The sequence below is a fragment of the Salvelinus sp. IW2-2015 genome, linkage group LG4q.1:29, assembly GCF_002910315.2.
Source record: "Salvelinus sp. IW2-2015 linkage group LG4q.1:29, ASM291031v2, whole genome shotgun sequence".
In the NCBI taxonomy this organism is placed as follows: Eukaryota; Metazoa; Chordata; class Actinopteri; order Salmoniformes; family Salmonidae; genus Salvelinus; species Salvelinus sp. IW2-2015.
Genome location: NC_036842.1, coordinates 960,661 through 1,104,428, shown reverse-complemented (window position 1 = coordinate 1,104,428; position 143,768 = coordinate 960,661). Strand labels below are relative to the sequence as shown.

Here is a 143,768-nt window from a genome sequence, read left to right as displayed (position 1 = left end):
CGCGTTGACGAGAGACTCGGGAGATAGGGGACATAGAGAGTCAAAGTGGATGCAGAAAGGGAGGAGAGGAGGGTGAGTGGAGGCCAGAAGTCAGGAGATAGGTTGGAGAAGGTTTGAGCAAGAGGGGAAGAGATGATAGGATGAAGAGGAGAGAGCTAGCGGGGGACGAGAGAGCGGAGGTTGGACGGTACCGCCGATACATCCGAGTAGGGCAGTGTGCGGAAAGTGTTGGATGAGAGCGAGAGGAAAAGGATACAAGGTAGTGGTGGAGACTTGGAGGAGTTGCATGAGCGGTTAGTGGAGAGAACAGATCTAGAAAGATGAGTCAAGCGTATGGCCTGCCTCGCTGTGAGTAGGGGGGAAGGTGAGAGGGTGAAGTCAAAAGAAGAGAGGGTGGAAAAAGGAGCAGGGAGAGAATGAGTCAAAAGGTAGACGTGGGGAGGTTAAAGTCGGCCCAGAACTGTTGAGAGTGGCCAGTCCTCAGGACAAAGGAGGCTCTATCAAGGCATCAAAGCTCATGATTGAACTCTCGAGGAACCTGGTGAGGGCGATATATGATAAGGACTGTTAAGCTGAAAGGCTGTAACTTGACAGCATGGGAATTCAAAGGAGGCGATAGACAAGGGTAATGGAGAAAGACGAAGAATGACCACTTGAGAGTATGAGATCCCGGTGCCACCACCACGCTGACCAAGCTCTCGGTATGTGGGAGAACAGTGGGCGGAGAAGAATGAGAGCATTAGAAAAGTGCAATGTGTTAATCTTTGGTATCCATGTTTCGTCGTCAAAGAATCGAGGATGGAGGGAGCGTACTGAGATGAACTCTGCCTTTCCCTAAGATCGGCAGTTCCAGAGCTACCGGTGAGACCAGGAACTCCACGTGGGTCGTGCGCGCTGCGGACCACCAGGCTGGGTTGGCCCGCCCACGCGGTGTGAAGCGGTTGTATTGTCTGGCAGAGAGGAGAGAACAGGGATAGACACAAACACATAGTTGACAGGCTACTGAAGAGGCTACGCTAATGCAAAGGATATTGAATGACAAGTGGACTACACCTCTCGAATGTTCAGAAAGTTAAGCCTACGTTGCAAAAAAAATCTTATTGACTAAGAGAATTAAATGATACAGTACTGCTGAAGTAGGCTAGCTAGCAGTGCCTGCGTTGTTGACTTTGTTTGAAAGCTGCTAGCTAACCGAAATTTACTCTAGACTCCACATATATCTTAGAATACAAAACAGCAAAGACAACTTGTAGCTAGCTAACACATACACTAATCAAGTCGTTCCGTTGAGTGTAATAGTTCTACAGTGTGCTATTCGGTGGCTAGTGGCTAGCTAAGCAGTGTTGATTACGTTAAGTTACGTTAAAAGGGCGAAAAAAAGGTGGCTAGCTAACCTAGAAAATCGCTCTAGACTACACAATTATCTTTGATACAAAGACGGCTATGTAGCTAGCTACGATCAAACAAATCAAACACGTTGTACTGTATGAAATGAAATGTGATACTACCTGTGAGGCAAGCGGGAATGCGCCGGGTTGTTGAATGGGGAGTTCTATCGGTTAGACGGTTTTGGCTAGCTGTTGGCTGGCTAGCAGTGTTTCCTACGTTAAGGACGACAAGTAGCTGGCTAGCTAGCCTCGGTAAATTAAGATAATCACTCTAAAACTACACGCTCTGAACTACACAATTGTGGATACGAAGACAGCAAAGACAACTATGTAGCTAGCTAACACTACACCAATCAAGTCGTTCCGTTGAATGTAATAGTTTCTACAGTGCTGCTATTCGGTAGACGGTGGGCGTTTGCTAGCTGGCTAGCTGGCTAGCCGCTGGCCAGATAGCAGTGTTGACTACGTTAGGGRGACGAATTACGATAATTACGCAATTGTCTTTGATACAAAGACGGCTATGTAGCTAGCTAAGAAGAAATTGCTAAGATCAGACAAATCAAACCGTTGTACTATAATGAAATGTAATGAAAAGTTATACTACCTGCGGAGCGAAGTACGAAATGCGACCGCTCGCTCCAACCCGGAAGTTGTTCCGGCTCATCAATTACTCTCAGCCAATCATCAGTCACTTGTTGAAAGTCCTTCCCTATAAGTGTGCTGAAAGTCTGTTAATTTGTTTATAGTAAAATAGGATTGTCAAACACAATTTTTTCCAAAAGTTTAAGGTTTGGTAACAGGCTGATTGGTTGGCTATTTGAGCCAGTAAAGGGGGCTTTACTATTCATGGGTAGCGGGATAACTTTTGCGTCCCTCCAGGCCTGAGGGAACACACTTTCTAGTAGGCTTAGAATGAAGATATGGCAAATAGGAGTGGCAATATCGTCCGCTATTATACTCAGTAATTTTCCATCCAATTGGTCAGACCCCGGTGGCTTGTCATATTTTTTTCACGTCTTCTAAACTCACTTTACGGAATTCAAAATTACAATGCTTGTCTTTCATAATTTGATCAGTTATACTTGGATGTGTAGTGTCAGTGTTTGTTGTTGGCATGTCATGCCTCAGTTTGATAATCTTGCCAATGAAAAAAATCATTAAAATAGTGTTGTGTAGGGGCTTTGCTGGCATGCATCTAAAAAAAAGTTGGTTTTATTCTCCACCACGATTTACATGCTAAAATCGCAACTGAGCTAGATGTAGTAGGCCAATGTTAATTAGCGTGCTCATCATTGTCTGTAGTAGACTAACCATAGGTGATTTAATAATGTTGAAATGGTGCTGGAATAGTGGAGGCAGCTCCTGTTTTCTTTGCGACTTACGAGAACTCTCCGTGGTTCTAAATCAATATGCTAGTTGTTTAGTAGTGAAGAAAGTTGGAAACATTAACTTGCTTGACCATGCTGTAGGTCATGTAACTGTTTGTTACATTCAATATGTTTTGTGGACTTCACCGGACAGAGGTTGCTCTCCAGTTTTGTGATGAAACAAAGGAATGGTTGAATTTATTATTTTATTTATTTATTTGATTTAACCTTGATTTAACTAAGCAAGTCAGGTAAGAACAAATTGTTATTTACAACGACGGCCTACCAAAAGGCCTCCTGCGGGGACGGGGTCTGGGATTAAAAATAATCACGACAAGAGAGACAACACAACACTACATAAAGAGAGACCTAAGACAACAACATAGCAAGGCAGCAACACATGACAACACAGCATGGTAGCAACACAACATGACAACAACATAGTAGCACCACAACATTGTAGCAACAACATGATAGTAGCACAAAACATGGTACAAACATTATTGGGCACAGACAACAGCACAAAGGGCAAGAAGGTAGAGACAACAATACATCAGACAAAGCAGCTACAACTGTCAGTAAGAGTGTCCATGATTGAGTCTTTGAATGAAGAGATTGAGATAAAACTGTCCAGTTTGAGTGTTTGTTGCAGCTCGTTCCATTCGCTGGCTGCAGCGAACTGAAAAGACGAGCGACCTAGGGATGTGTGCTTGGGGACCTTTAACAGAATGTGACTGGCAGACCAGGTGTTGTATGTGGAGGATGAGGGGTGTTGTATGTGGAGGATGAGGACTGCAGTAGTTATCTCAGATAGAGGGGAGTCAGGCCTAAGAGGGTTTTATAAATAAGCATCAACCAGTGGGTCTTGTGACGGGTATACAGAGATGACCAGTTTACAGAGGAGTATAGGGTGCAATGATGTGTCCTATAAGGAGCATAGGTGACAAATCTGATGGCCGAATGGTAAAGAACATCTGGCCGCTCTAGAGCATCCTTATCTGCTGATATATAAATTATGTCTCTGTAATCTAGCATGGGTAGGACGGTCATCTGAATCAGGGTTAGTTTGGCAGCTGGGGTGAAAGAGGAGCGATTACGATAGAGGAAACCAAGTCTAGATTTAACTTGAGCCTGCAGCTTTGATATGTGCTGAGAGAAGGACAGTGTATCGTCTAGCCATACTCCTAAGTACTTGTATCAAGCTCTAAACCCTCAGAGGTAGTAATCACACCTGTGGGGAGAGAGGCATTCTTCTTACCAAACCACATGACCTTTGTTTTGGAGGTGTTCAGAACAAGGTTAAGGGTAGAGAAAGCTTGTTGGACACTAAGAAAGATTTGTTGTGGAGCGTTTAACACAAAATCCGGGGAGGGGCCAGCTGAGTATAAGACTGTATCATCCACATATAAATGGATGAGAGAGCTTCCTACTGCCGGAGCAATGTTGTTGATGTAAATTGAGAAGAGCGTGGGGCCTAGGATCGAGCCTTGTGGTGCTCCCTTGGTGACAGGCAGTGGCTGAGACAGCAGATGTTCTGACTTTATGCACTGCCCTCTTTGAGAAAGGTAGTTAGCAAACCAGGCCAAAGACCCCTCAGAGACACCAATACTCCTTAGAATGGAATGGTCTACCATATCAAAAGCGTTGGCAAAGTCAATAAAAATATGAGCACAATATTAGTTAGAATCAAGGGCAATGGTGACATCATTGAGGACCTTTAAGGTTAGAGTGACACATCCATAACCGGAGTGGAAACCAGATTGCATACCAGAGAGAATATTTTAGACATCAACATAGCCAGTCAGTTGATTATTGACAAGTTTTTCCAACACTTTTGATAAACAGGGCAAAATAGAAATAGGCATATGACATTTAGGATCAGCTTGATCTCCCTCTTTAAATAAAGGACAAACCGTGGCTAACTTCCAAGCAATGGGAACCTCCCCATTGCTTGGAAACCACAGCCCCCACACCACTAGAGGGATATCTTCAACTAACAACTTACCATCCTGAGACAAGGCCGAGTATAGCCCACGAAGATCTCCGCCACGGCACAACCCAAGGGGGGGGCGCCAGTACTGAATGAAGAAGTCCCCCCCCCCCCTTCCAGGTTCCTAAGCATGTGTAGGGATCTGAATAGTGCCGTGCTGAATAGTGCTGAATTTGGTTTGTGTTTATTTTTTATAATAAAAAATATATAAACAAGTAATTAGTATGATTTGTTCATCCAAAACATGTTTAGTTTTTGGTGTATTTTTTATTATCCCGTACAGTAGGTGGCGGCATTACACCTTATGAGTGTAGTCGGCCAATAAACCTCAGAGAAGAAGAAGATTAGGGGAGGAACTTTTATTTGGAAAATGTCGGAAATTCCGTGACCCGGAAGTACTATTTTAAGCGTTGCTGACGCTGTTGAAGAAAGATGGCAGCAGCTGGAAGAGCATTTGTGCAGGTATACAATATTTAAGAATAGGAAAACGTAGATTTGTTGCTTCGTTTAGGGTATAGCTTGTGTATTCCACATTCTGTAGCCTATCCATATTGCCAACGTGCTATTTTACGCGTTAATGTTCGTTCTAGTTCAGTGCATGTCGGTAGACTGTTTGAAAGGGTAGCGCTAGGTAGTTTCATTCAGTCATTTCTTACTCACTCATCATTCATTCATATGATATAATTTCAAGAAAATGTAAAAGCAATATATGAGTAGCCTAACTATGATTTTAATCCACCAGGCTGTGCGCCTTCACTCGCCACTTATAAAGTTTCCTAATCGCCTTAGTGACCCAAGACCCAATGGTAAATTTCAATTCTTCAACTCAAACTGTATATTAGTATGACATGCGACAGGCATCTTGCCTATACTGGAAAAAATAGTGTGTAAAAACATTTGTCACGTGCTGATTTTTGTCCAAGTCGAGCACTAACACACATAATATAGCTAATCAACTGCTCATCAAGATTAGTTGAACCGCACGTAGGGAGAATCTCAATTGGTTAAAGTCCGTCCTCGACTCCTCCCTGACCTGGAGAGTGTCAATGTCAAAAGGGGAATGGAGGACTGTCCTCTGCCTCGAAACCCCCTTTGAATCAGCTGTTGAATACTCGAAGGAGAAAAGCATGCACATATTTTTAAATGATATGCTACTTATCCTTTTATCTATACTACTTTACATGTATTTTGGGATTGAAATCACTGTACACATAATTTGCATGATGACACGCATGTTAAGGAGAGTCTCTTAATACAAAAACATTTGTTTCCACATTCTCTCCTCCCCTCAGTTACTTTTGATGTTTTTCAAAAGGAAGAGAGGACGGAAGAGTAGAGCAAACCAATTGAGAATGTCCCATAGTCAACCTCTGGGATCAGGGTTGTGACCACCTACACCTATTATAGCCTGGTGGTTCTTGACAGAGATTGGGTCTCCGTCTAGCAATATAGCTCTAGCCCACCGTGCAACTTATTTACCAACCTGTGTCTATGCCTTTTTGGCGACGCTTTTCCCACTTCGTTAGGCATATCTGTGGTCGGTGGACCGTTCTGATAAAGAATGCGTTGTTTGCACACTGAGCGGTGCCCAGGAAACAATTCAATCCAATTGTTAGATGCTACCACCCTCCTAATGAAAACCAAACATGGATGTCAATGTTTGCATGCACACGCTTCATTCTACTTCTTGTCTACTTCCTGTCTGCGGTAGCATGGTGCTCGTATTACAAGGCTGATTTAGCTAGGACAAACAGGTGTGAAACACAGACAGCTGTGCGCGCGAAGCGAAAACATAACATGAAATCTATGTTTGGTTTAGATTTGGAGGGGGGGATGGTAGCATCTAACAATTGGATGTCATTATTTCCTGGGCACCGCTGGACGATCTCCTAATCAGAACCGATTACCCATATTCCTTTAGAAGTGGGGAAAGTATCGCCGCACAGGCAAGGGTCGGCAAATAACTGGCAATGTGTTCTAAGACTAGAACTGGGGTCTAAACCGGGCTATACCTATTGTAACCTATTCAGTCCAAGAGGTGCTGAAAATGGGAGTTGCCGCAGCACAGCAGTCCAGTGGTACACATAGTTCACCTTTGACCTCTGCACCATCACCCCTGACTCGCCTCCCGGGAATCTCAGATACCGCTGCAACTATCAGAGATCTTCCCCAGAGGTATCGAAGAAGGATAGTTGCTCCAGAGGAGATGGAGTACATCCAGGTAAGATATGTACAGTCAACCACAATGGGGTTCAACCCCAGCTTCAGAGTTCAACAATACCACTACAGGTACTTGTCATCATAGAAGATATAAATTAAAGTATTTTTCTGCTGTAACAGTCAAGAATATTTTTTCTTACAGCGTGGTGGACCAGAGTAACAGACATCTTCACTGATAACCTGCCAAACCATTCTCTGGATATTTACTCAGTACTGTATAGCTTTTTAGGAGTGTAACTGCCAGAGATTCCAATATAAAATGCACAAAGAAACATTTATAATTTATTAATATTTATCCTGTTGGATCAGAGCGCTGAAATGTTTATTTTTATGTTCAAGCAGTGCTGATAACCTCAAATGCTTTTTTGAATGTATTGTGATATGTGATGGGAAGTATGCAGATTCAAGCATTGTCTAGTTGTCTTCTAATAGCCTATGTATTGTGCAAAGTAAAGCGAAAAACTGTAAACGCTCCGTTGTCATGGCTATCAGTTATCTACCTGATAACAGCTACAGTGCCTTCAGAAAGTATTCTCACCTCTTCACTTTTTTCACATTTTGTTGTTACAGCCTGAATTTCAAATGTATTAAATGGAGTTGTTTTCACTGATCTACAAAATACCCCATAATGTGAAAGTGGAATTATGTTTGTAGGAATGGTTACAAATGAAAAGCTTAATTGTCTCGAGTCAATAAGTAGTCAACCCTTTTGTTATGGCAAGCCTAAAGTTCAGGAGTAAAAATCTGCTCAACAATCCACATAAGTTGCATGGACTCAACTTGTGTGCAATAATAATGTTTAACATGATTTTTAAATGACTGCCCCATCTCTGTACCCCACACATACAATTATCTGTAAGGTCCCTAAGTTGAGCAGTGAATTTCAAGCACAGATTCCACTTTGCGAACCAAGGTTTTCCTATGGTCCGCAAAGAAGAGCACCTATTGGTAGAGGGTGCAGTTATGAATTTTACACTTTGGATGGTGTATCAATACCCCCCAGTCACTACGAAGATAGTCGCCCTTCCTAACTCAGTTGCCGCAGAGGAAGGAAACCGCTCAGGGTTTTCACTATGAGGCCAATGGTGATTTTAAAACGGTTACAGAGTTTAATGGCTAAAATGACAGATTAACTGAGGATGGATCAACAACATTGTAGTTACACAAATACTAACATACACTAACAGTGTGAAAAGGAAGGCTCTACCGAATAAAACATATTTTTTTTATAAATAAGAAACGGAATAGAGCTAAGCACAGACAAAATCCTAGAGTAAAACCTGGTTCAGTCTGCTTTCCACCAGACACTGGGAGATTAATTCACCTTTCAGCAGGACAATAACCTAAAACACAAGGCCAAATCTACACGAGTTGCTTACCAACACATTTCTTTTTTTGTCTTTCCTATATATAGCTCTTTTATTTTTTATTTAATGTAATATCTTATGTTGTTCTTGTCTATTACTGTTCTGTACTTTGTCATGTATTTGTATGTTTTGTGTGGACCCCAGGAAGAGTAGCTGCACCATTTGCAGTAGCTAATGGGGATCCTAACAATCTAAACCAAGAAGACAGTGAATGTTCCTGAGTGGCCGAGTTAATGTTTTGACATAAATCTACTTGAAAATCTATGGTTGTCTAGCAATGATCAACAACCAACTTGACCGAGCTTGTACAAAGTTTACTCAGGGGGTGTGAATATTTATGTAAATTCATTTTTCCAAAAATGTCAAACATTTCTAAAAACACGTTTTCACTTTGTCATTATGGGGAATTGTGTGTAGAGGGGTTAATTAAAAAAAATCATTTTTAATACATTTTTAATTCAGGCTGTAACACAACAAAATGTGGAATAAGTCAAGGGGTATGAATACTTTCTGAAGGCACTGGAGTTGCTTACCAGTGAATGTTCCTGAGTGGCCTGGTTTCAGTTTTGACTTAAATCGTCTTGAAAATCTATGGCAAGACTTGGAATTGGCTTTCGAGCAATGATCAACAACCAACTAGACAGAGCCTGACAATTTTTTAAAAAGAATAATGGACAAATATTGTTCATTACCGGTGTGCAAAGCTTTTGGAGACGACTCAGCTGTAATCGCTGCCAAAGGTGATTCTAACATGTATTGACTCAGGGGGTTGAATACTTATCTAATCAAGATACAGGTACAGTGGGGCAAAAAAGTATTTAGTCAGCCACCAATTGTGCAAGTTCTCCCACTTAAAAAGATGAGAGAGGCCTGTAATTTTCATCATAGGTACACTTCAACTATGACAGACAAAATGAGAAAAAAAATCCAGAAATCACATTGTAGGATTTTTTATGAATTTATTTGCAAATTATGGTGGAACATAAGTTATTGGTCACCTACAAACAAGCAAGATTTCTGGCTCTCACAGACCTGTAACTTCTTCTTTAAGAGCTCCTCTGTCCTCCACTCGTTACCTGTATTAATGGCACCTGTTTGAACTTGTTATCAGTATAAAAGACACCTGTCCACAACCTCAAACAGTCACTCTCCAAACTCCACTATGGCCAAGACCAAAGAGCTGTCAAAGGACACCAGAAACAAAATTGTAGACCTGCACCAGGCTGGGAAGACTGAATCTGCAATAGGTAAGCAGCTTGGTTTGAAGAATCAACTGTGGGAGCAATTATTAGGAAATGGAAGACATACAAGACACTGATAATCTCCCTCGATCTGGGGCTCCACGCAAGATCTCACCTCGTGGGTCAAAATGATCACAAGAGACGGTGAGCAAAAATCCCAGAACCACACGGGGGGCTAGTGAATGACCTGCAGAGAGGTGGGACCAAAGTAACAAAGCCTCCATCAGTAACACACTACGCCGCCAGGGACTCAAATCCTGCAGTGCCAGACGTGTCCCCTGCTTAAGCCAGTACATGTCCAGGCCGTCTGAAGTTTGCTGAGAGCATTTGGATGATCCAGAAGAAGATTGGGAGAATGTCATATGGTCAGATGAAACCAAAATAGAACTTTTTGGTAAAAACTAACTCGTCGTGTTTGGGGACAAAGAATGCTGAGTTGCATCAAAGAACACCATACCTACTGTGAAGCATGGGGGTGGAACATCATGCTTTGGGGCTTTTTTTCTGCAAAGGACCAGGACGACTGATCCGTGTAAGGAAAGAATGAATGGGGCCATGTATCGTGAGATTTTGAGTGAAAACCTCTTCCATCAGCAAGGGCATTGAAGATGAACGTGGCTGGGTCTTTCAGCATGACAATGTCCCAACACACCGCCCGGGCACGAAGGAGTGGCTTCGTAAGAAGCATTTCAAGGTCCTGGAGTGGCCTAGCCAGTCCCAGATCTCAACCGCATAGAAAATCTTGGGAGGGAGTTGAAAGCCGTGTTGCCCAGCAACAGCCCAAAAACATCTGCTCTAGAGGAGCTGCATGGAGGAATGGGCCAAATACCAGCAACAATGTGTGAAAACCTTGTGAAGACTTACAGAAATGTTTGACCTCTGTCATTTTTGCCACAAAGGTATTAACAAAAGTATTGAGATTAAACTTTTGTTATTGACCAAATACTTATTTTCCACCATAATTTGCAAATAAATTCATTAAAAATCCTACAATGTGATTTTCTGGATTTTTTTCCCTCATTTTGTCTGTCATAGTTGAAGTGTACCTATGATGAAAATTACAGGCCTCTCTCATCTTTTTAAGTGGGAGAACTTGCACAATTGGTGGATGACTAAATACTTTTTTGCCCCACTGTATATTAGTGTAATATTTTGGAGGGTGGGGGTACTTTTTCTTCCACTTTGAGTATTTTGTGTCCATTTTAATCCCAATTTGTAATACAACAAAATGTTAAAATAGTCAATAGGTGTGAATACTTTCTGAAGGCACTGTATATATATACCCCCTTCCATATGTGTTGGACAGTGAAGCAAAATGGTTTTATTTGGCTCTATACTTCATTTTGGATTTGAGATCAAATGTTTCATATGAGGCAACAATACAGAATGTCACCTATTTATATGAGGGTATTTTCATACATATGTTTTACCATTTAGAAATGAAAACACTATGTATCTAGTCCCCCAAGTGAATAAGTCGTATTTGGACAAATTTGCTTATAGGGTATTAAAGTAATCAAAAGTTTTGTATTTAGTCTCATATTCCTTGCACACAATGACTTCATCAAGCTTGTGACTCTAAAAATGCATTTGCAGTTTGTTTTGGTTGTTTTTCGGCCTAATCTCGTTCCCAGACACTTCTGCCCAAATGCGCGAAGAGTCTTGTGGACCAACGCTCAAACTTGGCCTTCGTTAGAAAATACAGGGAGGCTTAATCTACCAACCAATCAATCATCTCCCACAACACCTTCCCCCTAACACTCCCCTGTACGTGTCTTGTGCAGCTTTGTTTACAGAGCCACAGCTCACATTCATGTGATTCTCTAAAATTAAATTATGACAAATACTTTACTCAGTAAGGTCACTCCCATAGAATTCTAATGTCACTCTTTGAATCGTTGATGTCACAGGTTTATATGTACTGTGCGTAATAGCCTGGAGATGAGGTTATGTTTTGCCCAATAGTATCTGAATGGTGTATGCTGACTGGAGTAATTTCCTTTTAAGTGTTTCTGAACACTTTTTAAATCATGTTGATGCTGCCATGATTAAGAAAAATCATGAATTAATCATGAATAATGAGTGAGAAAGTAACGGAGTCTACAAGAAAACATTCTAACCTCCTCAGTTTTGACTACTTTAACCCTTTACTCTCCTACCTGTATCAGGGTTGAAAATGGCAGATTTGGGCACTGATAAGCACCTTAATTGGAACGTAGTGGCTGTACAGTATTTTCAGATGTCGTTATCAAATGCGGCAAAATGTAAAATGCACATAAAATCAAATGGTATAATTTTACATTTTACTAGGCAAATCAGTTAAGAACAAATTGTTATTTACAATGACGGCATACACCGGCCAAACCCGGACGATGCTGGGACAATTGTGCGCCGCCTTATGGGACTCCCAATCACTGCCGGTTGTGGTATAGCCTGGAATCGAACCAGGGTGTCTGTAGTGACGCCTCTAGCACTGAGATGCAGTGCCTTAAACCGCTGCGCCACTCAAGAGCCCAAATGTTTGAGTTGAACTGCTGTCCTCAACTTTGGTCTAATAATTTTGCCATAATCGCCAATTGCTACCATGCTTATGCTTTTTATATTTCTTCTGTAAGACAGTTCAATTTAGCCCTATCCATGTAGGCCAATTCCCACGAGTATAAAGGGCTAATACACTATGTGAATTTGTCCAAATACTTATGACTTCTTCAAATGGGGGGGGAATACTAGATACATAAAGTGCTTTAAGTTCTAAATGGTAAAACAGATACAGTATGTATGAAAATACCTTCATAAAAGCAGACATTCTGTCATTTATGCATTTCGCGACACTCGCATTAACATCTGCTAACCATGTGTATGTGACCAATAAAATGTGATGTTGCCTAATATGAAATGTTCTCTCTAATCTAAAATGCTGGAGTATAGAGCCAAATGTAACATTTTAGCTGCACTGTCCAAATACATATGGAGGAGTGTATTAGTCATTTCCGTGAGTGTCATTTCACAGTCTAGCCTTGACCAGCTTCAACTTCAGCCTAAACTTAATTTGCGGACTTGATTCATTGAGGAACATTTGGTCCTCAAGGGCTTTCTCCATCATAACAAATTTAGAGACGACCTGGTAGAGAACAAGTTTGACAGAAATTATACAAAGCAAGAGTTTTAATTAAAAAACAAAATGCAAGTGTACACTACATTAAGTAATGTACAAACCTAATTCACAATATGCAGAATGTTTATGAAGTTCATAAAAAACAGGTTGGCATTCCATTGAAATAGGTACTTCATCTACAGTATGAAAATGTGTCTTAAGTCTTACAATAAAGTTCTAGCACAACCTCCATCTAAGTAAAAAGACTGATAAAAAAAAAAATGGTGATACCCTCAATTAAAATAATGTTTGTCTGCCATTGTTATTACCCTGACTGAAATCCACACACCCTTCTTCAGGTTAATAACCACCTGTCGATAAGAAAAACATTGAAAATCCAGTTCCCAAATACACCTAATAGTTAACATTTCAGCAACTTAACATTTTACAGTGGTATGGTTAAGGAACATACTAGTTCCTTTTTGACTTTCAAATACCAAACTACTGTACAATATTTTCCACTGCAAATTCACATTTCAGTTCATTGAACATTGGTATCACTTGAAGATCTATTCAAATATTATTACTTGTAGAATTGATCAGTTGAAGGCCTATAACCATACTAGTTCCTTTTTGACTTTCAAATACCAAACTACTGTACAATAATTTCCACTGCAAATTCACATTTCAGTTCATTGAACATTGGTATCACTTGAAGATCTATTCAAATAGTATTACTTGTAGAATTGATCAGTTGAAGGCCTATAACCATACTAGTTCCTTTTTGACTTTCAAATACCAAACTACTGTACAATAATTTCCACTGCAAATTCACATTTCAGTTCATTGAACATTGGTATCACTTGAAGATCTATTCAAATATTATTACTTGTAGAATTGATCAGTTGAAGGCCTATCAAAAGGTAATTAGATCTACGTACAGTCCTACACATTTCATTGTTGGTAATGATCAATTCAGGACCACTCGTATGCTCTGTTCTTTAGAAAGGTGAGAAGTGAGAACAATTTCCATGTCATGTTTGATACAGTCAAGGATTCATTAACCAAAGGATCCAAAACTACAGCAAGGCTGCTGGCACACATATTAGCCAAGGTTTGACTTGGTGGGAAAACTAACCAATATCAAACCAAGTCTTTTATCCATATTTCCATCAAACCAATTCTCCAGCCCTATTTCCATATATCCAGAGCTAAATGTTGGACAGTTGGCTCCAAAAATAACATTTGGTATCGTGCTTCTACACCTGCATTGCTTGCTGTTTGGGGTTTTAGGCTGGGTTTCTGTACAGCACTTTGAGATATCAGCTGATGTACGAAGGGCTATATAAATAAATTTGATTTGTATACCAGTTGTTGGATTCAAACCTAACACAGTATTTGGTTTGGTGTACTAAAGATGAAGGTGCTGCAAGGGAAGCATTCAGCTTACATTATCTTATGTTTTGACTGTGGAACAGCACAGTTGGTTTAGATGACTTCAGTCCATTTACATTGGGTGTTATGATTCACTTTGATGGATCCCAGTCCATTTCAACACTGGATGGTCTCAAGGAAAATAGAACAGCTTGTATATTGGGCTCATATGGTGACGTCTATGATATACTACAGTACAACCAAAGACATTCCTACTACACCAATAAATGTCCCAAATAATGAACACTAGGAACTACAACCAGGTGGAGTCTCACACTGCATTATTGGTGTCCGTAAATAATGTTCCAGGTGGCCTTATGCCACCATTCATAAAGCTTTCCAAAATACTACACAATGGCCTGTATTCAATCAAAGACATGTTGTATACAAGTGCACAGTGCTTGACATTTAAAAGATAATTTCCTCATGAGTCGACATCTTCAGCGTTTTACCGTGAAAGCGATCTTCGTTGTCTGTAGTGAAATGGGCTTGTCTACAACGCATCTCTGATTGAATCCTGGTCAATGTCATTATCACTTGCCATAAGCATGTAAATTGCAAAAACATTTCCAAAATGTTATGCCACATCTTTACATGCCTCATGACAAAGATTATCGGCATAAAAAGCACAGCATGCCTGTCGCAAGCACTATAACACATCACACTGACTTCTTAAAGGCTTTACAAATGACTGCGTATAACACCACCAAACTAATCCCTTTTCTGATATATCCAGGGTCGTGTTCATTAGGCACCAAATGGATTGAAACAGGGAGGGAATTTTCACTTTCCGTTGCAAAGCGGTTTAAACCGCTTTCCGTTGCGTACTCTAATGAACATGAGCCAGGTCTCTCAGGCACAGCTTCAGGGGTCTGCTCTTTCTATAGTCCTCCTCAGCCTTCCTCCTCTTCATACGCTTCAATGAAGTCGGCAATGGTCTCCACCACGTAATCTGGCACGAAGTCCTTCCGCTCGGGGTCGTCACTGTCCTTGTAGCCGCGCGCCTCCTCTAGAGTGGACACTCCGGTCAGGGTGAGCATGGTGTCCAGGCCACAGTTAGCCCCAAACAGGATGTCAGTCTCCAGGCGGTCACCCACCATGAGGGACTGGCTGGGGTCCAGGTTGAACTGGCTGGCGATGCACTCGAACATGAAGCAGCTGGGCTTCCCGATCACCGTGGCTTTCCTGCTGCTGGCTGTCTCCACAGCGGCCGTGAGGCTTCCTGAACCTGAGGGAGAGGAGGAAGCGGCGCCAGAGAGTCAGGGAAGATTACCAGTTACTACCTTTTCAATTTTTTACTTGTAAACGGCATACTGACGTACAGCAGTGGTCTGAAACCTTCATTCTTAAGGTTTCTAAGCTTTTGTTCCAGCCTAGCACGAATATTCCTGATTCAGCATTACAATTCTGCAAAGCAATGACTTGGGGCTGTTTTGAAGCCACACTAAAAAATAAAAATAAAACAACATTTTTTATTTGTAATGCCTGTTGTCAACTGGAGCTGCTTGATATTTGTATTGTCAAGTAAAATAAAACCAATTGGTGAACTGCACTGCTATTCAACAGAGCTTACACTCATTTGATGTGCTCTTATTAGGAGTTGACTGTACCTTGATAAGATGCCTGCACTCAAAACCTAATATCCAACTAGACACCAGTAGCTCTCCAGGACCAGTACAGGTGACCACTTAGCCAGACAGTGAGGAAATGCCCGAAACAACCTTTGTCAGGGTTCAATTTATAAACAACATTATGAGCAGTATCCTTCATTTCATGAACAGAGCAGCACGTGCGTGTTGCTGGGAGCAAAAACAGGTTGAGTTGCACTGCACACAGCATTCAAAGCCATTCTACACAACTGCCCACGTCTACCAAATACTGACAACATCTCTCTGATACAAACTGTAATTGTTTAACCAAACAGGTTTGCATGACAGGTCACAATGAATGTGGATTCTGTATGTCCAGGCCCCATATGGCTAAAATGTAGTAAACCCTTTCTACATGGTATCCCTATTCACCCTGTTATTTTTTTTTTTTTTTTTTTTTTTTAATCTGTTATTTTACCAGGTAAGTTGACTGAGAACACATTCTCATTTGCAGCAACGACCTGGGGAATAGTTACAGGGGAGAGGGGGATGAATGAGCCAATTGTAAACTGGGGATTATTAGGTGACCGTGATGGTTGAGGGCCAGATTGGGAATTTAGCCAGGACACCGAGGTTAACACCCCTACTCTTACGATAAGTGCCATGGGATCTTTAATGACCTCAGAGAGTCAGGACACCCGTTTAACGTCCCATCCGAAAGACGGCACCCTATACAGAGCAGTGTCCCCAATCACTGCCCTGGGGCATTGGGATCTTTGTTTAGACCAGAGGAAAGAGTGCCTCCTACTGGCCCTCCAACACCACTTCCAGCAGCATCTGGTCTCCCATCCAGGGCCTGACCAGGACCAACCCTGCTTAGCTTCAGAAGCAAGCCAGCAGTGGTATGCAGGGTGGTATGAGGTGTTTCACATTGAGGTGAAATTTAAGTAGATAATGTTCACCTTGCACAGGTCCCCTGGGCAACTACAGGATGTGCACGCTTTCCTTCCAGCCCAGCACTCACACACCTGATTCAACTAATCATGATTAGTAGGTGTCCAAATCATTAAGGACTTAAAATGGTCCACACACACACGCAGTCCATATAGAAGGCACGACAGCGCCTCTTCCCCCTCAGGAGGTTGAAAAGGTTTGGCATGGGCCATCAAATCCTAAAAAAGTTATACAGCTGTACCTCTCCCCTGTAACTATTCCCCAGGTCGTTGCTGTAAATGAGAACGTGTTCTCAGTCAACTTACCTGGTAAAATAACGGATAAAAAAAAAGAAAAAAAGTTCAGAGCATCTTGACTGGCTGCATCACTGCTTAGTATGGCAATAGCACTGCCCTCGACCGCATGGTGCTACAGAGGGTGGTGCGGACAGCCCAGTGCATCACTGGGTCCAAGCTCCCTGCCACATCCTGGACCTCCATATCGGGCGGTGTGAAAGGAAGGCCTGGAAAATCGGTATCCAGCCACCCAAGCAATAAACTGTTCTCTCTGCTTCCACATGGCAAGTGGTACCGGTACATCAAGTCTGACACCAACAGGCTCATGAACAGCTTCTATCCCCAAACCATAAAACTGCTAAATAGCTAACAAAATGGCTACATGGACTGAGTTGACCCTGAGTTGCACAGTATCTATGCACACTCACGCACACCATAATTTGCTCACTCATAATATACATTTATACTGACTCTATATACACACAGTCATCATATACGCTGCTGCTACTCTGTTAATCATATCCTGATGCCTAGTCAACTTACCCCTATACATATCTACCGCTTTGTGTCAATGCGTAGTACATACTAGAGATATTACGTTTGATACCGGAGCTCAGAGGCATGCATAGATATCGCTAAGCGGCTAACTTCGAAGCAGTGTGTCGATGCGTGCATCACTTTATCAGAAGTACGTCATCAATGATGTCCAAAGCTTCGTTTGATCATTTGCTATTGCAAACAGATTGTTGCAAAATCTGAGATCCCATTGATTTCACAGTGGTTCTGGTGCTTTCTTTGACTCCAAAGCTGCTTTCAAAACACTGACTTCTACTGGACACCATACTTACAAATATAGGTAGCTTAGCTGGTAGAGTAGGGAACTATGGGACATTAAGGGATGTGAGGGTATGAGGTCAAATCCCATTAAAGACATACTATTAAAAAAAAAAGTGGAACCAGACTTTCTGCACTGTTATTCAATTAATTTGTTTTATTTAATATAGTATAAGCTTCTGTCTTAAGCATCCTAAATAATGCCACACAAGCATTTCCCTACACCATCAATAACATCTGCTAAAAATGTGACCAATAAAATTTGAAATTCATTATTTATTTATTAAGTAAACTAGAAGGCAAAATTGAATTCCAACTGATTATAAGCTACTAAAGCCAACAATTTATCGCTGCGCCAGAGTTTCGATGAAAACGGAAGAGAAAAAACATCTGATAATCCACTGCAGCTATTTATTGCTGACCAGCAGTCACTAATGTACATTGAGAAGGGATAATGAAGCGCCGAGTAATTAACTGTGTTTGGCACAATTTGGTGAACGCGGCAAAGCCTTCAGTGTTTCCCCATCGCTAGTTCATACATGCATAGTCTATGAGCAGAATTACTGTTTTACCTCAATTAGCCACAAAAGCCCTAGTTTGAAAGTGACTGTTTCCTGGAAGCGGCAAGGTTCCCTACATCCTCCCCCCATGTGGGCCAGCCCCTTAACAATTCGAGTTCTAGCCAATGAGCTTCAGCCCCCTCGCACATAGTACACCATTTTCAGGGACCACTTTTAGCTCGTGAGTGCTACTTTCAGAACTACTGGCTAATAAGTACAAAACAGTACTGGAGAATCTCTTTAAAATCAGCTGTACTAGTGCTGGGCAGGAACAAAAGCCAGTAGGACCCTCACTAGTGACACACCTACCTGGTGTTATTCTGCCTCCTCGCAGTGGGTGCCAGGGGTCAGGGTCAGTGGCCAGAAACAGGCACTCAGTATTCTGTAAGTAGCAGCAGGCTTTGGCCAGTTTAATGAAATCAAATTTCTCGTCATATCCCACCAGCACTGCCTTTACGTCTGGGTCCAACGGGTAGTCGTAAATGGTCCCAGTAGGTGCGTCAGCGTCCTCCTCCACTATGGGAATCCCAGCCTCCCGTAGCTCCTTCACAACGCCCTGGCACCCTATGACATACACCTTACCCTGCAACTTCGCCACGTCTCGCAGATAAGCCGCAGAGCAGTACGCCGAGCTGAAGATCTCCTCCTCTGCGACATCAGTGAAGCCCAACCGGATAAACTTCGTTACGTAGCTCGCTCTGGGCCTAGTACAGTTGTTGGTGATGAAAAATACCTTTTTGCCTTGCTGTTTCAGTAGCGTCACCACTTCTGGCGCGCCTGCCACGACCGTTTCGCCATTCCAGATGACTCCGTCACAATCAAAAAGGACGTTGAGCTTGGAGTCGAGGAGCTCTCTTATTTGGGAACCCCTGATTTTGTGACACCCTCTGCTACTCACCAGCCCAGCCATTCTGAACGATGCGTTGAGGAACAACCTCGCGTGTGGTTGTCTACAGAAATATATGATTACGCCACTCAAATAGAACGAACTACGACAGTTAGTTCCCTGTAATTCTAGTTCCACCACACTTGTGCACAACGGTGATAAATGGACATTATATTACATGAAACTGAAACGTCCCCGTGTTCTATACAGCTCATTCTATTCGTTTCATTGGCGCTGGCATTTAAGACCCACCCACCAAGCATATTTTGCAATAACACGGCGCTTCCTCTTTAACCATTTGGCCTATTGACCGGCGATTATAATCACCGTTTACAACATTGAGTTACATGTAACACTCCTGACAACTTGCGGAGATAGTAAAAACAGTGAAACTTGCCCGTTACAGTTTATGTGCGGCTAAGCCATATTGGTAGAGGTATAATGCTTCCCGGTTCCAGAAACGTCACCGCATAGAAAATCCAATATAGCTGCCAACGCAATGCCATATATGGACATGTGTATGTGACGTCCGAACTCAGTAGCTCTACTCTCATTGGTCCTAAAGATTTGTTTAAGTGTTTTGCATGTAGCTTGCAACACAGACGTCAAGGCATCATGGATGAGATCAAAGGATCATCAGCAATGGGTACAGATAGATGGCTAGATATATAGCTAGTTAGTTTGCAACAAAAACATTATATTTTAAAATAAAAAAGCAAATCTGAATGCCATGCACAGGAGTTCTATTCACAAAACGACCAGCTGGCGATTGTTTAGTTTATTAGCTAGCTACAAATAGTTAGATGGGTGATGCATATTTAGGGGAAAGAGTGTTAGAAGTGGTTTTATATTACATTGATCTGCACATATTCCTAGGTACCTGCCTGTACCTATAGTGCAGAGATAAGCAGTGTCTTGCAAGTCAAGATCAGAGCTACAGCAAATTTGTTTTGAGACCTAGCTAGGTAGCTAATGTAACAGATGTAAATCGTACTCTCCTTGCGTTGTGTTTTGTCCAAATAAATCACATAAGCCAGTGGTCCCAGTTGAGCATCATTTATTTCTGTTGCTGTTGTTAAATAGGAAACAGCACGTTAGTTGTGCAGGGCTTAACGGTATTGATGGCTGTCGATGGCAAAATCCCTTGCACACATTTTCATACTGGGAAGACCTGTTACTCTAGCAAAAAAAACTGTGTACCAATACCAATTTAAAATAGAAAAACAACACACCACAACCAGACATTTCCTTAATCCCACCTGGTCTATCAGAGACAAAGATGGAGCTACAAGCATATTGCTTACATCTTTCCAATACTTCCAGATCTACACAACAAGTTTCTAAGGGCTACTGGTTTATTTGTGTTTCAGAGATTAGTGCCAATGGACCAAGACCCTGGACTCTCAGTCCAGGCCCAGATCAACACTGCATTTATTTGGTCTAACGGCCAACCCTACAATAACAAGAGACTATCTGTGCTATTAAGTATAGTAGGCCTGCCTATACTAGGGTTAGTAGGGATCATGCTTTCCTGACCTGTCACGGGGTGTGCAGGATTATGTCCCAGCTAACACTATGAGGGCTAATACACTGGAGGGTTTGTAAGTGTTGGGCCTGACCCTCACTGCTTACCACACAGCTCCATATGGTGTCTAATGTCCTGTTGCAGGTAGGCATGCTATATAATTATTCTACAACATAGCTACAGGTATAAGAGCAGGTATGCCATCCAATTGCAATCGATATACTCTTAATATACAGGAGAACTATCGCCTTATGGTGAGAATAGCCGTGTTGCAAGCACAGCTTCAGATGCAATCGTTAGGCAAGGGCAATTTCAGTGTAGGAAAGGATGTAACAGCGTCTGTGCCACCAGTAAGTAGAGGTAGTAGTATAAATCCCTCCGCACAGTCCCCGCAGCCAGACAATTTTCTCAAGGCTTCTGGAAAGAAATGCTGTCGGCATGCTCAACCGGTGTCGCTCATTCAGCCGACAGAAACTTTCAATCGGTTCTCCCCATTAAGCAATGAGTCAGAGTCAGAGGCCAAGCCTTTTCAGGTCTCTCCTCCACTCGTTACGGGGTTTGAGCCACCAAAGCCTCCCACCATTAGCTCTGACAAATTGAAAACCCTAGTCATTGGCGACTCCATTACCCGCATGTTAGACTTGAAAATAATCATCCAGCGATCATACACTGTTTAAAAGGGGGCAAGGCTACCAAAGTAAAGGCTAATCTGAAGATGGTGCTGGCTAAGGCTAAAACTGGCGAGTGTGGAGAGTATAGGGATACTGTTATCCACTTCGGCACCAACGATGTTAGGATGAAGGTCACCAAGAGCAACATAGCTTCAGCGTGTAAATTAGCTAGAAAGATGTGTCGGCATCAAGTAATTGTCTCTGGGCCCCTCCCAGTTAGGGGGAGTGATGAGCTCTACAGCAGAGTCTCACAACTCAATCGCTGGTTGAAAACTGGTTTCTGCCCCTCCCAAAAGATAGAATTTGTAGATGATATGCCCTCTTTCTGGGACTCACCCATGAACAGCACCAAGCCTGGCCTGCTGAGGAGTGACGGACTCCATCCTAGCTGGAGGGGCGCTCTCATCTTATCTATCAACATAGACACGGCTCTAACTCCTCTAGCTCCACAATGAGATAGGGTGCAGACCAGGCAGCAGGCTGTCAGCCACCCTTCCAGCTCGGTGGAGTCTGCCACTAGCACAGTGAGTGTAGTCCGCTCAGCTATTCCCATTGAGACCATGTCTGTGCCTCAATCTAGGTTGAGTAAAACTTAACATGGCAGTGTTTGCCTTAGCAATCTCACTGGAATAAAGACCTCCTCCATTCCTGTCATTATTGAAAGATATTGTGATATCTCACTTCTCAGAATAGGGCTACTTTATGTTAGATCCCTCACTTCCAAGGCAGTAATAGTCAATTAACTAATCACTGATCATAATCTTGATGTGATTGGCCTGACTGAAACATGGCTCAAGCCTGATGAATTTACTGTGTTAAAAGAGGCCTCTCCTCCTGGTTACACTAGTGACCATATCCCCCGCACATCCCGCAAAGGCGGAGGTGTTGCTAACATTTATGACATCAAATTTCAATTGACCCCGCCCAAAAAATTACATACTTTTTGTCTTTTGAGCTTCTAGTCATGAAATCTATGCAGCCTACTCAATCCACTTTGAATAGCTACTGTTTACAGGCCTCCTAGGCCGTATACAGCGTTCCTCACTGAGTTCTCTGAATTCCTATCGGACCTTGTAGCCATGGCAGATAATGTTGTAATTCTTGGTGACTTTAATGTTCACATGGAAAAGTCCACTGACTCTGTGGGTTTTGTCCAACATGTCTCCAGACCTACTCATTGCCACAGTCATACCCTGGATCTAGTTTTGTCCCGTGGAATAAATATTGTGGATCTAAATGTTTTTCCTCATAATCCTGGACTATCGGACCACCATCTTATTACGTTTGCAATCGCAACAAATAATCTGCTCAGACCCCAACCAAGGATCATCAAAAGCCATGCTATAAATTCTCTGACAACCCAAAGATTCCTAGATGCCCTTCCAGACTCCCTCCACCTACCCGAGGACGTCGGAGTACTGAGGATCTAAATTGAACCTTGCGTAATACCCTAGATGCAGTGGAAAACATTTGTTACAAGAAATTTGCTCCCTGGTATACAGAAATACCCGAGCCCTGAAGCAAGCTTCCAGAAAATTGGAATGGAAATGGCGCTCCACCAAACTGGATATCTTCCAACTAGCTTGGAAAGACAGTACCGTGCAATATCGAAGATCACTAACTGCTGCTTGATCATCCTATTTTTTTCAACCTAATTGAGGAGAATAAGTACAATCCCCCCCCCCAAAATGTTGTTACTGTCGCAATGCTAACTAAAAAGCAGCATTCAACAAGAGAGGATGGCTTTCACTTCAGCAGTGATGAATTCATGAAAAATCATGATCATTAGAAAGCAAATTACAGACTCCTCTTTGAACCTGCGTATTTCTCCAAAGTTTAGTTGTCCTAAGTCTGCACAGAACTGCCAGGACCTAGGATCAATGGAGACAGTCAAGTTGTTTAATCCTGTATGTATCTCTTGACACATTCATGAAAATAGTCATGGCCTCTAAACCCTCAAGCTTGGGGTGGCAGGTAGACTAGTGGATAGAGCGTTGGGCCAGTAACCGAAAGGTTGCTGAATCAAATCCCCGAGCTGACAAGGTAATAGAAATCTGTCGTTCTACCCCTGAACATGGAAGTTATGTTCCCCGGAAGGCCGTCATTGTAAATAAGATGTTGTACTTAACTGACGTGCCTAGTTATATAAAGGTTAAAAAGCTGCATACCACTGCAGTGCTCTACTCTCCGGCTGCCCGTATAAAACACTAAATAAGCTTCAGTTGGTGCTAAATACGGCTGCTAGAATCTTGACTAGAACCAGAAAATGTGAGCATATTACTCCAGTGCTAGCCTCCCTACACTGGCTTCCTGTTAAGACTAGGGCTGATTTCAAGGTTTTACTGCTAACCTACAAAGCATTACATGGCTTGCTCCTACCTATCTCTCCGATTTGGTCTTGCCGTACATACCTACACGTACGCTACGTTCACAAGACGCAGGCCTCATTATTGTCCCTCTAAGCAAACAGCTGGAGGCAGGTCTTTCTCCTATAGAGCTCCATTTTTATGGACTGGTCTGCCTATCCATGTGAGAGATGCAGACTCGGTCTCGAACTTTAAGTCTTTACTGAAGACTAATCTCTTTAGTAGGTCCTATGATTGACTGTAGTCTGGCCCAGGGGTGTGAAGGTGAGCGGCAACTCACTTGAGTGGGTTGAGTCACAGACGTGATCTTCCTGATACCATATAATGACGCAGGAGGCGATGGCTGCCGTTTTACGGGCTCCTAACCAACTGTGCTATTTTGTTTGTTGTTGGCATTGTTTGTAACTAATTTTGTAACATGCTGCTAATGTCTCTAATGACCGAAAAAAGCTTCCGGACATCAGAATAGCGATTTCTTTCTTTAATGAGTCCGATGCAAAGGGTATACTGCTTTGTCAAGACAAGGCCCAAATCCCCATCATCAGCGTGAAGAAAAGATGTAGGAAAAGGGGGAGGAGGGTGGGGTGCCTTATAAGAATTTTCCCGACGAGTAGGTAAACCACCACTATCCTCCGTATTATTGGCCAATGTGCAATCATTGGAAAACAAACTAACGATCTACGATTAAGACTATCCTACTGGGGGCGCGAGTGCGCATGCATATGGAGTATATGTGTTCCTTCAGATCTCCTCTCCTCTTATTTAGAAATCTTTAATTGCTACCGTTTTAGTTCCAAGTTTGCAAAATATATATATATAAACGTTGTTTAGTACATAACCCAGGCACTATCTAGCAGCGAAAAAGTGAAATATGTCAGAACAGCTAACGCAAAGTCCCAGGCCCAACAAGCAGCAGCTAGCATCATTTTGAGTGCTGAAGACGACAACACTCCAGACACCCAGCAACAAGATTCTGCCACAGCAAAGTGTCAACATATGAAAGAGGCTGTAATGAAAACTATCAACGATCATTTTGACAGGCTCGAAACAAAGTTTGAGTCTCTAAAGACAGCACAGAACTGAAGAGCCGCATGTACACAGCCGATGAGGCCCTGTCTGACCATGACACCCGGATCGGAGGCCTGGAAACCACCTGCGTGCAACTTTTTAAAAAAGAACTAGGCGCTCCAAGCCAAGGTTCTCGATTTAGAAGGCAGAAGTCGCAGGCTGAACATCAAACTTGTGGGGATTTTGGAGGACGAAGAAAAAGGTAAACCCTCAGAGTTCGTGTCCAAGCTCATTCCCAAGCTGCTGGACGATGACAACTTCCCAAAGCCCCTCATCATTGACCGTGCACACCGCTCTCTACAGGCGAAGCCCTCACCAGGTGCCAAGCCGCGCACCATAATCGCAAGGGTACATCCCTTTCAGGAAAAGGAGCGCATTCTACGACTTGGACGACAGCGAGCTATGGAATACAAAGGCCAATAGGTTCTTATCTTCCCCGACTATACCATGGAGGTGATGGCGCAACGGTAAGCATGCCGAGATGTGATGCAGACCATGAGAGAGGCGATAGTGAAATACAGCCTGCATTTTCCAGCAAGCTGCATGTTCATCACTACAGCATGACACAAGTCTTAAGAGGCTGCAACCTACTTATCAAAACCACAGCCACCCCTCTGAAAGGGTGAAATCACTCGCCACACATTTCTGGGATATTGACTGAGAAAACAGTTGATTCTATGTTTATTCATAAGCGTTAACGTATTAATTTGTTTTCTGACAACCGCGGAGAGGGCTGTTAACGGATACTCAATGTGCTTAATTCAAAACACCATAGCATCTTAATAAGCGACCACAGTCCAATTATGTTGTCCCTCAATCTTTATTTACCAAAAAAGAATTACAGTTGCTCACAGACCAAGCATTCATTGACTGCATGACAGCCAAGTTGAATGAGTTCCTCAAGACTAATGACACAGGAGTGGTGTCTGATTCTACGCTATGGGAAACGTTTAAAGTGGTTATGAGAGGTCATATTATTTCAGTCTGCCATAAAAAAAGGGAATCGCAGCCGGTTGGAGGAGACATATAGAACTTCACTCCCTCAGGTTGACTACAACAATATTTTGAAATTAAAATATGAATACAATTCTATTCTTGGTTCAAAGGTCAGTAACCTCCTACCAAAGCTGAGACAACAACTATTTGACCTAGGGGAAGGCTAGACAACTAGACAACTAGGACGCACAATTGGCATAGCGTCGTCCGGGTTAGGGAGGGTTTGGCCGGTAGGGAGGGTTTGGCCGGTAGGGATATCCTTGTCTCAGTATGTAAAAAATGTAATAAAATGTATGCACTCTACTGTAAGTCGCTCTGGATAAGAGCGTCTGCTAAATGACTAAAATGTAAAATGTAAATGTAACTAAAGGGTGCACAGGAAAATAGAGCAATCCATAAAATCCGGTCTAAGTTGGGCACTTTGCTGACAGACCCTAAAAAGATAAAGAAATGCTCCAAAGAATTTTACTCATAGTTATATTCTTCCAGATCCAATGCTTCTAGTTCTGATTCATCAGCCTTCTTTGATTCCATAAGCCTGAAAAAACTTGATGATTGCCCCAAAAAATTATTGCTTCAACTTCAATTTCACAACAGCGGAAATAATGGAGGCAATAAAAGCTATCCCACCTGGAAAGGCTGCAGCCCGGATGGTTTCGGCTGTCAATTTTATAAAACCTTCAGTGAAGCTCTCGCTCCCCTCTTACTCAGGATGATCACTGATTCAACAGAAAAAAGTATTTTGCCGAAATAATTGTATGAAGCCAATATTTGCCTTCTGTTAAAAAAAGGCAGAGAGGCAACAGATCCTGCAAATTATAGACCGATAGCATTGCTTGATTTCTATTTAAAAAATGATCACCAAAGTGCTTGCTAATAGGTTGAACAAACATGTAACAACCATTATTCACACGGATCAGACAGAGTTTATCCCCGGCAGGTTCTCTTTTTCTAATGTGCACAGGCTGCTGAATTTTTTTTAATGCAAATCAGTGGAAAGGCTCCAAGGCAGCTGTTATATCGTTAGATGCTCAAAAAGCGTTTGACCAAATAGAATGGTCATATATGTTTGAAGCACTCAATAGGTTTGGATTTGTTGACTCATTTATCACCTGGGTCAAAATGCTCTACGCCTGCCCAACATCCTCTATTCTGACCAACAGAGACAAATCCAGTCCCTTTGAACTACATCAGGGTTGCCCACTCATCAGGGTTGCCCACTCAGTCCTCTGCTCTTCGCTGTCGCCCTTGAACCGCTGGCGATACAAATAAGGGATCATCCTAATATCCAAGGTCTTAAAGTAGGAAACATAGAAATCCGCATTTCGTTATATGCAGACAATGTGCTTTTATACCTCTCGGACCCAGTAGCCTCTGTCCCTAAACTACTAGACTTAATCAATTAATTTGGCAAACTATCTGGCTATTCAATAAATTGTGTAAAAAGTGATCTCATGTGTATCTCAGATAATTTTACAACAGGTAAGCTAGAGAGGATACCATTTAAAGTGGTGCATGACCACTTAACTTACCTGGGAATAAAAATATCTAGAAATCCAAAGCTCATCTTCAAGCTAAACTACAGTGAACTGGTTGCAAAGCTAAAACAAAACATAGACAGCTGGAGAACATTGTCTCTTTCTATGATGGGTCGCATTAATGCTATAAAAATGTTTTTTCTCCTCAGGTTCCTTTTTCTTTGACAGAATCTCCCAATTTGTATTACCTCATCATTGTTTAAGACTTTGGACTCAATAATATTTTCATTTGTCTGGGGTTACAAAAACCACCGTATTTGTAAAGTCCACTTGCAAAAGCCCAAGGAAAGTGATGGCTTAGGCCTACCCATCTTTAAGCATTATTACCGGGCTGCAAATGCGAGCGCATTAACTGGGTTTCCCTGATAAGTTGGATACTGTTGCCCCCCTGTGGCTAAATATGGAACTCAAGTCTGTCACAAATTCCTCTCTTCCAGCCTTGCTTTTCTCCAGAGCAGATTGCCCAAACAAACAACTTTGCTTTGAGAAATTCTTCAAGAATTTTCAACCAGATTAAGCAGGCTGAAGAAATTCGGCTTGTCACCAAAAGCACTCACAAACTTCTACAGATGCACAATCGAGAGCATCCTGTCGGGCTGTATCACCGCCTGGTACGGCAACTGCTCCGCCCACAACCGTAAGGCTCTCCAGAGGGTAGTGAGGTCTGCAGAACGCATCACCAGGGGCAAACTACCTGCCCTCCAGGACACCTACACCACCCGATGTCACAGGAAGGCCATAAAGATCATCAAGGACAACAACCACCCAAGCCACTGCCTGTTCACCCCGCTATCATCCAGAAGGCGAGGTCAGTACAGGTGCATCAAAGCAGGGACCGAGAGACTGAAAAACAGCTTCTATCTCAAGGCCATCAGACTGTTAAACAGCCACCACTAACATTTAGCGGCCGCTGCCAACATACTGACTCAACTCCAGCCACTTTAAAAATGGAAATTGATGGAAATTATGTAAAAATGTACCACTAGCCACTTTAAACAATGCCACTTAATACAATGTTTACATACCCTACATTACCCATCTCATATGTATATACTGTACTCTATATCATCTACTGCATCTTGCCATCTTTATGTAATACATGTACCACTAGCCACTTTAAACTATGCCACTTTATGTTTACATACCCTACAGTACTCATCTCATATGTATATACCGTACTCTATACCATCTACTGCATCTGCCATGCCGTTCTGTACCACCACTCATTCATATATCTTTATGTACATATTCTTTATCCCTTTACACTTGTGTGTGTGTGTAAGGTAGTAGTTGTGGAATTGTTAGGTTAGATTACTGTTGGTTATTACTGCATTGTCGGAACTAGAAGCACAAGCATTTCGCTACACTCGCATTAACATCTGCTAACCATGTGTATGTGACTAATAAAATTTGATTTGATTTGATTTGATTTGATTTGAAGGTGCCTGATATCTCTGTATACACCCCGATATGCTTTAATCATTCTATTGTTCCATCTCAGTCTGATATGGTGTTTCTTGAATGGAGGGAGAAGGGACGGGCCACATTTGAAGACTTATACATAGATAAGCAATTAGCATCATTCATCCAATTAAAGAATACATTTAATCTTTCCTATTCACATTTTTTTCGTTACTTACAAGTCAGACACTATATCAAAGGGAAAATTCAAAATGCTGACACCCTCCCTGTATATTATTGTTTTATGATTTGCTACAGCGTCCTCCCAATTCAAAACACCTCATCACACAGTTTGTCTCCTTTTTCTCCAACTACACAGAGGCCTCTACTAGTCATCTCAAGGAGACCTGGGGTAAAGAGTTAAATATTGAGATCTCACATGACCTATGGGGAGAAGCCCTGTTTAGAATTCACTCCTGTTCCATCAATGCCAGATATCAATTAATACAATACAAAGTCATGCATAGACTTCATTACTCCAAAACCAAATGACATAGAATTTACCCACAGGTCTCCCCACTGTGTGACAAGTGTAAAGCCTCAGAGGGTTCCTTAACACATCTTTTTTGGCTCTGCCCCCTACTCAATAATTATTGGAGGAACATCTTTGATTGGTACTCAAAGTTATATGAGGGGGTCATTGACCCTGACGCAGAACTCACTCTTTTTGGCTGCTCAGAGTCTGTTCTAAGATCGTCCTATCAGGAACAACAGGCTCTGATGTTTGGAATGGTGGCTGGAAGTAAAAAAAATCCTCACAGAATGGAATTCACCCACCCCACTTGCTTCAGTAGATGGCTAGCAGAAATGATTAACACCATTAACTTGGAAAATATTCATTTTTTTAGGACCAACACCTCCAGCAGATTTCTCAAGGTTTGGGGTCCATTTTTGGACCATCTGGACAGAAACTGACTAGGAACACTTACTGTTGTAACCCATTCTTGCTCTATTCTTCTCCCATGTCTTGCCTAAGAAATACTTAATTTCATGTCTGGCAGCTGTGTTTTTTTCTTTTTTTCTTGTGTGCTTTAGTTTTGTACTAAATTACAAAAGAAAATCTTTTAAAAGAAAATATATAAAAATGTAAAAAGACTATCCTACCAATGGGACATTAAAAACTGTAATATCTTATGTTTCCCTGAGACGTGGCAGAACGACGACACGGATAAAAACATTTATTTATTTATTTCACCTTTATTTAACCAGGTAGGCTAGTTTGCATTTGCAACTGCGACCTGGCCAAGATAAAGCAAAGCAGTTCGACACATACAACAACACAGAGTTACACATGGAATAAACAAACATACAGTCAATAATACAGTAGAAAAAGTCTATATACAGTATGTGCAAATGAGGTAGGATAAGGGAGGTAAGGAAATAAATAGACCATGGTGGCGAAGTAATTACAATTTAGCAATTAAACACCGGAATGGTAGAATTGCAGAAGATGAATGTGCAAGTAGAGATACTGGGGTGCAAAGGAGCAAGATAAATAAATAAATACGGTATAGGGATGAGGTAGTTGGATGGGCTATTTACAGATAGGCTATGTACAGGTGCAGTGATCTGTGAGCTGCTCTGACAGCTGGTGCTTAAAGCTAGTGAGGGAGATATGAGTCTCCAGCTTCAGTGATTTTTGCAGTTTGTTCCAGTCATTGGCAGCAGAGAACTGGAAGGAAAGGCGGCCAAAGGAGGAATTGGCTTTGGGGGTGACCAGAGAGATATACCTGCTGGAGCGCGTGCTACGGGTGGGTGCTGCTATGGTGACCAGTGAGCTGAGATAAGGCGTGGCTTTACCTAGCAGAGACTTGTAGATGACCTGGAGCCAGTGGGTTTGGCGACGAGTTTGAAGCGAGGGCCAGCCAACGAGAGCATACAGGTCGCAGTGGTGGGTAGTATATGGGGCTTTGGTGACAAAACGGATGGCACTGTGATAGACTGCATCCAATTTGTTGAGTAGAGTGTTGGAGGCTATTTTGTAAATGACATCGCCGAAGTCGAGGATCGGTAGGATGGTCAGTTTTACGAGGGTATGTTTGGCAGCATGAGTGAAGGATGCTTTGTTGCGAAATAGGAAGCCGATTCTAGATTTAATTTAGGATTGGAGTTGCTTAATGTGAGTCTGGAAGGAGAGTTTACAGTCTAGCCAGACACCTAGTATTTGTAGTTGTCCACATATTCTAAGTCAGAACCGTCCAGAGTAGTGATGTTGGACGGGCAGGTAGGTGCAGGCAGCGATCGGTTGAAGAGCATGCATTTGATTTTACTTGCATTTAAGAGCAGTTGGAGGCCACGGAAGGAGTGTTGTATGGCATTGAAGCTCGTCTGGAGGTTAGTTAACACAGTGTCCAAAGAAGGGCCAGAGGTATACCCAGAGCTTTCCAATGGTCCCGTGTGGCTCAGTTGGTAGAGCATGGCGCTTGCAACGCCAGGGTTGTGGGTTCATTCCCCACGGGGGGACCAGGATGAATATGTATGAACTTTCCAAATTGTAAGTCGCTCTGGATAGAGCGTCAGCTAAATGACTTAAATGTAAATGTATACAGAATGGTGTCGTCTGTGTAGAGGTGGATCAGGGAATCACCAGCAGCAAGAGCGACATCATTGATGTATACAGAGAAGAGAGTCGGCCTGAGAATTGTACCCTGTGGCACCCCCATAGAAACTGCCAGAGGTCCGGACAACAGGCCCTCCGATTTGACACACTGAACTCTATCTGAGAAGTAGTTGGTGAACCAGGTGAGGCAATCATTTGAGAAACGAAGGCTGTTGAGTCTGCCGATAAGAATGTGGTGATTGACAGAGTCAAAAGCCTTGGCCAGGTCGATGAATACGGCTGCACAGTAATGTCTCTTATCGATGGAGATTATGATATCGTTTAGGACCTTGAGTGTGGCTGAGGTGCACCCATGACCAGCTCTGAAACCAGATTGCATAGCGGAGAAGGTACGGTGGGATTCGAAATGTTCGGTAATCTGTTTGTTAACTTGGCTTTCGAAGACCTTAGAAAGGCAGGGAAGGATAGATATAGGTCTGTAGCAGTTTGGGTCTATAATGTCTCGCCCTTTGAAGAGGGGGATGACTGAGGCAGCTTTCTAATCTTTGGGAATCTCAGACGATACGAAAGAGAGGTTGAACAGGCTAGTAATGGGGGTTGCAAAAATTTTGGCAGATATTTTTAGAAAGAGAGGGTCCAGATTGTCTAGCCCGGCTGATTTGTAGGAGTCCAGATTTTGCAGCTCTTTCAGAACATCCGCTATCTGGATTTGGGTGAAGGAGAAAGGGGGAGGCTTGGGCAAGTTGCTGTGGGGGTGCAGAGCTGTTGACCGGGGTAGGGGTAGCCAGGTGGAAAGCATGGCCAGCCGTAGAGAAATGTTTATTGAAATTCTGAATTATAGTAGATTTATCGGTGGTGACATCCGCTATCTGGATTTGGGTGAAGGAGAAAGGGGGAGGCTTGGGTGTGCCTCATTGCAGTGGGCAGCTGGGAGGAGGTGCTTTTATTCTCCATGGACTTTACAGTGTCCCAGAACTTTTTTTGAGTTTGTGCTACAGGATGCAAATTTCTGCTTGAAAAGCTAGCCTTAGCTTTCCTAACTGCCTGTGTATATTGGTTCTTAACTTCTCTGAAAAGTTAAATATCACGGGGGCTATTCGATGCTAATGCAGAACGCCACAGGATGTTTTTGTGCTGGTCAAGGACCGTCAGGTCTGGAGAGAACCACGGGCTATATCTGTTCCTGGTTCTAAATTCTTTGAATAGGGCATGCTTATTTAAGATGGTGAGGAAGGCACTTTTAAAGAATAACCAGGCATCCTCTACTGACGGGAGGAGGTCAATATCCTTCCAGGATACCCGGGCCAGGTCGATTAGAAAGGCCTGCTCGTTGAAGTGTTTTAGGGAGCGTTTGACAGTGAGGAGGGGTGGTCGTTTGACCGCAGACCCATTACGGATGCAGGCAATGAGGCAGTGATTGCTGAGATCTTGGTTGAAAACAGCAGAGGTCTATTTGGAGGGCAAGTTGGTTAGGATGATATCTATGAGGGTGCCCGTGTTTACGGATTTGGGGTTGTACCTGGTGGGTTCATTGATAATTTGGGTGAGATTGAGTGCATCAATCTTAGATCGTGCATCGACAGGACAGAGCAGCTACGTCTGGTAAGACGAGGGGCGGGGGTGTGTGTCTATTTGTCAATAACTGCTGGTGCACGATGTCTAGTATTAAGGAAGTCTTGAGGTATTGCTCGCCTGAGGTAGAATACCTCATGATAAGCAGTAGACCACACTATCTACCAAGAGATTCGTAGCTGTCTATTTACCACCACAAACTAATGCTGGCACTAAGACCGCACTCAACGAGCTGTATAAGGCCATAAGCAAACAAGAAAATGCACATCCAGAAGTGGTACTCCTAGTGGCCGGGGACTTTAATGCAGGCAAACTTAAATCTGTTTTAGGTCATTTCTACCAGCATGTCACATGTGCAACCAGAGGAAAAACAACTCTAGACCATCTTTACTCCACACACAGAGACACATACAAAGCTCAACCTTACCCTCCATTTGGCAAATCTGACCATAATTCTATCCTCCTGATTCTTGCTTACTAGCAAAAACTAAAGCAGGGAGTACCAGTGACTACGCTACAAGACTGTTTTTCTAGCACAGACTGGAATATGTTCCGGGATTCATCCAATGGCATTGACTTCATCAATAAGTGCATCGAAGACATCGTCCCCACAGGGGCCGTATGTGCATTTCCCAACCAGAAGCCATGGATTACAGGCAACATCTGCACTGAGCTGAAGGCTAGAGCTGTCGCTTTCAATGAGCGGGACACTAATCTGGACGCTTATAAGAAATCCCTTTATACTACACCGGCTCTGACACTCGTCGGATGTGGCAGGGTTTTAAAAATATTACGGACTACAAAAGGAAACCCAGCCGCGAACCGCCCAGTGACGCGAGCCTATCAGACGAGCGAAATGCCTTTTATGCTCGTTTTGAGGCAAGCAACACTGAAGCATGCATGAGAGCACCAGCTGTTCCGGACGACTGTTTGATCACGCTCTCCCTAGCCGATGTGAGAAAGACCTTTAAACAGGTCAACATTCACAAGGCCACGGGGCCAGACGGATTACTAAGACGTGTACTCAAAGCATGCGCGAACCAACTGGCAAGTGTCTGCACTGACTTTTTCAACCTCTCCCTGCCCGAGTCTGTAATACCTACATGTTTCAAACCACCATAGTCCCTGTGCCCAAGAAAATGAAGGTAATCTGCCTAAATTATTACCGACCTGTAGCACTCACGTCGGTAGCCATGAAGTGCTTTGAAAGGCTGGTCATGGCTTACATCAACACCATCATGCCGGAAACCCTAGACCTACTCAAATTCACATACCGCCCCAACAGATTGGCGCCACAGTTGACGCAATCTCAATCACACTCCATACTGGCCTTTCCCATCTGGACAAAAGGAACACCTATGTGAGAATGCTGTTCATTGATTACAGCTCAGAGTTCAACACCATAGAAGCCTTGTGGTTAGAGTGTTGGGCCAGTAACCGAAATGTTGCTAGATCGAATCCCTGAGCTGACAAGGTAAAAATCTATCGTTCTACCCCTGAACAAGGCAGTTAACCCACTGTTCCTAGGCCGTCATTGTAAATAAGAATTTGTTCTTAACCGACTTGCCTAGTTAAATAAAGGTGAAGGGGAAAAAATGAACATGTAACAAAATAAAAATATATTTTTTTATGTTAATTGCGCTAAATACATTTGTGAGCAAAATTACTTAAATAAGTGTCGTTTGAAAAAAAATATATGTGTGAGGAAGTGAAATCAATTGAGTTCAAGGTACTTAAAGCAAAACAAATGTTATACTTCTAAAAATCAGGTTTTGTTATGTTACAATTGCTTTTAAATTGAATCTACAAGCAAATTAATGTCCAATGTACAAGCTGTCTTTTGTTATATGCACTTACACATCTAAGCTACTGTCACTTACAAATAATATGTTACAAGTAGTTAAAAGTGTGTAATTGTTTAGGTCAACTTAAAAATGTAAAGTTCACATGACTTCTCATCAAGTTTTGTGTCAGTACCACTTAAAGTGTTTGAGTGTGTGAAATATTTGGAAATATTTCATTTCAGTCTACTCAGTATATTTGTGTTAGTAAAGCATAAGGGTTTACAGTGTACTACCATACCCCGTTCAAAGGCACTTAAATATTTTGTCTTGCCCATTCACCCTCTGAATGTCATACATACACAATCCATGTCTCAATTATGTCAAGGCTTAATAAGGATCCGCCCCTTTTTTTCAATTTTCGCCTAAAATGACATACCCAAATCTAACTGCCTGTAGCTCAGGACCTGAAGCAAGGATATGCATATTCTTAATACCATTTGAAAGGAAACACTTTGAAGTTTGTGGAAATGTTAAATTAATGTAGGAGAATATAACAAATTAGATCTGGTAAAAGATAATACAAAGAAAAAAACATGTGTTTTTTGTATTTTTTTTGTACCATCATCATTGAATTGCAAGAGAAAGACCATAATGTATTATTCCAGCCCAGGTGCAATTTAGATTTTGTCCACTAGATGGCAGCAGTGTATGTGCAAAGTTTAAACTGATCCAATGAACCATTGCATTTATGTTCAAAATGTTGTATCAAGACTGCCCAAATGTGCCTAATTGGTTTATTAATACATTTTCAAGTTCATAACTGTGCACTCTCCTCAAACAATAGCATTGTATTATTTCACTGTAATAGCTACTGTACATTGGACAGTGCAGTTAGATTAACAAGAATTTAAGCTTTCTGCCAATATCAGATATGTCTATGTCCTGGGAAATGTTCTTGTTACTTACAACCTCATGCTAATCACATTAGCCTACGTTATCTCAACCGTCCCGCGGGGGACCAACCGATCCTGTAGAGGTTTTAACAAGTGACATACAAACACACACATACATACACACTATACACACACGTACACCTGGATTGAGTTGTAGTAGGGTAGTGCCCGGAGGGCACACACTTAATTTATTGTGAAATGGTATTATAATGTATATGTATATGCCTTAATGTTTGCTGGACTCGAGGAAGAGTAGCTGCTGCCTTGGCAGGAAGTAATGGCGATCCATAATAAATACAAATACATCAATAAGGGATCATAGCTTTCACCTAGATTCACCTGATCAGTCTATGTCATGGAAAGAGCAGGTGTTCATAATGTTTTGTACACTCAGTGTATATCAATCAAGTAACTTCTCAAACACAAATCTAAGGGCAGTGTGATCCACCATCTCCTCCTCTGACAGGTTCCGAGAGGTGGTGAGGACCTGGGCTTTAAGCCCCCCRCCCCCCCCCCCTCCCCCGTTCTTTTCCCCCAGAAGCAGACTAAAGCTGAAACCACAAAGTATGTTATGGTCATTGTTTCTGTACAATTTCAAAGATATTTCAACAGATATGCTTGTGACAACAATATTTTCACTAATATTTTCACTCGTATGAAGGTATTTGCATTATCCACAGGTCTGACAAATGTATCATCAGTCCTGTACCCACTTGTTTGATTTTTCCAAGAACTTACATTTTTTTGCCCTCACCGAAAAGGTTTGGGCACAGCTTGGACAAGTATTTTGTTGTTGTTGATCCCGGCATTTCTGAAATTGAGGACAAGGTGCAGCTTTATAATCTGTCGATATGAACACAAAAGGCTAATTGTTTAATGTCATACTCATAGCATCAGGTCATAATATGTGAATCATAATTCCAGAATGAGGTAGTAAGTAGAGGGTCATTTTAGATATTAAATTGTCCACATCAAGAACAAGATCAATAAACTGATTAAGAAGGCCGATTCATGTTATTGGAGTTACTTATTGGCCTGACACCAGACTCTCTGAAGGTCATGACAGAGCAGAGAACCAGACAGAAACTGGATATCTGTATAGTTCTTCAAAAGACCCTAGGAGTACTTCTAGCTATTGGCTTGTAATGCCAAAGTGCTCAACAGAAAGAGTTAGGAGGTCGTTTTACCTAATGCAATACCTTTTCTAATTTATTTAAATTACCCTTACTTGAGGGGTACCCTACTTAGACTGGATCCCTCCATTATTGTAAAATGTTGAAGGCCTATATTTGATTGTATAGTTGCTATATATTGATAGTAAGATATTATTATTAGGCTCCCACTTCTGCCCTACAAAGGCAAAACGCAGGAACTCTGATTTTTTGGACTTTATTATTTTTCTGTCTAGACTGTAATTTCTGATAATCCATGATATATTCTGATCAACTGGCTTGTTCTTGTGTCAGGAAACCATTACAGCAGATCAAAGATGTTTTACCAAATTCATAGTTACTGCGTTTTGCCTTTGTAGGGCAGTCTTGCCAAAGTCATATAGTGTTATTGGTTGCGCTATTGCCTGCCGGGTCACATCCCTGTTGCCCCGTAGACTTGGACAGTAAACCTTCCCAGTCTAGTCCACTGATGCTGTCACTGATGCTGTCACTGATGCTGTCACTGATGCTGTCCCAGCGCAAACTTAGGCTACAACAGTCGTTCTATGTTTGACCTAGTCGTCAATAAAAACAGTGAGCTGTGGGACAATGAATAATCTACACTCTCAAAAATAAAGATTTTATCTGATCTTAAAATGGTTAGATCTGGAACTTTTTTTTAATGAGGGTTCCCCTACAGGCATTTGTGCACTCTGAGAGTACTGTGAAAAACATCTCAATATGCTGTCAACAATGTTTCACCGAGCAACTACTAAAGCCCAATAGATTTTCTCTCTTTTTTCTCTCTGATCATTTTAATGGTTGTGCAGGCGGGACATACCAATCATTTTTCTATTGGACACATACAGGCCAATAAATAAACTAGCTACATTAACACAGATCAAATTAAAATGTCAAGTACAATTGTTTCTTCTATTGTTATAGATTGTATGCAAAGTAATATATAAAGAGTAATTGTCTTTTTCTTAAGTTTGTTTGCGGAGTTCAACATTATTAAGTTGATTAATTATATTACAAATGACAACACGGTCAGTTCCGGTACTACGGAATCATGGGAGATTGAGTTTCACAGCCTGCCATTTAAGTCATGAGTCTGAAATAAATAAATAATTTGCTAAAAAGTATATCCATGTGCTTACACGATTGATATTATTGATTGTCTTTTTACATAAATGATAACAACAGTGAGTAGATTTTTAAACAGCTAGCTAAAAGGCCTACACGCTTCCGGGAACCAACCAGCTAATGTTAACGAGTGGCGCAGCGGTCTAAGGCACTGCATCTCAGTGCTAGATGTGTCACTACAGACCTGGTTTGATTCCAGGCTGTATCACAACCAGCCGTGATTGGGAGTCCCATAGGGTGGCGCATAATTTTCCAAGTTCCAATTAGAAAAACTGGCTAGCAACCCTTTTAACTGTATAAATTAGCTTGATAAGGTTCTATTTACTTTACTTTTCCATTTAGAATAAAGCAGACTCAGTGGCTTCTGTCTAGCCACTATCTGAAAACCATATCAAGGTAATTACACCATTAGCTACAACATGTGCATTTGATTATGTTTCCCAGTCTGCCAGTACGTCTTTCTGTCTGCCTGTCCACCTAGGATTTCCAGTACCAGGCTGGAGAGTGGTGGTGGCCACTGGAGGGCAAGCAACTTCACTGAGCACATGTAGAAGCTCATCGCCAAGAAGTTCATCTATACCAGCTGATAAAAGTTGTCTAGATCCCAATATAACAATTCACTTTGACCCAAGAGAACAATTAAGACTAAGAATTATCAAAAGGTAAGACCATAATGAACAATATTATAAGGACAGGGGGGATCTGATCCTAGATCTGCCCTCCTACTCTGAGAGTCTTTGGGCCCTGGACACTAACCCCATTCTCTTAAAAACGTATTGTCAATAGGGGGGCGCTGTTTTCACTTTGGAAAAAATCGTGCCCAAATTAAACGGCCTCGTACTCTGTTCTAGATCATACAATATGCATATTATTATTACTATTGGATAGAAAACACTCTGAAGTTTCTAAAACTGTTTGAATTATATCTGTGAGTAAAACAGAACTCATTTGGCAGCAAACTTCCATACAGGAAGTGAAAAATCTGAAAACGAGGCTCTGTTTCAGGGCCTGCCTATTCAACTGGCTTTTATTTATCGATATGTATGCACTTCATACGCCTTCCACTAGATGTCAACAGGCAGTGGAAGGTTGAATGGGGTGTCTAGCTTGATCTGAGGCCGAATAAGAGCTTTTGGAGTGACAGGTCCGGTATTTTGTTTGTTTTCGACGGCGCGCAGGGGACCTCGACATTGTCTTCTGAAGAGTGTTCGGTATACACGGCGAATTGCTCCGGCTCTGATTTTATTTGATACATATGAGAAAAACATCATAAAGTAGGATTTTTCAACCGAGTTTGATCAGCTTATTCAACGTTTATTGGGAATTTGGAATTTTTCATTCCATGCGTCAAGAGATGATGGATACGTGAGCTCGACATGGCTAGCCAAAGTTGCTAATTCGACAGAAGAAAAGGACATTCTAAAACCAAACAACGATTTATTCTGGACCTAGGACTCCTTGCACAACATTCTGATGGAAGAACAGCAAAAGTAAGACAACATTTATGATGTTATTTCGTATTTCTGTGTAATATGTTGACTCCTATTCTCCGCCGTGTTGGTGAGCGCTGTCTCACAATAACGCATGCTGTATGTTGTGGTAAAGTTATTTTAAAAAATCTAACACAGCGGTTGCATTAAGAACCAGTGTATCTTTCATTTGCCATACAACAAGTATTTTTATGTAAAGTTTATGATGAGTTCTTTGGTCAGATTAGGTGTATGTCCAAAATATCTCCGGACATTCTGGTGAATCGTTGCTACGTATTCACAATGTATAACCACGATTTGTAGCTCTAAATATGCAAATGAATATTTAAAAAACATAAATGTTTTATGATGAGTATTTAAGTATTTCACGTTGCTCTCTGTAATTATTCTGGCTGCTTTGGTGCTATTTGTGATGATGGCTGCAATGTAAAACCAGGATTTGTAGCTATAAATATGCACATTTTCGAACAAAACATAAATGTATTGTATAACATGATGTTATAAGACTGTCATCTGATGAAGTTGTTCAAGGTTAGTGATTCATTTTATCTCTATTTGTGGGTTTTGTGAAGGCTACCTATGCGGTGGAAACATGGTGAAAATATGCCGTTGTGTGTTTGGCTATTGTGGTTAGCTAATATAAATACATATTGTGTTTTCGCTGTAAAACATTTTAAAAATCGGAAATGATGGCTGGATTCACAAGATGTTTATCTAGCTAATATAAATAATACATAGTGTTTTCGCTGTAAAACATTTTAAAAATCGGAAATGATGGCTGGATTCACAAGATGTTTATCTTTCATTTGCTGTATTGGACTTGTGATTTCATGAAATTATATTATATGATATCCCTGTCCCGTTGGGCTAGGCTATGCTAGTCAGCTTTTTTGATGAGGATGCTCCCGGATCCGGGATGGGTATGAAGTAAAGGTTAACCTGCTTCACACACATTTGTTTGTGTGTGTGTCCTAGGAGTTCCAGGTGGGGGTGTACCCACTGAAGGGCAACATCTATGAGCACATGTAGGAGCCCATCCTTGTGACGTCCATCTACACCAGCGAACGAGGTCTCCTAATATTATAAGGTACATTACAGAAGCAACATTTAAAAAGTCCTTCGGTTCAGTACATACAGTAAATAGCTTTTATTGGAAAACAGTTTCAAGATACGTATGTTTACTGTTGTTTTTTTCTTATCGCTTTGGAGCATTTTTCTGATGTAAGCGCTACTTTCATAACTGATGGAGGTTGGTGATATCAGCAACTGTGGGAGAAGGTTTGATGATTGGCAAGGCTAGAATCATGAGCCTTTAGTCCAACTTCATGTCACGCCTACAGTTCTCTGCAAAGGCCTCATACTCTGAGATAAAAAAAATATATATACAGTTGAAGTCGGAATTTTACTTACACTTAGGTTGGAGTCATTAAAACTCGTTTTTCAACCACTCCACAAATGTCTTGTTAACAAACTATAGTTTTGGCAAGTCGGTTAGGACATCTACTTGGTGCATGACACAAGTAATTTTTCCAACAATTGTTTAGAGACAGATTATTTCACTTATAATTCACTGTATCACAATTCCAGTGGGTCAGAAGTTTACATACGCTAAGTTGACTGTGCCTTTAAACAGCTTGGGAAATTCCAGAAAATGATGTCATGGCTTTAGAAGCTTCTGATAGGCTAATTGACATAATTTCAGTCAATTAGAGGTGTAGGAAAAAGGTAACCGCACACTGCTCTTGATAGTATCACTGATCTTTAATAAGCTTTACGTATCGGCCTCACGGCCATCGTCAGAGCTTTTGTGAGTTTAAAAAAAATTAGCACCCTTATGTAGACCTAGCTCCACCCACATCCGTTCCACGCATCGAAAGGGGTTGGAGGCGAAGGAAAAACAAATAAGTGCTACCAAATATGACAATATGCATTTCATAAATATTCGAATAAAGTGTGTAAATAAGACGTATTAAACACGTCTGTAAAACCACAATGAGGACATAGCAAGTTTTCATCAGTCATTGGGTACATGTACGAAAAACATCAGAAAAACATCAGAGTAATCTTAAATAGGGACATAATTCATGTTCAAATTCACAACATAACATACATAGGCATTTCATAATTAAGTCCTTTAGGAAATAATGTCTGGAAGGTGAAAATCCCAAAACATTCTCTTTTACTCAGAATATTATTAATATCACCTCCCCTGTCTGATATCTTAACTTTCTCTATACCACAAAATCTAAAGGTAGAAATGTCATGCTTTAGGTCATTAAAATGTACTGCGACTGGATAATCCCTGTCGTTTCTCCTGATTGAACTTGTATGTTCACTAATTCTCTGTTTGAGAGGACGAGAGGTTTTACCGACATAGCACAGCCCACATGGACATTTAATAATGTAAATAACATGGGTGGTGGAACACGTAAAAATGTCATTTATTTGGAACCGTTTTCCTGTATGTGGGTGGCAGAAATATTCACACTTCATCATATTGTTGCACAGTGCGCATCCTCTGCATTTATAGCTACCATTTGGAAGAGGGCGTAAAAGAGCCTGGCTCGCACTTTTTGGAGAAATGTCCTCTGGTCTGATGAAACAAAAATAGAACTGTTTTGCCATAATGACCATCGTTATGTTTGGAGGAAAAAGGGGGATGCTTGCAAGCCGAAGAGCACCATCCCAACCGTGAAGCACGGGGGTGGAAGCATCATGTTGTGGGGTTGCTTTGCTGCAGGAGGGACTTCACAAAATAGATGGCATCATGAGATAGGAAAATTATGTGGATATATTGAAGCAACATCTCAAGACATCAGTCAGGAAGTTAAAGCTTGGTCGCAAATGGGTCTTCCAAATGGACAATGACCCCAAAGCATACTTCCAAAGTTGTGGCAAAATGGCTTAAGGACAACAAAGTCAAGGTATTGGAGTGGCCATCACAAAGCCCTGACCTCAATCCTATAGAACATGTGTGGGCAGATCTGAAAAAGTGTGTGCGAGCAGGAGGCCTACAAACCTGACTCAGTTACACCAGCTCTGTCAGGAGAAATGGGCCAAAATTCACCCAACTTTTGTGGGAAGCTTGTGGAAGGCTACCGAACGTTTGACCAAGTTAAACAATTTAAAGGCAATGCTACCAAATACTAATTGGGTGTTTGTAAACTTCTGACCCACTGGGAATGTGATGAAAGAAATAAAAGCTGAAATAAATAATTCTCTCTACTATTATTCTGACATTTCACATTCTTAAAATAAAGTGTTATCCTAACTGACCTAAGACGGGGAATTTTTACTTGGATTAAAAGTCAGGAATTGTGAAAAACTGAGTTTAAATGTATTTGGCTAAGGTGTATGTAAACTTCTGACTTCAACTGTATATATACTACAGTACCAGTCAAAAGTTTGGACATACCTACTCTTTCAAGGGTTTTTCTTTATTTTTACAATTTTCTACATTGTAGAATAATAGTGAAGACATCAAAACGATGAAATAACACATGTGGAATCATGTAGTAACCAAAAGAGTGTTAACAAATCAAATATATTTTATATTGAGATTCTTCAAAGTAGCCACCCTTTGCATTGATGCAGCTTTGCACACTCTTTGGGGGGGGGGGGGGGGGGCTTGCTCTATGCTGCTACTGGTGAGAAAGGACAATTTTCCGAAACCCATGAATTTGAACTTTGGCCTTCTATGGCGAACATGGCACTTAGTCTTAGTTGAAATTGTCCAAAATCACAATTGAACTGGTCGCGTATTGTGGGAGTAAATGGTACATATAGGGACAGATATAATGCTATAGAGCAAAGCACGGTGTACATCAGACCACAGGAGGATAAGGCGACACTTAAGTGCATAGGACAGCTGGACATACTAATGTTAGAGGGACACATAGTCTACTAGTCCTAATAAGGACAAACATACCGAAGAGCACACTAAGCTAAACATAAGTACGAAGGCCAAAGACATAGGCCCATAGGATAGATGGACATATATTATTTTTAGGACATGAAGGGGTCCTGCCGCCATTATAACTTAACTGAAAGCAGATATGGGCGTTATTGGGCGTAAACAAGCAGGAAGCTTAAACTAAAAGATAATGGTGGCAGATTGACTGAGGAAAGGAACTTCATTTGCATGTGGGATGGACTCATATGCTGTATGTGTAGAAGAACAGAGCCAGTGCTTAGGGTCTGGTGTGGTTCCGCGGATCAGCACGGCTTATGATATTTCTGTATTAAAAGCCTTTATTGAATTCACAAGTTCTTGTAAGTGTTATATTTGTAAGACGATTTTCCACCACAGTATCACACAGTACAATGTGTTGTTCTGAATCACTATTCAAATGTAACGCGTACCACACATGTGGCGTGTGGGATACCACATTCACCATTTGAATGGTATGAGGATTTCCTCCTTTTAAATCCAGCGCCCATCAGTGCTACCTATCATCCCAATTCTTGAGACACGCCCATTAAAATAGTCAGTCCAGCGATGCAGCTACTTACACTTGGTTGAGGCTGGCGGTGAATACCGTCAACCGCCACTCTAGACGGGACTGGCCGCCAGAGAATAAATATGAACATTTTTGCCATTGGTATTCTACCGGATGTTGATTTGGACTGTTTGTTTACTGAAATCACCATAGCAACGTCATACTGGCTTGGTTTTGCCGTCACCCTCTATTTTTTTTAAACAACAAATCAATACAGGAAGTACATGTGGGAACTTAAGAATATATAAATAATATACAAGAACAATTGGGCTTTGGGGTACAATATCACATTGCACAAGGACCTTAAGGGACATACATACACTTATAATTCTAACAGCTTTTTTGTTAGTAGAGTATTTAATTGTCTTAAAATACAGTTCAATTTCTTTTTGTAGGGTAAGAAAATGTGTTTGTTTGTTTGTAAATTTACATTTGTGTATATGAAATTTGGCCAAAAGAATAATGAAATTAATTACATAAAAATGTTTCAGCTTATTTCTATCGTATGTAAAGAATCCAAGCAGTACATCTCTCCACAATAGTGTAAAATCTTCATAAATGTGTTCAATTATAAATCTACTGATAACTTGCCACAGTTTTCTTACATGAATACAATGCCAAAAGAGATGCAACACTGTTTCTGGGTGGTCATTACAAAAGGAGCAATTTGAGTTGATGTTTTCCTTAAACTTCTTCATATAGTGGTTGGCAGGATAATATTTATGAATAATTTTAAAGGAAACTTCCTTAATTTTGTTAACAAGTAGTGTGTGGCAACATCCAAACTTTTCCCCAACAGATATTATCAATAAATCCATTCCAATAAGGCATGACATAAGATATAGATACAACATCCTGCTGAAACAAGGTTTGTATCGCTCTGTTGTTGAATGGATCAAAAGAAAAACAAATATTTTCTACTGATGAGTCAACAGGGTCAACGGAAGGTGGGCTCTGAGGGTCAGGTCTTGACACGTTCCTGAATAATAAAGCAACACCTGAGGGAATGGCATCTAAAACAATTGCAAAATCTTTAGGTGTTACAGGGACCTTGTAAAGTGATACGAATTCCTTATAACTGATACTGATACGAATTCCTTATAACTATAAAAATCAAAAAATAACATGAAGCTATCCTCGGTTATTAGGTCTGAGTAGTCAAGTATGTCTAATACTAGTCTGATATTGTTAGAAATATGTCTGTTCCTCATAAAGCCAGACTGTGTTAAATCAATGATTGCATCCAGGACTTCTTTAATTATTTTTGCAAGTAGTACGGCTAATATCTTATAGTTATTATTAAGAAGACAAATTGGACGGCAGTTATCGATGAGCAGCACTTCTTTTTTAGGCTTAGGTATCAGTGTTATTAACCCCTGACTCATTGTAGGAGAGAGAACATTGTTTTTAATCAAATTTGAAGTATTTTCTAAGTCTTTCTTGCCCTGCTATGCCTACTGGTATGACTGTTTTTGCGTCACTCGTTTTAACGCAGCATAACTTGTTCACGGGCTCAACGGCAGATGTTTCCACCTTGCGCACGACTTGAACAAGTCCAAGGTTAATATTGGACAGTTAGAAAAGATTACATAACAATTTGGCAGTGAGGGTCTTCATAAATGTACATATGTATACAGTGTATATGCTATTGTTGCATACAGTCATGGCTACTGCTATTCATTGTCTAATGGGCTATAATGACAAAACCTTCCATTTCTAAACGCTATGTGTTTTCAATGTTTTTGGGCTACAAATTAACATAATTTTTTAACTAGGCTAGAGTAAATTCAACTTCTTCGTGTAGGTCTATAAACTATTTCCACGACGTGTTATTTTTTATTTTACTGCTTAAGTAGCCCTGTTTCTCCCTTCTTTCAGCAGATGGCGGTAGCGGGTTTTTTCCACCAGCTACTTGATTTACGGGGAGAATCCAACATGTCAGCCTCCATGTCCAGATTATGTTCAGAATTGTAATGAAAAGATTTCTAGACAAATGGAAGTCCTACAGACACAGATTCGTTCCGTGGATTGCATTGAATCTTCGTAAAAATGAGAGGTAATTCTGAAGTCTCTGAATTAAGTGTACAATGTCAATGGTTTTATGTATGAAAAAATGTATCGAGAAAGGTGCACAATTCAGTGCAATTGTGTTGGCCTATGTTAATATAATGGTAACAATTTAGTTAACTATAGCAATTTAATTCATGTAATTAAAGTACTTGCTGATGGCAAGACCACTCTAGATTTCTGAAATACTCGTAATATTCTATTTATTCCTCTCGCTCTAGTGCTTAAGCGATTAACAGGAAACGAACTTCCTAAATGTGCAGACTGACCCAATTTAGATTGCTTGAGAAAATGTTAATGATAGCATATATACTTTTTGAACTGCAAAAATATTTAAATGAGCTCCCAATGCATTTCAACTGAATTTAAAAGGGCCAGAAAAACAAAACGTATAGACATATCTCTTTCACCGTTTAAGCTATCAACTCCAAACCAACATAGAAATGTTAAGACTGACCCTACTTAATAGCTTTTTGATTATTATATATCGTTTTTGAACTCTAACCAATTTTGAATGTGTATAACTTAACATGGGTTTGAATGAGAACCATAGTTATACAGAGGTAGCTATTCAAAATGGTCCTGCTCCTTGGCCAATTAAAGGTGCTATATGCAGAAATCACTCTACTATTTCCTGGTTGCTAAAATGTGAATATTTTGCCTAATTTTAGTTTGTGACAAAATAAGCAAGTACAGAAACTTGTGGAAAGTTGGTTAGGGCATCTTCTTCATGCATGACAAGTCATTTTTCCAACAATTGTTTACAGACAGATTAATTCACTGTATCACAATTCCAGTGGGTCAGAATTTACACGGACTAAGTTGACTGTGCCTTTAAAATTCCATCATGGCTTTAGAAGCTTCTGATAAATTATGTCAATTAGCCTGAGTCAATTGGAGGTGTGGTTGTATTTGAAGGCCTACCTTCAAACTCAGTGCTTCTTTGCTTGACATCATGGGAAAATCAAAAGTAATCAGCCAAGACCTCAGAAAAAAATTGTAGACCTCCACAAGTCTGGTTTATCCTTGGGAGCAATTTCCAAACGCCTGAAGGTACCACGTTCATCTGTACAAACAATAGTACGCAAGTATAAACACTATGGGATCATGCAACCGTCATACCACTCAGGAAGGAGACGCATTCTGTCTCCTAGATATAAACGTACTTTGGTACGAAAAGTGCAAATCAATCCCAGAACAACAGCACCCTGTGAAGATGCTGGAGGAAACGGGTACAGAAGTATCTATATCCACAGTATAACAAGTCCTATATTGACATAACCTGAAAGGCCGCTTAGCAAGAGAGAAGTCACTGCTCTAAAACCGCAATAAAAAAGCCAGACTACGGTTTGCGACTGCACATGGGGACAAAGATCGTTGAAGAAATGTCCTCTGGTCTGTTGCAACAAAAATAGAACTGTTTGGCCATAATGACCATCATTATGTTTGGAAGAAAAAGGGGGAGGCTTGCAAGCCGAAGAACACCATCCCAACCGTGAAGCACGGGGGTGGAAGCATCATGTTGTGGGGTTGCTTTGCTGCAGGAGGGACTGGTGCACTTCACAAAATAGATGAGATCGTGAGATAGGAAAATTATGTGGATATATTGAAGCAACATCTCAAGACATCAGTCAGGATGTTTAAAGCTTTGTCACAAATGGGTCTTCCAAATGGACAATGACCCCAAGCATACTTCCAAAGTTGTGACAAAATGGTATTGGAGTGGCCATCACAACATCCTGACCTCAATCCCATAGAAAATATGTGGGCAGAACTGAAAAAGCATGTGCGAGCAAGGAGGCCTACAAACCTCACTCAGTTACACCAGCTCTGTCAAGCGGAATGGGCCAAAATTCACCCAACTTATTGTGGGAAGCTTGTGGAAAGCTACCCAAAATGTTTGACCCAAGTTAAACAATTTAAAGGCAATGCTACCAAATACTAATTGAGTGTATGTAAACTTCTGACCCACTGGGAATGTGATGAAAGAAATAAAAGCTGAAATCATTCTCTCTACTATTATTCTGACATTTCACATTCTTAAAATAAAGTGGTGATCCTAACTGACCTAAGACAGGGAATTCTTACTAGGATTTAATGTCAGGAATTGTGAAAAACTGAGTTTAAATGATTTTCGCTGTGGTGTATGTAAACTTCCGACTTCAACTGTATCGTGTAGATAATCATTATACTATCTAAACCGCTGTGAAATATATTTTCAATAACCAAAAATATTGTATTTTCAGCTGTTTGAAGCTGGTGTACAAAACCAAAAGACTCAAAAACAAAACTTATGAATGGGAAGAATATAAATGGCAGACATAGAACAGATCTAGCGCTTCTTAGACTTGCGTTCAATGACAATAACAGATCTATAGTTCTTTGTGAATTTGGTCAGGTCGCCCAAAAAGTTACATATTGCATTTTTAAGCTATAAGACCATATATATAGATATAATAGAGGACTCTTCTGTGTATCTGTACCATTATGACATCTGTGACTGCATGGGCAATGCCATTGAGGCCATCTCCATTTTGAAGTAGACAATTTTCATCTCTACTAATATGAGTTGGTATACAAACTGAAAGTGTGCTCACTGCCATCTGGAGTGTGTTTCAACAGGTATAAAGCCAAGGTTGGTGAATTCCTGCCACCTCCAGTTATAGAATGTTTGCTCAAGAGTAATTAATTGGTTGATCCCTCCTGATGACTTGGATGGAATCGTGATCCTTCCTTAATCCATAGGAAGTCCCACCTAGTTGACTGCTTAAAAATGTCCCTGCAAAAACTAGTTTTATCCATCTAGGGTCCTCTATCATTCTCTATGTATAAGACCAACTTTCAAATGTTCAAGCTATCCTAACTTTCTGTTTTTTACCACCTTTAACTCTAAAAATATGCATAAAATAACCCACCACCAATAACTCTTGACCGTTCAAGCTAGACAGCAAACCAACATATTCAGGCTATCCAATCAATCAATTTTCCCATCTGCCTTCTTTTCCCAACTATAATCAGTCACTACCACTACTACTGCAGTCACTACTTATTTCACAACAATAGATACTTTAAGACAAGCTAACAAGCATATATTTTCTTAATGGAAATGTACTTTTCTAGTTTCATTGTCTTTACTTTGCATAATCTGCTGATTTATGTTGGCTATCCCCTTGATTATTAGAGCTTGCATTCTTGTCCTCAGGCAGGCAGCATCCAGACATTTAGTGGAAGCATATTTTCTTTAGCCTCATAGTAAGTGAAGAGCTGATTTGCAATGGCCTATTCTGTCCTTTTTTCCCCACAGAACTATTCGCCATGTCACAGAGCGCTCAAAAGACAGGCTGGTCTCGGATGAGGTGGTGTCAGAAACACTACTACACCTTTTTAGGGCACTGCTCAGAAATGACGTTGCACACCAGGGAGAGGTGTTACGTCTGCTTCCCGCCTCGACTCAAACCCGCTACCTCAGCCCAGAGACCACTGAGGGACCAGACATAGGTTGTGTTTTTGTTTCTGCCTTTTGTTAGGGAATGTAATCATGGGTGGGAAAGACATAGAAGCACAGCATTCGTTAAACCGGCTCCTAGGCACAGGTGTGCAGGCTTTTGTTTCAGCCCAGCACTAACGCAGCTTATTCAATGACTTAGGGGCTTGATGAGTTGTCGATTAGTTGAATTAATCGTCCTAGTTTACCATTTACCAGAGATAAGAATCAGACATAGGTCAAATGTATACAATATCATATACTTTTAAATACTTACTGACGTGTGCTTGATCGAAACTGTTCCAGTGTACAGAGGAAACTAAATCAAGCACAGCTCAACTATTTGGAGTGATTCCTCACGAAACCTAGACAAATATTGACCATGATTTGGGGGATTTTCATGAAATGTAATCCGTAGAATGGTCCTTTGGAGGAAGGATTGTTGACATACAGTGCATTCTGAAAATTTTCAGACCCCTTGACTTTTTCCATATTTTGTTACATTACAGCCTTATTCTAAAAAAGAATTCAATCGTTTTTTCCCCTCATCAACCTACACACAATGCCCCATAATGACAAAGCAAAAACAGGTTTTTAGATTTTTTTTGTACACTTATTTTTAAAAAACTGATCACATTTACGTAAGTATTCAGACCCTATACTCAGTACTTTGTAGAAGCACCTCTGGCAGCGATTACAGCCTTATTGGGTATGACTCTACAAGCTTGGCACACCTGTATTTTGGGAGTTTCTCCCATTCTTCTCTGCAGATCCTCTCAAGCTCTGTCAGATTGGATGGGGAGTGTCGCTGCATAGCTATTTTCAGGTTTATCCAGAGACGTTAGATCGGGTTCAAGTAGATCGGGTTCAAGTTGGCTGTGTGCGTAGGGTCATTGTACTGTTGGAAGGTGAACCTTTGCCCCAGTCTGAGGTCCTGAGTGCTCTGGTGCTCTGTTTTTCAGCGGCAGAGACTGGGAGACTAGTCAGGATCAAGGGAAAGATGAACGGAGTGAAGTACAGAGAGATCCTTGATAAAAACCTGCTCCAGAGCGCTCAGGACCTCAGACTGGGGCGAATGTTCACCTTCCAACAGGACAACGACCCTAAGCACACAGACAACACAGCAGTGGCTTCGGGTCAAGTTTCTGAATGTCCTTGAGTGGCCCAGCCAGACTAGAAACTGATGGAAAATCTCTGGAGAAACTTGAAAATAACTGTGCATGCTGGATGGATGCTCCCCATCCAATCTGGCAGAGCTTGAGAGGATCTGCAGAGAAGACTGGGAGACACTCCCCAAATACAGGTGTGCCAGGCTTGTAGCGTCATACCCAAGAAGACATGAGGCTGTAATCGATGCCAAAGGTGCTTCAACAAAGTACTGAGAAAAAGGGTCTGAATACTTATGTAAATTTGTTATTTCAGTTTTCTATTTTTAATAAATTAGCAAAAATGTCTAAACCTGTTTTTTGCTTTGTCATTATGGGGTTTTGTGTGTAGATTGAGGGGGAAAAGCTATTTAATCAATTTTAGATAAGAATCAAGGGCTGAATACTTCCGAATGCACTGTATGTAAAAGCATAATTGAGAAATAATTGATCAAAGTTTGCATATTTATGACATTTTGGCTTTCTCCTTTAAGACTACATAATGTTTCATCGGTAGGTGCTACAAAGCAAACATTAGTGTCATATGAAGCCTTACCGCTTGTTCTGTAGTATTTTGATCCCCCCCCCAAAAAAAATATATTTCTGAAATATATCAAAATATAAACATGAATATTGGAAATATACAAATTTAGATTTGGCCATTTTTTTTTTGTATATATTGTAGAACATAATATACTCAACGGGCATATTAGTTCCAGAGTGGCATAAAGTTATGGCCCATTTTATACAGAGAAATTGGCGTAGTAGGCAATCACAGACCTCCTTTTACTTATGTATTGCACTCCCTGCAAATCACCAGCAGAGAGCGACCCTTTTGAATCCATTTTCACGTTCAATCTGTTAAGGTTTACAAATCGGATAAAAGTAGCAGACATCCCACTCTGGAACTTTGATATGCCCGTGGAGTAAACTATGTTCAATAATATGTATAAACATTTGCCAAACCAACAATGGTATACAGTATTTTCAATATTCATTTTTGAATACTGTATAAACATGTATGTATTTCTTTATTGAAATCAAAATACTAGTCATATTACATATCAAGAGCTTCATATGACAATTTTTTTTTGCTTTGAAGAACCTAGAGATTAAACATTAGGGAGTCATATTGGAGTCCTGGGCAAGGCCAAAATGTCACTTTGAATGTATTTTAAGTGTTTGACTCTATACACTGAGTATACCAAACATTAGGAACACCTTCAGAACAGCCTCAATTCATTGGGGCATGGACTCTACAAGGGCCAACATCCCTGTGGAACACTTGACACCATGTTGACCCCAATGCTTCCCACAGTTGTCAAGTTGGCTGGATGTCTTTTGGGTGGTGAACCATTCTTGATAAACACAGGAAACTGTTGAGTGTGAAAAACCCAGCAGCGTTGCAGTTCTTGACACTCAAACCGGTGCGCCTGGAACCTACTACCATACCCCTTTCAAAGGCACTTAACTTTTGTCTTGCCCATTCAACCTGTGATTGGCACACATACACAATGTCTCGATCTATCTCCTTCTCTTCGTCTACACTGATTGAAGTGGATTTAACAAGTGACATCAATAAGGGATCATAGCTTTCACCTGGTCAGTCTGTCATGGAAAGGGCAGGTGTTCCTAATGTTTTGTACACTCAGTCTATATTGATGTTATATATGTAACTATACCATGTTCAGATTTTTAAAACTATTTGTTATTCAAGAACAGTCAAGATAATGATGAGCCAACTCAAGAGCACACATCCTATACATGCAAAAAATAACTTAACAATCTGTACTGTTTCCTTCTCAGCCCTATTAATTGTGCATGTCTTCCTTTCTATACCTGTCTTTCAAATATCCGGCTGTGGCCAACCATATGGAACATGTTTTCCTAAAATGCGTGACTAATTATTATAATATGAAACAGGAGAACCAAAAGGAGAGCATAAGCCCATTGAGACGATGTTACTCACGGTTGGGTTCTGTATTGAGAGAAAGCCTAGTTCCTTGCCGTTCGCTGGAACAGGAGTCTTTGTTACCAGGGGCTTTGTGCATAAAGGAACTACAGTGGCCATGTACCCAGGTAATTCTCACCACTGATGATGATGACGACTGAGGCCGGGATTCAATCTGATCGCGCTTGTCGACAATGCACCATTTTAAAGGTCATTTCCAATTGAGCCCACATATGCTACGTGTTTTTCTCCTATTTCCCCGCACCCTTTCAGGGGTGTAACATTATGATGTTACTATTATTGAGATGGGTTTCAAATACATGATCTGTGTATGTGTGAACCTAGAAGCATACTCAGTCTGTCAGTATGAGCGACATAGCGGCTAATTGTAGGGGAGAGTGGGGTAAATTGAGTATCATTTTTTTTTTTTTTACATTCAGCATCACTACATCAAGGGAGATGTATAGCATTCTTTCCAACATATATCTACATATATTTCAAGATGTTGTGTATCCTTGGAAATAATCAGAATTCATATTAACGTGACAGTTTTGAAAACAGATTGTCCAAAAAAAAGTGTTCTCTTGGCGCAATTTACCCGGGTATGGGGTAAGTTGAACCACCGGACAGGCTCAGTTAACCCACCTACACATTTCTGTACTGAAAGAAATATTACCACTACCTTTTTAAAGCCATGTCCAGCTTTATTACTCAATCACAATCGCTTTTTTTATATTTTATTCATTTTAAGCATCTTTTGACACGGGCTTAATGCCTAACAAACACTTTGTACTTTTTATCGCTGGGATATGAACTTCCTTACCACTTATTTTTTCCGTGTGGTTTCTTCCTCCACAGACTCCATGAAATGATGACCTCTTCCTCAATATTTGGTCAAATGATATATTTTGTTTATTGTTTCCTAGAAACAAGGTTGGGTTAACTTACCCCTTTGGCTCAACATACCCCACTCTCCTCTATAGCTAGCAAGCTATGTGTTCGTAGTAGAGGTCGACCGATTATGATTTTTAACGCCGATACCTATTATTGGAGGACCAAAAAAAGCCGATACCGATTTTTTTAATAAAAAAAATTGCGTATATATTTGTAATAATGACGTTTACAACAATACTGAATGAACACTTATTTTAACTTAATATAATACATCAATAAAATCAATTTAGTCTCAAATAAATAATGAAACATGTTCGATTTGGTTTAAATAATGCAAAAAGAAAGTGTTGGAGAAGAAAGTAGAAGTGCAATATGTGCCATGTAAAAAAGCTAATGTTTAAGTTCCTTGCTCAGAACATGAGAACATATGAAGGCCGGTGGTTCCTTTTAACATGAGTCATCAATATTCCCAGGTAAGAAATTTTAGGTTGCAGTTATTATATGACTATTTCTCTATATAATTTCTATTTCCTATACCTGTGACTATTGGATGTTCTTATAGGCACTATAGTATTGCCAGCCTAATCTCGGGAGTTGATAGGCTTGAAGTCATAAACAGCGCAATGCTTGAAGCACAGCGAAGAGCTGCTGGCAAATGCAGGAAAGTGCTGTTTGAATGAATGCTTATGAGCCTGCTGCTGCCTACCACCGCTCAGTCAGACTGCTCTATCAAATCATAGACTTAATTATAATATAATAATACACAAATACGAGCCTTAGGTCATTAATATGGTCAAATCCGGAAACTATCATTTCGAAAACAAAACGTTTATACTTTGTGAAATACGGAACTGTTCCATATTTTATCTAACGGGTGGCATCCCTAAGTCTAAATATTGCTGTTACATTGCACAACCTTTAATGTTATGTCATAATTATGTACAATTCTGGCAAATTAATAACGGTCTTTGTTAGGAAGAAATGTTCTTAACACAGTTTGCAACGAGCCAGGCAGCCCAAACTGCTGCATACACCCTGACTCTGCTTGCACAGAACGCAAGAGAAGTGACACAATTTCCGTAGTTAAAATAAATTCATGTTGGCAGGCAATATTAACTAAATATGCAGGTTTAAAATATACTTTTGTATTTATTTTAAGAAGGGCATTGATGGTTATGTACAAATCGGTGCAATGTCAGTCCTTTTTTTCAGAGAATGTCCTTGTTAGATCATCACCCGTTTGGTGAAGTAGTTTGTGTTTTGATGATAAATTAACAGGCACCGCATCAATTATATACAACGCAGGACACGCTAGATAAGCTAGTAATATCATCAACCATGTGTAGTTAACTAGTGATTATGTTAAGATTGATTGTTTTTTATCAGATATGTTTAATGCTAGCTAGCAACTTACCTTGGCTCCTTGCTGCACTCACGTAACAGGTAGTCAGCCTGCCATGCAGTCTCCTCGTGGAGTGCAATGTAATCGGCCATGATCGGTGTCCAAAAATGACGATTACCGATTGTTATGAAAACTTAAAATCTGCCCTAATTAATCGGCCATTCCGATTAATCGGTCGACCTAGTTCGTAGATCAACTGAGGTGAATGAAGCTACAGAAGCCAAGGTGATAATGGCTGGTGTCATTTTTGCTTTATTTTAGTTTTTCAATTGCATAGAAATGCAATAAATGAGCTTCAACTTTCAAAAATGTATTGGAATACCATTTGGATCAAGTTCAGCTTTCCCCAACTTAGATCCCGCCCTGTTCATGCTCCCTCACCGATGCTTGCCTCACCTGACGGTCCTCCACCACCTTGCTTGTCTTTCATTGAAAATGCATGGCTTCCGTTGTTTCATCGTCCCCAGTGGAAATCCACTGTTATCATGAATGTGATCTCTACGAATACGGGAATATTGCCTTTTAAAAGCTGCATTGTCGACAGCCTGTGATCGTATTGAATTCCAGTGGAGTGATACTGATGGTTTGTGAGGACTGATGGTTTGTTGACAATTGTAGCATTTTAGCTAAGCCAACCCAGCTACGGACAGAAGTGACATTTACGTAGCAGGTTATGAGAATTAATGTAACCGGTTAGGAAAATGTATGTAGCAACTGGGATTATATGTAGAAGCCAGACAACAGTTTAAATTAAGCATTACAAGTCGATAGATCAATATATCCCCAAGCAACCAGGAGAAAGTGAGTTATCAGTGGTTTGCAGTTGTGCATAAATCTAAGTAAAGCGACAAACTCGAACCCAACAAGCAATGGCTTCCCTTAAAGGAAAAGACAAAGAACAACTTGGAGATGCAAATGAGAGCAACGAACAGCTGAAGGATATCCAGGAAAACATAGCTAAACATTACCACAACAAACTGTTACAATCTGTTAAAAAAGTAGATTTCCTCAAAAGGAAAGTAGAGTCTATCGTGTCAGATATGTATATACAGGGCTGGCGCGTGGATGAACAAGACAACAAAATTGGCCTTCTGGAAACAAAGGTGCAAACTTTAAAAGTTTAACTGAATTAGCTAGAAAACGGAGACAAAATAATGAGAATATCGTCCCTAATGGAAGATGAGGAAAAAGGGGACCTTTCCAGCTACGTGATCAAGCTGATATCGGAGGAGCTAGGCGTGGATTTATCACCGGAGCATCTGGTGCGATGCCATCGGATCGGCGTGAAGCAGAAGAACGCTAAATACCCTTACGATCAGACATTGACTGGAAGAGAAAGGAATCAAGTCTCAACTCCAAATCCCGGCAGTGGTTGGTGGTGGTTATTTGTGAGAATAGAGAGGGGCTATATCCGGGGGATTGTGATAGAGTGACTGGGATCAGATACTTCTCTCGGAGGACCCACCCTAAGTAGACCCCCCCCCCCCCCCCCCCCCCCACCAGCAACTATACTTTAATGACATTTATTAGGTAATACAAACTAACCACAGTACTTAAGTGGCAGTATTTCTTCAAATGTATGTATCCACATTTTTTTTTTTTTTTTTGGTACGTTAGGAGAGGAAAAAAGCCCTAAAAAGGCATAGCACCTCTAGTAATTTGCAATATGTTTTTTGTTAAGTCTGCTCAGTCCATATATGCCTTCGGAAAGTATTCAGACCCCTTGACTTTTTACACATTTTGTTACATTACAGCCTTATTCTAAAATAGATTTTTTTAAATTATATTTTTGAGTCTTCTTGGGTATTATGCTATAAGCTTGGCACACCATATATTTGAGGAGTTTCTTCCATTATTCTCTGCAGATCCTCTCAAGCTCTGTCAGGCTGGATGGGGAGTGCACAGCTATTGTTTGCACAGCTATTTTCAGCTCGGTCTCTCAGAGATGTCCGATCAGGTTCAAGTCCAGGCTCTGGCTGGGCAACTCAAGGACATTCAAAGATCTGTCCCGAAGCCACTCCTGTGTTGTCTTGCTGTGTGCTTAGGGTCGTTGTCCTTTTGTAAGGTGAACCTTCGCCCCAGTCTGAGGTCCTGAGCGCTCTGGAGCAGGTTTTCATCAAGGATCTGTCTGTACTTTGCTCCGTTCATATTTGCCTCAATCCTGACTAGTCTCCCAGTCCCTGCCGCTGAAAAACTTCCCTGCCACCACCATGCTTCACCGTAGGATGGTGCCAGGTTTCCTCCAGATATGACTTAAAATGGGTCCTCAGATCCTCAAACGGTTCTACAGCGGCACCATTCAAGAGCATCCTGACTGGTTGCATCACTGCCTGGTATGGCAACTGCTCAGCCTCCGACCGCAAGGCACTACAGAGGGTAGTGCGAACAGCCCAGTACATCACTGGGGCCAAGCTTCCTGCCATCCAGAACCTCTATACCATGCGGTGTCAGAGGAAGCCCCTAAACATTTCAGACTCCAGCCACCCTAGTCATAGACTGTTCTCTCTACTACCACATGGCAAGCGGTACCGGAGCACCAAGTCTAGGTCCAAGAGGCTTCTAAACAGCTTCTACCCCCAAGCCATAAGACTCCTGAACATCTAGTCAAATGGCTACCCAGACTAACCGCATTGCGGCATTTCACTGTATGGTCTACTACACCTGTTGTATTCGGCTCATGTGACTAATAAAATGTGGTTTAATGTGACGCATGGCATTCAGGCCAAAGAGTTCAATCTTGGTTTAATCAGACCAGAGAACATTGTTTATCATGGTCTGAGAGTCTTTAGGTGCCTTTTGGCAAACTCCAAGCGCGCTGTCTGAGGAGTGGCTTTTGTCTGGCCACTCTACCATAAAGGCCTGATTGGTGGAGTGCTGCAGAGATGGTTGTCCTTCTGGAAGGTTCTCCCATCTCCACAGAGTGACAGAGCTCTAGAGTTAGAGAGACCATCGGGTTCTTGGTCACCTCCCTGACCAAGGCCCTTCTCCCCCGATTGCTCAGTTTGGCCGGGCGGCCAGCTCTAGGAAGAGTCTTGGTGGTTCCAAACATCTTCCATTTATGAATGATGAAGGCCACTGTGTTCTTGGGAACCTTCAATGTAGCAGACATTTTTTGGTACCCTTCCCCAGATCTGTGCCTCGACACAATCCTGTCTTGAAGCTCTACGGACAATTCCTTCAACCTCATGGCTTGGTTTTTGCTCTGACATACACTGTCAACTGTTGAACTTTTTTTATATACATTTAGCAACCGTTAGGAGAATGAACAGAGTGCATCTTCCGGACCCAAAATGTATTAAATACATAAATGAACAAATTACATTTTATAATTACAAATGTAGACAGAGGTCAGAAAAAACAACCCCCAATATAATGTGGGATGCCTTTAAGGCGTACATTAGGGGGATGATGATGATCTCAAGGCTTTTACTTGTGACATAGTTAAATGAACTAAAGAGGAACAATGGGTACATATTTAAGATGTGCATGCTCATCCCCAGAATTGTTTTACGTGTCTATTTTCAAAGTAGTATTAAGCTAAGAACATTAATGACTTCATAGTTTATAACAATGTGGAGGAAAATGATACTTTTACAAGAACCAATATCATTCCCTAAAAACACAGCCTTATGGAACAATCCTTGCATAGCTTTTCAGAATTCAGATGTTTTATTATTATTTTATTTCATTATTGGTCCACATGAAAAACTAAATGCATAGAAACCATAAATTACTTGGTAACAGGAAATACATTGATTTCCATTACGGAATTAAAAAGCAATTTTGTCTGACCAATGTAGATGGTTTCAAATATATGCAACTTAAGTTACATTACACAATTAAATTTGAAATCTTTTGGACATCAGCGCAACCTTGAGGGAATCTTATTTGAGCCAGAAAAGGACGTTCATAAGATATACAAAACCTTGCAGAGAGTATATCCAACTGACAATCGTTTTGAACCAAGACTGATGTTGGTACGAGATGGAGGGAAAGTTGGAGCATAAATAACGACATTACAGTTAACTAAAATGTCCGCTTAATCTGGTGTAAACTAATGTATAGAATTTATTATACAAGAAACAAAATTCACAAATTCTACAGCACAACTGCAGAGTTATGTCTTAAGTGTAAAATGAATAATGACTCAATAAACCATGCTTTCTGGGAATCCTAAAAAGTCTAGAAGTTGTGGGCGGAGCTAGAAAGTTGCCTGTCAGAAGTATTACAATGTAAACTTACTTTTAATCTGTGTCATATTTCAAGACGTGGCATATGTCCCAATGAGCTGGACAATTCTCTTATCACTCATGCTGGAAAAAACACATACTAAAAACTTGGAAATCAATCAATCCGCCATCATTAACACAATGGAAAAATCGAATGATTTATTGAAATAGCATGGGCGACCGAGGAAAAACAAATTGGCACAATTTAAGACCAAGTGGCAAGCAATAATGCAGGCACTAGGGATGGGGCTGTGAGCATATGGGTCTGGGCAGATGAGATGTAGTCGTTGGTTGTTTGTATCTGGAGTGAAAAAAAACTGGGTTAGGCTTAGCTAAAATGCCAGTTGTCCACAACAGTTATCCCCAACACGACAACTAGATGGAGCTGTACTGATAACCACAACCGTACAAACCATCAGTCCCGACAAACCATAATTTATCATAACACCAACCTAAGAAGAGGGATACGTATTTATACTCATGTATCTCTTTAGTATAAGCAAGAACATAGATTAAAAAGTACCCCTTTTTAATACATAGCATAGCTATTTTGAAAGTAATTAAGGAAATGCATATCACTTGGACAAGTGTTGTGATTTACCGTTGTGTGAATGAGTGACTAATTTCTGTGTTATCCATGCAGGTACCATCTATCAGGCATATGAGCCCATTCTCTTCCAGTCCATTCGGAACCCTTTTGTATTCAGATGCATAGATCATGTTTTGATTGACGGCAATGACAAAGGCATCTCTAAAATAGTGTACAGGTGAGAAATGTGGCATAGAAAAATGGGTAACACTTTACTTGACACCCAGTGTCGTGACACGGTTATAACCATTGCATAATATCATAACAGGTGACATAACCTGTCATATGATCATAACACTGTCATGAACATATATTGCGTTATTTTATGGCTGGTTATGACACCTCCATAAATGTCAAAACCCACGTTTTGTTTCAAATAGTTTTTTTCACTGCCAAGAAAATTCCTTTCATTTGAAAGTGTCAGGACCCGGTGCGAGAAACAGTCACTAATAATCGTCAGAACCCAGAAGATGAGGCAGACACAGCAGTACTAGAGATGGTGGTTTAATTAAAGAACAAAATCTTCAGGCAAAGAAACTAAATCCACAATGTCCAAAAATAAAGCCAAGAGGCACAAAATGGAAATCCTCCAAAATACAAAAGAAACTCCACAAAGTGGTAAAAAACAGCAGGGAAAAACAAACCTCAAAAGACTACTCAAATAATACACAAAAACTAAACCAGAGAACCTCTGGAAAATCCAACAAGAGAAATATCTGTATAAAACAAGGCTTGGGCTGGGGCTGGGTGCTAACTTACAAACACTGAGCAAYGAACTGAGGAACACACAGGGTTTAAATACTAACAAYGGAATGACCTACAGGTGCAAACAATAATTAGAGCAAGAAAAACWAAAGGTACAAAAAAGGTGCAATGGGGACATCTAGTGACCAAAACCCGAACAGTCTTGGCCAAAACCTGACAGAATCCCCCTCCTAGGAACGGCTCCTGACGTTCCTACCAGCCTTCTCAGGGTGGAGGGCCCTGAACTGACGAATGAGGTCAGGGTCCAGTATGTCCTTGGCAGGAACCCAGGAGCGCTCCTCGGGACCGTAGCCTTCCCAGTCCACCAGATACTGCCAGGACCGCTCCACCCGGCGGGAGTCCAGTATCCGGTGGACGGTATAAGCCGACTGGCCTCCGATGACGCGGGGCGGAGGGGGAGGTCTGCCTGCCGGGATAAGGGGAGAAAAAACAACAGGTTTTAATAAAGAAATGTGAAATGTGGGATTGATCTTAAGGGATCTGGGTAAGTGCAGGCGAAAAGTAACGGGATTGACTCTCCTGGCAATCTTAAAGGGACCGATGAATCTCTGGGACAGCTTGCGAGACTCCACCCGTAGCGGTAAGTTTTTTGTTGAGAGCCATACTCTCTGGCCGGGGTACAGGGTAGGACCGGGACGGCGACGTCTGTTGGCTTGTCGTTGGTACTGCTGTGAGGAACGCAGAAGATTAAGACGGGCCTTCTTCCACGTAAGCCGACAGCGTCTGATGAACCTCGAGGCTGGAAGGCACTCTGAGCTTTCGGCCTGCCTGGTCCGGGAACAATAGAGGAGCATAGCCAACATGACACTCGTGGGGGATATACCAGTGGAGGAGGAGGCACAAGGTGTTGTGCGCGTATCGGCCCAAACAATGAAGGACTGACATGTGGACGGGTTGTTGGAAACATGCATCTGAGGGTGGTTTCCAGCTCCTGATTCATCCTCTCAGTTTGGCCATTGGACTCCGGATGGTACCCTGAAAGATAACTGGCCGTGGCCCTATGAGTGTGGCAGAAGGCCTTCCAAAACTTGAGGGCGACTGGGGACTCTCTGTCGGAAACCATATCTTGCGGAATCCCAAAGACTCGGACACATGGTTAATCATCACTCAGCTGTTTCCTTGGCAGAAGTAATTTGGTCAAGGGAACAAACCTGGCCGCCTTAGAAAACCTGTCGTAGATGACTAGGATCGTAGTATTACCATGGGACGGAGGAAGACCAGATAATAAAGTCCAACGAGATATGGGACCAGGGTCGGTGGGGAATAGATAGAGGGTGAAGGAGTCCTTGAGGGCGAGGTGAGAAGATTTGCCCTGGCAGCAACGGAACAGGCCTTTGAGAAGGTGGCAACGTCTTCTTTTATGGTGGGCCACCAGAACTTACGCTGGATGAACTCCAAGGTGCGACCTACGCCCGGGTGACGGTGAGGCGAGGAGTGCCCACAGAGGACTTGGGACCTTGCTGCTTGGAACAAACAACGATTAGCAGGACCTCTCCAGGGCCCGGTTCGATGGCTTGGCTTGTTTCACGGAATCCTCCACTTGCACGAGATCGGAGCCATGATCTTAGCGCCGGAAGGACAGTCATGTCAGTATCTTCTCGAATGGCAGGAGAGTAGATTCGTGACAAGGCGTCCGGTTTGAGATTCTTCGACCCGGGTCTATAGGTGAGGATAAACTGAAATCGGCTGAAGAAAAGAGACCATCGGAGCTTGTCTGGAGTTCAACGCGTTCGCTGCTGGATATACTCCAGTTATTGTGGTCCGTAAGCACTTGAAACGGTTGAGAAGCCCCCGAGCCAGTGTCTCCATTCTTCAATGCATTTTAACCGCTAGGAGTTCACGATCCCCAGAATCGTAATTCTCTCGGCGGGGTAAGCCGGTGAGAGAAGAAGGCGCAAGGATGAAGCTTCTTGTTTCACCTCTGAGACAGGACAGCGTCCAACCCCAACCTCTGATGCGTCTACCTCCACACAAAAGGTTCATCGCCGTTGGTAGTGTCAGGATGGGAGCAGAGAGGATGCGCTGCTTGAGTCCTTGGAAGGCCGTCTCAGCTTCTCTTCCACAGAAACTTGTGTTGCCACCTTGGTTACAGCTGAGAGAGGGGCTGCCACCAAGCTGAAGTTCTTGATGAACTTGCGGTAAAAGTTGGTGAAGCCCAGGAAACGCTGAACTTCCTTAACGGACTTGGGGGTGGGCCAATCGGCTACCGGCCCTACCTTCTTGGGGTCCATCTGGACTCGACCGGGTTCCACTATAAATCCAAGGAATTGTACTCGAGAGGAATGGAATTCACACTTTTCCGGCTTAACGTACAAATGGCTGTCTAGAGGCGTTTGAGCACTTGTCTGACATGCTTAGTGTGTTCTTGAAGGGAGCTCGAAAAGATGAGGATGTCATCCAAGTAAACAACACGAAGATGTTAAGCATATCCCTAAGCACATCGTTTATGAGCGGCTTGGAACACACAGCCGGGGCGTTGGTCAGGCCGAGGGCATCACCGAGTATTCGTAGTGACCAGTGGTGTGTTGAAGCGGTCTTTCACTCGTCCGGGTTTGATCGGCACAAGATGGTATGCGTTCGGCAGGTCAAGCTTAGTGAAGACAACTGCTTCCTGGAGCAGCTCAAAGGCTGTGGCCATAAGGGGTAGCGGGTAGCGGTTACGGACGGTTATGGCATTGAGTCCCGGTAGTTAATAAATGCAAGGTCGTAATCCACCGTCGTTTCTTGGCAAAGAAAACTGCTGCCCGCCGGCGAGGTAGATGGACGCATGAGGCCTGCTGCCAGAGCGTCCTTGATGTGAGGTATCCATAGCAGCTCGTTCGGGAGGAGAAAGGAAAAGATCCGACCTGGGAGGGCAGGTCCCCGGAACAGGTCGATGGTGCAATCGTAAGGTCTATGGGTGGTAGTTTGGTGGCCTCTGTTTGCTAAATACAGTTTGAGGTCATGGTAAACTCGGGAATCGGGACGGGGTCGATGGATTCTAGAGACTCGGAAGGGGAACTCTGGGAACTCGGGAAGCTACAAGTGGCTTGGCACGTAGGACCCATTGCTTGATAGTGCCACAGACCAGTCGATGTGAGGGTTATGGCTGTGAAGCAGGGATAACCAAGGACGAGAGGGAACTCGGAACAGGAGATCAGATGAAAGTTCATCACTTCCTGTTGTTGGGAAACTGAAAGTCGCAAGGGGTAGTGGCACGAGTGACAAGTCCAGATCCCAAAGGGCTTCTATCAACGTAGTAACCCTTATGGGGTCACTTAGAGGTTCAGAAGGAACGCCATTCTCCTTGCGCCAGACCCATCCCATGAGTTACCTGCGGCTCCAGAGTCTACAAGGCTTGAAGAGAAAACTCGTGGTCGTCCAGGAAAGGGTAACTGGAATGAGCAGGCGGGAGTTGGATGGATGGGAGGAGGTTATTGTTTCCCGTTCAAGTCCTCCAGGCCTGCAGGGGAGAGTGGGTTTCCCTGGAGCCCGGGACACGTGGAGCGGAAATGGCCGGTTTGCCGCAATATAGACAGCATCGCTCCCTCATCCGGCGGGGTCTCTCTCAGCCTGGGAGATGCGTCCAACCTGCATGGGTTCTGGTGGAGCCAGCGAGGATAAAGGTGGAGACTCGGAGCTGGAACCGATGGGAGCTGGGTGAGCGGTCTACGGTTGAGTTCTCTCTCTCTCAGACGCTGGTCTATGCGTGAAGCCAACTTGATAAGGACTCGAGGTTGTCGGGTGGTTCCGAGTGGCCAGTTCATCTTGGATGGTGTCAGAAAGACCCTTCAAAAAACACACTGTGAGCGCCTCGTCGTTCCAGCCTTGCAGCTGCACAGTGCGGAACTGGATGGCATAGTCCGTCACGCTGCGCGCGACCTTGGCGGAGAGTCAGGAGCTGTTGGCTGAGTCAGGGCCGTTGGTAGGACCTTGAAACCTCCTTGAATTCTTCAGCAAAGGTAGAGTAGCTGGCACAGCAGGGACTTTGGGCATCCCACACAGCAGTAGCCAGGCTAGGGCTTTTTCCGACAGCAGGGTGATGATATATGCTATCTGGACCGGTCGGTGGGAACGACGATGGTTGCAGCTCAAAGGAGAGAGAACATTGGGTGAAAACCCTTACAAACACTCGGATCCTGAGACGTTGGGGAGCGGCAGAGAGGTTCAGCCAGGGGGTTAACTGCCGGGGCACTTGAATCGGATGAACTGGAGCAGAAGCGGTTGCCGGGGAAAGTCGATCCGAAATCTGCTTTATGAAGTCAGCATCTCTGACAGAAGTTGAGAATGTCTAGCATTAAGGCCTCTTGCTGAACCAGAGCAGCTTCGTGGCGTTGGACAGTCCCCTCGTGGTGGGACAGCATGGAAAAAATCCTGGGTCTGGCTGCTCTGGGTTCATTATAATGGCTCAGTGTTTCTGTCAGGACCGGTGCGAGAAACAGTCACTAATAATCGTCAGAACCCAGAAGATGAGGCAGACACAGCAGTACTAGAGATGGTGGTTTAATTAAAGAACAAAATCTTCAGGCAAAGAACTAATCCACAATGTCCAAAAATAAAGCCAAGAGGCACAAAATGGAAATCCTCCAAAAAATAAAACTCACACAAAGTGGTAAAACAGCAGGGAAAAACAAAACTCAGGCTACTCAAATAATACACAAGAACTAAACCAGAGAACCTCTGGAAAATCCAACAAGAGAAATATCTGTATAAAACAAGGCTGGGGCTGGGTGCTAACTTGCAAACACTGAGCAAAGAACTGAGGAACACACAGGGTTTAAATACTAACAAGGGAATGACCTACAGGTGCAAACAATAATTAGAGCAAGAAAAACAAGGTACAAAAAAGGTGCAATGGGGACATCTAGTGACCAAAACCCGAACAGTCTTGGCCAAAACCTGACAAAGTTTGTTTCTTTAATCCTTTGTTGTTGTAATTCATTCTCTAGTCGTGTTTTTTTCAACATATACATTTTTTTTGTTATTTTAACTTTATGACACTGTCAAGAAGTGTTATGACCATCCTGTGTCACTTTACTTGGTCCAAGAAAATACACTTTATGACACTGTCAAGAAGCATTGTGACCATCATAATCATACATACCCTCTTTTTGACTGATATAAGGGTATCTTGTCCTGCTCCTGCATTCATCCCAGTCATCAGCAACTGAGCATTGGGGTAGGTGCATGTCTGACATCAATGTGTCTGCAATTACAATGATAATTTAATATGGTCAATAAAATAAAATCTATTACAAACATACTGTTGACATGTAGCATATGGTGTAATGGAATGTTTTGCCTTGTGTGGTGGGTTTTGACACTCTTATGTAGGTGTCATAACCAGCCATAAAATAACGCAATATATGTCACAACAGGTCTAAATATGTCATGAAAGGGTTATGACCATGTGATGTCAACTGGTATGACATGGTTATGACCGTGTTATGATGCTTGGTGTCAACTAAAGTGTTACTGAAAAATGTCCTAGGGCTTGATGACTGTCCTACGACAATTTTTCACATGTAGATGGACAGCATTCATATTTAAAAGTATTGATGTTTTCCAGGTCGTGCAGTGGAAGAGACCGCCTTGGTCCTTTCGGGTTGAGTGACATCACTTGGTTGACAGCCAATACAGAAAACCCGCTAGCAGTGGGTCAATATGTGAACAACTGCTCAAATGGTACCATCACATCTCTGCTCACCCATAGGAGAAATGGGGCTAGCTATAATTAGATTTAAATATTTCTATACAGATATGCTTCTATATTCTATATCATGAAGACTATTTATTTTACATAATTACTGTCTGTCTGCAATGTTGCGAATGCTGTGGTCACAGCATATCTAAATATTCCTTTTCCTCTTTTTTGTGTGTGGAATTATACTCTTGTCTTTCAGAGAGGGCTGCAAATGTGTGCTATCAGGAGTATGATGTGCCTGAAGCATTTCCTCTAGAACTTCGCCAGTACCTTCCCAATGTGAACTACAGACATGATACGCAAAGGCAAGAATTTAAAGGATGCTTGAAATAATGTTGGTCCCTACTTCCTACAGTATTTTTTGTTGTTGATTGTGTTACTGTTGACTGCGCCCATTGCAATCTCAAAAGTTCATTTATTAATTCAGCAGCTGTGTGGATTGATTCACTCATAAGTAATTTAGAGCAATTAGCAGCAAGTGTAGGCCAGAGCTATTAATATGGATACGGCTCTGGTCTAGGCTACTGGGGTGTTTATAACTGTTTTATACCAGGGATACTAAACCTAGTGTTTCTGTTTGTTTTCACAGATATAAATGTATTAATACAAATGTTAATGACTTTCTGTTTTGGCTCCATTTCCAAACAGCAGCTTTTGCTGTTGTTGACTAGTGAGTAGTCTTCTGAGCCAGCCTGTCTTGAACTGGCTTAGTCTCGATGTGGCATGTGGCGACGCTTTCCATTGCCTGTCCAGCATAGCCACACCTTATTACATAGAAGACAACCTAAATGTCCCTTGTCTGTCAAGAAGGTTTAATACAATTGTTTGAACTTACTCTGCCGATTGTCCGTGGGGTTATTATTCGGGTTGAAATTTGAGACAAAATATCCACAGGAAATTATTATTAAACCAACTTCAAAACGCAGGTCTCTGTGTGGCAATCAAGATTTTTTTTGCTCATCCCCCTAAGGCATGTGTACAAGACTGAAGAACATGCATGCAATGCATGCTAACCAGTCTTGCTCGTGTTTACATGGTTGTGCTTATGTGCCAGGTTATAGAAATCTCGATGTTGTGGCCTGTGTGTTCCAGCCGCTGACCCACATGTATGCCAGAGTAAGCATGGGTTCGAATCTGACCCACTGCAGTTTGACTCCCCGATCTCCCCTGTTTCTCCAACACTTTACTATCTCTTTAATGAATCAAAACAATTATGCAAGGAGTGGGACTGCCCCACTCCTTAAAAATAACTTTTTAAGGAATGTTATGTCAAAATGTAGATTTCCTCCAAAATAGAAATACTCAAATGTAATTAATTTTCATGAGATGGCCATGAACAATAACTAGTAATGCTGCATATATCTATACAAGTCTAACAAGTCTAACTCACCTATCTGGGAAAAGTAGTTGGAAATTCCCAAGGTGTACTCAAGTCTATACAACAAATATATATATTTTTTTTTAAATCCTATTCAACAAAAGTGGGGGAATAGGGCTTGCAATGACTGAAATGTTTTTTTAAATATAGTAACAAACAAGTTATAAACAACTTTAAGATTTCACCTTTATAACTGTAAAATATATATGATCATATTTAGTGACAGTACAAATTTTCATATAAATGATGAGCATTTTCTGCCAAGCCCCTCTGAGTGACGCAAAGACTCCATTTGTATGTCTGCAGTGATTTTACGTCCCTCATTGACCAAGAGAAAGTGGTCGTGTTTCAATTCTACTAAATGATTTAGTATTTTTTCATGTTGAGTTCTAAATCCGGCTGAGAATATCACAGCGAGATGAAAGTACAATTGCTGAAATCGCTAGACTTTCCCCTTTTTAATATGCCATCTCTTAGGCTGGGCTCTGTCTCTCAGAGGGAGGGGAGAACAGACAGGTGGGGTGCTTTCTGGCATTATAAGGCACTGAACCCTGCGACATTCATTGTACACAAATGAGCGCATTGTACACAAATGTCGGCAGAACCGCTTCAATTCCCTTAAATAGAGGACTTAACATCTAAGCGGTTAAAAAATTATAATAATCTCAACGTCCAATAAATAATACTTGGATATTTTGTCTCAAATTTCAAACCATTAACAATCAACACCACAGACAATCGGCAGAGTAAATTCAAATGTGATTTGGGACGTTTTAAATGTTCTTATATGTAATAATGCGTGGCTACACTGGACAGGCAATGGAAAGCATCGTTATGGAGTCAAATCCGGGTCAAAAGTTGAAGGGGTGCGAGATGAAACCTCATTGCGTGTGCAAACAGAAGAAATGTGGTCGAGCGAGCAGAGGACGGGTCCCGCGAGTCCACAGGCCAGCCGAGAGCACAAATTAAACTTGAGAGCTTGCAAGTGTGACTTTGAGCGAGCAGGACATCATAGCCACAGATTAAAAATGTCCTAAACAATAAATATAGAACTGTAATCAAAGAAATGTGATTCAAATGTGTAACAAATACATTTTAAATCATGAAATTGTCCACCAGCAATAGTCACTTGTCATGGTCAAGTTTTCGCTCTCAATTTCTCAAGTTGCTCGCTTTTAAGTCTTGGCACATTGGGTTTGGTTCTATATTGTGGCGCCCTGCCCTATAGTGGGCTTTGCTCCTAGTGGTTTACCCCACTGCCTAGGCAGCCAATAGCCTGACAAAATAATTATGCATGTGCTCCAGCCAATTGGAGTACAGCTCTCCCTTTATATAGGAGCGCGCCCCTACAGTCTTCCTATTTTCTTCAGCGAGACTGAAGATTAGTCTGAAGACTTGCATGGCAAGACAAGTCTCAAGATGATCCTGCCGCCGTTGATCCAGGGGGGTTATGCCATTCAATTTCGCTGCCCCTCCACCCTTTACAGGGGTCGTGTAAATGGTGATGGCGTCACCCGAGAAGGTTACAGCTCTGAACAAGGAAATTGCAGAGCTTCTGGTGAAGGAAGCGCTAACAGTAGTTCCCCCAGAGCAGAGAAACAGCGGGCTTTACTCTTACCTATTTTCTCATGCCAAAGATGAGGCAGATTCTGAATATGCGGGTTTTAAAGAAGTCCGTACCCAAACGACCTTTCCGCATGCTCACAACGAGGCACCTTCTGGAGTGTATCCATCAGGGTGACTTTTTCCATGTTCCGGGGCTTCCGGAACAGGAAGTTTCTGTGCTTTGCTTTCCAAGGAGTGGCGTACGAGTACATGAGTGCCTTTTGGGTTCGCCCAAGCTCCTCGCACCTTTTCCAAATGTGTGGAGGCGGCAATAAAGCCGCTGCGTCGACAGTGTTCCTGCATAATTGTACGATCTGCTGGTTCTCACCCCGTCAGCAGAGCTGGCGATCGCACACACGACCCGACGGGTGACTCATCTCACCCGTCTGGGTCTTGCAGTGAATTGGGAAAAGAGCGCACCTTAGTGCTAGACGCGTTGTGTGAACCACCGTTTGAGCCTTTGGCCCAGATCTCTCTGAGAATGTTGTCTTCGAAGACGGCATCATTACTTTCCGATCTATGCGCTCTGTCAACGCGACCTGAATGTCTCGCCATCAATGGTGATCTGAGCAGGGCGGTGTTGTTTCCTAATCCGGTGGTCATGCCTGAGATTATTAAGAGCTCTTACATATCGCGGACCCTAGAGCTATAGGCCTTTTTTCCTCCTCTTCATGCTGGAGAGAGAGGAACATCTCCATCTGTGTCCTGTCCCCACCTTATGTGAAGGGCACAGCAATGGTTAGGTGTTTGTGTGCTATGGTGCTGGAGCGCTTGGTCGACCACTCTCAAATCAGCGGTTGTCTCATTGGCTCTGTGATGTCATTGCCTTGGCCTATGAGACTAAGGGGCACCCAGTGCCTTAGGACATTAGGGCTCACTCTACACGTCGAGGTGCGATGACTTCTGCCCAAAATGTTTAGGGGTGCAGGGGTCGAGGATATCTGCACTGCAGCATCGTGGTTGACACCTTCCCCTTTTATACATTTCTACCTGTTAGATAAGTCATCGGGCTGTTTCGTACAGTCTACTTTCGTACACTTTAGCTGCCTAGAGGACTTGAGGTGGTGGGTTGTTTTGGGCAGCCCCCCCACTGGACATGCATTACTTGATCTTTGGGATTTTTGGCTGGGTTTCTGTATATGCACTTTGTGACCTCTGCTGATGTAAAAAGGGCTTTATAAATACATGTGATTGATTGGCTGTCTTACATCCCTCATTCTCAACTCTGGACCTCGAAGCCAGTTCCACTGTTTGTTTTTTTTTATTCAATTTTTCCCCACTAACCAGGAACTGATTTATACCTGGGACACCAGGTAGATGCAATTTATTATCCGGTAGAACAGAAAACCAGCAGGCTCAGGACTTCGTAGTGTAAAAGCCGAATACCCCATGTCTACATGTTTAGTTCAATACATGATTCTCTTGCCCACCAGTCTTTTTATATTTTTATTTATTAAGGATCCCCATTAGCTGCTGCTAAGGCAGCAGCTACTCTTCCTGGTGTCCAGCAACATTAAGGCAGTTATACAATTAGAAATATTACATTTCATAACACTTTTCACAACACATTGTGAAAAAGTCTGTGCCCTCAGGCCACTACTCTACCAAATATCTACAATACAAAATCCATGTGTGCATGTGTATGCGTGTGAGTATCTGTGCCTGTCTCCGCTGTTCCATAGGTGTGTATTTTTTAAATTTTTTATAATAATATGATTCTACTGCTTGCATCAGTTACCTGATATGGACTAGAGTTCCATGTAGTCATGGCTCTATGTAGAACTGTGCACCTCCCATAGTCTGTTCTGGACTTGTGGATTGTGAAGAGACCTCTGGTGGAATGTCTTGTGGGGTATGCATGGGTGTCCGAGCTGTGTGCTCATAGTTTATATAGACAGCTTGGTGCATTCAGCATGTCAATACTTCTTAGAAAAACAAGTAGTTATGAAGTCAATATCTCCTCTACTTTGAGCCCTGAGAGATTAACATGCATTGTATTCATGTTAGCTCTCAATGTACATTTAAGGGCCAGCCGTCCTGCCCTGTTCTGAGCCAATTTGTGGCACCTGACCACACGACTGGACAGCAGTTCATAGGGTTGTTAAGGCAAAGCAGCACTTTATTATGGACAGACTTCTCCCCATCTTAGCTACTGTTGCATCAACATGTTTTGACCATGACAGTTTACAATCCAGGGTTACTCCAAGCAGTTTAGTCATCTCCACTTTCTCAATTTCCACATGATTTATTACAAGATTTAGTTGAGGTTTAGGGTTTAGTGAATGTTTTGTTCCAAATACAATGCTTTTAGTTTTTTAAATATTTAGGACCAAATTATTTCTTGCCACCCATTCTAAAACTGACTCAAGTGTTGCAGTAATTTCACTCGCTGTAGTAGCTTTACTCAAAGCCAGTGGCATGTCATTAGTAAAGATTTTTAAAAAGTAAGGGGCCTAGACAGCTGCCCTGGGGAATTCCTGATTATACCTGGATTATGTTGGAGAGGCTTCCATTAAAGAACACCCTCTGTGGTCTGTTAGACATACTGCCTGGTATGGCAACTGCTCTGCCTCCGACCGCAAGGCACTACTGAGGGTACTGCGTACGGCCCAGTACATCACCGGGGCCGAACTTCCTGCCATCCAGGACCTCTATACCAGGCAGTGTCAGAGGAAGGCCCTAAAAATTGTGAAAGACTCCAGCCATCTTAGTCATAGACTGTTTTCTCTGCTACCAACACGGCAAGCGGTACCGGAGCGCCAAGTCTAGGTCCAAGAGGCTTCTAAACAGCTTCTACCCCCAAGCCATAAGACTCCTGAACATCTAATCAAATGGCTATCCCAGACTATTTGCATTGGACCCCCCCCCCTTTACGCAGCTGCTACTCTCTGTTATCTATGCATAGTCACTTTAATAACTCTACCTACATGTACATATTACCTCGACTAACCGGTGCCCCCACACGTTGAATCTGTACCGGCACCCCTGCTGCTCTTCAATTATTTGTTACTTTTATTTCGTACTTTCCTTTAGGTATTTTTCTTAACTGCTTTCTTGGTTAAGGGCTTGTAAGCATTGCACTGTAAGGCATACACCGGTTGTTTTTGGCGCATGTGACAAATACAATTTTGTTTTATTTGACATGTAACTTTTTATCCACAACATAGCAGTGGGTGAAAAGCCATAACACATCCATTTTTACAGCAGCAGACTATGATCGATAATGTCAAAGGCCGCACTAAAGTCTAACAAAACAGCTCCCACAATCTTTTTATGACAAATTTCTCTCAGCCAATCATCAGTCATTTGTGTAAGGGCCGTGCATGTTGATTGTCTTTCCCTATAAGCGTACTGAAAGTCTTGCCAATTTGTTTACTGTAAAATAGCATTGTATCTGGTCAAACATAATTTTTTCCAAAAGTTTACTAAGGATTGGTAACAGGCTGATTGGTTGGCTATTTGAGCCAGTAAAGAGGGATTTACCATTCTTGGGTAGCAGATTGACTTTTGCTTCCCTCCAGGCCTGAGAACACCCACTTTTTTTTGTAGGCTTAGATTGAAGATACAGTGATCCCTCGCCACTTCGCGGTTCACTTATCGCGGATTCGCTATTTCGCGGATTTTCATAATGCATTTCTTTTTTTTTTTGGTGCATTGTGCTCTGCATTCTGATTCGCTAAAAACTCACTCCCGCTTCTTGTATCAAAACATGCTACGAATTGTGCTATCATTTTGTCGTCTCGTGCAGTTATGTGTACGTACATAAAACAGCTTGGCAAATTTACATTAAGTTGGCCAAATTATCTTGTAATTTCGAACATCTCCTAAACCCATAATGTCGACGAAACGGCCTACACGTGAGTCACTGTATTTGTATACATGTAATAGTTGCTAATTGTAAAAAAAAAAAAAAAGTTTTCTATTTCGCGGATTTCACTTATCGCGGGTCATTTTCGGAACGTAACCCCCGCGATAAACGAGGGATTACTGTATAGCAAATAGGAGTGGCAATATCGTCCGCTATTATCCTCAGTTATCCACACTCACTTTTCAGAATTCTAAATTACAATGCTTGTCTTTCATAATTTGGTCAGTTATACTTGGATGTGTAGTGTCGGCGTTTGTTGCTGGCATGTCATGCCTAAGTTTGCTAATCTTGCCGATGGGGGGGGGAAAATCATTAAAGTAGGCAATATCACTGGGTTTGTGATGAATGAGCCATCTGATTCAATGAATGATGGAGCTGAGTTTGCCTTTTTGCCCAAAATTTAATTTAAGGTGCTCCAAAACGTGTTCTTTATACAATTTATTTGTTTCATAGTATAGTTTCTTCTCTTTGTTCAGTTTAGTCACATGATTTCTCAATTTGCAGTACGTTTGCCAATTGGTTGTGCAGCCAGACTTATTTGCCATTCATTTTACCTCATCCCTCTCAACCATACTATTTTTCAATTCCTCATCAATCCGTGGGGATTTACGTTTTTACAGTAATTTACTTAATGGGTTTATGCCTATTAGTGACTGGAATAGGCAATTTCATAAATGTCTGGTTGCTCCTCATTACACACTACAGACCAGCAAATATTCCTTACATCATCACAAAACTAATTGTATGACCTCATATACACTATATTAGGCCCAGCCTTTGGTACTTTGGTTTTCCTAGATATGGCTACTATATTGTGATCATGACATCCAATGGATTTGTAAAGCAAATTTAAAGCTGTAAAGCTGATGGTACAGGGTGAGAAAAACACAGTGGAATTCCTTCTAGGGCACACCGCCTCAGTGCTAACAGTATAACTCTGGTTCATAGGCACATGATTGCTGTATACAATAGTTGTAGGCTCGACAGAGGCATTCAGGGGAGTTAGAGGGACATAAATGAGATGACTTACATTGTGACTGCCAACACCCCTGGGATAATGTAAATCTGCTGCAGCATTACGACAAGTCGGCTACACAATGGTAGGGATTATCTGAGTTGGGTCTGGGCCGTTGATAAATCATTGTCTCAATGCAGCCTTGAAATTCGTGGACAGAGTTCAGGAGCCAAGATGACGCTGTCAGCACCCAGCAGCTGTCGTAGAACAGTTGGAAGCTGTCTTGTAACGTCCTGTACTCGTGCTCCAGGGTAGCACAGGGTTTTTGCCCTAGGAACCAAGATGTTTCTTACCATAGAGCTGCCGATGACGACAGCTGGTGCAACGGCTGATGAGGTCCGGCCGTTCTTTCGCCTCGAGTGATTTCGCAAACCCCTCAAGGACCAAAGGGTGGTGGGGCCCGATGGACCTGAGCCAGCTCTAGTATCCATTGTGGATGATGAATGGGCCAGACTCTTAGTCTCACTGTCCCATGAGGGGGGAAAGCTCTGAGGATCTGAACCCGAGGTAGAAGCTACTGGAGAGAGAAACAGAACAGAGGACTAAGGCGCAGGTACCTCCAGATCCAATCTCGATTTGGAAGCCCCCGGTGAACAAGGCGCCGGAACCTCCTGGATCCAGGGTGGCAAAGCCAAGAAGGCCCCCTTTGCCAGAGTTTTCTGTTTTCGACTTCCATGGTGAGCGACATATCTCCATGGCTGGGAGGTAGGATTGAGGACAGGAACGTCCACTAAGTCACCAGGAGCATCCTCCTAAATCCATTCTCCAGGGAAGGCAGAGACTCCTCCGGGGAGGGATTCCTGCGGAGTACCGGCCAGTCGGCTGTGGAGAGCCGACACTTTGACTAGGTGCGGCAAGTTGAGTTAGGTCACAGTAGTTGTTAGTCTATTGGACTACATTCTAGTACTTGGTGGCAGCCACAGCTGGGCCTTACCTTTTTTCACAAGGGAATTGTTGGCACTGACAAGGAGTACAGCCATCTAGCTCTATGATATAGAACTGGAATTACATACCCAGTAACTATCGATTTCAGGCTGATGGGGGGCGGGCTTAAAGGCGGGTGAGTGTCTAGAAACCTTAGATTGTCCGTCATTCCAGTGAGTGGCCAAACTAACAAATTCCTGCCCTTGGCCAATCCAGTGTTGTGATTGGCTATTATTTGGCCTGCAACCCATTGTGTGATTGGTTGAGCCTTCAAACCGATTCTGTTTAGCTCAGACTAAGGTTTAGCTAGGTAGCCTGCTTGAGCAGTAACCTCCCAAATGAATTGGGAAATAAATTCAAATAGGTATACTATACCTTGAGTTGAGTGGAATCTATGTTAGCTAATTACTTCTTAGCCAGCGACATTCGTCTGTAAAATGAAAAGCAGACAGGCAGCTCTAGCAAACACCATAAAATGAGTCCACTAATTGAAGGCAGAATCCAATATTTAGCGTATTAAGCCCAAGGACACAGCGCAAATGGGGATTTTGAATTATATGAAGACAAAGGGGAGAACCTGCTGCAGTTCATACAGTACTTAAACAGTCCAAAATAATAGAAACTGACATATGATAAACCAGCTAAACATGTCAGAATCTGCTTTATTTGCCCAGTACGTTTGCATGTACAGGAATTTGACTCTGTGAAATGGTACTGTCACAATAAACAGACAAAATATATAGATGCAGAATTTCCACCCTGCATGTTTCTTTGCCCTGGAGTCGTGCAGGACCTTGGAGTGCAGGTGTTAGCCAATGACCATCTCAGCAGACCGGACAATCCGTTGCAGTGATTCAGGAGGTGAGGATGGACTCTGATGGTTGTTTAGAACTGAATCAGCACACACAGCATTCATGCAGCAATTCAGTTCTGCTCACTCAGTCACACTTGCAAGCTCTGTAATTTAATTTGCATTCACCACGCTGGCAATTGGGACTTGTCCTCTTCTCGCTCGACCACTTTTCTTCTTTCTCGACTCGTATTTGCTCACGCAATGTTTAATCTTGTTCTTGTTCGCACGGTTTATCTCGCGCCCGATCGACGTTTGAATCGGCTGTGACTTTACATAGCCACATCTGGACTAGCACTGGCTCAGTTTGCGTTGGCCAAAGCAAGTTTTAACTAGTGACAACAGCTTCTCTCTTCTCCTCCAGGCCTTTGCGATGTGTGGTCCTTGTAGCGTTAAGAGACATCCACCCAGGGGAGGAACTCTTTTCGAACTACTTCACCATCGTGCATTAGGTCACATTTTCTAAAACCGGTACTACCCGAACTTGTTCAAGAAGAAACACTTGGCTACAGTGTGCCTTAGTGCACACAACCCAGGTCTTAAGATTTTTGAACACGTAAGATTATTATGAAAAGTACTTATTCAACTAGTCAAGTGAAAGCCTCTCTGAAGAACTGTGGGCCAGATGATTCTGTGTAGCCTATGAGGGAAGGACAATGAAAGAGACTGAAGGAAAAATGGAGAACATGAAACTGAGAAGACCATATTCATAAGAACATTTTCCTTTATTTCTGCATCTATACACACGTTTTGTCTGGAACAAAATATAAAATATTCAACGAAAGAGTATGTACAGTTTTATGAACAATAAACTTTTACTTTTGAATGATGAGATTAAATCCTGTCTTGTCTACTTTACACTATAGTCTTAACCCCGATTGAACGGTCAACCTTCACAACTTCACTGTGGAAAGTCAAATACTTTTGTAAATATAGTGTATGTGGACAAATTAGTGGATTCAGCTATTTCAGCCACACCCGTTGCTGAAAGGTGTATAAAATCGAGCACACAGCCAATGCACTCTCCATAGACAAACATTGGCAGTAGAATGGCCTTACTGAAGAGCTTAGTGACTTTCAACGTGGCACTGTCATAGGATGCTACCTTTCCAACAAGGCAGTGCGTAAAATTTCTGCCCTACTAGATCTGCCCCGGTCAACTGTAAGTGCTGTTATTATGAAGTGGAAACGTCTAGGAGCAATAACTGCTCAGCAGCGAAGTAGTAGGTCACGCAAGCTCACGGAACTGCACTGCTGAAGCGCATAAAAACATCGTCTGTCCTCGGTTGCAACACTCCCTACCGAGTTCTGGAAGCAACGTCAGCACAATAACTGTTAGTTGGGAGCTTCATGGAATTGGTTTTCATGGCCGAGCAGCCGCTGACAAGCCTAAGATCACCATGCGCAATGCCAAGTGTCGGCTGGAGTGGTGTAAAGCTTGCCGCCATTGGACTCAGGAGCAGTGGAAACGCATTCTCTGGCGTGATTCGCTTCACGATCTGGCAGTCCGACGGATGAATCTGGGTTTGGCGGAGAACGCTACCTTACACAATGCATAGTGCCAACTGTAAAGTTTGGTAGCAAGTCCCCGCAGCAATGTTCTAACATCTAGTGGAAAGCCTTCCCAGAAGAGTGGAGGCTGTTATAGCAGCAAAGGGACCAACTCCATATTAATACCCATGACTTTGGAATGAGATGTTCGACAAGCAGGTGTCCACATACTTTTGGTCATGTAGTGTATTGCAAAGGACTCATATTCTTCTGTACAGACAGAGGGAGAGGTCAAATATACACATTGAAGAAAAATGGTTACCACTAAATACTATTTTCAACCTTTAACTTTAAATACAACCCTACATTTTGTTTTTCTAAAGCTCTTTAAAAAAAAAGGGGAAAAAAGTGTTTGCTCCTCAGAGTAGGGAGAAAATAACTGCACAACCTGTTACCCAATTGAGCATGTTTTTGTATGTCAAAATCAATGGTATAGATGCACTGAGTATAGAAAACATTAAGGACACCTGCTCTTTCCATGACAGACTGACCAGGTGAAAGCTATGATCCTTTGCAAGCATTTCACTGTAAGGTGTATTCAGCGCATGTGACAAATAACATTTTATTTTATTGATGTCTCTTGTTAAATACACTTAAATCAGTGTAGATGAAGGGGAGGAGACAGGTTAAAGAATACATTTTAAGCCAAGACAATTGAGATATGGATTGTGTATGTACAGTCGTGGGCAAAAGTTTTGAGAATGACACAAATCATTTTCAAAGTCTGCTGCCTCAGTTTGTATGGTGGCAATTTGCATATACTCCAGAATGTTATGAAGAGTGATCAGATGAATTGCAAAGTCCCTCTTTGCCGTGCAAATGAACTGAATCCCCAAAAAACATTTCCACTGCATTTCAGCCCTGCCACAAAAGGACCAGCTGACATGTCAAGTGATTCTCTCGTTAACACAGGTGTGAGTGTTGACGAGGACAAGGCTGGAGATCATTCTGTCATGCTGATTGAGTTCAAATAACAGACTGGATGCTTCAAAAAGAGGGTGGTGCTTGGAATCATTGTTCTTCCTCTGTCATCCATGGTTACCTGCAAGGAAACACGTGCCGTCATCATTGCTTTGCACAAAAAGGGCTTCACAGGCAAGGATATTGCTGCCAGTAAGATTGCACCTAAATCAACCATTTATCGGATCATCAAGAACTTCAAGGAGAGCGGTTCAATTGTTGTGAAGGTTTCAGGGCGCCCAAGAAAGTCCAGCAAGCGCTAGGACCGTCTCCTAATGTTGATTCAGCTGCGGGATCGGTGCACCACCAGTACAGAGCTTGCTCAGGAATGGCAGCAGGCAGGTCTGAGTGCATCTGGACACAAGACTTTTGGAGGATGGCCTGGTGTCAAAAAGGGCAGCAAATAAGCCACTTCTCTCCAGGAAAAATCAGGGACAGACTGATATTCTGCAAAAGGTACAGGGATTGGACTGCTGAGTATTGGGGTAAAGTCATTTTCTCTGATGAATCCCCTTTCCGATTGTTTGAGGCATCTGGAAAAAAGCTTGTCCGGAGAAGACAAGGTGAGCGCTACCATCAGTGCTGTGTCATGCCAACAGTAAAGCATCCTGAGACCATGTGTGGGTTTGCTTCTCAGCCAAGGGAGTGGGCTCACTCACAATTTTGCCTAAGAACACAGCCATGAATAAAGAATGGTACCAACACATCCTCTGAGAGCAACTTCTCCCAACCATCCAGGAACAGTTCGGTGACGAACAATGCCTTTTCCAGCATGATGGAGCACCTTGCCATAAGGCAAAAGTGATAACTAAGTGGCTCGGGGAACAAAACATCGATATTTTGGGTCCATGGCCGGGAAACTCCCCAGACCTTAATCCCATTGAGAACTTGTGGTCAATCCTCAAGAGGCAGGCGGACAAACAAAAACCGACAAATGTTGACAAACTCCAAGCATTGATTATGCAAGAATGGGCTGCCATCAGTCAGGATGTGGCCCAGAAGTTAATTGACAGCATGCCAGGGCGGATTGCAGAGGTCTTAAAAAAAGAAGGGTCAACACTGCAAATATTGACTCTTTGCATCAACTTAATGTAATTGTCAATAAAAGCCTTTGACACTTATGAAATGCTTGTAATTATACTTCAGTATTCCATAGTAACATCTGACAAAAATATCTAAAGACACTGAGGGAGCAGTGTATATGAATATGTCATTCTCAACTTTTAGCCACGACTGTATGTGTGCCACTAATGGGCAAGACAAAATGTTTAAGTGCCTTTTAACGGTGTATGGTAGTAGGTGCCAGGCGCACCGGTTTGTGGAAAGAACTGCAACACTGCTGGGTTTTTCCACAGTTTCCTGTGTGTAACAAGAATGGTACACCACCCAAAGGACATCCATCCAACTTGACAACTGTGGGAAGCATTGGAGTCAACATCGGCCAGCATCCCTGTGGAACGCTTTTGCGTTCTGAGGGCAAGGAGTGGGGGGTGCAACTGAATATTAGGACCGTATTCCTAATGTTTGGTATACTCAGTGTATACATCCTTCAAGTAAGTACATCAGGGAAAAACAATCAGTTACAAATGAATGGAAAGACGACTCCATGGGGAGGTACAAAAACAAACACTCAAAAGTTACTTTCCTGCAAAGTCCACCCTCATCCTCACTCAAATCATGAAACATGCCTGTATTCACACAACTGGATGTCAACCAACACAGCAACAAGTCGTAATCCTAGACAGGCCAAACATTCAGCTCGAACAAACTGTTTTTCCTGCAGGTTGTGATACTAAGCACTTACTTCAATGACATTCGCTTCCCTCAACACGTTAAATAGACAAGCAAAGACTAAAGGCTGTCTAGTACATTTTAATACTGCGTACACCACTACTGCCATAGTTCCATAGCTAGCTCCCTAAGGACTTATCGCATACACTGCTAGTTATATTTATGAGACAGTGAAATGAGCCCAAGTCCAGTCTGGGCACTGTACAGTGCAGGTCTATCAGATGCTCTTCAATTAATACATAAATATTAGAAAAATGACAGTGGTTTAATATGGTTTATGCATCGAATAGCTTTGATGAGTACTCGTCTGTGGGACTGAGTGTATTGATTAGAATTTCCACGACAGTAGACTGAGGGTTACAATTCCACGGAGAGGAAGGTTTACATATATCTTAACACATTTTGAAATTATTGCCTTGTAAAGAGGGAAGCAACACAGTACATTTGACTTCCAATAGAGTACCACATTAGGAGTCATAATACCCATAAAACCTAGAGGTCAAACAGGGAAATGGTTCCAATTGTTTTCCACCATCCATTTTTCCCCATACGGGATTCTCTAGGACAAGGTGACATCAGTATATTCACCTTTTTTTCTCTCCCCAAAATGAAATGCTAATTAGCTGTTAAAGAACTACAAATGCCATGATGATCGTGACGAGACTGCAGAATCGAGGCAAAGGTAAGAATCTCTGGATTAACTATCCAAGGTTGGCTAAATGTAGTAATTCATTAATTGGCTGCATTTCTTTCAAATTTGACAATTATGTGAATCGTCTTGTGCAAGTTTTAAATTGACACAATACCTGTTAGCAAAGGTGTCCGCTAGAGATGACGTGCAGGAGCTTGCGTGGATGTGGTTTTGCATGTCTACTGATGCTAATTAGCATTCAAATCAGTAAATGGAGCCGAATATATTGATAAGTCGCTTTGTCTGAGAGTGATTTACATGGTTATCAAAATGACACCAGGGTTAGCCTACATGAAACACAGACCTTATTTTAATTGTTTCTAAAATCCCCTATGGAAAAAATGAAATGGTGGGAAACAATTTCCCTGTTTGACCTCTAGGTTTTATGGGTATTATGACACCTCCACTGTGGAGCTCTGCCCTGTGTAGGGTGCCGTCTTTCGGATGGGACGTTAAACGGGTGTCCTGACTCTCTGTGGTCATTAAAGATCCATGGCACTTATCGCAAGAGTAGGGGTGTTAACTCCGGTGTCCTGGCTAAATTCCCAATCTGGCCCTCAAACCATCATGGTCACCTAATAATCCCCAGTTTACAATTGGCTCATTCATCCCCCTCTCCCTTGTAACTATTCCCCAGGTTGTTGCTGTAAATGAGAACGTGTTCTCAGTCAACTTACCTGGTAAAATAACAGATATAAAAAAAAGATGAAACTAAATCTGGTTTTACGCATTATGGGCTGGTTAATAAATTGCGTGTGTGGTAAATTTTGGGAGCCCTAGAGATGTTTGCACTTCAGCCAACCATAGCGTCACAACCAGCATCTATAATTTCAATTGAAAACAAGTAAAACCTTTGCTAATAACCTCAAACACTCACACTGAGTTGCTCATCATTTTCAGATACCCTTAATGCACTTCAAGTACTCAAAACCACCAAGACATTCTATCACGTCCATTCCAAGTGAGTTCAAATGATGCATAGATAAATTAAGTTGACTGAACACTGGCCAACAGCACATCTTGACACACAGGTACAGATGGGGCAGAGGAGTAATAGTGACATTCACAGCAGCAATGTAAACCCCCAGGATTTGCATAATTGATGTTTAAGAGTGGGGGGGATTCAACTCCCAAACAAGTCTTTTCACTACTTATGAAAAGTATAGCTTGCTGGATATAAGATACATGCATTGTTTTAACTGAAAAAAAACAATGTCAAACATAACTGTTCTATAGCGCATTTAAAACTAAACAGCTGAATGTGCCCACGTCTGCTTACAAAGCATTTTCAGATGAACAAAGAAGCTCATGTTGAGGACCATGTTGCAGTCCAATGTTTATAAATACCCAGGTCACCCAAGCTAGCCAACTGAAATTGGGAAAACATTTATCAAATGTAAATAAAACCAAAACTTAATTGATATTTCCATCTAATGAAATTCTGGGAAGGAGAGAAAAGATATTTTAAAAACAAGCAAATAAAACAGAATATACATTTCTCTTTATTTACAGTATATTTGGCGGCGCACAAGTTGGCCCAGCGTCGTCTGGGTTTGGCCAGGGTAGGCAGTCATTGTAAATAACAATGTGTTCTTAACTGACTTGCCAAGTTAAATAAAAAGGTTACACATACAGAGGCAAACATTTACAAAAAAGTGTTTTGCACATGGATGACAAGTAGTACATCTGTACAAAATATACAAAACCTGGGGACCCTCTTACAAAATGCTACATTTAGGGCCAGGTCGTTGGTACCTGTAAACACTGGGAAAGTAGCAATGGTGAGAGAATGCTGCTCATACAGCCAGCGAGGAAGAGAACTAGTCATAGATGTAGAGGTGAGTTTTGCCAACACTTGAAGGATAACGCTCATGGGATCCACTGATGTGGAACAGACCTCCAAAAGCACAAATCTCCCACCAGTAGTTCCGTTCCCACAGTATTCGGACAAAGATGGGCATTTCCCAAAATTCCGGACAGAAAAATAAATGGCTATATTCAATATTTTATTTTTTTCTGTACAAGAAGACATCACTGACGTCATAGTAAAAAAACATATGTATATCATAGAAACTGAGTGTACGAAACATGCTCTTTCCATGACAGACCGAACAGGTAAATACAAGTGAACGCTATGATCCCTTATTGATGTCACCTGTTAAATCCACTTCAAAATCAGTGTAGATTAAAAGGGAGGAGAGCCTCGAGACAATTGAGACATGGATTGTGTGTGTGTGTGCCATTGACAGTGAATGGGCAAGACAAAAGATTGAAGTGCCTTTGAACGGGGTATGGTAGTAGCTGCCATGTGCACGGGTTTGAGTGTGTCAAGAACTGCAACGCTGCTACGTTTTTCAAGCTCAACAGTTTCCAGTGTGTATCAAGAACGGCCCACCACCCAAAGGACATCCAGCCAACTTGACACAACTGTGGAAAGAATTGGAGTCAACATGGGCCATGATCCCTGTGGAATGCTTTCGACACCTTGTAGAGTCCATGCCCTGAAGAATTGAGGCTGTTCTGAGGGCAAAAGGGGGTGCAACTCAATATTAGAAAGCATTCTTAATGTTTTGTACACTCATACATATACATACACACACACACTCATACACACACTACCGCTCAAAAGTTCAGGGTCACTTAAGAATGTCCTTGTTTATGAAAGAAAAATCACATTAAAATAATTCAATTGATCAGAAATACAGTGCAGACATTGTTAATGTTGTAAATGACTGATTTTTTGAGATTTTTGAGATGAGATTTTTTATGGAATATCTACATAGGCATACAGTCCCATTATAAGCAACCATCACTCCTGTGTTTCAATGGCACGTTGTTAGCTAATCCAAGTTTATAATTTTAAAAGGCTAATTGATCATTAGAAAACCCTTTTGCAATTATGTTAGCACAGCTGAAAACTGTTGTTCTGATTAAAGAAGCAATAAAACTGGCCTTCTTTAGAGTAGTTGAGTATCTGGAGCATCAGCATTTGTGGTTTCGATTACAGGCTCAAAATGGGCAGAAACAAAGAACTTTCTTCTGAAACTCGTCAAGTCTATTCTTGTTCAGAGAAATGAAGACTATTCCATGCGAGAAATTGCTAAGAAACTGAAGATCTCGTAAAACGCTGTGTACTACTCCCTTCGCAGAACAGCGCAAACTGACTCTAACCAGAATAGAAAGAGTGGGAGGCCCCGGTGCACAACTGAGCAAGAGGACAAGTACATTAGTGTGTCTAGTTTGAGAAACAGACGCCTCACAATTCCTCAACTGGCAGCTTCATTAAATAGTACCCGCAAAACACCAGTCTCAACGACAACAGTGAAGAGGCGACTCCGGGATGCTGGTCTTCTAGGCAGTTTTATTGCTTTTTTAACCAGAGCAGTTTTCAGCTGAGCAATTAACCTTTTAAAATTATAAACTTGGATTAGCTAACACAACGTGCCATTGGATCACAGGAGTGATGGTTGCTGATAATGGGTCTCTGTACGCCTACATAGATATTCCATTAAAAAAATCAGCTGTTTCCAGCTGTTTACAACAACATTAACAATGTCTACACTGTATTTCTGATCAATTTGATGTCATTTTAATAGGCAAAAAAAGTGCTTTTCTTTCAAAAACAAGGGCCCCAAACTTTTGAACGGTAATATATATATATATATATACACACATACATACATACATATATATACACACATACACACACATACATACACATTACATACATATATATATATATACACACACATACATACATATATATATATATATATATATATATATATATATATACACACATAGATACATACACATATATATATACATATACACACACAAAATAAATATAATCTCCAATGAACAAATATGTACACAGATGATGGTGGGCTCCACCATAAAGTAGGGAGGGAGAAGTGGTGTGACGTGGCGCAGCCGTTCACACACGGTTACCTAGCAACCATTCACTCCGACTGTAGGGCTGTGTGCGGTTGGTACTGGTGTCGTGTGTGTGCATGGTCGCGTTCCGATGTAGCCGTTGGCCTCGTCGGTCACTAGGCTGCCAAAGTCTGTCACCGACACTGCCATCTTGGTGCTCGTGATAGGATGCGGGCGTGCCTCATAATCCAGGCCCAGATTTTCTACAGTGGCCTCGGGCAAGCTCATTTTGAGGCGCTTGGAGGGGGGTCTGTCGTAGTCGTCCGTGCAGGAGGCCAACTGGCCCAGGTCGGAGTGGTAGAAGCCGGCGTCCAGCAGGTTGATGCAGTCGGGGTCTCCTGCGCCGTTGGGGATGAATCCCAGGGACTCGTCATGGCTCAGGGAGCCCCGGTGGAGGCCCTCTAACGGGGGGAAGCTGTAGGACTCCAGGCAGCCCGCGTCAGACGGGTTACATACAGACGCCACACTGCTGGTCAATGCTGGAGTGAGGGGGAGGAGAAGCAAATTTAGAGACTTGGAATTAACCTTGACTGTCCAAACAGACAATGTCATTCATCAGAAATACTGCATCGTAGCTACAGCCAGGAGTCTTTGGCGTCCATGTGACCTACTAGGAAAACTGCTATAGGGACCTAGGTTTTCCTTGTTCAAGTAACACGGTCAGGACCCTTCTCATAGCGGATGAGCTTGAAGATTAGGAGCTGAAAGTGAAACTGATGTTAAATCTGCACTTCTACTCTAGGATGCTTGATATGTATCAAGCATCCTAGAGTAGAAGTCCAGATTTAACATCAGTTTCACTTTTATATCATAATGAATAACATTACATGGGCAGGAGGGGCCTGATCCTCGATTAGAACTCCTGCTCTGAGAAGCGTACTATGTATGACCCCAGAAGCGTACAGAGAAGAAAAGAAAATCACTGCTTAAATGTTACAGCCTAATGCTCCAAGCGGCTACCACTGCTAATCGCATTCTTCACTCTATCCATCAAAATTCATGTGGAGTTCACAAGCCTCATCTCTCTCGTCTGCTCCGATTTCTCGGTCCTGGCCCGTGGCCCTGCTCACCAGAGAGGTCGCTGGCCGTGATAGAGTTAAGGAGGTTGAGCTGGTGCTCTGCCGAGTACTCCATCCGACCTCCTCCACTGCTACTGGAGCACACAGAGGCCGACCCGTCCACCACCAAACCTTCAGCCTCATCCACCAGCCTGTCCATCAGATCCCTACAGGGAGGGTAGGAACAAACAAATCGATTTTTCTGTGAATAAAACAGTATCGTGTTCACCAAAATGTTGAATTGTGTGTAAAATAGGGAGGGACACACCAAATTATCAATGGAATCCTCACATTTATGAGTGTGAAAAAGTGTGATTAGTTCATCTTTTTCTTAAATATAGACCTCTCCCCCAATAACAGTTTTCCACTGGAGAATGCATATGCTCTTTGTAGTCGGTGATTTAAGGCAGAAACACCAATGACAAAACTGAGGGATTCATTGTACTATTCATTCATTGTAAATATATATATATTTTTAATAGCCTGTGTTTATTGATCTATAATATATATTCAATCATTTTGTTCACCGTCTAGCATTCAAAGTAGATAGATACAGTGCATTTGGAAAGTATTCAGACCCCTTGAGTTTTTCACGTTACAGCCTTATTCTAAAAATTTATTAAAATTGTCCGTCCCCCCTCATCAATCTACACTAGGGCTGTGGCGGTCATGAAATGTTGTCAGCCAGTGATTGTCAATTACCGTGAGACCAGCAGTTATTTGCGTGACAATTAAACATTTAGCATCTCCTGGATTCCACACCGCTGCTGCTGTACTTTGGAACAACTACATTTTGAAAAGTTGAATAAATCCATGTAATATAGCCTACACCATCAGGTCTAAAGAAACATGATATGAAGAAAATGAAGTCTACTTCAGAAAAACAGAACATGATCTGGCTATGCCATATGGCTGTGGGCTACACTAGTTAATTTAGCAGACAAGATTTGCTTTAGAATTCCGTGGCGTTATTTTATATTATGAAGAATACAATTTAACATATCCTTTGTATTTTATTCAGCTATTTTCTCCAAATGATTTGAAGGAGTGCGCTACATGCAGCTATTGTGTTGAGAGGTTAACAAAGAAAACAGGTACTCCTATATGCTTCATTTAGAGTTATGTAACTTTAGTTGTGATACAAATGTTGGGCTACACGTTTAGATTTTTAATACACATTCTAAGGCTGCATGATTCAGCTAATGATGATTTGAAAAAAATTCACATGAAAGGCATGAGCTCTGCTTTGTTTTTGCGCAGGCTGTACACACATCAGTCTCTCATTCACAATTTGACAAGCACTTGATAATTCCTTGAATTTCCCATCTGAATCCCCTTTGTGTGGCCATAACCCCCCTTTAGTGGCCAGTGGCAGTTGTGCCCTTGGGCTGAATATAATAATTATAATTCCCTTCTCCCCGCTGCACCTCTCACTCACATGATCGGGTCTTTCTCACAGGCTACAAGTGAAGACAGGCATCGGGGACGCAACTGCGTTCGTCCTTAACGTTTCCGAAGCGCATATATTGAAGATATTGGAAGAACTGTCCACATGTACTTTGTCAGCCAACAAGATGAGTAGCCTATCGAACAGCAAAAGCATTAGCCCATGTCAATCTACCATCTCCCATAGTACAAAAGTTGACCTATTCTATGCGATAAATAAATATTCCAAACATAGTCTGGGACAGTTGTGGGATGCGATAGATTCCAAATTAATACAGCCACTAGCATAAAAAAACCTGTTTTAAAGCTATGAGCCTGAAGCAACAGATTAGAACATTTATCTTAAAATGTTGATAGTCTAATTTATTTCTTCACATAAGCGCAGCAATACGCACATGGCAGTAGGCTATAAGCACGAATGTTCCATTAGCAGGGAAACCCCATTCTCAAAAGTGACCACATGCAATTATGCATGTAATGCTTTTATTATAAAAGGTGCATTTGTATGGTGAAAATTATCTTCCTCAAACTTGACTCACTCGCTGCGTATGTATGCCATTTAATCTGCTTTACAACGGTTGTAGAGCCTAATGTTCTTAATTTTAAGACGTTATTTGGCCACTATAGTTGTGATACAAACCGTATCAAAACATTATAGGCCTATGTGCTAGACTACATGTGGTGCGTGAGTATGATTCGAAAAAGTCGCAAAAAAAGCATGCCCTGTTTGCCTTAAGCTGGGCTTTACAAGTGATAGGCTAATATTGTCACCCATCACACTATTCCTGATGTAATCTCGTCTTTACAGATACGTGTGAAATTTATTTTGATTTAGAATGGACCATTATCATACACCTGTCTCGATCTAAGCACTAAAATAGCAAATGGCGGACGCTTTTCCTGTGGCACATTTTCAAGCCAGCCAGGTAGGCTATACTCCTGTTTTAAAAGAACCAATGTGCTTAATATTAGGAAGGTTGACAAATAATTATAGTAGGTCTAGCCTATAGAAAGCTGATGGGATCTTCCTATTTTTAATAGAGGCTAGGCCACTCAAGCACATTCAGAGACTTGTCCCAAGGCCACTCCAGCATTGTCTTGGCTGTGTGCTTAGTGTCGTTTTCCTGTTGGAAGGTGAACCGTTGCCCAGTCTCAGGTACAGAGCGCTCTGGAGCTGGTTGTCATCAAGGATCTCTGTACTTTAGGCTGTTCATCTTTCCCTCTAGCCTGACTAATCTCCCAGTCCCTACCGCTCGAAAACATCCCCACAGCATGATGCTGCCACCACCATGCTTCACAGTAGGGATGGTATTGGCCAGGTGATGAGCGGTGCCTAGTTTCCTCCAGACGTGACGCTTGTCATTCAGGCTTAAGAGTTCAATTTTGGTTTAATCAGAATCTTGTTTCTCATGGTCAGAGAGTCCTTTAGGTGCCTTTTGGCAAACTCCAAGTGGGCTGTCATGTGCCTTTTACTGAGAAGTGGATTCCGTCTGGCCACTACCATAAAGGCCTGATTGGTGGAGCGCTGCAGAGATGGGAGAACCTTTCAGAAGGACAACCATCTCCACAGAGGAACTCTGGTGCTCTGTCAGAGTGACCATCGGGTTCTTGGTCATCTCCCTGACCAAGGCCCTTCTTCCCCGATTGCTCAGTTTGGCTGGGTGGACAGCTCTAGGAAGAGTCTCGGTGGTTCCAAACTACTTCCAGTTAAGAATGGAGTCGGCCACTGTGTCCTTGGGGACCTTCAATTCTGCAGACATTTTTTGGTGCCCTTCCCCAGATCTGTGCCTCGACACAATCCTGTCTCGGAGCTCTACGGACAATTCCTTCAACCTCATGGCTTGGTTTTTGCTCAGACATGCACTGTCAACTGTGGGACCTTCTATAGACAGGTGTGTGCCTTTCCAAATCATGTCCAATCAATAGAATTTACCACAGGTGGACTTCTATCAAGTTGTAGAAACATCAAGGATGATCAATGGAAACAGGATGCACCTGAGCTCAATTTGGAGTCTCATAGCAAAGGGTCTGAATACTTATGTAAATAAAAGGCATCTGTTTTGTATTTTTAATACATTTGCAAACATTTCTAAAAACCTATCTTCACTTTAAAATTATGGGGTATTGGGTGTAGATTGATGATTTTTAAAAATCCATTTTAGAATAAAACTAAACGTAACAAATGTGGAAAAAGGGAAGGAGTCTGAATATTTTCTGAATGCACTGTACGGTATGACTTTACTCGCATAAAAACTGTGGATGGAAACGTGGTTAGTGGAATGTGTGTCGAATTTGGTGAGAAAAAAAATGTATTTGCTAATTTGCTACGTGAGGCTTATTTGACCAAATAGAAGTTTCGTAATTTACCTTTATTCCAACAGGGAAGTCATATTTAAAGTCACTTTTACAAATGAGCCCTGCACATTACAAAAACATGCAACAGGCAAGTACAGATAATGGTTAGGTTCTTACGAATGCACCGATATAAGTGGCATTTTGGCAACTTCCCCAAAGACGACTTTATATCGGAGTTGTGCCTGTTGTCACAGAGATAGAGGACTCATCGTGGATATAACCCGTTTTAACATGGACATTGAGGGCTTCCATTATTTTAAAGTAGTCACTGGGTGGTGAATGCTATGAGTTTGGAGCAAATCAGCCAATTAAGAAGAAAATGTACTACTTTAAAATGGAGATGGCCTCAAATGGGACTGCCCATGCTTTCACAGGCACTATTTTGGCAAAGATGAGTCCTCTATCAATCTCTATGGCCTGTTGTTCACTGGCATATCCAACCTCTCATTGGCTAAAATGATCCCACCTGACCTCGCCTCCTCCCGTCTGCCTTCTATCTTTGAGGACATACATTTCCATAGTCACTTGACTATCTTGTCACTATAATAGACAATCTTTGCTGCAGCACACTGGGTAGCTGTGATCTGAAGATTTGATTACTGCTAGCCGTGATTAGACTGTGCCAGGCAGTGGTCCCGTGTGTGCAGGATTGAAATGTGCGTGACCCTACCAAATTCACAAAGAAATGTGAGTTATAGATCTGCCATCAATTGGTAGAGCCATTCCGTTTGCTATTTCTATGCTTCTCGTTCTTTAAAAAAAAAAAACGTCAATCTGCAATTGCTACATCCAGTTTACTTTTAAAATGAATTATATATAGCCATTGATTCTTGAGTAGAACTTAAACAAGTTTTGTCAAGTTGAATGGGAAGAACGACAGAAAGACAATAGTAGACAGAATATTCAAGTCTCACAGAAGACGGCAGACATGCTAGCTAGCCACAACGAGAACCAGAGTAGCATGGATACACAAGAAGCCGCGAACTCAAGCAAGAGAAAGAACAAAACTGACCAGGATGAAATCCTTGCAAACTCTACCTCAGACCAATTAAAAATCCACCGGTGAAAAAAAATGAAAGATGACATTTCCATGTCTGAACTTCTCTGCAAACCAGTCCCTGTCTACTAAACAAGACGCCACGCTCTCTAAAGTGTCCATCATAGAGCGGGCTACCGAAGAAACATCAAAGAAGATCGATAATTTGTCAGAAACTGTCAGTCGGCTACACAAAAATTGTGAGCGAGAACAAGGAAAAGATAACGTTCCTAGAGAATGAGTTGAAGAAACCGCAATCCCAAAATAATGAGCTGTGTGAGAATGTAGCTGAACTTCAAAAGGTACTCTCACGGGTGGAATCTGAAAATCCAAGGTGTAAAAGAGGTAGAGGGAGAGGATATTAGGGAAGCAGTCATTAATATCCTGGGAAAGGTGGCGCCGTGCATCAAAGACAAGCTAAGAGACGTGATCGACGTGGTACATCGACTTGGGAAACGAAGATCTGATGGACCCCCTCGCAATATAATTTTGCGCTTAACTATGCGCCATTACAGGGACATCATCTGGAAAATGGCCAAGGGGAACAAGTTTCTGGACGAGAAGAAGCTCCGCATCAAAGAAGCTCTGATACCGCAGGATCAGACTGCCAGGGAAAAACTGTGGCCGCTTATACAGAAGGCACGACAAGAGGGAAAGAAGGCTGGGTTCAAGGGCCCACACGCGTTTATCGAAGGAAGAATGATTACTGGGTAACTCTGTTGACATTAACCAAACTGGAACTGTGAGTACTGCCACGAGTAAATGTACCGTTCGAACTACAACTGATGAACACGTGCCAAAAAATAAATAAAAAGGAAGTAAATTGATTTGTTAATACTGTTAACCACCGCTACCTCAGCTGAGCGTAGTTTTCCGTCAGAGTAATCCTCTCAAGGTTCACCGTTTGTTTTATTGTTCACGTTACTACTTCTGTTATCTAATTTGTGTTCTCTCTCTTTTTAAATGCAGGAGTTCGTTCAACTCACTCAGTATCGTTAGTCTGAATGCTAGGGGTTTGAGAGATCTTACAAAAAGTAAAGCCTTATTTTTATATTGTAAATGCAGTAGCGCAGATTTTGTACTTCAAGGAAACTAATTTGGGTGAAAGTGATTTGAAATCACAATATGGAGACATAGCCTATTTCAGTCATGGATCAAACCATTCTGCTGGTGTTTTGACACTTATTCACAAGTTTAAAGGTGACATTCTGGAATCCACATCTTCACAAGATGGGAGATGGGTCATAGTAACTGTTAAACTTGACAATGCTATTTTCATCTTTTGTAATGTATAGGGTCATAGCTCCCATTCTCCAAATAAGAACCATTTTACCCAATTTACCAGGAAAGTACAGGATTTCAGCTACAAATACTCAGAGGCTTTTCTAATTATTTCAGGGGATTTTAATGAAGCACCCGATGCATCTGTTGATCGTGTTCCTCCTAGAACGAGTCAAAGCCTTCAAAATAGCAATATCATTACTACATTATGCAAGGATCTCTGTGTTGATGATGCCTGGCGTTATTTCAATCCGAATGCAAAGGGTTATACCTGGACCAGCAAAACTATGTCACGTAAATCTAGAATAGATTTATTCCTAATTTACCCCATTTTGTTACAATTTGTTATAGATGTAGATCATCAGTTGGCTCCCTTTTCTGATCACCACTTGATTTTCCTGAATTTACAAGCTACTAAAAAATCTAAAAAGTACTTGAGGATATTGTAAATTAAACAACACACTTCTCAAAGATCCTACTCTCATTGGAAACATCAAATTGTTAGCCAAAGATATTTTTGCAAGAAAAGACTTGGGTCATGGAAGTAGATGGGAATTTTTCAAATAAAGTCAGAGTTGTAGCCATTAAACGTGCCAAAGAGCTGATGCACTTAAAGAACCTTAGAGAAAAAGAGTTGATGAGCAAGCTTGACAGTTTTCTAAACAAAGATAATCTAAATCTTTACAACTAGAATTAGAACAGCTTTACATGGATCTGGCAACGGGTGGCTTTGTCAGATGAAGAGCAAAATGGATTGAAGAGGGGGAAAGAAACACTAGTTACTTTTTTGCACTTGAAAAGAGAAACTACAAAATAAAATCTATAACTGCACTCAAAATTAAATGTTTTATGCAAAGATCCCATTACAAAAACATCCTTTGTCAATTCATTTTATGAAAACATTTACAGTTCTCAATTTCAGGAAGATGGTTGTGAAAGCTACATTTGCCACATTCGGAATTATGTCCCTGTAATTGAGGATGATTTCCACTCAGTTTGCGATTCACCTGTGTCAATTGAAGAAATTAGAGGCTCTGAATTCAATGAAAAAAGGGAAATCACCTGGCCCATCAGTTGAATTCTAGACAGTTTTGGGAGGTACTAGAAGACCCGATTTTTAATATGTTTCAAGATTGCATCAAAAGTGGGGAATTGGTCTCCACTATGAAATTGATTCCGAAGCCCGATAAAGACCCCTCTCTCATTGACAATTGGAGACCAATTACTTTATTAAATATTGATTACAAATTGATTGCTCTGGTTTATGCCAAAAGATTAAAGAAAGGAATAGATACCATTATAAAAAAAGACTCAAACAGGATTTATGAAGGGCCGTCACATAAGCTCTAACATTCGTTTAATCTTATAGATTATTCAGATGCAATTGACTCAGATGCGGTTGTCTTATTTTTGGACTTCTGTAAAGCCTTTGACACAACTGAACATGAATTTCTCACTTAATTTTCAACAAATCCAAAAAGTTTATCAAAGTCATTCGCATGTTTAACAAAGATATAAATAGTTCTGTGTTACTAAACCTTAATAGTTCCAAAAGATTCAGTATCAACAGAAGTGTACGACAGGGATGCCCAATTTCGCCATTTTTATTCATTTTGGTTGTGAAACGTCTATCTCTAGATATTCTGAGTAATGCAAATGTATATGGCTTAACCCTTTTTAACAAAGAGATCTAAATTTCCCAACTGGCTGATGATACTACTCTTTTCTTAAGAGACAAAGACCAGGTCGCCCACACCCTTAATGCTATAACTGCATTTTCTATTGCATCAGGATTAAAACTGAATGTTTCTAACTGAAATATTATGTTTATTTGACTCTGATGATAAAGAAATAGAAAATATTCCTGTAAAGGACTGTGTTAAATATTTAGGAGTACATTTGTCAAAAGAAAACAGACAACATATGAATTTCTCTACTAAAATTTAGAAAATCTAAAAAAAAAAATTATAATTGGCTACAAAGAGATCTTTCTATACTTGGGAGAGTACTTCTGTTCAAGGCAGAGGGACTGTCTCGTTTTGTGTACCCCTCATTATCTATATTTGTAAATCCTGCTACTTGTAAAGAGATTAAGACCTTTCTTGACTTCATCTGGAAAAATAAGTCTCAAAGTAAAAAAGCCAGTCCTTTCTAATAAAAGAGCTGAAGGAGGTCTGGAAGTGTTGGATTTTGTTGACATAAATAACACTTGCAAGATCAACTGGTTGAAAAGATGTTTGATCAATACTGATTCAATATGGTATTTCARTCCAAATAATGTGTTTAATAAGTTTGGAGGTCTTCAATTTTTACTGAAATGTAATTATATTCCTGAAAGATTAACCGCTAAATTGGCTAGGTTTCACCAACAAGCTTTAATGGCCTGGAAAATGTTTTCTGCACAATTTTTCCCCACATAAAGCTCTTCTGTGGAATAATTCAGACATAACTGTAAGGAATAAGTCATTGTTCTACCCCAGTTGGCATGAGGAATATTGACTTTGTTTTTGATGTTTTCGACAACAATTTATAACATTGAAAGAGTTTCCAATACCTTTGAGTTTATTTCTGTGATCAAAGCCGTTCCCAGTGGTCTAACTACGCTAATGAAAACTCATCTTAGCTTTGGTAATAATCAAAGTTTATCCAGAACTCAGATTGGAAGGTGTGGCTTACTTGAGAAATCTTGTTGCAATAAATATATAAAAGACAAATTCTTCATTCACAAAACCAACTCACAATTTAGTTTATGTGTAAATATTTGTATGAACATAACAAGATTCAACAACTGAGACAAACTGAACAAGTCCCACAGACATAGAATAATCATAAACCATAAACATAGAATAATCAAAAGTAACAGTCAGTATCTGGTGTGGCCACCAGCTGCAGTAAGTACTCCTCGTGGACTGCACCAGATTTGCCAGTTGTTGCTGTGAGATGTTACCCAAATCTTCCACCAAGGCACCTGCAAATTCCCAGATGTTTCTGCGGGGGAATGGCCCTAGCCCTCACCCTCCGATCCAACAGGTCCCAGACGTGCTCAATGGGATTGAGATCCGGGCTCTTCGCTGGCCATGGCAGAACACTGACATTCCTGTCTTGCAGGAAATCAGCCATACTGCTTGTTCTGTGAGTGGTGGCATTGTCATGCTGGAGGGTCATGTCAGGATGAGCCTGCAGGAAGGGTACCACATGAGGGAGGAGGTCTTCTCTGTTTCACACAGCGTTGAGACTGCCTGCAATGACAAGCTCAGTCCGATGATGCTGTGACACTCCGCCCCAGACCATGACAGACCCTCCAAATCGATCCCGCTCCAGAGTACAGGCCTCGGTGTAACGCTCATTCTTTCGACGACAAACGCAAATCCGACCATCACCCCTGCTGAGACAAAACCGCGACTCGTCAGTGAAGAACACTTTTTGCCAGTCCTGTCTGGTGAGGACCTGCCTTGAAACAGGCCTACAAGCCCTCAGTCCAGCCTCTCTCAGCCTATTGCGGACAGTCTGAGCACTGATGGCGGGATTGTGCGTTCCTGGTGTAATTTGGGCAGTTGTTGTTGCCATCCTGTACCTGTCCCGCAGGTGTGATGTTCGGATGTACCGATCCTATGCAGGTGTTGTTACACGTGGTCTGCCACTGCGACATTGCAATTTATTGCCCTGGCCACATCTGCAGTCCTCATGCCTCCTTGCAGCATGCCTAAGGCACGTTTACACAGATGAGCAGGGACCCTGGGCATCTTTCTTTTGGTGTTTTTCAGAGTCAGTAGAAAGTCCTCTTTAGTGTCCTAAGTTTTCGTAACTGTGACCTTATTTGCCTACCGTCTTTAATGACTGTTCCACAGGTGCATGTTCATTAAACAAGCATGGGAAACAGTGTTTAAGCCCTTTACAATGAAGATCTGTGAAGTTTTGGATTTTTACTAATTATCTTTGAAAGACAGGGCTCTGAAAAAGGCACGTTTCTTTTTTTCCTGAGTTTATAAGCACCTATCCACTACTGATATAAGCCTTAATTTATCGTCAAGCAAAATTTCACAAATTATTTAAACTGGCATATCGGCTGCTGACTGGTCGAGTAACCTCTCTGCCAGGAAGTCCTTCATAAGGATTAGTGACACGGCCAATAAATACAGCGCCATCCAGACAGATTGACAAGAACCTCTGACTGGATGTAACACAGCCACCATCCGCTGGGATTTTGTGCTGTATCGCCACCATCCCTCTACAACACATCATTTCATTCTCTGTAATAAACTCATTCTCAGACCTACTCTGTAAATTCAGCCATTTTTGGGAGTACCAAAATTCTCTCCTGCCAATGACACAATGCCAATTTACAGTTAGCTTGCGTTCTAAATCATAGTGTTTCCATTGCCCTTCAAATGGAAGAAGTTTGAACCACCAAGACTCTTCCAAGAGCTGGCAGCCCGACCAAACTGAGCAAATCGGGGGAAGAGAACCCGATGGTCACTCTGACAGAGCTCCAGAGTTCCTCTGTGGAGATGGGAGAACCTTCCAGAAGGACAACCATCTCTGCAGCGCTCCACCAATTAGGCCTTTATTGTAGAGTGGCCAGATGGAAGCCACTCCTCAGTAAAAAGGCACATGAAAGGCCACTTGGAGTTTGCCAAAAGGTACCTAAGGGACTCTCAGACCATGAGAAACAAGACTCTGGTCTAATGAAACCAAGATTGAACTCTTTGGCCTGAATGCCAAGCGCCACATTAATACAACTTGATTAGTCACATGCGCCGAATACAACAGACCTTACAGTGAAATGCTTACTTACGAGCCCCTAACCGACAGTGCAGTTTCAAAAAATATGGATAAGAATAAGACATCTGGAGGAAACCAGGCACTGCTCATCACCTGGCCAATAACATTCCTACGGTGAAGCATGGTGGTGGCAGCAGCATGCTGTGGGGATGTTTTTCAGTGGCAGGGAATGGGAGACTAGTCAAGATCAAGGGGAAGATGAACAGAGCAAAGTACAGAGAGATCCTTGATGAAAACCTGCTCCAGAGTCCTCAGGACCTAAGACTGGGGCGAAGGTTCACCTTCCAACAGGACAACAACCCTAAGCACACAGCCAAGGCAACGCAGGAGTGGCTTCGGGACAAGTCTCTGAATGTCCTTGAGCGGCCCAGCCAGAGCCCGACCTTGGAGCCAATCGAACATCTCTGGAGAGAACTGAAAATAGCTGTGCAGCGACGTACCCCATCCAACCTGACAGAGCTTGAAAGGATCTGCAGAGAAGAAATGGGAAAAACTCCCCAAATACAGGTGTGCCAAGCTTGTAGCGTCATACCCAAGAAGACTTGAAGCTGTAATAGCTGCCAAAGGTGCTTCTACAAAGTACTGAGTAAAGGGTCTATAATACAATTTTTTTTAAATAAATTTCCCAAAATTTGTAAAATTCTGTTTTGCTTTGTCATTATGGGGTATTTTGTGCAGATTGAGGTAAGATTTATTTAAAATCCATTTTAGAATAAGGCTGTAACGTATCAAAATGTGGAAAAAGTGAAGGGGTCTGAATACTTTCCGAATACACTGTAGCTGGTTTGATTAAAACCAGTGTGTGGTTTAAAACCTGTGTATTTTAATAAAATCAACTGTGTCTATATATGGAAAAATATACGTTTAAAATTTTGAGCAATCGATTGGTCGAAGAACAGACAATTTTCATTGGACCAAGATTTTTATTTTATATAGTTGGGGACAACCCTAGACCAGAGCCTCTGGTTTCCAATGGGAGCAAATTAATCAAAGTGGGCAGAACAAGCAAGGAGGTGGGCAGAGCCAAGAATGAGTTAGTGAGATCCTATTGGTGCGTTTTAGCATTGATTTGCATATTTCTGTTAGGGAATACCTACTATGAAGTGTGGGTGTGCAATAACTCAATTCGCCCTTGCACGCCTTCTAAAACTTTTTTTCCCGTGTGGCTCAGTTGGTAGAGCATGGCGCTTGCAACGCCAGGGTTGTGGGTTCATTCCCCACGGGGGGACCAGGATGAATATGTATGAACTTTCCAATTTGTAAGTCGCTCTGGATAAGAGCGTCAGCTAAATGACTTAAATGTAAATGTAAATGTGGCAGGTTGGTTGCCTTGTTATTTGACCTGCAGATTGCCCCCTCAAAGTCTAGTTTGTGAATCTTTTACTTTTGTACACCATCTTCAAAAACAGCAGAAAATTATCATTTGGGTTATTGAAAAGATTAACAGCAGTGTATATGTTAAAATTATTTCTTACACTATGCTTGTTTTGTCAAACTGAAATTAGGAAAACATTTTAGAATTTTTGCAACCATGCAATGGCAGAGCAATTTCTACATATTGCACATTTAACCTCTCTTGTGTAGGGGGCAGTATTTTGACATCCGGATGAAAAGCGTGCCCAAAGTAAACTGCCTGTTACTCAGGCCCAGAAGCTAGGATATGCATATAATTTGTAGATTTGAATAGAAAACTCTAAAATGTCCAAAACTGTTAAAATAATGTCTGAGTTTAACATAACTGATATGGCAGGCAAAAACCTGAGAAAAATACATCCAGGAAGTGGGATTTCTTTATGTTTGTAGTTTTCCATTGACTGCCTATACAGTATCCAATGACTTAGGACTCAGATTGCACTTCCTAGGGCTTCCACTAGATGTCAACCGTCTTTAGACATTGTTTCAGGCTTGTATTCTGAAAAATGAGGGAGTAAGACCAGTCAGTGGATAGTGGAAAGTCCCCAGACCTGTTTGGTGCGCGCGGCCTTTCTTGTTTTTCTTTTATATTGACAAAGCTATTGTCCGGTTGAAATATTATTGATTATTATGACTAAAAACAACCTGAGGATTGATTATAAACATCGTTTGACATGTTTCTACAAACTTTACTGATACTTTTTGGATTTTGTCGTCTGCCTTTATATCCAAAAACGGAGGTTTTTGGATATAAAGAGGGACTTTATCGAACAAAACTAACATTTGTGTAACTGGGAGTCTTGTGAGTGCAACCATATGAAGATCAAAGGTAAGTGATTAATTGTATCGCTATGTCTGACTTTTGTTACTCCTCTACTTGGCTGGTAACTTTTTGTAATGTTTTGTGTGCTGTGCGCTGTCCTCAGATAATTACATGGTATGCTTTTGCCGTAAAGCCTTTTTGAAATCTGACACCGTGGTTGGATTAACAAGAAGTTCATCTTTAAGCCGATGTATAACACTTGTATGTTTTATGAATTTTTATTATGAGTATTTCTGTTTTTGAATTTGGCGCTCTGCAATTTCACTGGATGTTGGCCAGGTGGGACGCTAGCGTCCCACATACCCTAGAGGCTTTAACTACAAAAGCTAGTTACGAGACAACCCATATTGTTCCTCCAAAGACATTGCAACAATACTTCATTGGGTCGTTCCACAAAATTAGTTCCTTTTGCATCCCTTTGATATTTTAAGTAGAGAATATACACAAATATAGCATTTTAAAAGCCTGTTATATTAAATTAAGTCCCCTTTAATATTGCCCAGATGGAGAACTCAATAAAATCAGATTTTTTATGAATAAAGGCTAACGTTAGTTAAAGCGCGAGAATTCAGCATTTTGACGTCCCTGTCACTTCTTGGAAGATTTTAACCCATTTAATCCCAAAATTCCACCATCATTGTAAAGCCCTAGTTATTTTGTTGCTTTGACAGTCATTTCTGAAGGTTCATTCATTTATGTCTATCCCTTATTTTAAAAAGGTCAACCCTGTTACGGAAACTGAACTCTCGTTTTAATATGGTGAAACTATTCCTTTTAAATTATTTATTTCAAAAAGAAACATTGACCATCTAATAGTAAAATTACAGTAAAAGCAGGTGAGTTGGTTCTACTGTTAAGAAATTTCCTGGTGTGGAAAACTGAACATAAACACACCAACCCTGTAGACAGGCTAGAAATATCTTAATAACTTTGTGAATCTTGCACTCAATTGCCACTCCACAAAACAAACTTCCATTCCCCCTGTCACAAGGGGATTTATGGTTGATTTAAGAAGAAATGTTCAACCCTATTACAGTCAACCCTGTTACTGGTCTTTATTTATTTTCTTTTTTACCAAGTTACACTTCTCAAAAGGCACCAAAATGGTGGAATGACCGATGTTCTCAATGTTTTCGGGGCACTGAGCAAATTTCAGGTCTGCTGAGTGCAAACTAACGTTGTGATAATGGCGCCGGAGGGGATGGCTCCTAACCAACTGCTATTTTGTTTCTTTTTTCAAAAAAAATTGCCACTCATTTTGTACATATTGTTACTGCTACCGTATCTTATGACCAAAAAGAGCTCCTGGACAGCGATTACACACCTCGAACAGGAAAAATATTTTTTCTTTAAGGAGTCCGATGCGAAGGATATACTGCTTCCCCGAGACCAGGCCCAAATCCCCGTCATTTGTGTGAGGAAAAGACGTAAATACAGGGGGCAGAGGTCTGTGTGCCGTGTGTGAATTCGCCGGTCAGTGAGTAAACCACCACTACCCTCGGTATTATAGGCCCATGTGCAACCATTGGAAAACAAACTGGATGATCTACGATTAAGACTATACTACCAACGGGACATTAAAAACTGTAATATCTTATGTTTCACAGACTTGGCTGAACGACGACACGGATAATAGAGCTGGCTGGCTTCTCAGTGTTCCGGTAGGACAGAGCAGCTTCGTCTGGTAAGACGAGGGGTGGGGGTGTGTGTATTTGTGTGTGTGTGTGTGTGTGTGTGTGTGTGTGTGTGTGTGTGTGTGTGTGTGTGTAACTGCTGTTGCGCGATGTCTAATATTAAAGACGTCTCGAGGTATTGCACGCCTGAAGTAAAACACCTCATGATAAGCTGTAGACCACACCAACTATATTACTCGTAGCCATCCATTTACCACCACAAACCGATGCTGGCACTAAGACCGCACTAAACGAGCTGCAGTTGAAGTAGGAAGCTTACATACACTTAGATTGGAGTCATTAAAACTTGTTTTTCAACCACTCCACACATTTTTTGTTAACAAACTATAGTTTTGGCAAGTCGGTTAGGACATCTACTTTGTGCATGACACAAGTCATTTTTCCAACAATTGTTTACAGACAATTTATTTCCCTTATAATTCACTGTATCACAATTCCAGTGGGTCAGAAGTTTACATACACTAAGTTGACTGTGCCTTTAAACAGCTTGGAAAATTCCAGAAAATGATGTCATGGCTTTAGAAGCTTCTGATTGATTCAAATGACGTCAATTAGCCTATTGGAGGTGTACCTGTGGATGTATTTCAAGGCCTACCTTCAAACTCAGTGCCTCTTCACTTGACATCATTGGAAAATCAAAAGAAATCAGCCAAGACCTCAGAAAAATAATTTGTAGTCTGGTTCATCCTTGGGAGCAAATTCCAAATTCCTGAAGGTATCACGTTCATCTGTACAAACAATAGTAAGCAAGTATAAACACCATGGGACCAAGCAGCCGTCATACCATCCAGGAAGGAAACGCGTTGTCTCCTTGAGATGAACGTACTTTGGTGCGAAAAGTGCAAATCAATCCCGAGGAAACAGGTACAAAAGTATCTATATCCACAGTAAAATTAGTCCTATATCGACAAAACCTGAAAGGCTGCTCAGCAAGGAAGAAGCCACTGCTCCAAAACCACCATAGAAAAGCCAGGACTACAGTTTGCAACTGTACATGGGGACAAAGATTATACTTTTTGGAGAAATGTCCTCTGGTGTGATGAAACAAAAAGAGAACTGTTCGGCCATAATACCCATCGTTATGTTGGGAGGAAAAAGGAGGAAGCTTGCTAGCCAAAGAACACCATCCCAACCGCGAAGCACGGGGGTGGCAGCATCATGTTGTGGGGTGCTTTGCTGCAGGAGGGACTGCAGAAAAATAGAAAGACAAAATAGATGGCATCATGAGGCAGGAAAATGTGGATATATTGAAGCAACATCAAGACATCAGTCAGGAAGTTAAAGCTTGGTTGCAAATGGGTCTTCCAAATGGACGATGACCCCAAGCACGCTTCCAAAGTTGTGGCAAAATGGCTTAAGGACAACAAAGTCAAGGTATTGGAGTGGCCATTACAAAGCCCTGACCTCAAGCCTATAGAAAATTTGTGGGCAGAACTGAAAAAGTGTGTGCGAGCAAGGAGGCCTACAAACCTGACTCAGTTACACCAGCTCTGTCAGGAGGAATGGGCCAAAATTCACCCAACTTATTGTGGGAAGCTTGTGGAAGGCTACCCAAAATGTTTGACCCAAGTTAAACAATTTAAAGGCAATGCTACCAAATACTAATTGAGTGTATGTAAACTTCTGACCCACTGGGAATGTGATGAAGAAATCTCTCCTATTATTCTGACATTGCATTCTTAAAATAAAGTGGTGATCTTAACTGACCTAAAACAGGTTATTTTTAATGTCAGGAATTGTGAAACTGAGTTTAAATGTATTTGGCTAAGGTGTATGTAAACTTCTGACTTCAACTGTATATAAGGCCATAAGCAAACAAGAAAATGCTCATCCAGAAGCGGCACTCCTAGTGGCCGGAGACTTGAATGCAGGCAAACTTAAATCCGTTTTAGCTCATTTCTACCAACATGTTACATGTGCAACCAGAGAATAAAAAAAAAATAAAAAAAATCAAATAACCTCTAGGCCAACTTTACTCCACACACAGAGACGCATACAAAGCTCTCCCTCGTCCTCCATTTGGCAAATCTGAGCATAATTATATTCTCCTGATTCCTGCTTACAAGCAAAAACTGAAGCAGGAAGTACCAGTGACTCGCTCAATACAGAAGTGTTCAGAAGACGTGGATGCTACACTGCAGGACTGTTTTGCTAGCACAGACTGGAATATTTTACAGGATTCCTCCAATGGCATTGAGGAGTATACCACCTCAGTCACCGGCTTCATCAATAAGTGCATCAACGACGTCATCTCAACAGTGATCGTACGTACATTTCCCAAACAGAAGCCATGGATTATCGGCAACATCCGCACCGAGCTAAAGGCTAGAGCTGCCGCGTTCAAGGAGCGGGACACTAATCCGGACGCTTATAAGAAATCTCGCTATGCCCTCAGAAAAACCATCAAACAGGCAAAGTGTCAATACAGGATTAAGATTGAATCTAACTACACAGGCTCTGACGCTCGTCAGATGTGGCAGGGCTTAAACTATTACGGACTACAAAGGGAACCCTCCAGACGAACTAAATGCCTTTTATGCTCGCTTGAGGAAAGCGACACTGAAGCACGCATGAGAGCACCGAAGGTAACCTGCCTAAATGATTACTGCCCCATAGCACTCACGTCTGTAGCCATGAAGTGCTTTGAAAGGCTGGTCAAGCTTCCAACCATCCAGGACCAGACGGTGTCAGAGGAAGGCCCTAAAAATTGTCAAAGACTCCAGTCACCCAAGTCCTAGACAGTTCTCTCTGCTACCGCACGGCAAGTGGTACCAGAGCGCCAAGTCTAGGATCAAAAGGCTCCTTAACAGCTTCTACCCGCAAGCCATAAGACTGCTGAACTAAACTAATCAAATGGCCACCCAGACCATTTACATTGACCCCTACTCGCTGTTTATTATCTATAGTCACTTTACAAATTACCTCGACTAACCTAACCTGTACCCCCGCACATTGACTCGGTAACACATTTCTTGTTACTTTTTGATTGATTAGATTTTTTACTTTAATAAAATATTTACAAAATTTTAACTAACTCTATTTCTTGAACTGCATTGTTGTTTAAGGGCTTGTAAGTAAGCACTTCATGGCACATGTGACAAATACATTTGATTTGAAAATGCTGTGCAACTTCCGGCGATTGTTTACTGTGAACACTGAGGCTGTACCCGCTTTAGTTTGAACAGTGACCAAGTAGGCTACTGTGACTATTTGATCATAATGTAGGCCTAACAGAGTGGCCTACCATCAACATTTTTTTTTGTTGAGAAAACATGCATCCCACAACATCCTAAAAAGCATTCGGCCTACAGTAGCAGAAAATGTGTGGAGTTCAAATGTAGGACTTTGAGGAAAAAAAACATGCAGGTCTTAACATTAACCTGATTATCCACTTGTCCTTCAGACAAGGAGGTGACTGAAAATGTGTTGTTTGATGCAAGAAACCACTTTACAAAATAAAATGAATTATTCCCATTCCATTACCACAGAGAATCAGACAAATTACGCTACCCTCTGCATATTGGCTACTTAGAATATTCAAGATCGTCTCAAAATACAACACTGCTCTTTACCTGACTCGCTTTCAAAGATGGCTAGAAATGCACACATTTTGTGCTCTTGTAGGAAGCAACCACTCCCCCATTGTTGACTAGAAATTAGCTATAACTGGGCTAATAACTCACTAACTAGCAAAGACTATGAACAAATGTGCACAGGTGGCTACATGCAGCTCTCGCTTTGATCTCAAAACAAGCACAACTACTCACTACCGCTCATGCTGTAAACACAATCCAGTTCAAAGTGAATGGCACATATCCATATATATAGGCCTACTGCAGCTCCGATTGGTTATGGCACACCGGTCTGTGTAGAGTACGGACCTGAGTCGTGCTTGTCAATGGAATAGAACCCTAAACCAATGCACTCTGCCTACAATAAAATCTCTTGCACAGTTAGTTTTGCATACCAAGTCTTGCATAGCTCGTTTTGTTTCGATATGTTACATTGAAAGTGGCTAATATTGCATTGATTCGAGCACAATTCCCACAGCAGAGCGAAACGTTGATAGTGTTAACTAAAGGGGAAAACTCTAGAAAGTTGAGCGAAGTTTAATCTCGTGCTTCTCGGCGTGGGCTTGTATTGCTTCTGCACAGCAGTCCAAGGGGAGCTGCGTGCCTGTGCACTTGCGCAGCTTAGAGGGAATGACCCCATTGTACTTTGGCAGAAGAGGGGTAAAGACACATTCTGGGTTAACATCAGACAAAATGCGAGGTCAATCCATGACAAAGGGGCACTCACGTTACACCGGGGTAGCTGCTATACTTCTTTTTCCCAAACCGGTTCTGTTGGACAAAGAAGTCAAATCGTTCCGACTTTTTCCACATGTAGTAGAAGGCGACACATTCAGCGACTGTCCTTGTATTCACCTGAAGGAGAAAGAGTAGGTGAAGGGTTAAATGGAGAGATGTATCAAGTCCTTGCAGGACATGACTGGCATTGAACAACAATATCCCCATTTCATCTACAGTAGAACCTCATAAGCTACAAAACTCAGGGCTGGTTTTCCAGACTAAGCATAGTCCTTGGGAGAAAAAAAAAAAACACTTCCTATGGAGATCATCCATTGAGCATGATTGTTGGTCCAGAAACAGGCATAAAGTTTTTGGGAAACCAGTCCTCAGTTACCAACTGACAGGTCAACTGAACAGGCAATATAAATGCAAAGAAAGAAGCTAAAAAACACAGATTTACAAATTCTGGACAATTGATTAGTAAACATGTAAATATGGAATGGTTTGTTTGTTTTTAAATGAATTTCAAAGTTATAGATATTTCAGTGTTCCCGAACGACCTACATTCCCGACATCATTGTATCTTTGAAGTCCTACTGTAAGGATAAGACTGGTCTTACCTTGTGTTTCTGGATGAGGTGAAAGTTCTTCTCATAAAGGAGGAGCGCAAGTTCAAAGTTTCTGCATTCTTCTTCTGACCAGGGAGGCATTTCACCTGAAATCAAAAGGTGGAACATTTATTTTTTACTCCACTGTTTTAATACAATATGAATGTGTGTGTAAAAATGTCAACTTTACCCTCAGAGGACTTTTCACTCCGGCGATAACGCTCCAGTGCATCATGGACGGTGTAGTTACACTTCACAAGCTCATACAAGGCCTTGGGAGGGACAAATAACACTAATCAGTTAACTTCTTTGTGATAGGGGGCAGCATTTTCACTTTTGGATGAATTGCGTGCCCATAGTGAACTGCCTCCTACTCTGTCCCAGATGCTAATATATGCATATTATTATTACTAATGGATATAAAACACTCTGAAGTTTCTAAAACTGTTTGAATGATGTCTGTGAGTATAACAGAACTCATATGGCAGGCAAAAACCTGAGAAATATTCCAAACAGGAAGTGAGAATTCTGAGGCTGGTCGATGTTCAACTCATCGCCTATTCAATTCCCTGTAAGATATGGATCTGTTTGCACTTCCTACGCCTTCCACTAGATGGCAACAGCCTGTAGAACGTGGAATGAAGCCTCTACTGTGATGTTGAGCCGGATGGGAGGTGTTTCAGTCATTGGTCTGGCAGAATGCCAGTTCCTGGTCACGCGCGTTCCAAACGATACCGTCTTGCTTTCCATAACTTCTAGAGACACAAAGGAATTCTCCGGTTGGAACGTTATTGGATAGTTATGATAACATCCTGAAGATTGATTCTCTACTTAGTTTGACCAGTTTATTCGACATGTTATATAACTTTTTGAAGTTTTCGTCCGAGTTCGCCTGCATCTGTTTGGACATGTGCACTAAACATGCTAGCAAAAGTAGCTACTTAGACATAATGGACATTATCGAACAAAACAACGATTTATTGTGGAACTAGGAGTGCATTCTGATGATCAAAGGTAAGGGAATATTTATGATGCAATTTCGTATTTCTGTTGACTCCAACATGGCGGAGAAATGTTGTTATATCTGAGCGCCGTCTCAGATTATTGCATGGTGTGCTTTTTCCGTAAAGTTTTTTTGAAATCTGACACAGCGGTTGCATTAAGAACGAGTGTATCTTTAATTCTATGTAAAACATGTATCTTTCATCAAAGTTTATGATGAGTATTTCTGTTATTTGACGTGGCTCTCTGCAATTTCTCTGGATATTTTGGAGGCATTTCTGAACATGGCGCCAATGTAAACCGAGATTTGTGGATATAAATATGCACATCATCGAACAAAACATAAATGTATTGTGTAACATGATGTCCTATGAGTGTCATCTGATGAAGATCAAAGGTTAGTGATTCATTTTATCTCTATTTCTGCTTTTTGTGACTACTATCTTTGGCTGGGAAAATGGCTGTGTTTTTCTGTGGCTATGTACTGAGCTAACATGATCTTTTGGTGTGCTTTCGCCGTAAATCCTTTTTGAAATCAGACATGTTGGCTGGATTCACAACATGTGTAGCTTTAATTTGGTGTCTTTCATGTGTGACTTCATGAAAGATTGATTTTTATAGTAATATATTTGAATTTGGTGCGCTACATTTTTTCTGGCTTTTGGCCAAGTGGGACGCTAACGTTCCACATATCCCAGAGAAGTTAAGAGAGCTAGAGAACAAGAGAGAAAGAAAAATGTACCTGTTCGTTGTCTTGAACGAGACCACTCTCCAGCGCAGGCCCCATCTTCCCATCAACTACTAGGGCGGAAGTGTCATGCAGGAAGTCTTTCACCGTCTGCTCCGGCAGGGCATCAGGTTGCCATAGCAACTGGTCTTCATTCTCATACACTAGGAGGATACATTTTTAGACAAGGACAACACTTGGAAGCTTCCTACCTTTACATCATATCTGTTGATTATGACGTTACATTCAGTATATTGAACAGATTTTATACATATATTGAAAATCAAGTAAACTGATATCTGTTCAACATCTTAACATTGAATTTCACCACTTCACAAGCTCATCATAAGCCTTGGGAAGGACAAAAAAAAATAAAAAAATGTTTAAATCAATTTAAATTCAGAGTTGATCTTCAAGAGAGCTAGAGTGGAGTGTGCGAGAGAAATTCTAAAAATATATTTGGTATCTCACATACACACACTGACCTTTTTCATTGGCGTCGTAGCAACAGACAAGGGCAGGGATTTCAGCTTGATACTGGGACCCGACCATGATTTCCTTTGAAAACAGATTTTTTTTAAATTAGTTCATTTAAATACCATTATGTTGACATTTGCAGTTTAACAAGCCATCCACGTGTCATGAGCCTCATCTACTAGGAGTCGGTGGAGGAATGATTGATCATGAGAAGCACTGAAATACACACCTTCCTGGTGTCCTCAGGACACACACCATCTTCCTCACCCTCCGATTCCTTGTCTCCATCGTAAATAGCATTAGCTAGAGAAGCAGATAGTGGGAGGTGAGGAGATAATACAGGGAAGTAAAAGGGACTGCAGTGCATAGGGGGTGTCAACTTAAACTGTGAACCAGCGATACGAGCAGCATGAAACCAAAAAATATTGCGGAAACATGATATAGGAGACCACACTTGTGAGCACCCACACAGAGCATCTGCATACACATGGGAGTTTGCTTCACTCTGCTGCGAAGTGATAGCTGCATGGAAACAACCGTGGAGGAGATTAGCCTCTCACTTCTCGTTGTTGCCAAAGTCGGCTCGATATGCTACTTCCCGAAATTTGGATCGCGGACACTACCATTACACTTTACCACAAACCTTTTACATTAGGACTTAAATCTCACAAAATATTTCATGTTGCCAAATGCACTGATGTCAGATGATGCATGTCAGTGGTAGCATTATAGGGAAACAAAAAGGAAGATATTCCACAGTTCAAGGAAGTGAATCCTGCCAATGTTAAACTTACAACGTAGTGTTCTGGGGAAGAAATCACTGGTTTCATGGGATGTCACCGAGGGTGTGAGGTCATCAGCTGAGGACTGCGTTTCTTCATCGTCACCTGACAGAAGATCTTTTGCTATCTCTTCCTGATTAAAATACACCAATAAGTCAATACATACACTACCAGTCAAACATTTTAGAACACCTACTTCAAGAGTTCATTTTTACTATTTTCTACATTGTATAATAATAGTGTAGACATCAAAACTACGAAATAACACATATGGAATCATGTAGTAACCCAAAAAAAAGTGACAAATCAAAATACATTTTATATTTGAGATTCTTCAAAATAGTCACCCTTTGCACACTCTTGGCATTCTCTAAACCAGCTTCATGAGGTAGTCACCTGGAATCCATTTCAATTAACAGGTGTGCCTTGTTGAAAGTTAATTTGTGGAATTTCTTGCCTTCTTAATGCGTTTGACCCAATCAGTTGTGTTGTGACAAGGTAGGGATGGGTATACAGAAGATAGCCCTATTTGGTAAAAGACCAAGTCCATATTATGGCAAGAACAGCTCAAAAAAGCAAAGAGAAACAGTCCATCCTTACTTTAAGACATGAAGGTCAGTCAATCCGGAAAATTTCAAGAACTTTGAAAGGTTTTTTTCAAGTGCAGTCGCAAAAACCATCAAGCACTATGATGAAACCTTCAGGCCTTCATGGTCAAATTGCTGCAAAGAAAGCACTACTAAAGGACACCAATAACAAGAAGAAACTTACTTGGGCCAAGAAACACAAGCAATGGACATTAGTGGTGGAAATCTGTCCTTTGGTCTGGAGTCCAAATTGGAGATTTTTGGTTCCAATCGCCGTGTCTTCGTGAGAAGTAGTGTGTGTGAACGGATGATCTCTGCATGTGTATTTCCCACCGTAAAGCATGGAGGACGAGTTGTTATGCTGTGGGGGTGCTTTGCTGGTGACACTGTCTGATTTCTTTAGAATTCAAGGCACACTTAACCAGCATGGCTACCACAGCATTCTGCAGCAATTCGCCATTCCATCTGGTTTGGGCTTAGTGGGACTATTATTTGTTTTTCCACAGGACAACAACCCAACACACCTCCAGGCTGTGTAAGGGCTATTTGACCATGGAGAATAATGGAGTGCTGCATCAAATGACCTGGTCTCCACAATCCCCCGACTTCAACCAAATTTAGATGGTTTGGGACGAGTTGGACCGCAGAGTGAAGGAAAGGCAGCCAACAAGTTCTCAGCATGTGTGAGAACTCCTTCAAGACTGTTGGAAAAGCATTCCAGGTGAAGCTGGTTGAGAGAATGCCAAGAGTGTGCAAAGCTGTCATCAAGGCAAAGGGTGGCTATTTGAAGAATCTCAAATATATTTTGATTCGTTTAACACTTTTTTGGTTACTACATGATTCCATATTTGTTTTTTCATAGTTTTGATATCTTCACTATTATTCTACAATGTAGAAAATAGTAAAAATAAAGAAACACCCTTGAATGAGTAGGTGTTCTAAAACTTTTGACCGGTAGTGTATACAACACATAAAAACAATGGTTTTGCTAAATCTTTTGGAAAAAGAGTGCAGTAGGAATACAATGTTCAGGCTGTCATCACAATGACACCCCCAGTATCCAACAGTGAATCTGAGGCAAATTATTTTAAAAGGAAAGCCCTCTCACAACCTACTAACATTTTGTTTACAAATATGTTTTCACTGCAGGTGGGATAACTTTTCCAAGTGAATGGAAATATTACAGAAGAGGAAGTCCAACGTACAAAATTGACACGGTGCTTACTTACTTTATCTAATGTCATATCAGGTAGCTCGTCCGTAAGTTCAACAGAAGAGCCGCCCACACTGGACCCTCCAGCGGTGCCAATTGATGCTTCGTATCTATACATAGCCAGCAGCTCCTCCAGTGGCATGTTGCCCTCCTGAATGATTAAAGATGACTTGATTTTGTTTTACAAATCATAACAAACAAAACTTCATGCATAACAGTTAGGAAGATTTATGACAGAATATTAACATTAAAAAATTGGACAGTTCACTCAATACAAATGTATCTCGTTTCCCACACCTTGGCTGCTGTCAATCCACCGAGGCAGCCTTTCTAGCATTTTCTTGTACAGAGCGAGGCTAGTATTGTATTGAGGGGAGTTGTATCGGCCATTAAATTATAGCCTGTTCAAAAATTCCAGTTGATCAACTATCCCATGTTAGCAAGGTAAATTAGGTTAACCAGTTATTTAAATATTCAGTTATCATGCCCAGATTATGTTCCCATGGGGCCTCAACCCCCGGGGGGCCCCAATCAATTTTGTGGAGTCACTAAAGTATCATATGAACATGAGACAGGGCAAAATGTGTAGAATTCCAGGAAATTAGCTTTAAAACAGCAAAAACAGTGTTTGCTCTGGAAAAAATGTGGAGCAGTGGGAGGAAAAGGTCGCAGGGGAATAGAAGGGGAGGGCTGAAACTACATTTAGATGGTGTCCTGCATAGATTCTCTGGGGGGGGGGGGGTGTGTTGCTCATAATAATGGCTAGAATAGAGTCAATTGAATGGTATCAAACATATATGTGGTTGATACCATTCCATGGACTCCATTCCAGCCATTAATATGAGCCATCCTCCCCTCAGCAGCCTCCACTGCCGGGGTCCCCCCCAGACAATTTATGTAGAAGGAACAAGAGGCTCAATTCTGGTGACAAAAATAATAGAAAAATTATACTCCAAAATAAATAAAAATGATGCAGACACCATCTACAGTTTAAAATTTCCACCTCCTGAAATAACATACTGGTAAAATGATTTGTTAAAATATATTTGTTTTCATATTGGACCACACATATAGCCTATGCATGGTCCATATGATCAGGTATGCTATTAGCAATAAGCATTATCACCTGTAGCCCAACTGATGCAGCATAGTGGATATAAATAAATAGGCAACCCCATGCTTCAGCCGATCTGCATTTACCCTATTGGGCTAAAACAGAAATATCACATTAAGTATTCAGACCCTTTACTCAATACTTTGTTGAAGCCCCTTTGGCAGCGATTACAGCCTCGACTCTTCTTGGGTATGATGCTACAAGCTTGACACACCTGTATTTGGGGAGCGTCTCCCATTCTTCTCTGCAGATCCTCTCAAGCGCTGTCAGGTTGGATGGGGATTATCACTGCACAGCTATTTTCAGGTTTCTCCAGCGATGTTCGATCGGGTTCAAGTCCAGGCTCTGGCTGGGCCACTCAAGGACATTGACACTTGTCCCAAAGCCACTCCCATGTTGTCTTGGCTGTGTGCTCAGGGTCGTTGTCCTATTGGAAGGTGAACCTTCATCTCAGTCTCAGGACCTGAGCTCTCTGGATCAGGTTTCATCAAGGATCTCTGTACTTTGCTTCGTTCATCTTTCCATTGATCCTGACTAGTCTCCCATTCCCTGCCACTGGAAAACATCCTCACAGCATGATGCTGCCACCACCACCATGCTTCACCGTAGGGATGGTGCCAGGTTTCCTCCAGATGTGACGCTTGGTAGTTAAATCTTGGTTTCATCAAACCAGAGAATATTGTTCTCATGGTCTAGGAGTTCTTTAGGTGCCTTTTGGCAAACTCCAAGCGGGCTGTCGTGTGCCTTTCACTGAGGAGTGGCATCCGTTTGGCCACTCTACCATAAAGCCCTGATTGCAGCACTCCACCAGAGACAGTTGTCCTTCTGGAAAGTTCTCCCATCTCCACAGAGGAACTCTGGAGCTCTGTCTGAGTGACCGTCGGGTTCCTGGTCACCTCCCTGGCCCTTCTCCGATTGCTCAGTTTGGCCAGGCTGCCAGCTCTAGGAAGAGTCTTGGTGGTTCCAAACTTTTTCCATTTAAGAATGATGGAGGCCACTGTGTTCTTGGGGACCAAGAAGGCTGCAGTAATGTTTTGGTATTTTTCCCCTGATCTGTACCTCAACACAATCCCGTCTCAGAGCTCTATGGACAATCCTTTGACCTCATGGCTTGGTTTTGCTCTGACATGCACTGTAAACTGTGGGACCTTTAGGCAGGTGTGTGCCTTTCAAATCATGTCCAATCAATAGAATTCCCTACATAAGGGACGGCAATGTCATTTCCCGTATGATTGATGAGGATCTCCATATTGCAAATGTACGGTCCCTTACTAGACGTCCGCAAATAGGCCGACAGCCTCAGATCTTAGGTAATTTTTCCACTGTTCTGGAAAATTCCACCAGATGGCAACTGGCTGCTTATTGCAAATGGACAAAACACCAAAGTGACATGGCCATTTCTCATAAACGGAAAAGACTTCGGAGACGAAACTCGGTGAGCACAGGTTTGGCCAAATGGGCTTTTAGCCCAGAAACAAGATGGCGTTGAGGCCATTAAAGGTCAAAAACTGTAATAGAGCGCTAAGTTGACCGCTTCTCGTCAAAGTACATGAACCTACGGTGTCAGGAAAAAAGAAACAAACATTTATCTACCGTAATTTATGAGAAATTGTACAATTGGTGATAGTTAAGTGGGGTGTTCCCCCCCCCCCCCCCCAAAAAAAAAATTACAGATCCAGTTGCGGCGTTTCGGAGCTCTACGTGATTTCTGTGATTTTCTGAAATCACACACGGGAGTGACACAGTGTGAGGCTAATAGACACACAGAGCCTGCAATAGTTACCTGCGTTTGAACTAAAAGAACCGTCCGACCTAGAGCTCTGAAACTGTATATACAAGTCGATAGTGCACGGTAAGTTATATGGCTCTAGAAGGTTCTCAGGCCGAGAAACAGCCTCGTACATTTGCAATGACTTCAATTCATTTTGACCATCGCAAAAATGACGACATTTAGAAAAGTCCCAGAGTCACAAGACTAGGTGCATTGAAACCGCCTCGGCCCATAGAGACGGACCCTAAAGTTTGTCCGATAGCCCTTTCAGGGACCCCGTAGCAATGCCCGGACAAAGGGAATTTTCAGCACTAATTAAGGTCGCTGCTTGGGCTTCGAATTACCTATTGAACCGAAACTCGGGGGTCACCTCAGCTAGGCCTACACAATGTCATAACTGGACCCGCAGCTAGAATGTAACTACGCATTTTACGTTTTTATTATGGTTTAAACAGAAGGCGCTGTGAATTTTGGGCCTGCTCTGATAGTATGTATCAGTTTGGTGTCAAAATGATATCTTATTGACTGATGGACGCTGACTTGATGGCTCACTTTTGTCTATTTGCAATAAGTTTAAACAGTGATGAACCATCACCAAAATGACAGACTGAAATCAACACCAACGAGCGATGGAGAGGAACCACTATCACTGCCCGGCCATCCCGAGTTCAACGGGCCAGCCAATTGAGCATTTCTGCAGCATATTAGAGCATGTCAAATTCATGATGGTAAATGCCCATTGTAAGCCATTGCAAATGGACAGCCGTGCACCTGGTGATCAGAACGGGTTACCAGGAGCAATTTTTTAAATGGTTTTTAATGCCTTTAGGGGGGTGCAATGGGTTCACAGCTGGGTAGGGCGCATCAATAGTGCACATCAATAGTTTGACGTTTTCCCCCCCAAAAAATCATAATTTTAAATGTTTTTTTAAACAACAGAGTCCCACTTCTCTCTCATCAAACATGACCAATAGACCTAGGTTGAATCAGGGCTTAACATAGTGATATCATTTGGTCAGTATAAATGCCATTTGGACATGGTTCACCGACTTTTGGGTTCGGAAGCCGACTTCCTATGATCCTATATGGCAAATGGACATAACATCCTGATTTGGTACTTTCAAAACCTATGTATGGCATTTGGACATTTCTTATGCCATTTGGCCATGGTTCACTGGGCTCTTGATATATTGCAAATTGACAAAACATTCTCTTTTGAGTTTGTCCATAAGGCATGTTCATATGGTTGTTATATGTATTATTGACAAAAAAAATTGTAATTAATTAAGAAAAAAGTAAAGAATTTCTAAAAACTGTCCAGAAAGCACTTGTTTAGAGGGAGTTTTGAATTTGCCATCTAACACTTGACATTTGCCACTTGCCATAAGCTTTGAATGAACTGCTGTCCATTTGAGTGGTATTTGCGATCGTGTATATGTTTTGCCCAATGGCAATATGTTGCCATTCATTTTTTGTCCATTTCATGGGGGTCTTCCAGGTGGACTCCAATCAAGTTGTAGAAACATCAAGGATGATCAATGGAAACAGGAGTCTCATAGCAAAAGGGTCTGGAATAAGGCATTTTATTTTTATATACATTTGCAAACATTTCTAAAAACCTGTTTCACTTTGTCATTAAGGGGGATTGTGTGTAGATTGATAAGGAACATTTATTTAATCCATTTTAGACTAAGGCTGTAACTTAACAAAATGTGTAAAAAGTCAAGGGGTCTGAAAACTTTCCGAATGCACTCTATGTCCCAAAAAAACTTGCATAACAGTGAATATAACGTAGACCTACCTGTTAGGGTAACAGTAACTGTATTTCTCACAGAAACCACTTAGTCTAACATTTTTAAAAAATGGTGCAGTTTGTACTTATTTAGGATTTGAGAAATAAAGTAAGAATGAAAGCTGGGAACAAACAAATACTCAAGAGTATTTCTGTCTAATAAAGCCCTTGTGGGAAAAAACTAATTCGGATTGGCTTTGGCCTGGCTCCCCAGTGGAAGGACCTGGCTCTCAAGTGGGTGGGCCTACACCCTCCCAGGCCCATCCATGGCCCTGCCCAGTCATGTGAAATCCATAGATTATGGCGTAATGAATTTATTTCAACTGACTGATTTCCTTCTATTAAACTAACTCAGTAATATTTTGGAAATTGTTGCATGTATATTTTTGTTCAGTATAGATAAATGATTCTATGGGTTTGTCAGATTGTTCTTATTCATTACTAATTTTGTTTGTAGAAGAAAAGTAAAATGTGGACTGTTCTAACATCTTCAAAGTGCCCATTGACAAATATTTTTTACTGTTTCATATTTTTGGGGCGTGGTGGCAATGATTTGCTGTGGCGCAGCGCCACAGTTAAATTAGTGCAGCAGAAACACTGCTGCAAAGTGTTCTTTCCACCAACAAGAGGTGTGTGAACCGTTTGGGGGTCGCGACTTGGGAGTTTGTAACTACTACAGTAGTTGAGTACCCCTCACACACATATTTATTATGTACAACCTCAAGGCTACACGTTGCTTTGGAGTGTCATGGAAAAACATTTGCGATTCAGAATATTGGCCCCATTGGATAACATTAGCGGGAGAAACTCTTTTGCCAGCGACAGCTGAAAGAAACAAAATATCCCAAATGTTTGTTTAAAAAAAATGGCCAAGTTCAATTTAGAAAAATGTAGTCCAACAAATAGTGAACAATCCCTTAATTACAAAAAGAGCTCAAGTGTACAATGACATGAAAACCAATATGGGTGCATGCATTTGATGCATTATTTTAGATTTCTAGCCTGTCTAATTTTGCATCTTGTAACAATGACATCTGTGGAACATCAAAATTGTACCTTCTCTAAATCTGCTATTTCAGCGCTGACGCTTGTCCCTTCCTCCTGCATCTCCTCGTCCTCCAAAGTTTGCTCGTCGTCATAGTCATGGACCAACATCTCTGCTGTCGGATCAAAGTCATGATCTTCTGAAGACAGAGAGCCAACTGGATAATAACAACACAGTAACATTAGACTTTGCTAGTTAATACGGTGAATGATGTAAAGTACTAGTCAAAAGTTTGGACATATCTACTCATTTAAAGGTTTCTTTATTTTTACTATTTTCTACATCATAGAATAGTGACGACATCAAAACACACACATATGGAATCATGTAATAACCAAAAGTGTTTAACAATTCAATATATTTTATATTCTTCAAAAGTAGCCACCCTGTGCCTTGAAGCCAGCTTTGCACACTCTTGGCATTCTCTCAACCAGCTTCATGAAGACTGCTTTTCCAACAGTCTTGAAGGATTTCCCACATATGCTGAGCACTTGTTGGCTGCTTTTCGTTCACTCTGCAGTCCAAGTCATCCCAAACCATCTCAATTGGGTGAGAGTGAAGGCGAGGTCATCTGATGAAGCACTCCACTACTCTCCTTCTTGGTCAAATAGCCCGTACACAGCCTGGAGGTATGTTTTGGGTCATTGGCCTGTTGAAAAACAAAATGATAGTGCCACTAAGCCCAAACCAGATGGGATGGCATATCGCTGCAAAATGCTGTGGTAGCCATGCTGGTTTAAGTGTGCCTTGAATTCTACAATATCACACCTCCTCCTCCATGCTTCACGGTGGGAACCACACATGCAGAGATCATCCGTTCACCTACTCTGCATCTCACAAAGACATGGCAGTCAGAACCAAAAAATCTCAGACCAAAAGGACAGATATCCACCGGTCTAATGTCCATTGCTCGTGTTTCTTGGCCCAAGCAAGTCTCTTCTTATTATTGACGTGCTTTAGTAGTGGTTTCAATGCAGAAATTTGACCATGAAGGCCTGATTCACACAGTTGATGTTGAGATGTGTCAGTTACTTGAAGTCTGAAGCATTTATTTGGGCTGCAAGCTGAGGAGCAGTTAACTCTAATGAACTTATCCTCTGCAGCAGAGGTAACTCTGGGTCTTTCAATTCAAAGTTTGTCACATGCGCCGAATACAACAGGTGTAGGTAGACCTTACAGTGAAATGCTTACTTACAGGCTCTACCAATAGCGCAAAAAAAGGTATTAGGTGAACAACAGGTAAGTAAAGAAATGAAAACAACAGTAAAAAGACAGTGAAAAACAGTAGTGAGGCTACATACAGACACCGGTTAGTCAGGCTGATTGAGGTAGTATGTAGATATGGTTAAAGTGACTATGCATATATGATGAACAGAGTAGCAGTAGCGTAAAGAGGGGTTGGCGGGTGGTGGGACACAATGCAGATAGCCCGGTTAGCTAATGTGCGGGAGCACTGGTTGGTCAGGCCAATTGAGGTAGTATGTACATGAATGTATAGTTAAAGTGACTGTGCATANGAATGTATAGTTAAAGTGACTGTGCATATATGATAAACAGAGTAGCAGCAGCGTAAAAGAGGGGTGGGGGGGGGGGGGGGCACAATGCAAATAGTCCAGGTAGCCATTTGATTACCTGTTCAGGAGTTTTATGGCTTGGGGAAAAAAACTGTTAAGAAGCCTTTATGTCCTAGACTTGGCACTCCGGTACCGCTTGCCATGCGGTAGTAGAGAGAAACTTTCTATGACTGGGGTGGCTGGGATCTTTGACAATTTTTAGGGCCTTCCTCTGACACCGCCTGGTGTAGAGGTCCTAGATGGCAGGCAGCTTAGCACCAGTGATGTACTGGGACGTACGCACTACCCTCTGTAGTGCCTTGCGGTCGGAGGCCGAGAAATTGCCGTACAGGGCAGTGATGCAACGAGTCAGGATGCTCTCGATGTTGCAGCTGTAGAACCTCTTGAGGATCTGAGGACCCATGCCAAATATTTTTATAGTTTCCTGAGGGGGAATAGGCTTTGTCGTGCCCTCTTCACGACTGTCTTGGTGTGTTTGGACCATTCTAGTTTGGTCGGTGATGTGGACACCAAGGAACTTGAAGATCTCAACCTGCTCCACTACAGCCCCGTTGATGAGAACGGGGTCCTCCTTTTCCTGTAGTCCACAATCATCTCCTTAGTCTTGGTTACGTTGAGGGATAGGTTGTTATTCTGGCACCACCCGGCCAGGTCTCTGACCTTCCTCCTATAGGCTGTCTCGTCGTTGTCGGTGATCAGGCCTACCACTGTTGTGTCATCTGAAAACTTAATGGTGTTGGAGTTGTGCCTGGCCATGCAGTTGTGGGTGAACAGGGAGTACAGGAGGGGACTGAGCACGCACCCCTGGGGTGCTCCGGTGTTGAGGATCAGCGTGGCAGATGTATTGCTACCTACCCTCACCACCTGGGGGCAGCCCCGTCAGGAAGTCCAGGATCCAGTTGCAGAGGGAGGTGTTTAGTCCCAGGATCCTTAGCGATGAGCTTTGAGGGCACTATGGTGTTGAACGCTGAGCTGTAGTCAATGAATATCATTCTCACATAAGTGTTCCTTTTGTCCAGGTGGGAAAGGGCAATATGGAGTGCAATAGAGATTGCATCATCTGTGGATCGGTTTGGGCGGTATGCAAATTGGAGTGGGTCTACTGTTTCTGGGATAATGGTGTTGATGTGAGCCATTACCAGCCTTTCAAAGCACTTCATGGCTACGGACGTGAGTGCTACGGGTCTGTAGTCATTTAGGCAGGTTGCCTTTGTGTTCTTGGGCACAGGGACTATGGTGGTCTGCTTGAAACATGTTGGTATTACAGACTCAAATCAGGGACATGTTGAAAATGTCAGTGAAGACACCTGCCAGTTGGTCAGCACAATGTAGAAAATAGTAAAAATAAAGACAAACCCTGGAATGAGTAGGTGTGTCCAAACTTTTGACTGGTACTGCACAACAAATTCATGGTTCCACCTGCATTAATACAACAAAAAGTCAAACATGTAGAAAACTTACCTGGGCTTGTACTTCCAAAGGAAGCCTAAAAAAAAAAAGATAGTAGGGGGTGAGATTTGGAATAACGTTAGCTAGCTAGGCTACATCTAGTAAACAGGCAAAATCATCACACTGACAGTAAGTTATAACTGAAACTATAACCTAATTTAGTTAACATAAAAGATAATCCACCGTCTAGTTTACGTCACCATATACAGTCATTGGTATTACCATGACACCATTTGCTTAGCTCTTAAATAGCAAGGTACTGGTAACGTTAGTTGGGTCAATTTATGAGTTGTTCGCTAAGGGCGGCACAAATAACTGTTTATTAAATATTGATATCAACTTTGTCACTTCAGCATGCTTGTGTGTCACAGTCTATCAAGCAGGGCTACAGGCTAGAAGGCTGAGGGTTCACCGACCACCTCACTCTTCCTGCCTGTTTTGTTACACTATGATCAGCTAGGGGGAAATCAGATTTTCTACATTTTGATGCAATATTTATAATTATATAAAATATATGCAACGAATTTCAAGGTGCGGGACTCTAACCCGGAAGCTTGCTAGAAATCCTGAAACAGGCAGTTGAAATGGCGCCTTTTCCTAGACCATGTTGATGTGCATAACAGCAAAGTTTGTGTGCATAACAGCCCTTGCCTTAATTGTCTAAGAAATGCGAGAAAACAAAACCCCAACTTAAGTTTGTAATCAATAGCCTAACTTAAACTATTCATGTATGTATGCATGTATACACACAGTTGTGTCAGAAGTGTACATACACCTTAGCCAAATACATTTAAACTCAGTTTCACAATTCCTGACATTTAATCCTAGTAAAAAAAATCCCTGTTTTAGGTCAGTTAGGATCACTGCTTTATTTTAAGAATGTGAAATGTCAGAATAATAGTAGGGAGAATGATTTCTTTCAGCTTGTATTTCTTTCATCACATTCCCAGTGGGTAAGAAATGTACATGCTTCCAAATACTATTTGAGTGTATTGCCTTTAAAATTGTTTAACTTGGGTCAAGCGTTTCAGGTAGCCTTCCACAAGCTTCCAACAATTAGTTCAGTGAATTTTGGCCCATTCCTCCTGACAGAGCTGGTGTAACTGAGTCAGGTTTGTAGGCCCCCTTGCTCTCACACGCTTTTTCAGTTCTGCCCACAAATTTTTTATAGGATTGAAGTCAGGGCTTTGTGATGGCCACTCCAATACCTTGACTTTGTTATCCTAAAGCCATTTTGCCACAACTTTGGAAGTATGCTTGGGGTCATTGTCCATTTGGAAGACCCATTTGCGACCAAGCTTTAAACTTCTTGACTGACTGTCCTTGAGATGTTGCTTCAATATATCCACAGAATTTTCCACCCTCATGATGACATCTAGTTGTGAAGTGCACCAGTCCCTCCTGCAGCAAAGCACCCCCACAACATGATGCTGCCACCCCCGTGCTTCACGGTTCGGATGTTGTTCAGCTTGCAAGCCACCCCCCCCCCTTTCCCTCCAAACATAACGATGGTCATTATGGCCAAACAGTTCTATTTTTGTTTCATCAGACCAGAGGACATTTCTCAAAAAAGTACGATCTTTGTCCCCATGTGCAGTTGCAAACCGTAGTCTGGCTTTTTATGGCGGTTTTGAAGCAGTGACTTCTTCCTTGCTGAGCGGCCTTTCAGAATATGTCAATATAGGACTTGTTTTACTGTGGATAAAGATACTTTTGTACCCGTTTCCTCCAGCATCTTCACAAGGTACTTTGCTGTTGTTCTGGGATTGATTTGCACTTTTCGCACCAAAGTTCATTCATCTCTAGGAGACAGAATGCGTCTCCTTCCTGAGCGGTAAGACGGCTGCGTGGTCCCACGGTGTTTATACTTGCGTACTATTGTTTGTACAGATGAACGTGGTACCTTCAGGCATTTGGAAATTGCTCCCAAGGATGAACCAGACTTGTGGAGGTCTTACAATTTTTTCTGAGGTCTTGGCTGAATTTCTTTTGATTTTCCCATGATGTCAAGCAAAGAGGCACTGAGTTTGGATGCATTTCAAGGCCTACCTTCACAGGTACACCTCCAATTGACTCAAATGATGTCAATTAGCTCTCAGAAGCCTTCTTAAAGCCATGACATCATTTTCTGGAATTTTCCAAGCTGTTTAAAGGCACAGTCAACTTAGTGTATGTAAACTTCTGACCCACTGGAATTGTGATACAGTGAAATAATCTTCCTGTAAACAATTGTTGGAAATTACTTGTGTCATGCACAAAGTAGATGTCCTAATCGACTTGACAAAACTACAGAAGACCAACAAGACATTTGTGGAGCGGTTGAAAAATGAGTTAAATGACTCCAACCTAAGTGTATGTAAACTTCCAACCTCAACTGTGTGTGTATATATATATATATATATAAATAAATAAGGCAGATCCTGCTTCTGTTGCCTGTTTGAGAGTTTGTTTGTTTAATAGCATACTCATTCCGTAAGCTCTGCCTCACACAACATGTTGGATATAAAGCTATTTCACAATTGCAGCTGTTTTTAAATATTTGCTATGCTGTAAAAGCCTTTACATTTTTTTCTCATTAGAACAGTCTCAGGTATAACTAATAATTTGTTGTTTACACTGTTCCAAAAACTGTTAGTAATATAATATTGTAAAAAATATATATGTTTTACCCTTATTTAACTAGGCAAGTCAGTTAAGAACAAATTCTTATTTACAATGACAGCCTACCCTGGCAAAACCCAGACAACACTGCCCTATTAGACTCCCAATCACAGCCAGATGCGATTCAGCCTGGATTCGAACCAGGGACTGTAGTGTCACCTCTTGTACTGAGATGCAGTGCCCTAGACCGCTGCGTCCACAACCAGTCACAATGTCTTTAACTTTTTTTAATCCAACGTGTAGGCTACTTTAGTTGTATAAAAAGGTTGGATGGAAACCTGTTTAATGTCAAGTCATTTTGAGGATGCTGAAATTATATTTTCTATGGATGTGAGCAGGCCTTCAAGAGACTTTTGAAGTAGCCTAATCAGATTAAAACATTGTGACTGGTTGTGTTGATGCCACATACAGGGCATAAAATGTACTTTTTGGTCCACCAGCCAATGTGGCAGATAGATTTAAACATCTACCACCCACTCAGATTATTTACCAGACAAAATATTTTTTTTCACCAACATAACACAAAAAAATAAACATGAGTATGCTTTGTAATGTTTCTAAAACAATAAATGTATTACTAGTAAGAAGTAATGTAGTATATTGTTAACATGACATTTTTTGTGACCTAGTCTTTTAATCAAATCACAAGACAAATGTTCACCTGCCCCTCTAAGGGCGGGAGGTTACATTGGTAGGGTGACTCAAGTCATGTTTGTGCCTGTGAGATTGAGACTGACTAGTAGACGAGTTGTCTTCTCTTCGCTAGCAGTTGAAACGCAAACATAGAAAAACAACCTACCGTGTGAACAAAACAATGTAAATAGACAAGAAACAATGACAATGTCTCACTTCAGTAGACTTTCGTTTCAAGTAAATTTGACCAACTTTTAAGCCTGTGTGCAGCGTTTCTAAAAATGTATCTATCACTCAGCACTTCACATGCGCACAGTCCGCTGCCAGGCAGTGTTGCAGCACGAGGTGGAATAGGCTATATGGGGTTCGTAGTTGACTTTGTGCAATTAATTTACCAGCTATGAAACAAAAATGGCTGCAGCATTTATTTTACTATACATGTGATCATACTTTCTATTCACAAAACCGAGTTAACTGCTCACTGTGGAGCACTGGACCACTCGCCAAAGTGGCTGGTGAAATACACATTTTACCCGCCAATGCCAAAATCTACCCGCTTTTGGCAGGTGTTAATTTTAGGCCCTGGCCACATAAAAATGTAATACCTTTTAAAAGTTAAATGATACATATTTAGGATATATTAAAGTGTAGGTTCTAGGTGCGCGAAGAATAGCCGCTCGGGAGGATGCAGAGTGTGTACTAAGCTTTCCTGAATAACTGGGCCTGCCGCATTATTATAGGATGATTTGGGAGCATGATGATCTGCAACAGAGAGTATACAGTATCAGAAGTAAAAATACAGCCAGACTGGCCTGCTACTCTTTCTAGACCTTATAAACTGTCGAGAGTAGACCCACAACTGAGCCAAATCGATTGAAACATTCAAATCACAGGGCTTTTGTGCTGTTACTCAAATTTTTCACTGCAACCTTGAGTAGAATTTTGTACTCGCTTGAAAACAATGACATGTTTCGTTGCATTGTTGTAGGCTAGTCTAGGTAGGATAATTGCATTGCCCCTAAAGATCAATAGGGGAGCTTTTTGAGCTGTGTGTCATGTCTTCACTGTTCGTTCATTCTCAATGATGCGCCTGGCCTTTCCGCTGCCTATCAGCTATTCCTATTTTTTTGTTGTGGATTTATATTATAATTGATGCAGCTTTTAATGTTTTTATTATGTGTGGTATGATCGCGAGTTAGCCTATTGCAGATCTGGACAAATTATCCCCCTACCACTATCGTCACTGAACGGTGGATAGAGTGCAGGATAGACCGTCAGACCATAGTGACCTGTGATATAGCGAAAGTTAGCACAGTGCATAAGGGATGTACCAGAACACCTTCAGAAATGTGATAAGGAAATGTGACTAGGATGGAAGAAATTTTAAAGTAAAACCTGCAAATACCGAATGTAAACCGTGAGGGGGGCACTACCCTCCCGTGCCTAATAAAAATAATAATAACACAACCCTCTCCAGAGCCCAAAAAATTATAGTTTGACCCCCCCAGTAAATTGCATGAAATCTTAATCTATGTACGTTCAGCAGTAACCACAATCGTGTAGCTAGTTAGCTCGTGTTATGCTCCCAGAAACGATAGCTGGTGTGTTAAGGAAAACTATGGCCCAATGCTGGATTCTCGAGAGCTAACGCGTTAACGTTAAAGCCACTTAATGTAGCCTACAACATTACGTTAGCTAAATGTTTTCTAACGTTTAGGTAGCTACCTAATTTGTCAACAGTAAAACGAAATGCAATGCCACTGAGCACAGTTACCGACATACGTTTGAATAATCTCAGTTGATATTGTAGCAAAATCGAAATCCACTGGATTTATCGGTACGAAACATTCTAGCTGTCCAGGTAACGTAGCTAGCTAGCAAAGTATGCTCCGATGCGAACCCCTGCGATGGACCTAACGTTAGCGAACTGTTAGCTAGCTAGGCTACAACCACAGATAGGAGGGTTAGTTATAAATATATTTTCTGTAACCGAGGACGCCGCTAAATTAGATTCTTTCAATGCTAAATGACAATACTGAAAATCGGCAATTCAGATTAAAACCTTAAAGACCACTGTCGATAGTGACACCGTTAATTTAACACAATCTATCTGAAAAATACAGCTTTCAAATAGCTAAGATGCTTCTGCCCGGTTTTCTTACTCACCTCCGCCATATTTGTACATTTAATTCACAACGAAGATTGTACTTTATGTTGACAAGATATTCAAGTGACCACTCTAACAATGGTAATACATGTCCTCAAAGATGGAAGGCAGGCGAGATCAGGTGGGAGTCGACCATTCTAGCCAATGAGAGGATAGATACGCGTGTGAACAACAGGCCATTGAGATAGATAGAGGGCTCATCTTTCCATCTCCATTTTAAAGTAGTCAATTTTTCTTCTTCATTGGCTGATTGCTCCCAACTCATAGGAATCCCCACCCAGTTTACTATTTTAAAATGGTGGAAGCCCTCATTGACAATGACCATGCTAAAATAGGTTACATCCATGATGAGTCCTCTATCAATCTCTATGACAACAGGCGCAACTCCTATATGAAGTCATTTTTGGTTAAGGGACAAGATGTATCTTTGTTTGTTTTTTGGCACAGCTGTACAAGTGGATAGTTCAGATGGTAGCGTTAGGGCAATTGATAACGGTGATAAAACCAGTGATGATCAGCTAATTACACCTGTTGTAAATATGAGGAACAAGAGTAAGAGAAATCATAATTAGGGTGATGGAGGGATGAATACTGCTGGGGAAACAATGAATAGTGTTGAGAGTAGACCTGTAAAGTGCAGGACCACTCTAGAGAAAGAGGTTGGAGTAGAACATTAGAAAGTTATGGTAGTGTCCCCAGAACCAGCTAGTAAATACTTCCATCCTTTGCGTTTGACAAAAGAAATTAGGAAAGAGATTGGGGTGATTAATGATGCCAAAACGCTGGGTTATGGGAAGGTCCTGGTAATTTAAATAGTAAAATTGAGCAGGAGAACGTTTTGAACTTTAACTCACTAAATGGGGTTGGTTGAAATGTCACATTCCAGGTGCTATGTCTAAACTGAGAGGATTAATTGCTGGGATGCCATTGGAAATTACTATGGAAGAAGTTTTTTATTTTTTATTTAACCTTTATTTAAGTAGGCAAGTCAGTTAAGAACAAATTCTTATTTACAATGACGGCCTGCCCCGGCTAAACACTCTCCTAACCCGGACGATGCTGGACCAATTGTGCACTGCCCTATGGGGACTCCTGAGCACAGCCGGTTGTGATACAGCCCGGGATAGAACCAGGGTCTGTAGTGACGCCTCTAGCACTGAGATGCAGTGCCTTAGACCGCTGCACCACTCGGGAGGCCCTTAAGTTAAGGCTTCCCTGAAAAGAGGAAAAGTTATTGAAAAAAGGATGAAAAGCAAAAAGTAGGGTAGGGTGCAGCTAAGATCACTCAGTTATCCTGTTAGAGAGTATGTGCCACCTACACTTCGGTGCTTTAAGTGTGCATGGATGGGGCATTTTGCTAATGTGTGCAAAGGTAAAATGAGATGTGCAAAGTGTAGTGGGGATCACAAGCATGGGAAATGTGGGCCTGATGCTAAAGTTACTCTTGTAACTGTGACAGAGAACATAGTGAGGATGTGAAGTACAACAGAAAGCCATGGAAGCGCAGAGGTACAAAATTCCAAACAATGTATCCAATGCTAAGGTTGTTCGGAAAGTGAATAACAAACCTAGCATTGAAAATAGTCCAGATACAACATATCGGCAGATAGTGGCTGCTCCAAGGAGACAGGTAGAACCTCTGCCAATTGTTAATGTGATATGTGAGCATAAATACTTGATTATAGATATAACCATGGTAGTAGATTGTGTAAACTTATTGGCCTTCATCTGTAGGGCAATCAATATGACTGCTCCACATACGAGCAGGACTGCACAAATAAAATAATTAGTGAAGGCAGCCAAATATTTCTGGGGATTTCTGAAGTTACGATAAATATTATAAATCGGATGCTGAATCAAAATTGAAATGATGATCAGGATAATAAATAGTATTATGGTGTTCCTTGTTCAATGGAACACTAGGAGTTTGATAGCCAAGGACAAGAATTTAAGAAGTTTATACATGATTTAGTTCGTTTTACCGGACGTGGTGTGTATACAAGAAACATGGCTTAAACCTCAGTTGGATTATATTATACCTGGGTTTATCTCTGTGAGAAGTGATAGAATGGAGGGTTTGGGTGGTGGGTGTGCTACATTTATCAAAGAAGGTGTAGGACATAGAACTCTGTTCTTCTATAGGAAGGGAAACAACTGGGGGATGTGTTGAAAGGAAAGACAGTACAGATACCTTTGTTAGCAGAGTAAGTTGTTATGGCTGTTTCAAATAGAAAAAGCAGACGCTCTAGGAAGAGCTTTTGCAGCAGTGCATACATTTGACAATCTGGTGAAGGATGTAAAAGACGTCAGGAAGAAAAGCTAAGAATACGTGAAGATGTATAGCATAAGAAGTGTGATTCTGGAGAATGACTGGATGCTGAATTCACCATGTTTGAAAAAATGAAGGCTTTAGAGGGATGTGGTTGCACTGCTCCAGGTGAGGATCGATTATTCTACATTATGTTTAAACGTCTGCCCACAGAAGAATTGGGAAAGATTTTGAATTTAACTAAATATGGAGGAAAGGGGTGCTACCATCAGGATGTAAATGTGCTTTGGTGTTGCATTTTGTGAAGCCTGGTAAAGATCCATCCAGTCCTGCTCCTTATAGACCTATTGCACTTACATCAAATCTCTGTAAACGAATGGAAAGTTGTTTGTAGGCAGATGTATGTATTATCTGGAACCTATAGGGGTCTATTAAGTCCATACCAGAGGGGATTCAGAAAAGGAAGGACTACCCTTGATGCATTAGTTAAAGTTAGTACTGAGGTGACCAAAGCTTTGGCAATGATGGAAGTGATGTCAATAGTATATTTTGAAATTGAAAAAGCATATGATACAATGCGGCGGACAGGTCTACTGATGAAATTGAATGGAATGGCTATTCTTTGCTTTTGCTCTGCTGGTGAGGGTTGTGTTTCAGATGTGTTTTTGACTGTGGGTTCCATTGCTAGCGGGGTTAGAGTAGGCTAGTTGAGCTCTGGCATGCTGCTTTTTTAACCGTTTGTGTGGATTTATCTGACATTTTATTGGATCTAAATCGCTGTCATGCACCTGCCCACTGGCTCCTCTCTGTTCCTCCTGTTTGCGCTCTGTCCTGGATTACTATGGTTTGTCCCTCACAGTTTTTTTCTCCGACCAAATACTACTCCCACCTTGATCTTCGCCACCTGAATAATAACTATTGTCTCTCCTCTGATGTCCTTATCCCTGGCTGCTTATCGGGCATCGTGGCTCACGTCGAAACTGGTCTGTCAACTATACTGCTGGTAGCAGCATTAACTCTAACTTACTTTTGCTTGGCGATATGAATATTCACGTGGACTGATCAAACTCAAAACTTGCCTCGGATTTCTTTCCTGTTCTGGGCTGTTTCAATTTTCCCACTCACGTCAAGGGACACATATATGATCTCGTTTGCTCTGATGGCGTCAACCTAACTCATATTTCCCATTCCCTGTTCCCACTGTCTGACCACAAGATCCTATATGAGGGAAGATATTTCTCTCTTCCCTCATACACCCCACAAAACGGACAAACGCCTCATCTCTTTCCACAACATCAAAGCTGTTGACTCCCTCCAACTCTCCGATACCATCTGCTCTGCCCTGTCCCTTGACCACGCCCCCAACTCACCTGATGATCTAGCTGGCCAATACAATACTGCTCTGTCTCCCTCAACTCTCTGAACCCCTTCCAAATGGAACCTGTCTCCTCCACCTCCCCCTGGTTTACCCCTGAGCTCCGTGCCCTGAAGCAAGCTGACCACCGCCTGGAGCGCCTGAGCAGGAAGTATGGGCTCACTGTCCACGCTGAGGTCTACAAACTCCACCTTACCTACAGAGATGGCCTCAGTGCTGCCAGGTCCAGCTACTTCTCCAACATCATTAACAGCTCCAATAAGAACTCCCGGACTCTGTTCTTCACTGTCAGAAAACTGCTTAGCCCCGTGACAACAACTTCTTTACTCCCTCCACTGAACTCCGGTTTTTCAAGGACAAGATCAACAAAATTAACTCGTTACTGACTGATTAATCCCCCTACCCCTGTCAACCTCCCAACCGTCACCCCTGAAATCCGGCTCTCCAAATTCGCCCCCCCACTGACTCTCCCTATATCTCAAAACTCATTCAAGACTTGCTCCCTGGATCCTCTCCCCACTGTTCTCGTCAAAGCTTGCCTGCCTGCTCTCTGTCCATATATGACACGCATCGTCAACCTCTCCCTTCCCCACGAAACTGTCACCTCCAACTACAAAACAGCAGCAGTCACCCCCATCTTAAAGAAGCCCGGACTGGATACCGCCATCCTCAACTACCACCCCATCGCCAACCTTCCTTGCCAAGACTCTGGAACATACTGTTGCCTCCCAATTACAAATCCACCTGCTAATCAACACCCTGTTCGAGCACCTCCAGTCTGGTTTCCGTCTCCTTCACAGTACTGAATCTGCACTCCTCAAAGTTGTCAATGACCTCCTCATCCTGATTCTCCTTGACCTCAGTGCCACTTTTGACACAGTGAGCTATCAGATCCGCATCACCAGGCTTGAGGTTCTGGGTGTTGAGGTACCGCACTCTACTGGCTACAATCATACCTCACAAACCGGACTCACTACATCTCCCTCAATGGCCACACATCAGACTCAGCTGCAGTTAGACAGGGTGTCCCCCAGGGCTCTGTTCTGGGTCCCTTAGTCTTCATCATCTACATCCTCCCGTTGGTCAGATCCTCCGTCATTTCAACCTTGACTTCCACTGCTATGCCAATGAAACCCAGATCTACCTCAGCACCAAATCCCTCCTCAAACCACCTCTGACCCACATCGAATCCTGCCTCTCTGGAATAACAACATCGATGCAGCAAAACTTTCTCAAGCTCAAATGTGATAAAATGGAACTCATTGGCACCAAATCTACCTTCACCATAACTGTCAACATCACCATTGATGACACCACTGTCTCTTCCTCCCTCCATGCTCGTAACCTTGGCGTCATCCTGGACTCCACCCTCTCCTTTGACCACCACATAAGACAGACTGTCAAACCTCATTCTTCCAACTCTGCAACATTGCCAAAGTCAGGTCCTCCCTCTCCCAACCTTCTGCTGAAATCCTCATACATGCATTCATCTCCTCCCATCTTGACTACTGCAACTACTCTCCGGAATCAACTCAAGCTCCCTCCATAAGCTCTAAATGTCTCAAATGACTCTTCACCGACACTAAGTTCTCGAAGCACATCACCCCTGTCTTCCTTGAACTCCACTGGCTCCCAATCTTCCAATTCATTGATTACAAAATCCTCCTGACCTACAAAGCCCTTCCACCAGACACTACTCTCTTCATCATACTGAGCACCACCTAACCCAATCCCTTACCCTACTCCTAACCCTAAACTGGGTTCGTATCCTAACCCCAACCCTACCCTCCCCATACACTGATACATCACACTCTTTTTCCCTTCCTTGAGCCCACCCCTCTCTTTGTTCCTAGCGGTTAAGAGCGTTGGGCCAGTAACCGAAAGGTCGCTGGTTCAAATCCTCGAGCTGGCAAAATGGAAAAATCTGCCATTCTGCCCTTGAGCTAGGCAGTTAACCCACAACAACAACTGCTCTCTGGGCGCTGATGACATGGACATCGATTAAGGCAGCCCCTCGCACCTCTCTGATTCAGAGGGGGTTGGGTTAAATGCTGAGGAGTAGCTTCCGTCTGGCTACACTACCATAAAGGCCTGTTTGGTGGGGTGCTGCAGAGATGGTTGACCTTCTGGAAGGTTCTCCCATCTCCACAGAGGAGCTCTGTCAGAGTAACCATCGGATTCTTGGTAACCTCCCTGACCAAGGCACTTCTCCCCCGATTGCTCAGTTTGGTTGGGTGGTGTCATGACGGGCCCTGGGGGGAGGATCATAGCCCCCCTCTCTCTCTTTCTCCACAGTTTATGACAGTCGTAAATACTCTGCTCTGGGTATGTAGTATTGAGATTGGAAGGTGTGACTGTGGGACACAGAGAGAGACTTGGCCAAACTCCTAATCCCCAAAATGGGAGAATTAAACAATATTTCTACATTTGAGAATGTGGGAATGGTCAGTGGACACTTAACTTCTCTGGGATATGTGGGACGCTAATGTCCCACTTGGCCAAAAGCCAGTAAAAATGCAGAACGCCAAATTCAAATAAATTACTATAAAGATCAAACTTTCATGAAATCACACATGAAGACACCAAATTAAAGCTACACTTGTGAATCCAGCCAACATGTCTGATTTCAAAAAGGATTTACGGCGAAAGCACACCAAACGATTATGTTAGGCCAGTACATAGCCACAGAAAAACACAGCCATTTTTCCAGCCAAAGAGAGGAGTATCAAAAAGCAGAAATAGAGATAAAATGAATCACTAACCTTTGATGATCTTCATCAGATGACACTCATAGGACTTCATGTTACACAATACATGTATGTTTTGTTCGGTAAAGTTCATATTTATATCCAAAAATCTGAGTTTAGGCGGGACGCTACTGTCTCACTTGGCCAAAAGCCAGAGAAAATGCAGCGCTCCAAATTCTAATTAATTACTATAAAAATCAAACTTTCATTAAATCATAACATGAAAGATACCAAATTAAAGCTACACGTGTTGTGAATCCAGCCAACATGTCAGCATTCAAATAGGCTTTTCGGCGAAAGCAAACGATGCTATTATCTGAGGATAGCACCATAGTAAACAGAGAGAGAGAAGCATATTTCAACCCTGCAGGCGCGACACAAAACGCAAAAATAAAAATATAATTCATGCCTTACCTTTGACGAGCTTCTGTTGTTGGCACTCCAATATGTCCCATAAACATCACAAATGGTCCTTTTGTTCGATTAATTCCGTCTATATATATCCAAAATGTCCATTTATTTGGCACGTTTGATCCAGAAAAACACTGGTTCCAACTTGTGAAACTTGACTACAAAATATCGCAAAAGTTACCTGTAAACTTTGCCAAAACATTTCAAACTACTTTTTTTTTACATAAATAATCGATAAAATTGAAGAAGGGATGATCTGTGTTCAATACAGGATTAAAACAAATTGTAGCTAGCCTTCTGGTCATGCGCCTCTAACAAACAGGACACAACAAGTGACCCTGATTCAAAATGGCCGTACTTCTTCATTACACAAAGGAAAAACCCTCAACCAATTTCTAAAGACTGTTGACATCCAGTGGAAACGGTAGGAACTGCAAGAAGGTCAATTAGAATTCTGTATTCCCAATGAAAATCCATTGAAAAGAGAGTGACCTCAACAAAAAAAAAATCTGAATGGTTTGTCCTCGGGTTTTCGCCTGCTAAATATGTTCTGTTATACTCACAGACATGATTCAAACAGTTTTAGAAACAAACTGCAGAGTGTTTTCTATCCAAATATACTAACAATATGCATATCTTATCTTCTGGGGACGAGTAGCTGGCAGTTGAATTTGGGTATGCTTTTCATCCAAACGTGAAAATGCTGCCCCCTATCCTAGAGAAGTTTTAGAAACAAACTGCAGAGTGTTTTCTATCCAAATATACTAACAATATGCATATCTTATCTTCTGGGGACGAGTAGCTGGCAGTTGAATTTGGGTATGCTTTTCATCCAAACGTGAAAATGCTGCCCCCTATCCTAGAGAAGTTAAGGGATAGTCATGACGAGTGTGTTTCATTTGGTGATCTCATGAAGGACAGGAAACACCAAACTGTATCTCTTAAAGTGTACATTACCAAATGTACAGGTTGTAATCTAAATATTGTGAAACGTATGTGATTAAACATTAAACTATTTGTGAAAAGATGTAATGTGATGTTAACCTTCGAAATGAGACATCACATTAGGCGTCATAGAATCGCCCCTTTTCCACAGAGTATAAAACCCACTTCCTACAAAATCTACATTAAGTCAGAGAACGCCGGGGTTGGAATGGCTACAAATCTATAGGCCACGGAGACCATAGAGCTGTAGTTTTGGCTACACTGCTGGAAATTGTTAAACTGAGACTATCGATCACTACAGAATAAGAGCAAATGTTAGACATATAATTACTAGCAGTTAGAAATGACCTAAGTCTAGAATGAGAATACCGACAACTGCCGAAACATCTATTCTATGCGACAACCAAGGGTACGCTTGACGTATGCATTATGAACACAACCAGAGACTTTCTGTCGATTGACTCTCCAGCAGACGGACCAGATTCCAACAGAGAAGACAACAATGACATACGGGCATAAATATATACATTGCAATTATTCTCGAATGAGAGGCCCTTCATGTGCAAAGGATTAGCATTTCAATGATTACAATTATCCACTGTGTGTAGTGAATCCATTTWGTCTTTCCCGCTCTTTCTCAGTCCCCACCCCTTTCCTTTGTCTACCAAGCCGTCATATCGGCTTAGCCCACTAGGGACTTTTCTATCATCGTTAGTAACCAATATCTACTGTTTGTTTGTTATGTATTTCTGTGATTATTTAGTTAGTAAATTTGCCAATTTGTATATTGCTGATTCATTATGGAACCTAGGGTTTGTGCAGATATCCAAGGGTTTATGACGTGTTATACTCTGTAAATCTCAACATTTTCCGTGGTGTCCCCGACTTCCTAGTTAACGTTTACATGATTAGTTTAATCACGTAATAATTAAACCTAGAGTACTGATTTGATATAAATAAGTCTTCACATTTAATGATAGTCCAGACACGACAGCGGCCAACTCTAGGAAGTCTTGGTGGTTCTAAACTTCTTCCATTTAACAATGATGGAGGCCACTGTGTTCTTGGGGACCTTCAATGCTGCAGAAATGTTTTGGTGCCCTTCCCCAGATCTGTGCCTCGACACAATCCTGTCTCGGAGATCTGTGGACAATTCCTTCGACCTCATGGCTTGGATTTTGCTCTGACATGCACTGTCAACTGTGGGACCATATATAGACAGGTGTGTGCCTTTCCAAATCATGTCCAATCAATAGAATTTACCACAGGTGGACTCCAATCAAGCTGTAGAAACAAAGGATGATCAATTGAAACAGGATGCACCTGAGCTCAATTTCAAGTCTCATAGCAAAGGGTCTGAATACTTGTGAAAATAAGGGATGTTTTTTATTTTTAATACATTTGCACACAAAAAACTAAACCTGTTTTCGCTTTTCATTGTGGGGTAGTGTAGATTGATGAGTGAAAAAATATTTGATCAATTTTAGAATAAGGCTGTAACATAAAATGTGGAAAAAGGGAAGGGGTCTGAATACTTTCTGAATGCACATGCAATTACAAAATGTCTTGTTCCAATTGTAACTAACATGTTCTGTAATTACACATTTGAAGTCTCCTGTGTAGCACCATGTAAATGTTGCATCCTAATATGCAACCGTGTTACATGTAACTACATAAGTCACTACCACCAAAATAAGATAGGCTAGGACTCTGTCAGCTGTTGTAACAATGCACACCCTGTCAATGCACACCCTATCATTAACTACAGCTTCAGTTATCTTATTTCCATATTATTTGGCTTAAAGGATGTACTGAATTACATGTAAGAGCAATTTATTTACAATGGATATGCATGTAACTATAATTTACCTACCCGGGAGCAAGCATCTTACTGTAAAGTGAACCACATAATGGTATAACCTTTGTAAATACTATGTATTGGGGTTTCCCAGGCTTCAAAGGTGTAATGTAAGTGAAATGTTGTTCAAAATAATATAATGTTAATATACTCATGAGCAAGCAGCTTCAAATAAAGTGAAACACAGTAGGGTAAAACTTATTACAATTGGGAAAATACACTTCAATGTAGAATAAATGTTTTTACAGCAACTAAGTACAGTCATTACTGTACTTTCAAAGCAATTACATATTTCACAGGATCTCAAAATGGCAGTTATTGCAATGTAATAAAAAGTATTGTAACTACAATGTTTCAACACAAGCAACTAAATGTAAAGTAAAACACATCATGAATGACTCATAACTAAACTACATATGTTACAACTTAGGCAGACACGCAATATAATAGTTCTAGTTGTGATCACTGGGAATCTCTCTCAAATCTAGGGAAAATGTTGTTACCGCACCATTAAGTGTAATTACTATGTACTTTCAATATTAAATATTTCGCAGGGTATATAAACATTTCAGTTATTACAATGTTGTTATAAATAGAATTATTGTAATTACAATGTTTCTACACAGGTACACGCAACTTAATGTAAAGTGAAACATTGAATTATTCATGTGTTACTATGTAGTTACGATGTTACAACGTGTTTTTGATTGTAGTAGGGTGAAGTTCGGTAATACACTTTCTTGAGTGTTGGTGCATAGCCTGTTGATCGGACAGTGATATGTTTGGAAGCAATGGAATCCATTGTCTCCTGTTTCACGTGATAAACATTTTTACATGGAGTGACCCCAAAAAACACTGATAGCAACAAAGCCTGCTTATAACCCTGTCAAAAGAATGAAACATTCATTTGCTGTAGGATTGTAGTTCCAAAGGCATCGAATTGATTGACATAAATTCAAAGTTGAGATTGTTGTTTACACTCTCACAGTTGAAGTGTACCTATGATAAAAATTACAGACCTCTACATGCTTTGTAAGTAGGAAAACCTGCAAAATCGTCAGTGTATCAAATACTTGTTCTCCCCACTGTACATTATATTTACATCTTTTCTTCGCAAATCTTTTTTTATATATATATATTTTTTTTTTCTTCTAAAAACTCAACTTCAAAACACTCTCCTGCAACCTGCCTCACCAATAAAAAAAAGTATTATTCACCTCAAATCTGAAATCCACAACAGAAGCTAGCCAGAAGTTAGCCAGAAGTTAGCCAGTACATTATACATTGAAGCTATTTTATCGCCCCAAGAAACCTGCTCCTTTAACTCTCTGTTCCGGACGTCCTAGACGACCAATTCTCATAGCTTTTAGCCATACCCTTATCCTACTCCTACTCTGTTCCTCTGGTGATGTAGAGGTGAATCCAGGCCCTGCAGTGCCTAGCTCCACTCCTATTCCCCAGGAGCTCTCTTTTGATGACTTCTGTAACCGTAATAGCCTTGGTTTCATGCATGTTAACATTAGAAGCCTCCTCCCTAAGTTTGTTTTATTCACTGCTTTAGCACACTCTGCCAACCCGGATGTCCAATCCGTGTCTGAATCCTGGCTTAGGAAGACCACCAAAAACTCTGAAATCTCCATCCCTAACTACAACATTTTCAGACAAGATAGAACGGCCAAAGGGGGCGGTGTTGCAATCTACTGCAGAGATAGCCTGCAGAGTTCTGTCCTACTATCCAGGTCTGTACCCAAACAATTTGAACTTCTACTTTTAAAAATCCACCTCTAAAAACAAGTCTCTCACCGTTGCCGCCTGCTATAGACCACCCTCTGCCCCCAGCTGTGCTCTGGACACCATATGTGAACTGATTGCCCCCAATCTATCTTCAGAGCTCGTGCTGCTAGGTGACCTAAACTTGGACATGCTTAACACCCCAGCCATCCTACAATCTAAGCTTGATGCCCTCAATCTCACACAAATGATCAATGAACCTATCAGGTACCACCCCAAAGCCGTAAACACGGGCACCCTCATAGATATCATCCTAACCAACTTTCCCTCTAAATACACCTCTGCTGTTTTCAACCAAGATCTCAGCGATCACTGCCTCATTGCCTGCATCCGTAATGGGTCAGCGGTCAAACAACCTCCACTCATTGCTGTCAAACGCTCCCTGAAACACTTCAGCGAGCAGGCCTTTCTAATCGACCTGGCCCAGGTATCCTGGAAGGATATTGACCTCATCCCGTCAGTAGAGGATGCCTGGTTATTTTTTTTAAATGCCTTCCTCACCATCTTAAATAAGCATGCCCCATTCAAGAAATTTAGAACCAGGAACAGATAGAGCCCTTGGTTCTCTCCAGACCTGACTGCCCTTAACCAACACAAAAACAATCTGTGGCATTCTGCATTAGCATCAAACAGCCCCCGTGATATGCAACTTTTCAGGGAAGTTAGAAACCAATATACACAGGCAGTTAGAAAAGCCAAGGCTAGCTTTTTCAAGCAGAAATTTGCTTCCTGCAACACAAACTCAAAAAGGTCTGGGACACTGTAAAGTCCATGGAGAATAAGAACACCTCCTCCCAGCTGCCCACTGCACTGAGGATAGGAAACTCTGTCACCACCGATAAATCCACTATAATTGAGAATTTCAATAAGCATTTTCTACGGCTGGCCATGCTTTCCACCTGGCTACCCCTACCCCGGTCAACAGCACTGCACCCCCCACAGCAACTCGCCCAAGCCTTCCCCATTTCACCTTCTCCCAAATCCAGTCAGCTGATGTTCTGAAAGAGCTGCAAAATCTGGACCCTACAAATCAGCCGGGCAAGACAATCTGGACCCTCTCTTTCTAAAATGATCTGCCGAAATTGTTGCAACCCCGTTTACTAGCCTATTCAACCTCTCTTTCGTGTCGTCTGAGATTCCCAAAGATTGGAAAGCAGCTGCGGTCATCCCCCTCTTCAAAGGGGGGGACACTCTTGACCCAAACTGCTACAGACCTATATCTATCCTACCCTGCCTTTCTAAGGTCTTCGAAAGCCAAGTCAACAAACAGATTACCGACCATTTCGAATCCCACCYCACCTTCTCCGCTATGCAATCTGGTTTCAGAGCTGGTCATGGGTGCACCTCAGCCACGCTCAAGGTCCTAAACGATATCTTAACCACCATCGATAAGAAACAATACTGTACAGCCGTATTCATTGACCTGGCCAAGGCTTTCGACTCTGTCAATCACCACATCCTCATCGGCAGACTCGATAGCCTTGGTTTCTCAAATGATTGCCTCGCCTGGTTCACGAACTACTTCTCTGATAGAGTTCAGTGTGTCAAATCGGAGGGCCTGTTGTCCGGGCCTCTGGCAGTCTCTATGGGGGTGCCACAGGGTTCAGTTCTTGGGCCGACTCTCTTCTCTGTATACATCAATGATGTCGCTCTTGCTGCTGGTGAGTCTCTGATCCACCTCTACGCAGACGACACCATTCTGTATACTTCTGGCCCTTCTTTGGACACTGTGTTAACAACCCTCCAGACGAGCGTCAATGCCATACAACTCTCCTTCCGTGGCCTCCAATTGCTCTTAAATACAAGTAAAACTAAATGCATGCTCTTCAACCGATCGCTGCCTGCACCTGCCCGCTTGTCCAGCATCACTACTCTGGACGGTTCTGACTTAGAATATGTGGACAACTACAAATACATAGGTGTCTGGTTAGACTGTAAATTCTCCTTCCAGACTCACATCAAACATCTCCAATCCAAAGTTAAATCTAGAATTGGCTTCCTATTTCGCAACCAAGCATCCTTCACTCATGCTGCCAAACATACCCTCGTAAAACTGACCATCCTACCGATTCTGATTTGTAAGTTGACTGAACAAATCTTTCTTAGTGAATTCAAATTGATTTTGTAAGTTAAGACAGTGTAATTAATTGTAGTTATCATAACTTGAAATGTTTAGTACACACAACTGTTACCTTGGTATTGTTGATTTGACCTTTTGGTTCTGACTTGAAAGTTAAGTTAACACACAGGTCTTAGCTGATTTAACTTCATTTTGTAAGTAAAGTTCATGTCAAGATTTGTAGTTATCCTAACTTGACATTTAAAGTCAAAACAACTGTTGTCTTTATTTTGTTCATTTGACTCTCATTTGAAAGTTGAGTGAACACAGTTTATTGCTGATTCCACTTGATTTTGTAAGTTAAGAAAATGTCATGACTTGTGGTTATTATAACTTGCCATTTTTCGTCAGCACAACTAGGCTCTTGTTTTAGTTTGACTTATTATTTCTGATTTGAATGTTGACTGAGCAAATTGTTCTAGATTTTTTACCTTTACAGCTTTTGTTGAGTTGAAGGCAACTTCACTTATTAACATGATTTGTCAAATCAACACATTTTGCACATTTAGTTGACTTCAATAGATGAAATAAGTTATTTTGACTTAATTGAAAAAAACTTCTTTTTTTTTTACAGTGAAAGAGGACTTTGTGTTTGTAGACCTCACAACAGCAACCACCACACAATTCCTTCTTCGCCACAATTCTTTCTTCACCACTCTTCTAAAGAGTTATTGTCCGCTCAATTCAACATAAACTGAAAAAAATCTATCACAATCCTTTAACATTTGGGGAAAAAACATACCTGGCCTGCAGCCTCGTTGTCTTGGCCTGGCCTGCAGCCTCGTTGTCTTGAAGTAATGTTGCCTCATCCCTGCTTTCATCTTTCTTCTTTGGCTCAGGTAATTGTCTGGGAGGCTGGAAATACTTTGACCTGGACTTGTCAGGTGTGTCTTTTCTTGTTCTCTTGGCCCACTGCTCCTCTTCCTGGTCCAACGACTTCTTGCGGTAGGGGGATTTTGTGAACTGTGATTCTGGCAGGTCATGTTTTATTATGTGAAGCATTTTCAAAATGAATTCAGCTGGACGGAGGAATTTCTTCTTTCGCAAAATGGAATGTTTCAGGATCCAGAACCACTGTTCCACATAGCAGTTGGTGTCCCGTGATTTCGCTGATTGCAATGTTGTGTTGGTCACATTACAATATCTTGTAAGGTCATCCAGCAGTATCCCACTCCGAAGGGGGAAAATGGCCATGTAAGTGTCCATTAGAACATGGATTATCTCAGGGCAGAAAAACGTATTTTCAGGCACTGTCTGTCTCCTCCAGAAGACTCTGCGAATGATTAACGACTGACATGAATTCACTTGTGAAGGGAGATTGGCCACATGTTTTGTTTTTTGCTGACATTGCACTTTCTTCATAACTGTCATCTCTCATCACATCCTCCACTTTCACCTTCTCTGACTTCATAATACTGTCATCTAAATACTTTTGTGATTCATCCACAAGATTACTTTCATGTTGTGATTTGAAAAGCACAAGTGCCTCGAAGAAAGAGGTGCTGTTGAGCAACAAGGCAAAGCAAAAAGTTGCATACTCTGAGCCCATCGTCATTCGTTTTGTTCCCAAATCCCTGGGCGACAGCCTTAATGATGTGGGCAGAGCATAGATGGAGCACTGTGAAGTCTTCGCAATCTTCTTTTTCCTCCAAGGAAACTATGCCGTGGGCTCTGTTTAGATAAGTGATGCTCTCTTTGTTAAATGAGAACAATATACTTCCAATCATCGCCCAGCGGAAATCAGCCTTCATCTGTCTCACCTTGCAGCTTGTCATTTGTGAGACCTTGCATACTGTCTCCATTAACCAAAAGGTTATTGTTGGGATGGAGTGCTGGACACTAATCATCTCGGATACAGGGAGGGTGTAACGAGTGCGCTGAGAGTCAGGAACACATACAAGGAGTGAGTGTTTTAATTCATAAATAAACACGAAACACAAACAACGCACCGACATGAAACAGTCAATAACACCTGAGGAAAGAACCAAGGGGAGTGATAGATACAGGGAAGATAATCAAGGAGGTGATGGAGTCCAGGTGAGTGTCATGAGGCGCTGGTGCGCTTGACGATGGTGACAGGTGCGCGGGATAATCAGCAGCCTGATGACCTAGAGGCCGGAGAGGGAGTATACGTGACATAGGGGTGGTTTAGCCTTGCCCATTCCGGGCAGAGCCAGAGCGTAGTACAAATCTCTTTTACTTTGATTGCTAATCTTAGACACAACCCCACCAGTGGCATCAAGATGATGAGTCACTGGACTCAGATGTTCAACTAGGATCTTCAAATACTTTTCTGTGTACAAGTGAACGCCAAACGGCTCGACTTGGAGATGTTGTGGCACACGCCTTCAAAACCTTTAGATGCACGCATGAGCTCTAGCATCATGTCATCGTGCAGCCTTGTGCGCTTTCTGATTTCAGACCCAATCACTTTGAGAACATCTTTTGAAAGGCTTCTTTTAATGTCGCCTGCCAAAATCTCCTCTGTATGTGTGTTTTTTTAACTGTCTGTAGTGGTGGTTGCTGGCACCTTTTTGTACTGCCTTTGCTACTGCACCTCTGCGATTATATCTTACAGGCCTACATCTTCTCTCACTTCGTTGTGTGTGTCACCTCACTAAATCTGAATACTATGATATTGACATATTTGCTATATTTGCTAGGCCTTTTTTGTCGTAAAAACATGTATTTCACTTTACGTGGCTGAAAGGTGCAGATGGCCGAGGCACAGGAGTAAGGTGAGGCTTTTTTCCGGCTGTGACTAGCTTTGATATGCTGGTATTTGAATGCCAAGGTGCAGCATGGATTGACCTTATTCAATTCAGAATAAAGCACATCTGTCCATGGCTGTTGAAGATTTGAGGTACCTGGTAAGGGCTTTATTTTCATCCACCTTAATAGAAATGGAAAATGACTTTACCCCTGGTCTGGTCGTTCTTTTAGCATCACTCACTTGTTCTGTCCCTCTGTCTCCGGAGTACTCTTCATCACGTTGTGCTCGTATGTCATCTTTCCTGTCCTCTAGAGTCTCTGCCTCACCTTCTGTCCCTCTGTCTCTGGAGTAATCATCTAGTTGGTGTTGACTGGATTTCTGGCCATCATCAATATTTCCCTTTCCATTGTCATCTTTATTAGCCAGTTTCATGACATGCTCTGTTTCTAACGTGTTGTTAACTCAATCATGTTGTTGTCATTTTTCTGTAATGACATTAAAAGTGAATTAATCACTATGTCGATACCTTTACGTCACTCAGAAATACAAAAAGCTATCAAAATGTAAGTTGATCACTGCACAGGAAAAAAATCTATATAATCAACGTGTAGTTGTGGTGTGAATATTATACATTTTGGTGTTAGAAATAGTAGGCCATGCATCAAATAACTATTTTCATCAGAAAAAGTAACCCTCAAATGCACTGCTGCATTTTGTATGTTGTCTGCAGGTGGCTTGTTGTGAATGCACTCAAATATCAAGTCAATGAGGAAGCGAGGCAGCCCATTGTCATTAGCAGGTTATGTAAACTGTGTGCTAATACTCACGGAAGGATTTGTCTTAATGTATATGAAAGCGATGCTATGAAAAGAGATTCATTCACGTTATCAAGCTCACTCAATGACAAATTACTGCCTATTACTGTAATTAAAAAGATCATATGAAAATTCTCCAAAACATAGGAGAGCTCCAGTGACGATGAGCATACAGAGAATTGTATGCTTGTTCAGGAAACATTGTTTTTCATGAGGCCTACCTGTGCGCCTTCCTTTAAGAACCTCTGTTTGAACACCTCTCCTGTCCTTGCTCCATACCACATACAGCCATTTGTGGATCTTTTCAGTGTCCATGTGAAAGATAGTTATTGCGAGGCTGGAACATTTGTTAACTTCCACTTCTTTTTTTGAACACCCATGTGAAATGAAGGCCTGCAAAACTCCCTCTACCTTTTTCCCCACAGATCTGATTCCGAGCTTCTGTGGACTTTTTCAAACCTAACTAATGAGACGTATTTTCTTTTGTATAAAGACATTTTCACATTTGGCAATGACGTTAAAATCACGTTAGTCTCACAGTCAAGCTGACAATAGTTTTGGATATATTCGCAAATTAACTGTGGCGCAGGTCTACTGTCAAGCCTTATATACTATGAACTAACATAGCCAGTGAAAATACGTGAAAAAGCTTATTTGTCAATAGGTAGGTAAAGGCGCAGCAGGCTTAAACGGTTGCCATGTTAGCACCCGCTATCAATTTCTAGTTGCTTATTACAATATATTCAAATATGAAAACAGATCATCACAATACGAAAAATCCACCCCGCACAAAACCACTTATTTGTAAGAAATGAATATTCATATTTTCTACATTTTTTACATTTTTTTTTACTGGACCGTAAATTACTTACAATGTCCTCTTTGCAATAAGGGCTGTGAAAGGCAAACTGGACTCTTAAGGCAAAGAGCTGGGTGACAAATGCAAATATTAAACACACTTGTAAAAGTATGTTTTAGACTAACAACCAGCTTAGTGGACAACATGACGACTAATGTCACAGTACCATGCAGCTGTATGCGCCAACGACAAAGGACAGTTACACGTATTTCCAAACAAATGTGGACAAAAACATGACAATAACTATTACAAACGGCAAGTATTGCATGGAATGCATAAGGATGACCAGTGTACAAGCAAACATAAGTTGCAATGATACATACAGTCGGGAGGAACTACTGAATATACGATTAACGTCAACTCATCATCGTTCCTACCAGGAATATGACTTTCCCGAAACGGATCCAGTGTTTTGCCTTCCACCCAATACAATGGATCTGATCCCAGCCGGCGACCCTGTGCGACGCCGAAAAAGGGGAAAACGAGGCGGTCTCGTGGTCAGGCTTCGGAGACGGGCACATCGCGCTCCACTCCCTAGCATACTACTCGCCAATGTCCAGTCTCTTGACAATAAGGTTGATGAAATCCGAGCACGGGTAGCATTCGAGGAGACATCAGGGATTGCAACGTGCTCTGCTTCACGGAAACATGGCTAACTCAAGGGACGCTAACGGAGTCGGTGCAGCCAGCTGGTTTCTTCATGCATCGCGCCGACAGAAACAAACATCTTTCCGGTAAGAAGAGGGGCGGGGGTATGCCTTATGATTAACGAGAAGTGGTGTGATCATCATAACAACACACAGGAACTCAAGTCATTCTGTTCACCTGATCTAGAACTCCTCACAATCAAATGTCGACCGCATTATCTACCAAGGGAATTCTCTTCAATCATAATCACAGCCGTATATATTCCCCCCCAAGCAGACACATCGATGGCCCTGAACGAACTTTATCTGACTCTTTGTAAACTGGAAACCACACACCCTGAGGCTGCATTCATCGTAGCTGGGGATTTTAACAGGCTAATCTAAAAACAAAACTCCCTAAATTCTATCAGCATATCGATTGTGCTACCAGGGCTGGAAAAACACTAGACCATTGTTATACTAATTTCCGCGACGCTTATAAGGCCCTCCCCCGCCCCCCTTCGGAAAAGCTGACCACGACTCCATTTTGTTGATTCCAGCCTACAAACAGAAACTCAAACAACAAGCTCCCGCGTCAGGTCTGTTCAACGCTGGTCCGACCAATCTGAATCCACGCTTCAAGACTGCTTCGATCACGCGGATTGGAATATGTTCCGCATCGCGTCCAACAACAATATTGA

General features: G+C 41.7%; 4 protein-coding genes across 6 annotated transcripts; 2 read left to right on the top strand and 2 right to left on the bottom strand.

The window, feature by feature from the left end:
• The first annotated feature begins 5,119 nt into the window (after window positions 1–5,119).
• LOC111961218 (alpha-ketoglutarate dehydrogenase component 4) lies at window positions 5,120–7,436 on the top strand. The gene is made up of 4 exons (XM_023983302.1): window positions 5,120–5,207; window positions 5,488–5,551; window positions 6,776–6,966; window positions 7,108–7,436. Exons 1-4 carry the CDS (start codon window positions 5,178–5,180, stop codon window positions 7,123–7,125), a joined length of 303 nt encoding a protein of 100 aa, XP_023839070.1. The 5' UTR covers window positions 5,120–5,177; the 3' UTR covers window positions 7,126–7,436.
• Window positions 7,437–12,720: 5,284 nt separating this feature from the next.
• On the bottom strand, window positions 12,721–19,678 carry pdxp (pyridoxal (pyridoxine, vitamin B6) phosphatase). Its single transcript, XM_023983301.2, has 2 exons — window positions 18,623–19,678; window positions 12,721–15,329 (listed from the first exon to the last, which is right to left on the bottom strand). The coding sequence occupies exons 1-2, from the start codon at window positions 19,221–19,223 to the stop codon at window positions 14,995–14,997; spliced, it is 936 nt and encodes a 311-aa protein (XP_023839069.1). The 5' UTR covers window positions 19,224–19,678; the 3' UTR covers window positions 12,721–14,994.
• A 26,180-nt stretch (window positions 19,679–45,858) lies between these two features.
• setd9 (SET domain containing 9) lies at window positions 45,859–76,667 on the top strand. 3 transcript variants are annotated; one of them, XM_023983298.2, is made up of 7 exons: window positions 45,859–46,035; window positions 49,351–49,544; window positions 52,599–52,754; window positions 59,795–59,918; window positions 66,054–66,169; window positions 66,388–66,493; window positions 76,193–76,667. In XM_023983298.2, the coding sequence occupies exons 1-7, from the start codon at window positions 45,938–45,940 to the stop codon at window positions 76,278–76,280; spliced, it is 882 nt and encodes a 293-aa protein (XP_023839066.1). In that variant the 5' UTR covers window positions 45,859–45,937; the 3' UTR covers window positions 76,281–76,667. The 3 variants fall into 3 exon arrangements, with proteins under 3 accessions (XP_023839066.1, XP_023839067.1, XP_023839068.1); XM_023983299.1 differs by lacking the exon at window positions 52,599–52,754 and having other exon boundaries at window positions 45,870–46,035; XM_023983300.2 differs by lacking the exons at window positions 49,351–49,544; window positions 52,599–52,754 and having other exon boundaries at window positions 45,964–46,035.
• Window positions 76,668–84,697: 8,030 nt separating this feature from the next.
• LOC111961215 (mesoderm induction early response protein 3-like) lies at window positions 84,698–124,627 on the bottom strand. The gene is given in 14 exon segments (XM_070440293.1): window positions 84,698–84,843; window positions 84,845–85,236; window positions 85,828–85,982; window positions 104,945–105,072; window positions 105,558–105,652; window positions 105,736–105,817; window positions 107,290–107,438; window positions 107,760–107,832; window positions 107,981–108,054; window positions 108,546–108,666; window positions 110,350–110,484; window positions 116,067–116,212; window positions 119,091–119,115; window positions 124,539–124,627. Coding segments are annotated over 14 exon segments (1,644 nt in total). The 5' UTR covers window positions 124,548–124,627; the 3' UTR covers window positions 84,698–84,783.
• Between the last annotated feature and the right edge of the window lie 19,141 nt (window positions 124,628–143,768).

Bases quoted from the DNA above. Each gene is read 5' to 3' on its own strand.
- LOC111961218 (XM_023983302.1), top strand. From the start codon at position 5,178: ATGGCAGCAGCTGGAAGAGCATTTGTGCAG. The intron at 5,208-5,487 runs GTATACAATATT...TTAATCCACCAG, and splicing joins CTGGAAGAGCATTTGTGCAG to GCTGTGCGCCTTCACTCGCC. The intron at 5,552-6,775 runs GTAAATTTCAAT...TAACCTATTCAG, and splicing joins TAGTGACCCAAGACCCAATG to TCCAAGAGGTGCTGAAAATG.
- pdxp (XM_023983301.2), bottom strand. From the start codon at position 19,223: ATGGCTGGGCTGGTGAGTAGCAGAGGGTGTCACAAAATCAGGGGTTCC. The intron at 15,330-18,622 runs GTAGGTGTGTCA...CCTCTCCCTCAG, and splicing joins AGGAGGCAGAATAACACCAG to GTTCAGGAAGCCTCACGGCC.
- setd9 (XM_023983298.2), top strand. From the start codon at position 45,938: ATGTTCAGAATTGTAATGAAAAGATTTCTAGACAAATGGAAGTCCTAC. The intron at 52,755-59,794 runs GTAATTCTCACC...TTATCCATGCAG, and splicing joins TACAGTGGCCATGTACCCAG to GTACCATCTATCAGGCATAT. The intron at 66,494-76,192 runs GCAAGAATTTAA...CTTCTCCTCCAG, and splicing joins TACAGACATGATACGCAAAG to GCCTTTGCGATGTGTGGTCC.